The following is a 144,179-nucleotide window of genomic DNA, read 5'->3' as shown; positions in this document are numbered from 1 at the left end:
TATCTCAAAATAATAAGAGCTATTTATGACACAACCACAGCCAATATCATACTGAATGGGCAAAAACTGGAAGCATTCCCTTTGATAACTGGCACAAGACAGGGATGCCCTCTCTCACCACTCCTATTCAACATAGTGTTGGAAGTTCTGGCCAGGGCAATCAGGCAGGAGAAAGAAATAAAGGGTATTCAATTAGGAAAAGAGGAAGTCAAATTGTCCCTGTTTGCAGATGACATGATTGTATATCTAGAAAACCCCATCATCTCAGCCCAAAATCTCCTTAAGTTGATAAGCAACTTCAGCAAAGGCTCAGGATACAAAATCAATGTGTGAAAATCACAAGCATTCTTATACACCAATAACAGGCAAACAGAGAGCCAAATCATGAGTGAACTCCCATTCACAATTGCTTCAAAGAGAATCAAATACCCAGGAATCCAACTTACAAGGGATGTGAAGGACCTCTTCAAGGAGAACTACAAACCACTGCTCAATGAAACAAAAGAGGATACAAACAAATGGAAGAACATTCCATGCTCATGGGTAGGAAGAATCAATATCGTGAAAATGGCCATACTGCCCAAGGTAATTTATAGATTCAATGTCATCCCCATCAAGCTACCAATGACTTTCTTCACAGAATAGGAAAAAACTGCTTTAAAGTTCATATGGAACCAAAAAAGAGCCCGCATTGCCAAGCCAATCCTAATCCAAAAGAACAAAGCTGGAGGCATCACGCTACCTGACTTCAAACTATACTACAAGGCTACAGAAACCAAAACAGCATGGTACTGGTACCAAAACAGAGATATAGACCAATGGAACAGAATACAGCCCTCAGAAATAATACCACACATCTACAAGTATCTGATCTTTGACAAACCTGAAAAAAACAAGAAATGGGGAAAGGATTCCCTATTTAACAAATGGTGCTGGGAAAACTGGCTAGCCATATGGAGAAAGCTGAAACTGGATCCCTTCCTTACACCTTATACAAAAATTAATTCAAGATGGATTAAAGACTTCAATGTTAGACCTAAAACCAGAAAAACCCTAGAACAAAATCTAGGCAATACCATTCAGGACATAGGCATGGGCAAGGACTTCATGTCTAAAACACCAAAAGCAATGGCAACAAAAGCCAAAATGGACAAATGGGATCTAATTAAACTAAAGAGCTTCTGCACAGCAAAAGAAACTACCATCAGAGCGAATAGGCAACCTACAGAATGGGAGAAAATTTTTGCAAGCTACTCATCTGACAAAGGGCTAATATCCAGAATCTACAATGAACTCAAACAAATTTACAAGAAAAGAACAAACAGCCCCATCAAAAAGTGGATGAAGGACATGAACAGACACTTCTCAAAAGAAGACATTTATGCAGCCAAAAAACACATGAAAAAATGCTCACCATCACTGGCCATCAGAGAAATGCAAATCAAAACCACAACGAGATACCACCTCACACCAGTTAGAATGGCAATCATTAAAAAGTCAGGAAACAACAGGTGCTGGACAGGATGTGGAGAAATAGGAACACTTTTACACTGTTAGTGGGACTGTAAACTAGTTCAACCATTGTGGAAGTCAGTGTGGCGATTCCTCAGGGATCTAGAACTAGAAATACCATTTGACCCAGCCATCCCATTACTGGGTATATACCCAAAGGATTATAAATCATACTGCTAGAAAGACACATGCACACGTATGTTTATTGCAGCACTATTCACAACAGCAAAGACTTGGAACCAACCCAAATGTCCAACAATGATAGAGTGGATTAAGAAAACGTGGCACATATACACCATGGAATACTATGCAGCCATAAAAAATGATGAGTTCATGTCCTTGTATGGACATGATGAGTTCATGTCCATGTAGGGGCATGGATGAAGCTGGAAACCATCATTCTCAGCAAACTATCCCAAGGACAAAAAACCAAACACCGCATGTTCTCACTCATAAGTGGGAATTGAGCAATGAGAACATTTGGACACAGGAAGGGGAACATCACACACCGGGGCCTGTTGTGTGGTGGGGGGAGGGATAGCATTAGGAGATATACCTAATGTAAATGACGAGTTAATGGGTGCAGCACAGCAACGTGGCACATGTATACATATGTAATAAACCTGCAGGTTGTGCACATGTACTGTAGAATTTAAAGTATAATAATAATAATTATAATAAAAGAACATTATAGCATTAAGAAAAGGAAGAAACCACAATGTTAATGAATAATAGATAGTATTAACCACGCACACATTTTTAGACTTTTAACATCACAAATTGTAACAAACCAAAATAAGAGGCAATGAACTAAGAAAATACATATGAATTTGTATAACCTTGGAACACAAAAGTTTATACAACTTAATATGAAACTGAAACTCAAATACAGTTATGTACATAGAATACAGACAAATAATTAACACAAAATAAAAAATTTAAAAGGAATAAAAATGACCTAATAATTAAAAAAAAAAAGTACTTGGTGTAAAGGTACATGGCATCTCCAACTTACTCTCAGCTAGTGCAGAAAAAGAGATAGATGATAGATAGATAGATAGATAGATAGATAGATAGATAGATAGATAGATAGACAGACAGACAGACAGATAGATAGATAGATATAATAGATGATAGAGATATAGATAGATAGATAGATAGATAGATAGATAGATAGACAGACAGACAGACAGATAGATAGATAGATATAATAGATGACAGAGATATAGATAGATAGATAGATAGATAGATAGATAGATAGATAGATGATATAACAAAGCTTTGGGGGAAAATGTAAACTAATGCTTAATCTGGTTATAGGGTAAATGTCAGTCTTTGTACTACTTTTTTGCAATTCTTCTCTAAGTTTGAAATTTTACCATAATAAAAAGTCACAAAAAATAGAAAACAATTTTTTAATTTTATATTTGATTCATATATTTGCCTTATAGAAAAATAACTATCGAGTTCTTCCCATTCATTTTATGGTGACTTCTAGGTAAACGGTAATTGAAAGAAATTTCTAACCTAGCTAAGGAAGATAATTTCCGTAAAACACAAAATCTTTCTTTGTTAATGAATAAGGAACTTTTCTTTTCAGCATTTTCAGGTTATTTTCATAAATGTGATTATAGAAAACATAACAATTGCAATCCCAATAATTTTACATACGGATGAAATAATATGTTGAAAATACTGAATTTAGTAGTGATTTCAAAATGTTCATGTAAAGTGAAAAAAAAGTTTAGCTTCAATGGGACTACAGGCATGTGCCACCATGCCTGGCTAATTTTTTTGTATTTTTAGTAGAGATGGGGTTTCACCTTGTTAGCCAGGATGGTCTTGGTCTCCTGACCTCATGATCCACCTGACTCGGCCTTCCAAAGTGCTGGGATTACAGGTGTGAGCCACCGTGCTCAGCCTTGTTTTTGATTTTTAAAAAGTGAAAGATTTATACAATCTGAAGAGTAATCAGAGTTTATTGTTTCTGACTTTTAAAAGCTGTCTTAATGTATTAGCATTACCCCCAGTGACAAATTAAGCCATGTACAGATACTTCATCTTTTATGTTGCCATTTTTCCTGACAGAGAGTGTGTTCTGTTCAGACAGAGTATGTTATATTTACACACGTTACCAAGAATTTCACAAACTGGAAGAGAGTACACATTCAATAAGATTTAGCTAATAAAGAATAAGTTAATGAATAAATGGACAGATGAACGAAAGAGCCATTTTAAAGAGATATTAGTTTACTGTTCAATGTGACAAGTATGTAGACCTACAGGATAAATTAGATAATTTAGTGTCTTTAAAAAGTGTCTTTCAACCAAATACTTATGGTATATCCTTTACCATATCTTAAACAATGTTATTCATTATGTTTACCATTTTTCTTTGCTGTGACTATTTTTAGCTTCATTTAAGGTTTATTCAATAACCAAAAACTTTTTTAGCCTAAGTCTTTGCAATATTGCCCTTCTCTTTCTGTATATATCGTCAGTTCATAATTTAGCACATTGTTAGAAATATTCCCAACATTTTTGAAATAATCTCCTCATAACTATTCGCATGCACATTTATTTACGTTGAAACCACAGTCCACAGTTTTCACAGAAATAAAATATACAATTGTAAAAGACCAAAGTGGCACTAATCAGAAACTTTATCTCAACATAATATTTCAGAACTAAATAATAAAAAGGGCAACAAATGTGAGACTGAACTATTCTGTTTTGTGAGCTGTTAGAACAAAAATAAATCACAAAGAAGCAGGGAAACCACCTTTCAAGATGGCTAAGACCCTAGGAAAAACAATGACAACAGACAACATGATTTCCCTGTCACATCCCCCACTCCCACCCCAATAGTCTCTTCGCTGCCCCTTTTACATCCTTGTTTCTGAGAGTGTAGATTAGAGGATTAAGACTCGGTGTGACAACAGTATAAAAGAGGGCAATGAACTTGCCCTGATCAGGAGAATTTTCTGATGGTGGCTGGAGATACATGCACATGACTGGAATGAAAAAGAGAGATACAACCATAAGATGGGCTCCACATGTCCTAAACACTTTCTGAAGCCCAGTGGTTGATTGCATGCTCAGTACAGCCCGGGCAATGGCACCATAGGAAGTGAGAATGAGGATGAGAGGTATGAGAACAAAAATGGAGCTCATGACCATGAGGGTCAGCTCATTTGCATGGGTATCAACACATGATAAACGCAGAAGTGCTGGAACTTCACAGAAGAAGTGATCCACTAGGCGATGTCCACAAAGGGGTACCCAGAAAGTAAAGGAGGAATGAAGTGCTGAGATAGTAAAACCAATTACCCAAGAAGCCGCAGCCAACAAGTGGCAGAAACGAGGGTGCATGAGGACAGTGTAATGCAAAGGTCTACACACAGCTGCATAACGATCATAGGACATCACCACCAGTAGGACACACTCTGCGATTCCCAGTGCAAGAACAAAGTAAAGTTGAACCATGCAACCAGCATACGAGATGGTCTTTTCCGGGCCCCAGAGATTCACCAGCAACTGAGGGATAGAGCTGGTGGTGTAGCAGAGATCCAGAAATGAGAGATTTGAAAGGAAGAAGTACATTGGTGTGTGGAGATGGGAGTCCACGTATGACAGGATGATGATGAACAGGTTTCCTGTCAGTGTCATCAGGTAGAAGATCAAGATAACCACAAAGAGAACTACTTCCAGCTGAGGCCAATTAGAAAATCCAAGTAGAATAAAGAAGTCTTCCGAACTTGCATTTTTTTTAATCATCATTCATCTTTTTCTTATACCTAAAGAAAGAACCACATAAACTCAAAGTCTGTCCATGCATTGTCAACCGCTCACTTGCAAACAGATTGAAGACAAAAGTATCCCACTTCCAGAGAGTGTGCACCATAATGGTAGTAGAATTTTTATACAGTTCCCTTTACATGCTTCATTGAGATATTTATCCAGCTACAGATACAAGCAATAGCTTCTCAAGTTACTGAGTTCTTTATATACATCCCTGAATTAACATTTGGATTAATGAAGACTAAGATAGTCCATAATCAGGAACACAATATTTATGAAAAATGATTTTTTACTTTAAAAAGTTAAATTATTTTTATATTTTCAGGCTATTTCCAATTTTGCAATTACAGAGAAAGGAATAACAGCAGTCTTACTGATCTTACTTATAGATAGGAATTTCCCATATTAAAAAGCAATTAGATAGTCACTTTAAAATATTAACTGAAAAGAAATAATTGAATATGATTATAGAAAGAATCAAATGCTATTTATGCTAGCAGTTTATTTCTAGACAAATAAAATAATGCACAAATGAAAGTTTAAAGAGAATATGCACACACACACCAACTTATAAAAATTCACAATATACACAAAGCTGATTAATACAGCAAAATAGAGTGATCGGTGATAGAATGCTTCCAAAGGTAAATGAGACTATATTACTGGAAGACATAAAGATTACAGAGTCTAACAAAAACATAGGTTGGTAAGAGAGAAATGGAGAGTGTTTGGATGCACAACAGTGAAGAGAGGTCTGAATGTGGTATGCGAAGTTGAAAGAATGTATAACAAGTTTGTTAGATAAGGACAAGAAGACTTAAACATGGTTTCTACAAAACTGTATATGCTTTAGGCCAATAACTGAACTATACTTTAAATTCTGAATCACAATTTATAATTTGTATTTTCTGGGTTTTCCACAATTTTTAATGGAGCTTCTGAACAGACATTAACTAATATTAGTAGAAAGATACGTGAACATTGTATAAAATCCAGAAAATTCACCTTGTAGTTATTTTTTTAAAATAAAGAAGAAATTCAAATATGCTTTGATAGCTTGATTTTCAGTTGCTTATTTTCTCTTGCACATTACCAATCTTGCATGAGAAAGATAAACACTCTTTTATGATATAGTTTTTGCAATAAAATACAGGAACCCAGCATTTCAATATTCCTAAATAGTTTTGCCATCCCCCTTCTGCTCCCCTCCTGCCACAGCCAACTCTTCCTCTTAAACTCTCTGATAAATTTGGCAAAAGAGGCCGGGCGTGGTGGCTCATGCCTGTAATCTCAGCACTTTGGGAGGCCGAGGCAGGTGGAACACCTGAGGTCAGGAGTTCGAGACCAGCCTGACCAACATGGTGAAACACCGTCTCTACTAAAAAATACAAAAATTAGCCAGGCAGGCATGGTGGTGGGCACCTGTAATACCAGCTACTCTGGAGGCTGAGGCAGGAGAATCGCTTGAACCCAGGAGGCGGAGGTTGCAGTGAGCTGAGATCATGCCATTGCCCTCCAGCCTGGGTGACAGAGCAAGACTCTGTCTCAAAAAACTAATATCTACACCCGACTCACCTTCAGTGTTTTGAAAAACTTTTAATAACTCAAATATTGTAATCTTGACTCTTGAAAAAGATGTAAGGAGTTGCCTAACTGGTTGAGTTACAGCTGGAGAGCTAGGAACATTGAACTTGAGCCAAATCTGTGCAAGTGCTCCAGACTGGTATAAAGATACTGTACATTTTTCCATATTGTTAGTAATGGAATGAGCATTAACCTTTTGAGAAATCATGGGAAAATTCCAAGGATTTTTTTAAATCTCCCTAAGATGAAAGGTAATATGCCATAAGATACTTGAACTCAAATGCTGTGGATACTTTTGCTGATGCCGACCTAATTTTCTTTCCTAATGCAGCTGCCTGAGTTCGTTATTACAGTAATTAAAAGGTGGAATCTGATAACTATCTGTTATATGACCCATCTTTCAGCATTCCTCCGGAGTTGATAAAAGGGATAGGAAATAAGGGACCAAAAAAAACCCAGAACTCATGTAGAGAAAAGTCTCAGCTTCAATTTTCTTCTTGGTGGAAAAGAGGGAAATGAAGACCCTATCAAATGTAGCTTTTATGAGTTGTAGAATAAAATATCTTCTCTCTTTTTTAAATCAAATGCTATAGGGAAAATGGATGGCTGAGTGTCTCTTCCTTCCCCAATTATTATTAAGAGACATTATGCCAATTTGTGTCACATCCATTCCTTTATACTATATCTGGTTTGTTTTCTTAATTTTTCATTGACTAGTAATAATTGTATATATTTATGGAGTACACTGTAATGTTTTGATGTATATATACATTATAGAATGATTATATTAAGCTAGTTAACATATCCATCACCCCACAACCATCATATTTTTGTAGTAAGAACATTTAAAATCTACACTTTCTGCAATTTTGAAATATGGAAGCTGTCTACCCCTTAAGAAGTGCACCAACTTCTTTCAGTACTGACCTTCCTGTGTTTGTCCCTGTTCCCTGTCACTCTCTACCTGGCCTACGACCTCATCATGTATAAACTGATGAAGGGGCTCTCTGGTTGCCATACAAACTAAAAACATCAAGCTAATTGCCTTCTTATAACATTTTTGCCAATGTTTTAAATCTAACTATGAAGAACAGAGTCTGGAAATAACTGTGATTGTCATTGCTACAGAAAAGAGAGCCTGAGTTTGTCCAAAAGATCTGCTTTTTAGCAGAATGTGGGAATACTTTAGGGCATTCAAGGTATCACGGGATGGACCCTTTATCCCAGAGCAAATGTAATCTTTATGGAAACAAAAAGAATAATGGGAAACTCTTTCATTGACTGCAGCCTTTGGGAGTATAAATCCCAAAGCTGCAATTAATGCCCTTCAAGGAGTTGTCCTGGTATGATGTTCTTAGTACAAAACTCTTCACAGAAATATCTTCAGCATGATGTTATACTCTTACTGAGATGACAGTGAATTTATCACCAACAAACATGGGAAAAGATGCTGTGAATTACATTTACAATGAAAGGAACAGGTTTTACTGAGCTGTCCGATTTTTTTTTTCAGTTTCCCATGGGGCTAAGGCTCAAATGTACAAGACAACTGGAAAAAAAGGAGAGATTTGAGAGTCATTCAACAGAAAAACTAGAATACATAAAGACTAAACTGCATATCTGTTCCTTATTAATGAGGGGCTCTTTGAGACTGACCTATATTATTTATGCCTTCCCAGTTGTCTTTTAAATTCAATTCCAAGATTTTTCCTGCAAAATGTTAAAAAAATCTTAAATATTACTCCAATCTTTTATTATTTTAATTGACAAATAATAATTTTATATATTGATTAGGTACAATGTGATCTTTTGATATATGTATATGTGCAATATGGAATGATTAAGTCCAGCTAACACAGTCATCACCTCACATACTTATTTTTCTTATAGTGAGAACATTTAAATCTACTTGTTTAAAATCCCCCCTTTCTCCATCCCCTGCCCCCCAGGTAGCTATCATTCTACTCTCCACTTGTATGAGTTTATCTTTTTTAGATTCCACATATGAGTGAGATCATGTGGTATTTGTCCTTCTGTGTCTGGCTTCTTTCACTTCGCATAACGTCCTGCAGGTTCATGAATGTCGTTGTAAAGACAGAATTTCCTTTTTTTCTTTAAGGCTGAATAGTATTCCATTTTATATAGATAATGTGGTTCATATATATCACATTATATCCCTTTTATATATTTATCTGTTTATCCATTGATGGACATTTAGGTTCCTTCCATACCTCAGCTATTGTGAAAAATGCTACAATGAACATGGTAGTGCAGATATCTGTAGTGAATTCTTATGAGTTTATGTTACCTCAGCATTCATTTTCAATATATAGTTGAACTTCCTCATACCAGAAGCAGGACTTAGTCACCCTTATCACAATTTTGAGTTCTCCTCTCCCAGTTTCTCAAGGTGGTCAATCCAGATATTTGGCCTCTTGGTTACCACCTCCGTGTGGGACACCTAGATACAACCTACTTGACTTATCCCACTGATCCCCACACCCCACATGGACTGCAGATTTGCAGCAGTGAACACCTCTCAATACAACTTAACTCCCAAGAAATCATGCCTGCTTGCTCTAAACCCAGCAATCAGTTACTCCCTGCTTGGATAATGCTGTGTACTCCAATAAGGGCTTTGGCTTTCTGGTCTGTCACTCACTCTCTCTCGCTACCCACCCACTGGTTGCACATGCATGTCTCTAAGGGATACCCTTTCTCCCATTAGGCCTGTGAGGCAAGTTGCCCTCTTCTCTCTGGAATCTTTAAGTAATAAAACTACTTATACTATTTTTTTTGATGTGTCTTCTTGTTGTCTCACCTAACTGACACACCTGAAATTAATTTTTTTTCTGGACAAGGCTCCCTTAGAGAGTGTCAATCTTGGTAGGAATGAACTGGACACACTAGTCAGACAAAAGCCACAATGGTGTCTGCCAGTGAAAACAAGTTTCCAGTGAGAGGGACACCTGGTCATAAATAGGACAATTAGGCATTAGCTCTCCATCAGGATAAGGAAGTATTCCATGAAAAGAACACCGAAAACATCCACAACCACAACCACCTCCACTGGAGCCCATCAGAGCCAGGCTAGAGTTTCTAGCCACTCTTCAAAGAGAGACGTTAAAACCAAATTAGAGGAAAATCTACCCATTTTGTGTTTTTTTTTTTTTTTTTTTTTTTTTTGAGATGGAGTCTTGCTCTGTAGCCCAGACTGGAGTGCAGTGGCATAATCTCAGCTCACTGCAAACTTGGCCTCCCAGGTTCAAGCAATTCTCCTGTCTCAGCCACCTGAATAGCTGGGACTACAGGTGCAAACCACACCCGGCTAATTTTTTTGTATTTTTAGTAGAGATGGGGTTTCACCATATTGGTCAGGCTGGTCTCTAACATATTTTTAACATACAAATTTCAATCTCTTTGGCTATGTATCCAGAAATATAATTGCTAGATCCTATGGTAATTCTATCTTTAGTTTTTTGAGGAATCTCCATGCTGATTTCAGTAATGCCTGTATTAATTTACATTCCTGCCGTTAGTATATAAGGATTCCCCACATCCTTGTCAGTACTTATTACCTTTTAGTTTATTGATAATAGTCATTCTAACAGGTATGAGGTGATATCTCTTTGTTTTGTTTTAATTTGCATTTCCCTGATGATTAGTGATGTAGACACTTTTTTATGTATCTATTGGTCTTTTGAAAGATGTCCATTCAAGTCCATTGCTCAGTTTTAAATGGCGTTATTTGTTTTCTTGCTAACAAATTTAAGTTGTTTGCATTTCTTACATATTTTGGATATTAGCCATGTATGGTTTGTAAATATTTTCTCCCAGTCCATGGGTTGTCTCTTCAATCTGTTATTTACTTTGTTGTAGAGAAGCTTTTGGTTTCAGGTAATCCCATTTGTCTACTTCTGCTTTGGTTTCCTGAGCTTTTGAGATCATCACCAAGAAAGTATTGCCAAGATTAATTTCAGGGACATTTTTCCCTATGCTTTCTTCTAGTAGTTTTACATTTTCAGGTCTCGCATTTAAATCTTTAAACCATTTTTAGTGGACTTTTTACACATGGTGTGAGATAAGGGTTCAATTTCATTCTTCTGTATGTGGGTATTTGATTTCCCCTGCATCATTTATTAAAGAAACTGTCCTTTCCCCATAGTGTTTTTATTCTTGGCATCTTTGGCAAAAATCAATTAATCACAAATGCATGAGTTTATGTCTGGGATCTCTATCACATTACATTGGTCCATGTGTCTGTTGTTATGCCAGTACCTTTCTGTTTTGAATACTATAACTTTGTAATATATTTTTAATCAGGTAGTGTGATGCCTCCAGCTCTGGTCTTTTTGCTCAAAAGTGCTTTAGCTACTTAAGATTTTTGTCATTCCACATGAATTTTTGAATTGCTTTTTCTATTTCTGTGAAACAAAAAGGTCATTAGAACTTTTATAGGAATTGCATTGAATCTGTATACCACTTTCAGCAGCACAGACATTTTAATAATATTAATTCCTCCAATCCATGAACCATGAGGTTCTGGGCTTTTCTTTGGTAGGAGACTTTTATCACTGATTCAACCCCCTTACTCATTAGTCTGTTCAGATTTTCTATTTTTTTATGATTCATTGTTGTTATGTTTCTAGAAATCTAACCATTTCTTCTAGGTCATCCTATTTGTTGGTGTAAAATTGTTCATAGTATTCTTTTATGATCTTTTGTACTTGTGTAGTTTCAATTTTAATGTCTCCTCTTTCATTTCCTATTTTATTAGAGTCTTCTTTTTTTTCTTAGTTGGTCTGCTAAAGTTTTGTCAATTGTTTTTATCTTTTCAAAAACTGAACTGTTAGTTTTGCAAATGTGTTCTTTTGTTTTCTAGTCTCTTACTTATTTCTGCTCTGATCTTTGTTATTTCCTTCCTTCTGCTAACTTTGGGATTAGTTTGCTCTTCTCTTTTTCTAGTTTCTTGAAATGTAACATTAGGTTGTTTGAGATCTTTCTTCTTTTTTAATATCAGCATTTATTACTATAAACTTTCCTCCTGCTAAGAACTTCTTTTGTTACATCCCATAAGTTGTGGTACGTTGCATTTTCATTTTCATCTGTCTTAAGATATTTTTTAACTTCCCTTTGATTTCTTCATTAACCCATTGTTTATTCAAGAGCATGTTGGTTAATTTCCACATTTGTAATATTTTCAAATTTTCTCCTATTATTTCTATTCATTTCTACTTTCATAATTTTGTGCTCAGAAAAGATACTTGATATGATTTCAATCTTCTTAAAATTGTTGAGTCTTATTTTGTTACCTAATATTTGATCCTGGATAATGTCTCATTTGCACTTGAGAAGAATGAATATTCTGTTGCTGTTGGATGAAATGTTCTATAACGTCTTTAGGTCCATTTGGTCCAAAGTGTATGTCAAGTCTAGTGTTTCCTTATTGATTTCTGTCTAGATGAAAAAATTGTTCATCATTACTAATCATCAGAGAAATGCAAATCAAAACCACAATGAGATACCATCTCACACCAGTCAGAATGGCTGCTATTTAAAAGTCAAACAACAACAGATATTGCGGAGGCTGCAGAGAAACGCGAACGCTTATACACTGTTGGTGAGAATGAACATTAGTTCAGCCACTGTGGAAAGCAGTTTGGAGATTTTCCAAAAGAACTAAAAACAGAGCTACCATTGGACCCAGCAATTCCATTCCTGCGTATTTAGTCAAAGGAAAATATATCATTATACCAAAAGAACACACGCACTCATGTTCATGGCAGCACTATTCACAACAGCAGAGACATAGGCCTGCCCATCAGTGGTGGATTGGATAGAGACAATGTGAGTTCCGGCAGAGACCCGGGTGAGACGCGCTGACCATGGGCCTGCGGAGGGGCTGGGGGTTCAGGACCTCCCGCAGCCTCTGCCCTGCAGGCTCCAGGTGCCCTCGCTGTGGCTCCCCTCGCGGGCCCAGGCCTGAAGAAGCCGCGAACCTCTCTTCCCTACCCCACTTCGGTGACTGATGGCAGCTCCTCTCTCAGCCCAGACCCCGCCGGCCTCCATGCCTCCCGGCCCAGCCCTGCGGGGCCTAAACTAAATCCCTGCCGAGCCTCTAGGACGCAGTGCATTTGAGTGGCTGCGGGCGTGGGAGGCCGGGAAGCATGGCGACCGCCCCAACTCGCAGCGGAGGCCGTTAGGGTGTGGAGGGCGCGGGAAGGTGGGTCGCCTGCCACCGGGGCGCGGGCAGATCGGACCGCTCTGTCCCAACTGGTCGAGACCGACCTAGTCCTGACGACAGGAACAACGGCATTAACAACGGCCGGAAGGTGAGCGGTGTCCCAGACAACGACGGATAGCGGCCACCTGGCCACTGGTCTTCCTTCTCTACCAGACCTGGATGTGGGAAGAGAGAAGTGGTGGAACAGGCCACATTTGGCGTATTGGAGATGCCCACTACCCTTTGGGAAGATTTAATTACCACCGTTTGTAGAAGGCCCTGCGTGTGTAAAGTGAGAAAGCGGCTCTCAACTGCCCCCGCCCCAACTTTTAAATAGAAAACATTTGCCACATTTAGCCCTTCTAGATGGAAAGAGGTTGTGATGTATGATAGAGTTAGAAAATCACACATCTTATAAATTCTCATTTGTTCAAAAAGAAATGATAGAAAATAGATGTCTTCTGGAAATGGCTTTTCGCAATGGAATTGTTGGACCACCTCTGGAAGCCATACCAGGAGCGACAGACATATCCACATTTGTTCAGTGGGTTAGAGGGCATGAAGAAGACCTGAGAAGGAAAAGAAGAAGGTTCTGTGCCAGACTAGTCATATTCAGAAGACATTCTCATATTCTTTCCATTGTTTTGTGTGCATTTTATTCCCTACTACTGTATAGATCATTGACAATGCTACACTTTTTTGAAATGTCTAGTGTTTCTAGATGTTCTGAGGTGCCTGATATATGTTTAAACTAGAAGTAGTAAAATAACACATTTTGTAAGTATCTTTTTGTTAAAATTCGAATGAAACATTGTTTTAGGGGGAATGGCCAAACCACAGGTTGAGTAATATGCATTGTATTATGCGCCAGCTCAGGAGAGGAGGAGGAGGAGGCTGTGCAGAGAGCTCTGTGCCACCAGTGTGCTTACAGTGAGGCAAGATTAACCATTATATCTTATGTTTGTGCATTTTCTTTTACTTATCTATGTATAAAGTGTATATAGAGGAAAACAAGTCCTAATTTACATCTAGTCTTTCTAGATGTTATGGAGGTTGCCAGTGAATTACAAAAGTAGAGTTAGTAAACTAATATTTTTGTACATTTTGTTTTTAAATTCCTAGAGAAGATTGTCTTCTGAAAAGTTGAGCATTCTTGCCCACTGGGTTGATGGAGATGGAAAGATTTTTAGGCCAGAATGTTCACATTTGGAAGACTCCTTCAAATTATAACTATTGTTACATGTATGCAGTTTATTCAAGGCTGCAGTGTAAATAGTGGACAGATTAACTTCTTACCTGAAACCGCTAGTCTATTTAGATGTTTAGAAGGGCCTGATGTATGTTAAATGTAGAGGTAGCAAAATTTCACTTTGTAAATGTCTTTTTGCTGAAATTCATAGGAAATACTGTGTTTTGGAAATTGAATTATTAAGCCATCTTTGTGAGTGGTATAGTACTGTCTATACTTGCTCAGTAGTTTAGAGGAGCTGGGACGGATGAAACTGCAAAAGGTAATATGCTAGTGTGCTCATACTTGCACATTTTCAGGCACCATTTTTCTGTATGTTTTGTGCATTGTGTTTTGCTCTGTATATAGCGCATATAATGAACAAATGAGTCCTAATTTTGCAACATCTAGTCTCTAGATGTTAAAGAGGCTGGCAGTGTACGACAAAGTACTTAGTAAAATTAGCACTTTTTGTAAGCTTTGTGTTGAAATTCATAGGAAACCTTGTCTTCTGTAAATAACTTTTGGATATAAATTTGTTCAACCATTTCTAAAGCATGACACATGCCTATACTTGTCTACTGAAATAAAGGCAGAGAGAAGAAAGGAAGGACTACTTCAAGGCCAAAATGGTCATGTTTAGAAGATACCTCAGATTATAACTGTTGTTATGTGTGTGCAATTTTATTTAACAGTGCCATGTACATGGTGGACAAGTTATATGAAATATTTAATCTTTCTAGATATTTGGAAGTGCTTGGTGTATTTAAAAATAGAAGTAGTAGAATAACACTTTCTGTAAATATCTTTTAAAAGTAATGAGAAATACTTTTTGGAACTGGCATTGTTGAACCACCTCTGTGAACAGCGTCCTCTCTGTACATGTTCATTGGGTTGAGGGAGATTGGAAGGAAGATATTGCAAAAAGTGTTTTGCTCTTGCGATAGTTTACTGAGAATGATGATTTCCAATTTCATCCAAGCCAAACACCGCATATTCTCACTCATAGGTGGGAACTGAACAATGAGATCACATGGACACAGGAAGGGGAATATCACACTCTGGGGACTGTTGTGGGGTGGGGGGAGGGGGGAGGGATAGCGTTGGGAGATATACCTAATGCTAGATGAGAGTTAGTGGGTGCAGCGCACCAGCATGGCACATGTATACATATGTAACTAACCTGCACAATGTGCACATGTACCCTAAAACTTAAAGTATAATAATAAAAAATAAAAAGTGTTTTGCTAATGTTTACTAGAAAATTTCAGCTTAATCCATTACCTATATGTTACATGCATTGCATTTAACTTTGCTATACTGTATATATTGTGTGTATACTGGATGAAGTAGTCTTAATTTTATAATATCTAGTCTAGTCTCTAGATATTAAAGAGGTTGCCAATTTATAACAATTTATGAGAGTTAGTTTACTAACTCTATTTTTGTACACTTTGTTGAAATTCATAGAAAGGCTGTCTTCTGAAAAGGACTTTTGGAAGTGAAATGATAACATCAGTTCTAAATGACACATATGCCTATATCCACTAGGTTGGTGGTAGAGAGGAGTTAGAAGGAATGAAAGATTTTAGACCAGAATGTTCCTATTTAGAAGACACTTTCAGATATAACCATTGTTACCTGTGTATATAGTGGACAAATTTAAGTCCTTATTTGAAACATCTAGTTTTTCTAGAAGTGCACAAAGTATGTTAAAAGTAGAGGGAGTAGATAACACTTTGTAGATATCCTTTTGATTCATATGAAATATTGTCTTTGGGAAATGGATCAAACCACTTATCTGAGCAGTACACATTACTATATGTGTGTTGGCTCAGGGAGGAAAGAGGAGCAGAAAGGGCAAAGGGTAATTGAAATACCAGTGTGTTTATGGTGAGGCACACTTTACCATTGTCCCTTATGTCTGCATTTTCTTTTACTGTGCTGTGTATATAGTGCATATAAGTGGACAAATTAGTCCGAATTTTCAACATCTAGTCTTTGTAGATATTAAGATGTTTCTAGTGTATGACAAAAGTAGAGTTAGTAAACTACTGTACTGAGTACACTTTTTGGTAAAATTCATAGGGAAGACTGTTCTTAAAAACACAAAAGGATGAAGCCGAAGATGGCCAAATAGGAGCAGTTCTGGTTTGCAGCTCCTAGCAAGACCAATCCAGATGGCAGGTGATTTCTGCATTTCCAACTGAGGTACCCCGTTCCTCTCATTAGGACTGGTTAGGCAGCAGGTCAAACCCATGGAGGGCAAGCAGAAGAAGGGTGGGGAGTTGCTTACCCAGGAAGTTCAAGAGGCCAGGGGACCTCTTTCCCCGAGCCAGGGGAAGCCATGAGGGACAGTGCTGCCTAGCCTGTTACTACACTTTTCCCATGGTTTTTGCAATCTGCAGATCAGGAGATTCCCTTGTGTGCCTACACCACCAGGGCCCTAGGTTTCAAGCACAAAACTGGGTGGCCATTTGGGCAGACACAGAGCTAGATGAAGGAGTATTTTTCCTACCCTAGTGATGCCTGGAACCCCAGTGAGACAGAACCATTTACTCCCCTGGAAAGGAGGCTGAAGCCAGGGAGCCAAGTGGTCTCGCTCAGCAGGTCCCACTCCCACGGAACCTAGCAAGCTAAGAACCACTGGCTTGAAATTCTCACTGCCAGCACAGCAGTCTGAAGTCAACCTAGGACAATTGAGCTTCATGGGATGAGGGACGTCTGCCATTACTAAGGCTTTAGTAGGCCATTTTCCCCTGACAGTTCCAAGGAGTCTCGGAGGTATGGACTGGCGAATTCATCACAGTGCAGCAAAGCAGCTGTGGCCAGACTGCTTCTCTAGATTCCCCCTCACTGGGCAGGGCATCTCTGAAAGAAAGGTAAAAGCCCCAGTCAGAGGCTTACAGACAAAACCCCCATCTCCCTGGGAGAGAGCACCTGGGGAAGAGGTGGCTGTGGGCACAGCACAAGCAGATTTAATCGTTCCTGCCTGCCTGCTCTGAAGACAGCAGCTGATCCTGACAAGAGGGATTCTCCCAGCACAGCACACCAGTTCTCTTAAGGGACACACTCCCTCCTCAAGTGGGTCCCTAACCCCCATGCCTCCTGACTGGGAGACAACTCCCAACAGGGGTTGACAGAACCTCACACAGGAGAGCTCCAGCTGTCATCAGGCCAGTGCCCTTCTGGGACGAAGCTTCCAGAGGAAGGAGCAGGAAGCAATCTTTGCTGTTCTACAGCCTCTGCTGGTGATACCCAGGCAAACGGGGTCTGGAGTACACTTCCAGCAAACTGCAGCAGACCCGCAGAAGAGGGGCCTGACTGTTGTAAGGAAAACTAACAAACAGAAACAACATCAACATAAAGGACCCTCACACAAAAACCACATCCAAAGTCATCAGCCTCAAAGATCAAAGGTAGATAAATCCACAAAGATGAGGAAAAACTAGCATAAAAATGCTGAAAATTCCAAAACCCAGAATGCCTCTTCTACTCAAAATGATCGCAACTCCTCTCCAGCAAGGGCACAAAACTGGAGAAGGAGATTGATGAATGACAGAAGTAGGCTTCACAAGGTGTGTAATGACAAACTCCTCTGAGCTAAAGGAGCATGTTCTAACCCAATGCAAGGAAGCTAAGAACCTTGATAAAAGGTTACAGAAACTGCTAACTAGACTAGCCAGTTTAGAGGAGAACATAAATGACCTGAGGAGCTGAAAAACACAGCACGAGAACTCTGTAAAATATACACAAGGATCAATAGCCAAATTGATCAAGCAGAAGAAAGGATATCAGAGACTGAAGACCAACTTACTGAAATAAGGTGTGAAGACAAGATTAGAGAAAAAAGAATGAAAAGGAAAAAACAAAGCCTCCAGGAAATATGGGACTATGTGAAAAGACCAAACTTATGTTTGATTGGTTTACCTGAAAGTGACGAGAAGAATGGAACCAAGCTGGAAAACAGCTTCAGGATATTATCCAGGAGAACTTCCCCAAGGTAGCAATACAGGCCAACATTCAAATTCAGGAAATACAGAGAACACCACTAAGATACTGCTCAAGAAAAGCAACCCCAAGAAACGTAATTGTCAGATTCTCCAAGCTTGAAATGAAGGGAAAAAAGTTAAGGGCAGCCAGAGAGAAGGGTCAGGTTACCTATAAAGGGAAGCCCATCAGACTAACAGCATATCTCTCTGCAGAAACCCTACAAGCCAGAAGAGAGTGGGGGCCAATATTCAACATTCTTAAAGAAAAGAATTTTCAACCAAGAATTTCATCTCCAATGCGCCAAATGCGGCCTGTTGTTCCACCACTTCTCTCTTCCCACATCCAGGTCTGGTAGAGAAGGAAGACCAGTGGCCAGATGGCCGCTATCCGTCATTGTCTGGGACACCGCTCACCTTCCGGCCGTTGTTAATGCCGTTGTTCCTGTCGTCAGGACTAGGTCGGTCTCGACCAGTTGGGACAGAGCGGTCCGATCTGCCCGCGCCCCAGTGGCAGGAGACCCGCCTTCCCGCGCCCTCCACACCCTAATGGCCTCCGCTGCGAGTTGGGGCGGTCGCCATGCTTCCCGGCCTCCCACGCCCGCAGCCACTCAAATGCGCTGCATCCTAGCAGCTCGGCAGGGGCTTAGTTTAGGCCCCGCAGGGCTGGGCCGGGAGACATGGAGGCCGGCGGGGTCTGGGCTGAGAGAGGAGCTGCCATCAGTCACCGAAGTGGGGTAGGGAAGAGAGGTTCGTGGCTTCTTCAGGCCTGGCCCCGCGAGGGGAGCCACAGCAAGGGCACCTGAAGCCTGCAGGGCAGAGGCTGCGGAGGTCCTGAAACCCCAGCCCCTCCGCAGGCCCATGGTCAGCGCGTCTCACCCGGGTCTCTGCCGGAACTCCACATTGTCTCTATCCAATCCACCACTGATGGGCACCTAGGTTGGGTCTATGTCTCTGCTATTGTGAATAGTGCTGCCATGAACATGAGTGCGTGTGTCCTTTTGGTATAATGATATATTTTCCTTTGACTAAATACGCGGTAATGGAATTGCTGGGTCCAATGGTAGCTCTGTTTTTAGTTCTTTTGGAAAATTCTCCAAACTGCTTTCCACAGTGGCTGAACTAATGTTCATTCTCACCAACAGTGTATAAGCGTTCGCGTTTCTCTGCAGCCTCCGCAATATCTGTTGTTGTTTGACTTTTAAATAGCAGCCATTCTGACTGGTGTGAGATGGTATCTCATTGTGGTTTTGATTTGCATTTCTCTGATGATTAGTAATGATGAACAATTTTTTCCATATGTTTATTGGTCACCTTTATGTCTTCTTTTGAGAAGTGTCTGTTCATCCTTTGTCATTTGTTAATTTTTTAATGGGGTTATGTTTGTTGATTTAAGTTCCTTATAGATTCTGGATATTAAACCTTTGTTGTATGCATAGTTTGTGAATCTTTTCTCACCTTCCGTAAGTTGTCTGTTTATTCTATTGATAGTTTCTTTTGCTGTGCGGAAGCTCCTTAGTTTAATTTGTATTTATGGATAGTAAAGATAACTAGCATTTGAGTTTGTATAAAGATAAGATGATAAGTATTGAGTTGAGGTGAAGCAACTAATGTCGCAGAAGTTAGAAATATTTTGCCGCATTGTAAGCTCTATTTGACTTTTGACTTTGTGTAGTAGATATAGATAGCATGAAAGCCTTAATTTTTCACTTTTCTTGCTAGTAAGGTTATGTTTGCTTGGAGTGACCATTTAAAGTGTGTTTAACATAACATTACTGTTGAAAAACATTCCATTACATGTCCACAAGCAAATTAACGGCACATTTTAAATTGTATTTTGCAATATAGTACAAATATTTTAGACCTCAATCTTATCTTCAATTCACTGGTATTTTAAGTTTTGCAATGAATATGAAGTTACTTTTTAGCTTACAGACTCCTTGTATTGTTATTTAAAATGCTTGTTACTATTGTAGGAAGGTTGAAGCCTTCATCTTTTTTTGAGTTAATATTTAAATTCTTATTACTTACTTTGATAGTCTCTAATTAAAAAAAGTAGTATGCAGGCAATTAAACAAATCAGTATATGCATTCAAGAATTTAAAACAATTTTACATTTTGTCATCATTGGGATTAAATTTTGGCCGGGTGTTCACTTTCAATATATATGTATGAACAATTTAATTATGAAGTGAAATAGTCTTAAGTCTGATATATGATGCACCCGCATATAAATTAAAATGGCACACACAAAGACACTTTACTATGGGAACTGTATTGGAAGATTTATGAAATTTTAGGTAAAATTGAACCTAAAATTTTGTTATTAGTAACTATAAGTAGCAATGCTTAATTTATTGTACTTGATGAATGAATGTATTTAGGTTAGCCATAGTTACTTTGGTTTAAACTCTGGGGGAGGGAGTAAAAGGGGTTACATGTGACTTCTCTACACCTTCCATTCAATTTTTTGTAAACCTAAAGCTTCTGAAAAATAGTCTATTCATTTAAAAAATGGAAGAGATTGACAAGGTTTATTTAAAAAGACAATCCAATGATATACTGTCAACAATATATTCACTTTAGATTCAAAAATGCAAATAGGTTGAAACTGAAAAGATGAAAAAAGTATTCCATTCAAAGAGTAAGCAAGATAGAGTGCTAATGGCTATACTGATATTACACAATATCAACAAAAAGACAAGAATTATTACTGGAAACAAAGAAGGACAATTTATGATGATAAAATCGCTGGTCCATCAAGAAGATACATCAGTTATAAGTACGTATGCACCTTGCAGCAGATCTCCAAACTACATAAAACAAAGACTAACAGAACTGTTTGGAGCAATAGATAATTCCGTAATTATAGTTCAATGTCAGCATCCCACTTTCAATAACAATAGAACAATTAGATAAAGGTCCACAAGGAAATAGAAGATGTGAACAGCATTATAAACTAACTAGAGCTAATTGACCTCTACAGAAAACTCCACCCAATAGTAGTAGAATACATATATTACTCAGGGCACATGAAACATTCTACAGATTAGTCTATAAGGTCATAAAGCAAATCACAATACATTTAAAAGATTAAAATAATGTAAAGGATGTCCTCTATCCACAATGGAATAAAATTAGAAATCAATATCAGGCAAAATATTGTGAAATACACAAGTAAGTGGCGATGAAACAACACATTCCTAAATAATGAATGGCTCAGAGGAAATCATAAGGGAAAAATAGCAAATAATTTGCAAAGAATGAAAATAGAAACACAACATACCAAAGTTTATGGAATTCAGCAAAAGTAGATAAGCTAGAGATGTGTTTAAAAGAAAAAAATTCCTTTATCAGTCATTGTCTCTGAAATGACAAAAAGTGTGTGTGCGTGTGTGTATATGTATGTATGTAAAAATCAAGTAACAATATGTTCAAGATGATTTAATTGTATTTTTTAAGTTGCTATTGTCAAAAACTATGCATACTAGAGAGGGAGACTTCAAAAGCAAAATAACTAAGAAAGCTTTCATTCTTTTGCAGAAAATTAAAAGAGAATATGATATAGAGATACTGTGTAGTATATTCATATTAGATATTCCTTCTTAGGTGACATTTGAGATCAACCTGAAACACAGAAAGGAGCCAGTCATGATAAAATCAAAGAAAGAGCATTTTAGACCCAAAAACATCTAATTCAAAAGTCCTAAAGCAGGAAATGACCTTTGTTTGTAATGGATAGTTACAGTCACCTATGGTCCCAGCAGAAAATAGATGGCATGCTCCTATGGGAACTGAAAGAGGTTTAACAAAAGAAGTAAATACAAAGTTGTGAGAAGGATTTAGGAACATCAACAAGGGATTTCTGATGTATTATATATGGACTACTCTGAATCTAGCAACAGTTGGGAGGCTTAGCAACCAACACAAGGCCTGAAGTAGCAAAGGGAGAAAGTACTGTTAGAAAGCAGAAAGAGAGAGAACCTGTACGTGGCTACATCCATGACCTGTGATCTTTGGTTGAACAATACAAGTAGCCTCATTTGTCCCATTTGAAGGAGAGGGTAGGGGAAAATACTTCAAACTAGCTGCTGCCTCACTCTAATCCTCAGCTGGTGACTCATTGGCTGAACACAACCAGAAGTCAAATATCATGGAATTCTCTTGATTTCGCCTCTAGAGGCACAACACAAGGTAGAAACAAACATGGTTGGATAGAGAGTGAATCTGGGGCAGGGGAAGGAAGGGGGAGTGGAAAATATCCAGCACATATGTAATGTGGAAAGATGCACACCCTTATGACACTAATGGTTACCTTTAAAGAAAGGAGAGGGACAACAGACCATGACAGTAGGTCATCAAAGGGAATGCCTGTAATCCCAGCCACTTGGGAGGCTGTGGCAGGAGAATCGCTTGAACTGGACAGCAGAGGTTGCAGTGAGCTGAGATCATACCACTGCATTCCAGACTGGGCAACACAGCAAGACTCCATCTTAAAAAAAAAAAAAACCCTTTAAATTTGTATTTGCTATCCCATGCACTTGAATTTGTTTTTCAACATAATGTATTTATGCATTTTGTAGGTAATTTTTAAAATCTCAAAGTTATCTGTGTATCTGCCTAATGTTATGTGGTATGTGCTTGGTGAGAGTGAAGAAATTATCATTTCATCATTTTAATATGAAAGCATTAAATATTATGAAATGTTTTTAAACTATCACTTGATTCCTTCTCATTGGAAATATCTCTTTTTATTATTTTTCTTCCTTTTCAACTCATTTTTGTGCCCCTTTATTCTTACAACTAGAAATGATTAAATTTTATGTGAGGTAGTCTAGAAGCTGATGAGGTAAGGTATTCAGGGAATTCTCATTTAAGTTCCCCAGAATCATTTATTCAAACTAGCTCATCTCTAATTGCATCTCATTTAAAATTAGTGTCTACTGTTTTGGGAAATTGAGTAAATGTATTTTAAAACACATCTGACAACAGAAGAGACTTCCTACCAACCTCAGTTCAGTAGGAAACTAATTGTACATAAGGAGCATTTCCATAGAGATCTCTGTCCCAAGGAATTTTCTCTGCTAACTCCTCATCTGGGATAAGGATTAATGGCCTGTTGGAAAACAATGCCCAAGAGGTCTCAGGAAGAGCTTACAAATAACACATCCACAAAGCATTCTGATATTTTCTACTATTGTCTTCCTAACCCATGTTTTCTTCTCTTTGGAACCCTGTAACAATTGAAAACCTAAGTTGTGAAGCTAATTCTTAAATACTCATGTATACTACAGTTTATCCATCCTCTGAACGTTTGAAAAATTCAAGTGTATTCCTTCATAATTCCTTTTTATTGAAAGATATTTATCAAAATAAGGTGAGTAAAAAGGCACATGTTTTTCAAGTCCATGCCTTCTTAGGGAAATTGAAATATGTGTAGATCATACTGCCACTGCCTAATATACATCTGAAAGGCAGAGAGCATTTCATTTCACGGAGCCTTTTCTAACCTTTGGAAACAGCTGCTCAGTGGTTCTAAGAAGCAACTAGATTTCTCTTTGTAATTAATCTATCTCTCAGTCTCTCACTGAAACCAAATTTAAAAACATTAAACCCATTTAAAATCATTATGATTTTAAATTTGGTTTCAGTGAGAGACTGAGAGGGAGATTTATACACTATATCTGAGAAATATTAAATGCCCAAAACAAATATGAAGCCTTCTTTCAGTCAGGTGGATTTTTAGAATATATGTTCAAAATTGGATGGATTGACTTGTCTGTGTGTTTCATGCAGATTCCTAATGTCAGATAAAAATAACTTTTATTTCTTCTTATGATCTTTTACTATATAGAAAGTCTACAAGTGCAGTACATATAAAGAAAATATTGTGTATGGTAAAAATGAAGTATAAGCTACACTAGAATGAAGATGGAAGTGGAGATAAAACAGGAGACATCAACAGGAATAGGGTCTGGTACTTTATTTTTTTTTTTTAAGTGAAAGCAAGTTTATTCAGAAAGTAAAGGAATAAAAGAATGGCTGGCTACTCCATAGACAGAGCAGCCCCAAGGGCTGCTGGTTGCCCATTTTTATGGTTATTTCTTGATGATATGTTAAACAAGGGGTGGATTATTCATGCCTCCCCTTTCTAGAACATACAGGGTAGCTTCCTGATGTTACCATGGCATTTGTAAACAAATGTACTCTACCATATGGGGCAACTTCCTGACATTATCATGGCACTGATGGGAGTGTAGCAGCGAGGATGACCAGTGGTTACTCTCATCACCGTCTTGTTTTTGGTGGGTTTTGGCCATCTTCTTTAGAGTAATCTGTTTTATCCACAAGGTCCTTATGACCTGTATCTTGTACTGACTTTCTATCTCATCCTGTGACTTAGAATGCCTTAACCATCTGGGAATGCAGCCCAGTAGGTTTCAACCTCATTTTACCCAGCTGCTATTCAAGATGGAGCTGCTCTGGCTCACATGCCTCTGACATTTCCTCCCTCCCCTTTACAAGAGAACCCTTAATCCTAAGGGTTGGAGAGGGACAAAGATCCATCTCCTTCTGTAGCTTCTTCAGGCTTAAGAGGAGCAATGATATTCCTGCCTAACAATTAGAGTCTCTCGTATTTGGGGTAGAGAGGAGCTCGTCAAAAAGCATTGGTATGATGAGAGCCATTCATAACTCTGAGTTTCAACAAGAGGTGCTATCTGAAAGATTGATAAGTGTTCCATTTAAGAAAACATTCACTAAGCATATTCTGCATCCGTATGCAAAGAGTACAAATGCAATGTATTCCACAGCAGCAAAGCAAAATAAGTAAAATTATTCCAGGTAAACTAAATTTAAAGGCTTCCCATGAACTGAGCAACTGTTAAAACCAAGCTGATATAGGGTTGCCAGATGATTCCAATATGTGCCCATGATTAGAATATTGGTCCAGATTTTTACATTACCCAAACCTCTTGTATCTTCTGAGTAACAGTCTAAGATCACTGGTTGGTTCACAGGAATAAGCAGGTTTAGCCTAAATTGTAGAAACAAACTTAAAAACAACTCATGAGACTAGAATTTAATAACAAGTGTACCATACTTCTTGAAACATAATTTTTCTCACTTCAGTTTCTCATTTTTACTGAAGACAAATTATGATAAGCCTGATTTACTTTATTGCACTTGGCCTGATTATTTGTATAAAGTGCAACAAGAATAATTATTTTATACATTACCAAAATTTCTTTGTCAATCATGTTTTTGCCAGTGGCTGTGGTAACAAGTTTTGTCATACACAGACAACTGTCTTGTTTTAATCCTCTTCAAAAGGTGGTTTATAGTCAGCTATACAACTCTAACGCATGTTCTTAAATGCAGGTTTCTGATAACTTTGGAAATTGTGACATTAGAATAGAGGAAACAACTTTTGCAACTCTCGTGAAGAACAGGAATGTTCATGAATATCAAACAGAACAGGAGTTAACTGCATAAACTAAACTAAAAGAATAAACTAATCTTTTTGACTTTGCTTAAAACGTTGCTAATCCTTTGTTTTGTTTTCCAGAGTTAAGAAAACTTTTACTTTGAGCTATTTACAGCTTTTAGCAATTGAGTAAAGTATACTTCTGTGGAAAAAAAAAATGGACCATAATTGTTTCTCTCTACCTGATTTCTCCAGAATTTGGAGACTATTTGTGAGTATTCTTAACTTATGGCAATATATTTATTTGCATAAGTGCAATAAGAATCTGTTTTCTTTTGTAGCAGGACACAGTTGGAGAAATTGGTTATTTTACCAAGGCTTTGACTGGAATGGTGTGTTTTCCTTTAAGGAATGAAACTTGACTTATAGAGCCAATAAAAACCCCTTGGGGAACTGACCTTCTACCTTGCCTACACAGTCCCTATACAGGGTTTCTGGCCTGTGGTAAGTAAAGAATGTCATTTTCTAACATTCCAAGGATTCCTGCTTTATCTTGGGACCCCATGAGGAGAGGAATTTACTCAACTCATGGGTCTGGCACTTTAATAAAGTGGCTTTAAACATTTGTGGTTAAGTAGATCCCCATGTAGTAAAATAGTGATGAAACATTTCTTGAAGTATAAGATCCAAAAGACAGATAAAATCCCAAAGCTAAAAGAAATAAAATACAAGAATGACATGAGAAAAAAATATGAGATCTAAGAATAGAATTACAGAGCTTAAATATACTTCAAAATTAAATCATATTGATTAGTCATTCCTACTCTGATGTCTCCAGGGAAATGTCCAGAGAAATGGAGGAGCTCTGGGTGACCACCACTCACAGGCAAACTATACTTAATAAAGTTAATAAGATAACAAAATCCCAAATAATATAAATTTAATAAAATTGCAGAAGACATACTGGAGTGAATATTGTCATTAAAGGTAGTTATAATTAGTTATAATTATGGAGGAATTCATGGAGGATCAAATCTAAAATTGCTTTTTAAAAAATTGAAGGATGGTCCCTGGTAGAAAAAATATAAAAGGTGAACATAACAATGTTAAATAAAGATAGCAGGTATCTAATAGTGAAATTATTTAATAATGTAATTTGCAATTGTCAGAATACAGGCATGCACCACATAATGACATTTTCATCAGTGACTGACCATGTGTTCAACAGTGGTCCCATAAGATTACAATGGAGCTAAAAAATTCCTATTGCCTAGTGACACTGTATCCATGATAATGTTATAATGTAACACATTACTCAAGTGTTTGCAGTGATGATGGTGTAATCAAACCTTCACTGCCAGTCATATAAAAGAATAACACATAAAATTGTGTGCAGTACATAATACTTGATGATGATAAACAAATATGTTACTGGTTTATATTTTTGCTATACTATACTTTTTATGATTTTTTATACTCCTACTTATTTTTAAAAAGTTAACTGTAAAACAGCCTCACACAAGTCTTTCAGCAAGTATACCAGAAGAAGATATTGTTATTATAATCATAGGAGGTGACAGCTCCATGCATGTTATTGCCCCTGAAAACCTTCCAGTGGGACAAGGAGCTGGAAGACAATGATATTGATGATCCTGACCCTGTGTAGGCCTGGGCTAATGTGTGTGTTTGTGTCTTCATTTTTAACAAAAAAGTTAAAAAAGTTAAAAAAATAGAAATAATTTATAGAATAAGGATATAAACAAAGAACATACTTTTGTACAGCTGTATGATGTGTTTAAGTGTTATTCAATAATCAAAAAGTTAAAGAAATTAAGAAGTTTATGAAGTAAAAATGTTACAGTTAGCTAAAATGAATTTATTATTAAACAGAGAAAAGTGTTTTTTAGTAAATTTAGTGTAGGCTATAGACAGTGTTTACAAAGTCTATAGTAGTGTATAGTAGTGGTCTAGGCCTTCACATTCCCTCACCATTCACTCACTGACTCACCCAGAGCAACTTCAAGTCCTGCAAGATCCATTTATGGTAAGTGCCCAATACAGGTATACCATTTTTTATCTTTTATACCATATTTTATTGTACCTTTTCTATTTTTATATGTGCTTAATACATAAATACTTACCATTGAATTATGATTGTCTACAGTATTCAGTAAGGTAACATGCTGCACAAGTTTGTAGCCTAGGAGCAATAGGCTATATCACATAGCATAAGTGTGTACTAGGCCATACCATCTAGGTTTGTGTAAGTGCACTCTATTATATTCACACAATGACAAAATCACTTAACAATACATTTCTCAGACTATATTCCTCTTGTTAAGCTATGTATGACTGTATTTATTTTGACATCAAATTAGTTTATATCATGCCTTTATTTCATCTTCCATTTCCAATATGGATTTTCATCTGAAAAAGCACTCAGGCCAAGACATATTTCTAAATTTGATGCACTCATACAACATCTTGATTAAATCAGGGTCAAATAATGTGAAGGGGGTCACACTCATTCAGGAACAACCCTCGAGTACAGATGCTTTCTGGGGCTCTTGAAACTCTGAGTTTGTAGTCTCAATATTTCATTATCTCATTTAAAGCAGCAATTACTTTTCAATCTTTAGAATGTTCTTAGTCATTAGCAAAGTATGGAAACAAATGATTAACAATATCTTAAAATATGGATAGTAAAATTTTCTTTGTCATAGCGTTCGGGGATGGATACTAAATGATTTAATGGTATAAAAAGCATATGGGGGTGTTTGACACAGAGGGTTCACTAAGGACTAGTTGGAAAGAGTGTTATTATTGTTTTGCACACTTCCGGCATGAGATAGCATATAACCAAAGGGCAACATTCACATGTTAGCCCTGAGGAGCTTTGTATGACACCTCACAGGATGACTTTGAAGATGTAATGAAACAGAGAATGTGGAAGATGTGCTTTATAAACTTATAAATGTAATCTGTTACCATTAAACAACTAATTGACTGGCAGAGTTACTCAGAATGTTGTCACTGAGATGCTATCTTAACTTTTCAACCGAATATTTCTCATCCTGCAGAAAATTGTGATATTCATAAAACACATGTCACCACTAAAAGAAAAGCATATGAGCAAAAAATTAATCTTTCTCAAAATACTGCTTCACTAAACTAGTTGAGGTTGGTATATCAATGTACTTTCTAGCTGAAAAAAAAAAGGAAAGGTCTTGAAAATGTAAAATAATTTCAGATTTGACTGTCTCTAAGCCTAAATTGGGACGTCAACTTTTGTCCTGACTGCAGTCACTCAGAACTAAAAGACATATTTGTAGTTATGTACAATCAGTGGGTCATGACAACTATCCAAACTCTTATATTAAAACAAGATGATAATCTCATTGAATAAAAAAATTTTTTTCAAAATGTATCTTAGCTAAAATTTAACATAAAATATCAAATGCCCAAAGGTTGAACTAAATCGTAATGAATAAAAGCCCAAGAATGCAAAATCAAATTCCTGAGCATAGGGAAACTTTGTCATTGTAGGTTAACTCTCTCAATTTATACTTGAGAAAATGGACAATAAAAGTATTTAATTTTCTTGTTCAATTTCAAATCGCTGAGATAGATTTAAATCCAAAAGTCTTCGTGCTTCCCTTGGAAGTGATATGATTATTTAACTAACTAGTTGGAGCAGCACAACGCTATCTGGATGATTCTTATGACTCCAGGTTTTCTCCTCCTTTTTCTCCTACCATTGCTACCTCAATATGTTTATTCTTCTTAGCATTTCAGTAATGCCTTGCAGCAGTGTTTCTGAAAATGAACCATCCTGTTCCTCAGCCCCAGGCCACATTTACTCTATCAGACACCTAAAGATAGGAAACAATAAATTTCATTCTAGCAACCTTCTCAGCTGATTTTTATGCAACTCAAAGTTTGAAAACTATACAGTCACTTTTACTTTGTATTTAATCCTCACCTCACTCAAGAATGATAGTTATTGTCAACCTTCTTACACAGAAGAAGAAATTCCATTTCAAAATGGTTGGGTTACTGGATTAAGATAACTGCCTTTAATTTGTAGTGTCACGTAGGAAAATAAGATCACCTGATACCAGATGTTTTATGTTATTCTGACCCCAGGTTACTGCACCCTGTCATCTATAAGTAGACAATCAATGCATCACCATGTTTTGTCGATACCCATAGCTCTACCTTCTTTGGCACATCCCTACTACAGGTGAAACAAATTGAAGATAATGCCACTAATTAATGAAAGCCACCCTGAAGAATTTATTCTGCTAGGCTTTGCAGACCGCCCTTGGCTAGAGCTTCCTCTGTTCACTAGTCTTCTTATAATGTACCCTATAGCCGTGATGGGAAACGTCACAATCATTCTCGTGTCCAGGTTAGACTCTCGTCTTCATAGCCCCATGTATTTCTTCCTCACCAACCTCTCCTTTTTGGACATGTGTTATACCACAAGCATTGTCCCTCAGATGCTGTTTAACCTGGGAAGCTCTAAGAAGACCATCAGCTATATGGGGTGTGCGGTTCAGCTTTATTTCTTTCACATAATGGGGGGAACAGAATGTTTGCTTTTGGCTATTATGTCCTTCGATCGCTATGTGGCCATCCGCAGACCTCTTCACTACACCCTCATCATGAATCAGCGCGTCTGTATCCTATTAGTTTCCACCGTGTGGCTAACTGGAATAATCTATGCTGTCTCAGAGGCCACTGCTACATTACAGTTGCCACTGTGTGGTCTCAATAAACTGGACCACTTGGTGTGTGAGATTCCTGTTCTGATAAAGATTGCCTGTGGTGAAAAGGGTTCTAACGAGCTCACACTCTCTGTGGTATGCATTTTCATGTTAGCTGTCCCACTATGCTTAATTCTTGCTTTCTATGCTAGTATTGGAAGTGCTGTATTTAAGATCAAATCTTCCAAGGGAAGGAAAAAGGCCTTTGGGACATGCTCCTCCCATCTTATTGTAGTTTTCTTATTTTATGGCCCAGCCATCAGCATGTACCTTCAGCCCCCCTCCTCCATCTCAAGGGATCAACCCAAGTTCATGGCCCTCTTCTATGGAGTGGTGACTCCCTCACTCAACCCTTTTATCTACACCCTGCGGAATAAGAATGTAAAGGGGGCATTACGCAACTTGGTGAGGAGCATTTTCAGCTTTAAGTGATAGTGGGTAGACATCAAATGAAGTTATTGAACAATTAGAGTAGGTTGCTATGGTTTTATCTAACAAATTCTTGTCTCATAATCAAATATCGCTTTACATGTTCTTGCAAAATATGTTATGTCTCCGAGACTCTTTGTAAACATGTTCAGCAAGGATTATACTTGGCTAGTACGCACATTATATTATGGAAATATATTAAAATAGTTCTATACTGGTTGGTACATACAGAGATAGTAACTGTGTTAAGTAGTAGAAAAATTAGTAAAATGAATTTATTAGTTCAAGCTAATTGTAAAAATAGTATGGCAACCACTCATCAATGAGCCTCCTGTCAGAGTCACCTGAGAAACATTCCATCACTCTCTGCGTGTTGTCCCAAGTCTAAATGGGCAGTGTGGCTACACTGGGCATTCAATGTGAAGCACATTATACTTTGGAAGAATCATGAGTCTCATAAGTTTATCAACCCCAATTTATGTAGATACTATTGCTTCTTAAAAATTCAGTGTAATTCTTTTTTAACAAATAAGTATGCAGTGATTTTGTATTTTTAATTAAATAATTTATTATTAAATTTTGAAATGAGTGGAATAGTGGGACAAAAAGTATGAAAAAGTTTCTGATACTTTCTTTTTACATACTATAATAATGAGTCTTCGAATCAGTGAGATAACAAGGAAGTGATATTAACAATGAAACACAACCTGGAAGCATTTCCGTGCACAATTTGGAACAGCCAGGAATGCCTTTTGGAACTAACTGTGTTAGAATCAGAATCAGTATGAGAAAAAAATAATTTGCATTTCTGGAACAAAAAGCAACTTGATTACCTCAACAAACAATATGTCTTTTTACTGATGTAAATGTTAAATGCAAATGATGTACAAAACCTGTATCATTAAAAGTTGGAAGTGCTAAAACTTAGTTCTAGGACTCACACCCCAAAACTTAAAACTTTGTCATGAAATTAGTTACAATTTATGAGAGCAAATGAATAGATTTTATATTTACTTGGTGTTGAATTAATATGTTGAGAGTTCAACACGGTGTTGTGTAGTGAAGAAGTAAATACTTGTAAGAAAAACAAAAGGTCATTTGGACTTTTCTGGCATAACTTCTGGTATGATCAAGATCTAAGCCAATAATTGGAAGGAAAACCTCATGTTATTTCAAACAAGAATCAACTGCAAACCAGATACACTTGCTGAAAAATAACAGATCATCTGGTGCTGATACAGATCCTCAAATCATTGAACTCTTATATATCTAGTTTGGAAAAAAATTTAAGTAACTTTAAAAATTGGCATATTTCTGGTTGATTGCCAGAAAAATGTTTTCAAATTTTATACACATGCACACACAAACACATGACCTAATTCTGTGGTGTTAGACAATAGCTTTGATCATTTTTATTAGTTAAGGTATAGTTTGTCTAACTTAGTCTTATATACAGAAGTATATAGTAATTTCTAGTTTTGAAGGCAAAACACAGAATGATTTTTGTCAAAAGCTTTGCTATAAAAACCTATTACAGTTCATCTGACTCTCTCAAATTATCCTCCGTCCTTGGCTAATGTATATACTACCTTCAAGGCCTGTAAAAAATATTCATTTCAGAGGCATGAGTGAAATCTAGACACAGTGAAAAATCAGGATTTCCTAAGAATTATATGCAAAAATCTCAGAATAAAGAATACTCAGAACAGTGGACTGGAAAACCCACAGAAAGGTTTTATTTGGACTTTGCATTTCCAGGGAATATATACTGCTCAGTATGCTACAGCATGAAGGATACTTCAGTCAACTTTTGAAAAATTCTGTAGAAGAGAAGGGATGCATTATACTTGAAAGAGAAAGCGTGCTCTACCTTTTGTGTAAAGCATGAGCAATTCTGAGATTGCCTTTCAAGGAAAGTGATCTAAAGTTCTTATTTCCCCAAGCAAGTAGGCCTTTCCTAAATAACAAATGGAAGAAAACAAAGCATTTTAACCCTAGATTTAAAGTCACTAAAAATGTATTTGGAAAAATATTTAAGGTAGAACTCAAGAAGGTTTAACAGTGGCTTTCTCCATATTAGAGATGTCCTAAGATCTGCATAGCATAATAACTGCAAGGCAAGAAGTGCTAACATGCACCTTCAAGAATGTGCCTTTGGGATGAGTTCATGTCCTTTGCAGGGACATAGATGAAGCTGGAAACCATCATTCTGAGCAAACTATCACAAGGACAGAAAACCAAACACCACATGTTCTCACTCATAGGTGGGAATTGAACAATGAAAACACTTGGACACAGGGCGAGGAACATCACACACGGGTGCCTGTCATGGGTTGGGGGGCAGGGGGAGGGATAACATTAGGAGAAATACCTAATGTAAATGATGAGTTAATGGGTGCAACAAACCAACATGGCACATGTATACCTATGTAACAAACCTGCACTTTGTGCACATGTACCCTAGAACTTAAAGTATAATAAAAATAATAATAATATAGACACAGAAGCAAAAAAAAAAAAAGAATGTGCCTTTGGAACGAAAAAAGAAGACTAATTAAAGTACTCAAAGAAGAATTAAAAATATTTTCAAAAGGCAAATAAAAATTGTAATATTTAATAGGAGTATATAGTAATACATCACTGGCTGAGGAAATATCATAATCATAATCAAAAAGTCATGTTAAAAAGGAGAACTCACAACTATTGAAAAGCTGCCATGAGCTAGTAAAAGTGTTAAACATATTGTATGTATGGTCTTATTTAATCTTTCAATAACCCTTTAAGGTATGTATTAGCCACATTTGATAGATAATGAAAATGTGGTTCACTAATTCTTGAGCTTGCATAGTATACGTCAGAACTGGAATTTGAAAGCTTTCAATTACCAAAAATTCATGCTTTTTCCACCTTATAACAAACTACTTGCAAAAATGATGGAAATTTAAAATTATACATTCGAAATCATGAAGAATTCAATGTTTCCATCTGAAATTCCATGGGGCAATATGGGAGACTGAAAGGAGGATCTATGTTGAATGAGAACCAGGAACCAGAACCAAGGCTGATATTAAAGAATGTGTGTTTCTATAGGAGATGAGAACTTGAAGGATTTTAAACCCTGAGACAATGTAAGACCTTTATTTTATGACTACATTTAGCAAAGTAAAAAACCACTTGGAGTACAAAAACATAGGAAATTAGGTAAATGTACTGCAACAATCTTTGCAATAGATAATGAGGCTCTCTAGTAGGATAAGAGAAGTAAAAATGAAAAAGATGGGGGAAGTGTGAGAGATTAACATAGGAGGTTAACTTGGAAATTTTGTTAAATGTGTGTCCTCTGGGAAAGAGATGAGCCAAAGACAGTGGTGATGATGTTTTAAGTCTGCAGGATTGAGCAGAAGGTGTAGATTATTTCAACGACTTTAATATCAAGGAAAGTAGTTTTTGAAACAGAAGTTAAAAGGACTCTAGAAAAACTGAAGTCAAATTCCGCGGAAGATGTTACTACTTATCTACAAGAAGAAATAGACATCAGTTGGCCGGGAGCAGTGGCCCACGCCTATAATCCCAGAATTTTGGGAGGCCGAGATGAGCAGATCACCTGAGGTCAGGAGTTCAAGACCAGCTTGGCCAACATGGTGAAACCCCATCTCTACTAAAATTACAAAAATTAGCCAGGTGTGTTGGCATGTGCCTGTGGTCCCAGCTACTTGAGAGGCTAAGGCACAAGAATGGTTTCAACCTGGGAGGCACAGATTAAAGTGAGTGGAGATTGTGCCACTGCACTCCAGCCTGGGCGACAGAGTGAGACTCCCATCTCAAAAAAAAAAAAAAAAAGAAGACATTAATTGCAAAAAGAGAATTAATTGTTATCAAAAATTTTATTTATAAAGGATAAATCTAAATGAATTTTTAGCATTTCTTTTTTGGAGACATTAAAGATATCCAACAATTTAACACGATGTTATATTAAGATAAAGGGTTTATGCATACCATACTTAGTATGATATATAATATACATTTTAACAAGAATTAATATTGGGAAGTGGACAACAGTAGTTTCTGCAGACACTTCTAAGTCTTAGAGTCTGTAATCCCCTTTCCCCAGAAAAACTCTTCAAAGTAAAATAATAGTATTTATAAGAAACACTGATAAGTGTCCAACTTAAGGTTGTTTTAATATATGTGATATGTGATATGCTGTCTGCATTAGGATAGTGAGGAGGCAGGGCTCAGTGGGCAATAGAGAGGATTCAAATGTTTTTGCAGAGAAACTGCTTTAAAATTTGCTTCTGGAATTTCTCCCCTTGCTATGATTCCAATATCCTTCCACTGAGCAAACAGTAGAGTTAACTGCACCATGGGGACATCATCTTCTTCTATCTCAGGGGATTCATTATCTCAGATCGCAAATTCTTAAGTGCAGCAAATCCTCTAATCATTTCTTTCTTGAATCCATAGAAGCTATTTTGCTAGAAAGAGTACCAACTAATGACTGAATCTGAATTCACTAAGTGACTCTTAGGCAAATGGGCACATCTGACAAATCACATTATAAGGCTATTAATAAGTAATTTTGGCTGGTCATCTATGTACATCAATAGCTTTGTTAGTATATAGGTATTATGTGGCTTTTCTATATGAACTAAGGAATATGTTAACATAAATTGTTTTCTGATTAATACGTTCAATTTGCATGAGCACAATTCTTGGTATGAACATTATATCATATTATAATTAAGACTGTATTTTAAAATTCATAATTGGCAAGAAATGGCCAGGTTGTCTTTTCTATTTGAGAAAACTATCTGAAAAAAATGTCTTTAGATTTTTAAATGACAGTCGGTATACCAAGTACTTTAACAAACATCTCACTTGAAACAAAGATTTTATGGCTGAAGGAAAAAATTTGAGATGCATTCCTTTTAAAATATTTATAATAAAGGACTGACACATGGTCTATTGTCTATGAAACTCCTTTGAATAGTTCTATCTATGCATTTAACTATGCTTTTAACATAAAGTTGCTACTAAATTATTCATTGTTTTAATTACTATCTAAAAAATCTGAAAATGGAACATGCTAAAATGCTTTTGAACTCATTATTTGGCTGTAGTCAATTGTCAGCTATTATTAGCAGTAATTTATAACCTGATTTTTTATGATCCTATTCCAAAATGGTTCTGTTGGTGAAAATGGCATAAACTTTTGTTCTACCGCTTTTGTTTTGCATTAACTGTGAAAATTAAACATCAAATATTGTCTTCTCTTTTCCACTGTCCTTCTGCCTAAAATATGCTTTCCTTTCTTTCTGGCTAAAATGTTGCAGGACCATTTTATTTTACTTTATTTAGTTCCATTTTCCTTTTAGTTCACATATAATTGTACATGCTTATGAGATACGATGTGATGTTTTGATATAGATATACAATGTATAGAGACCAAATTAGGGTAATTAGCATATTCATCTCCTTGAACATTTATCAATTCTTTGTGACGAGATCATTCAAAATCCTCTTTTCTACCTATTTTGAAATATACGGTATATTATTGTTAACAACAGTCACGCTATGGTACAATGAAACAATACAACTTATTCATGCTAACTCTAACTTTGTACCTATTGATCATACTCTCCTCATTCCCCTCTTCACCCTACCGTATCCAGCTCCTCTAGTAACCACTCTTCTACTCTCTACTTCCATGAGATCAACTTTTTTAGGTAATAGGACCATTTTAAATAGGCATATTATACTTTGCTACTATTAACCTAGAAGCCAGAGTAGAGACTTTATCTTTTAGCAGTGTAATGAAGTCATGAATAGAAATTCAGTATAGTTCATTGCACTAGTTGATTTAGAAAGTTCTGGGATGTATTTTGGCTAAGGGGAAAACTGAAGTACCACTTGATCCCAATACATCTCTCAATTTTCCCCATGATTCACATTCAATTACTCCTGATATGAGATCACTTTCCCTGCCTCAGGGCTTATTACTAACCTGTGCTGTTGCTGATACCAAGACACTCAGAGAGTTGCATTCTCCCTCATCCCCTGAAGAGTTTCCATTTACATGATCTATAAGTGTCTGTGTGTGAAGGAGTTGAGGAAGCAGTGTTAACCTTCACCAGGGAGATCCCCCTGTCAGCTAACACCTTTATGGGGGGCATTCAGTCTCTTGTAGCTAGGATCCCAGAGGTCCATGACAAGAGTGAGCTTTCCCTCAGTTCCCTCATTCGCCAATTTCCCAGAAGCCATTCCAACAGCAGGGTCCCCAGCTTTCTGTCTCTACAGCCTCAGCTTTAGCTTTGCCTCTCCACGCTGAGCATTTTCTTTCCTCAGATCCATCCAATTTATGTTGATTTACTCGATAATTTGGTCTCTCTCAGTGAAAGTGGTGCTTCCTGGCTGCATCTAGTTGGACATCTTGTTCCTTCCCATCTGTGTAATACATTTTTCATACATGCTTTATTTTGACATAATTTTAGCTTTACAGAAAAGTTGCAAAGATGGCATGGAGAATTCCCAAATACCCCTTACCCAGTTTCACTTTCCCTTAATGTTACGTTTCTCTGGTTTATTTTTCAAAATTAGGAAACTAACATTGGTATGTTAATATCACCGAAACTCCAGACTATCTTTGGATTTCAGCAGGATTTTCTTTAATGTTCTTTTTTTGTTGCAAAATTCAATCCAGAACACCCCATTGCATTTAGTTGTCATGTTTCAGTTTCCTGAATCTGTTTTCTTGTTTTTCTTGATATTGATAATTTTGAGTACTGCTCAGGTATGTTATAAAATGCACTTCAATCATGGTTTGTCCGATGTTTTCTCATGATTATGTTATGGGATCCTTGGGGTATCACTTCACCAGTGAAAACCTCTGTCCCTAGTGGCACCTATGCCCAAGTTTTCCTCAGGCCCACTGGCCCACTCAGCCTGGCAGGCTGTGCTCAGCTCACAATACCAGCCTGGATCCCATACCTGCCAAGGGCAAGCAGAGCAGCGAGGCGTGTATGAGCGAGAAAGTGTGGGGTCCACCTACTGCACACAGCCAGGCATGCTTGCTGTGGCAGGGCAGGCAGTTCCAGGCACCAACACAGGCACCAGCTCCCTGCAAGGCTGCAGCTGGACCAGGTGTACTGCAAGCAGCTTCCATGGCTGATGCTGCAGAATGCAGTGGTGCCCAGAAGCTAAGAGACACCAGGAACCACAGAGCCAAAGAGGCTGTCGCAGCCCTGACTCAGGGAGCTCTTAGGTCTGGGCTCCCCGAAGGGCAGCAGCTCTTCACTCCTTTTTGTCGCCTGCAATGTTGTGAGTGAGGAAAGGGTATGTTTTAGCCCTGTTCGTGTGACTGCTCTTTCAGCCATGCCATTCGGTGGGTCCCAAGTTCTTGTCCTGCACCCAGGAAGAATGAGATATGCAGAAAGTGGAGGGTGAGTTAGGTGAAAAGGAGCTTTTCTGAGCAACAGAACAGCTCAGAGGAGACACATAGAGGGTAGCTCCTCTCCACAGCCAGGGTGTCCTGACCAGTGTTCAGCTCTCAGCAGAGAGGAGACCCTAAGGTGGATAGCTCCTTTCACAGCTGGCCGTACCATTGCCTTTTCAGCTCTCAGCAGAGAGGAGACCCTAGGGTAGGTACCTCCTCTCTGCAGCCGGTTGTCTTGTCATCTTTTTTAATCTGGCTGAGTCCGGGAGTTTTTATGGGCTTCAGAGGAGAGGAAGTAGATGCTGATTGGCCCTTGGGCAACCATGTGCAGGCCCAGAAAAAGCATCATAAATTCCCACTCCAGTCTGCGAGGCTGGCAGCCCGGCTCTCAGGCTTCAAGCCTTCCCTGGGTTGAAGGTGGGGCCTCACCGGGGACCCATCCCTCTCTGTCCAGGAGCCTGTCTGCCTCCTGCCACTGTTCATGGCACCCAGGCTGTTCCTGCCGAGGGTCACCTGCAGGCCAGGGCCAAGCTGCCTTCAGCACCTCCCCAGCCTCCCTTCCTTGCTTACTGGTGCCCAAAGTCCAGAATGGGGCTCAGGCAGCAGGAGGCTGGTGTGTCAGCAATGCCCCAAGCATGCACACACCAGGCCAGGTTGCAAAAGCCCCAGGGCTCAGCCTCAACTCCGCTCCGAGATCAGAGCTGGTGCCAGGAGCAGGCAGAGGCCAGGCAGCAGGAGCAGGCACCTCCGAGTCTGCACGGGGGCAAGGGTTCTTTCCCGGGCCCCCAAAAGTGTGGAGATGCCCGGATCCACAGCCACAGCTTGGGCACCTGCAACTGCACCCAGAAGGGCAGGGCTCCTGGCACCCAAGAGAACAGGGATGCCCAGGTTTGTAGCCACAGCTTGAGCAGCTGTAGCTGCACCCGGGAGGGTGAGGTTTCTGCCTGCTCCCGGACCCCAAGAGCACAGGGATACCCGGGTCTGCAGCCACAGCTGGGCAGCTGCAACTGAGCCTGGGGAGCACAAGGCTCCTGCCTGCCAACTCATAAGGGGTGGAGGCTTTTGCCTGTTCCCAGCTCCTTCGGGCTCCATCGAGCGCACAGCCCCACCCGCACCTCTCCCACTGCAGCCAACGTCATGGCAGCAGCCACTGCACACAGGCCACAGCTGCCATCAATTACACTGGGCCTTTGAATTTTTGAAGAGGTGACCACAGAGGTAAAGTGCCCTTTTTATCTCATCAGAGCAGGGGTTACATAATATCTACATGGCATTACTGATGGTGCTGACTTTAATCACTTGCTTAAGGTAGTGTTTGCACTAAATAAAACTTAAACTTACAATTGTTACCTTTCCATACTCTCTTCCTTGGAAGACAGTCACTGAATCCAGCCTATACTTAATGAGGGAGATCACGAGCTCCACCCCTGAAAGTGGAGACTATTAATAGATCAGTAAGGAAGATTTCTCTCTTCTTCTCCATTTATGTATTTATTCAATCATTTATTTATAACAGTATGGACTCATACTTTTTATACTTCAGGTTATAATCCAGTGATATGTTATTTATTTTGTTATTGAAATTGTTCCAGCTTTCCCCATTGAGAGCTCTTTCATGCTGGCTGCTGGGTCTTGGACAGGTCTTCATCCTTTTGCTATCCTTTTCTCTTCAGGGCCCCTCCTTGATTTCTGGTATTACTGGTCCTTCTCCTCCAGGCTTATCTTATATATTTTTTCACCAGCCTTAGAAATATCTTAGAATCAGACATTTCCCCAAGGATCTCTGGTTCTTTTCACTGGACATGGCAGACATGTGCACACTGCTATGAGGGTAACTTTGTTTCTAGATTATTTCAGCAGAAAGGGCTAGGTAATGTGTGTTCACACAGTAAGCCCTGAATACACACATATCTGTCATTGCTTCTATATTTGTCCATCTATGTGTGTGTCCGTGTGTATTCGTGCTTGTGTTTAAACATGATGTCACAGTGTAACTCTGACTCTAGCACAGTCCCTCATGATCATTCTGGCCTTCCTTTCTTGTTTATCTATAACTTCTCATACCAACAGTGAGAAACCTGGATGCCACTGTTCATCTTTTAACATTTTTGTTCAACACTAGAATGCTTGTGAAGCAATTACAAAATTAGCTGTACCAACATGAGAAAAAAATTACCATTTAGAATACAGTACTTATGCACAGTTACTTTTCTCTTTAGCCTGACATTTTTTAATCAAAATATTATTTCTCAAAATAACCAAAGTCAGTATTTACTTCTTCTCTACCCTTTTCAGGGTCGTTAGCTTACACATTTATATAACGTGAGATTGATTTGTCACTGTCTGCATACCATTCTGGGATCTTCCTGCATCTTGGTGAAATTTTTGCTTGTTTATTTGCATGCATTTGAGTGCAATTTCATGATACACTTCTTGGGGATTAATAAATCATAGACTTGCATATTACTAGTGCAGCACCATACAAGACAACTCCATCATTTAAAATGTCCCCTGCGTGTATTCTTTGTAATCAACTAATCTCCCCTACACTAAGCCCTGGATAACACTGGTGTGTTTCCGTCCCAACAGGTTTTCTTTTTCCAGATGTCTTATGAATGAACTCATACAATATTCAGATTTTGAAGTCTGGCTTCATTCATTTAGTAAAATACACTTAACATATATTCATGTTGTCGCATGTATCAGTAGCTCATTCCATCCCTTTGATCAATAGTATTCATTCATCAATCAATTTCCACACAATCATAGATCATTGTGTGGAAATACCCAAGATTATTTTTCCCCTATTGAAGGGCATGGGTTGCTTACAGTTTTGAGTAATTATGAATAACACTGATATAAATACTTGCATGTGAATTTTTACACAGACATAAGATTTAATTCACTGGTGTAAATACTTAGGAATGTGATTGTTAAGTCATATGGCAAGACTACATTAAACTTTATAAAAATTGCCAAATGGTCAAATTAGTTGCACCACTTTGCATTTCTTCCAGCAATCAAAGAGAGTTTCCCTCACTTTGCATTCTTGCTAGCATAAATTTTCAGTGCTTTTGTTTAAGTGACAAAGGAATTTGTGAGAATTTATTTTCAATCTTGTTACATGAGTACTTTCATAATACTTCAATTTTGTATCTCAATTTACAAAGCCTTAATATTGACTATGAAGATTTTTATAGGAAAAAATACTGGCATCTGGACTTTCATATAGATTTTCTTAAATCAGTGAGATTTTCTTCAGTCAACTTAATTGTAAATCAATTATTACAAGCTTTTTTAAATATGGGAAATCATGTCTTTGATAAGAACAGGTCAGTTTTTTCATTTTTTCTCTAAGAATTTTGTTTTTTTTTTCTGTATCTATCACTTAATGTGTATTTGAAAACTTTCTAATTAACTTTTTCTAATACAAATAATCCATGAAACTATTCCATTTTCTCAATACAGTTTAGAAATTACTTAAACATTTGGCTAAATGTTCTGAACCTTACTTTCAAGCTACATTTTCGTGCTAGAAAAATGCTTAATTCATGCTGAATATGTTCAGTGTGATTTTTAAAGGCTTCACGATTCAATGTTTTTCATATAACCTAATTTATATTTTATTTCTCTGTCCGTGAAGAGTCTTTTAAGAGGCCAGGCACGGTGGCTTATGCCTGTAATCCCAGCACTTTGGGAGGCCAAATTGGGAGGATTACTTGAGGTCAGGAATTCGAGACGAGCCTTGGCAACATGGTGAAACCCTGTCTCTACTAAAAATACAAAAGTTAGCCGGAAGTGGTGGTGCATGCCTGTAATCCCAGCTACTCAGGATGCTGAGGTAGGAGAACCACTTGAAACCGGGAGATGGGGGTTGCAGTAGTTGAGATGGCACCACTGCACCCCATCCTGGGCAACAGAGCAAGACTCCATCTCAAAAAAGAAAAAAAAAAGCATTTTAAGAAGCATAAACAAATTTCCTCCAACCCCCTTTGACTGAACATTGATCGATACTCATTCTGATTTGATCTAGTTCTAAGTCCCAGCATCCATTTTATCTTCTCCAAGTATAGTAGTGAATATTCATCAATTGTTCACTCAAATATTTGGTTTGATTTCTTATCATTTAGCAGTTAATCCAAGGATATAAATATCTTTTTGCCCAGTGGTAAACTTGTCATCCAATCCTTAGGCTTATTTTGCAAACAGGTTAGGTTTTTCTCAAGATTGAAATGTGCATCCAAACCCTATTTTATTGCTGTCTTAAGTGGGGTTTTTCTCTTTTGACATAGTTTTAAGGTCATTTTGGCATCAGGTTCTCACTATTTAAAACACTTCATTCAACACATCTTCCAGTGACTCAACCCATATTCTAAACCTAGCCATGAATGTAATACATTCTGAAGTTTTTTGTTTTGTTTTGTTTTGTTTTGTTTTTTTAGACGGAGTCTCGCTCTGTCACCCAGGCTGGAGTGCAGTGATGCAATCTCGGCTCACTGCAACCTCCGCCTCCCAGGTTCAAGCGATTCTCCTGCCTCAGCCTCCCGAGTAGCTGGGACTACAGGGGCCCCCCACCACGCCTGGCTAATTTTTTCTATTTTTAGTAGAGACGGGGTTTCACCGTGTTAGCCAGGATGGTCTTGAACTCCTGACCTTGTGATCCACCCGTCTCAGCCTCCCAAAGTGCTGGGATTACAGGCATGAGGCACTGCACCTGGCCCCATTCTGAACTTTAAGATGTTCTTTTTTTTCCCAAAGATCACATATAAATGGCCAATAAACATATGAACAAATGCTAATCATAAGAGAATTGCAAGTTAAAACCACAATGAGATATTACCTTATGCCATTCAAAATGGCCATTATTAAAAAAATCAAGACCAAAAAAAAAAAAAACAAATTTTGCCGAGGGTATAGAGAAAAAAAGAATACATACACTGTTGGTGGGAATGTAAATTAGTACAAGCCCTGTGGAAAACAGTATGGAGACTTTTCAAAGAACTAAAAATGGAACTACCATTTGACCCAGCAATCCCATTATTGGATATCAACCTGAAGGTAAATCATTATATCAGAAAGAAACCTGCATGTCTATGTATATCGCAGCACTATTCACAATAGCAAAGTAATAGAATCAACCTGAGTGTCCATCAATGGACTATTGGATTTCTAAAATGTGATACTACTCCCCATAAAAAGACTGAAGTCATGTCTTTTTTTTTTTTTTTTTTGACTCTTAACATTTTGCTTTTATTTTTCTTTTTTTTTTTTTTTTACACTTTTTTTTTTTATTATACTTTAAGTTTTAGGGTACATGTGCACATTGTGCAGGTTAGTTACATATGTATACATGTGCCATTCTGGTGCACTGCACCCACTAACTCGTCATCTAGCATTAGGTATATCTCCCAGTGCTATCCCTCCCCCCTCCCCCAACCCCACAACATTCCCCAGAGTGTGATATTCCCCTTCCTGTGTCCATGTGATCTCATTGTTCAATTCCCACCTATGAGTGAGAATATGCAGTGTTTGGTTTTTTGTTCTTGCGATAATTTACTGAGAATGATGGTTTCCAATTTCATCCATGTCCCTACAAAGGACATGAACTCATCATTTTTTATGGCTGCATAGTATTCCATGGTGTATATGTGCCACATTTTCTTAATCCAGTCTATTATTGTTGGACATTTGGGTTGGTTCCAAGTCTTTGCTATTGTGAATAATGCCGCAATAAACATACGTGTGCATGTGTCTTTATAGCAGCATGATTTATAGTCCTTTGGGTATATACCCAGTAATGGGATGGCTGGGTCAAATGGTATTTCTAGTTCTAGATCCCTGAGGAATCGCCACACTGACTTCCACAATGGTTGAACTAGTTTACAGTCCCACCAACAGTGTAAAAGTGTTCCTATTTCTCCACATCCTCTCCAGCACCTGTTGTTTCCTGACTTTTTAATGATTGCCATTCTAACTGGTGTGAGATGATATCTCATAGTGGTTTTGATTTGCATTTCTCTGATGCCCAGTGATGATGAGCATTTTTTCATGTGTTTTTTGGCTGCATAAATGTCTTCTTTTGAGAAGTGTCTGTTCATGTCCTTCGCCCACTTTTTGATGGGGTTGTTTGTTTTTTTCTTGTAAATTTGTTTGAGTTCATTGTAGATTCTGGATATTAGCCCTTTGTCAGATGAGTAGGTTGCGAAAATTTTCTCCCTTGTTGTAGGTTGCCTGTTCACTCTGATGGTAGTTTCTTTTGCTGTGCAGAAGCTCTTTAGTTTAATTAGATCCCATTTGTCAATTTTGTCTTTTGTTGCCATTGCTTTTGGTGTTTTGGACATGAAGTCCTTGCCCATGCCTATGTCCTGAATGGTAATGCCTAGGTTTTCTTCTAGGGTTTTTATGGTTTTAGGTCTAACGTTTAAATCTTTAATCCATCTTGAATTGATTTTTGTATAAGGTGTAAGGAAGGGATCCAGTTTCAGCTTTCTACATATGGCTAGCCAGTTTTCCCAGCACCATTTATTAAATAGGGAATCCTTTCCCCATTGCTTGTTTTTCTCAGGTTTGTCAAAGATCAGATAGTTGTACGTATGCGGCATTATTTCTGAGGGCTCTGTTCTGTTCCATTGATCTATATCTCTGTTTTGGTACCAGTACCATGCTGTTTTGGTTACTGTAGCCTTGTAGTATAGTTTGAAGTCAGGTAGTGTGATGCCTCCAGCTTTGTTCTTTTGGCTTAGGATTGACTTGGCTATGCGGGCTCTTTTTTGGTTCCATATGAACTTTAAAGTAGTTTTTTCCAATTCTGTGAAGAAAGTCATTGGTAGCTTGATGGGGATGGCATTGAATCTGTAAATGACCTTGGGCAGTATGGCCATTTTCACAATATTGATTCTTCCTACCCATGAGCATGGAATGTTCTTCCATTTGTTTGTATCCTCTTTTATTTCCTTGAGCAGTGGTTTGTAGTTCTCCTTGAAGAGGTCCTTCACATCCCTTGTAAGTTGGATTCCTAGGTATTTTATTCTCTTTGAAGCAATTGTGAATGGGAGTTCACTCATGATTTGGCTCTCTGTTTGTCTGTTGTTGGTGTATAAGAATGCTTGTGATTTCTGTACATTGATTTTGTATCCTGAGACTTTGCTGAAGTTGCTTATCAGCTTAAGGAGATTTTGGGCTGAGATGATGGGGTTTTCTAGATATACAATCATGTCGTCTGCAAACAGGGACAATTTGACTTCCTCTTTTCCTAATTGAATACCCTTTATTTCCTTCTCCTGCCTGATTGCCCTGGCCAGAACTTCCAACACTATGTTGAATAGGAGCGGTGAGAGAGGGCATCCCTGTCTTGTGCCAGTTTTCAAAGGGAATGCTTCCAGTTTTTGCCCATTCAGTATGATATTGGCTGTGGGTTTGTCATAGATAGCTCTTATTATTTTGAAATACGTCCCATCAATACCTAATTTATTGAGAGTTTTTAGCATGAAGGGTTGTTGAATTTTGTCAAAGGCTTTTTCTGCATCTATTGAGATAATCATGTGGTTTTTGTCTTTGGCTCTGTTTATATGCTGGATTACATTTATTGATTTGCGTATATTGAACCAGCCTTGCATCCCAGGGATGAAGCCCACTTGATCATGGTGGATAAGCTTTTTGATGTGCTGCTGGATTCGGTTTGCCAGTATTTTATTGAGGATTTTTGCATCAATGTTCATCAAGGATATTGGTCTAAAATTCTCTTTTTTGGTTGTGTCTCTGCCTGGCTTTGGTATCAGAATGATGCTGGCCTCATAAAATGAGTTAGGGAGGATTCCCTCTTTTTCTATTGATTGGAATAGTTTCAGAAGGAATGGTACCAGTTCCTCCTTGTACCTCTGGTAGAATTCGGCTGTGAATCCATCTGGTCCTGGACTCTTTTTGGTTGGTAAGCTATTGATTATTGCCACAATTTCAGCTCCTGTTATTGGTCTATTCAGAGATTCAACTTCTTCCTGGTTTAGTCTTGGGAGAGTGTATGTGTCGAGGAATGTATCCATTTCTTCTAGATTTTCTAGTTTATTTGCGTAGAGGTGTTTGTAGTATTCTCTGATGGTAGTTTGTATTTCTGTGGGATCGGTGGTGATATCCCCTTTATCATTTTTTATTGTGTCTATTTGATTCTTCTCTCTTTTTTTCTTTATTAGTCTTGCTAGCGGTCTATCAATTTTGTTGATCCTTTCAAAAAACCAGCTCCTGGATTCATTGATTTTTTGAAGGGTTTTTTGTGTCTCCATTTCCTTCAGTTCTGCTCTGATTTTAGTTATTTCTTGCCTTCTGCTAGCTTTTGAATGTGTTTGCTCTTGCTTTTCTAGTTCTTTTAATTGTGATGTTAGGGTGTCAATTTTGGATCTTTCCTGCTTTCTCTTGTGGGCATTTAGTGCTATAAATTTCCCTCTACACACTGCTTTGAATGCATCCCAGAGATTCTGGTATGTTGTGTCTTTGTTCTCATTGGTTTCAAAGAACATCTTTATTTCTGCCTTCATTTCGTTATGTACCCAGTAGTCATTCAGGAGCAGGTTGTTCAGTTTTCATGTAGTTGAGGGGGTTTTGAGTGAGATTTTTAATCCTGAGTTCTAGTTTGATTGCACTGTGGTCTGAGAGATAGTTTGTTATAATATCTGTTCTTTTACATTTGCTGAGGAGAGCTTTACTTCCAACTATGTGGTCAATTTTGGAATAGGTGTGGTGTGGTGCTGAAAAAAATGTATATTCTGTTGATTTGGGGTGGAGAGTTCTGTAGATGTCTATTAGGTCCGCTTGGTGCAGAGCTGAGTTCAATTCCTGGGTATCCTTGTTGACTTTCTGTCTCGTTGATCTGTCTAATGTTGACAGTGGGGTGTTAAAGTCTCCCATTATTAATGTGTGGGAGTCTAAGTCTCTTTGTAGGTCACTCAGGACTTGCTTTATGAATCTGGGTGCTCCTGTATTGGGTGCATATATATTTAGGATAGTTAGCTCCTCTTGTTGAATTGATCCCTTTACCATTATGTAATGGCCTTCTTTGTCTCTTTTGATCTTTGTTGGTTTAAAGTCTGTTTTATCAGAGACTAGGATTGCAACCCCTGCCTTTTTTTGTTTTCCATTTGCTTGGTAGATCTTCCTCCATCCTTTTATTTTGAGCCTATGTGTGTCTCTGCACGTGAGATGGGTTTCCTGAATACAGCACACTGATGGGTCTTGACTCTTTATCCAACTTGCCAGTCTGTGTCTTTTAATTGGAGAATTTAGTCCATTTACATTTAAAGTTAATATTGTTATATGTGAATTTGATCCTGTCATTATGATGTTAGCTGGTGATTTTGCTCATTAGTTCATGCAGTTTCTTCCTAGTCTCGATGGTCTTTACATTTTGGCATGATTTTGCAGCGGCTGGTACCGGTTGTTCCTTTCCATGTTTAGCGCTTCCTTCAGGAGTTCTTGTAAGGCAGGCCTGGTGGTGACAAAATCTCTCAGCATTTGCTTGTCTGTAAAGTATTTTATTCCTCCTTCACTTATGAAGCTTAGTTTGGCTGGATATGAAATTCTGGGTTGAAAATTCTTTTCTTTAAGAATGTTGAATATTGGCCCCCACTCTCTTCTGGCTTGTAGGGTTTCTGCCGAGAAATCCGCTGTTAGTCTGATGGGCTTCCCTTTGAGGGTAACCCGACCTTTCTCTCTGGCTGCCCTTAACATTTTTTCCTTCATTTCAACTTTGGTGAATCTGACAATTATGTGTCTTGGAGTTGCTCTTCTCGAGGAGTATCTTTGTGGCGTTCTCTGTATTTCCTGAATCTGAATGTTGGCCTGCCTTGCTAGATTGGGGAAGTTCTCCTGGACAATATCCTGCAGAGTGTTTTCCAACTTGGTTCCATTCTCCGCATCACTTTCAGGTACACCAATCAGACGTAGATTTGGTCTTTTCACATAGTCCCATATTTCTTGGAGGCTTTGCTCATTTCTTTTTATTCTTTTTTCTCTAGACTTCCCTTCTCACTTCATTTCATTCATTTCATCTTCCATTGCTGATACCCTTTCTTCCAGTTGATCGCATCGGCTCCTGAGGCTTCTGCATTCTTCACGTAGTTCTCGAGCCTTGGTTTTCAGCTCCATCAGCTCCTTTAAGCACTTCTCTGTATTGGTTATTCTAGTTATACATTCTTCTAAATTTTTTTCAAAGTTTTCAACTTCTTTGCCTTTGGTTTGAATGTCCTCCCGTAGCTCAGAGTAATTTGATCGTCTGAAGCCTTCTTCTCTCAGCTCGTCAAAATCATTCTCCATCCAGCTTTGTTCCGTTGCTGGTGAGGAACTGCGTTCCTTTGGAGGAGGAGAGGTGCTCTGCGTTTTAGAGTTTCCAGTTTTTCTGTTCTGTTTTTTCCCCATCTTTGTGGTTTTATCTACTTTTGGTCTTTGATGATGGTGATGTACAGATGGGTTTTCGGTGTGGATGTCCTTTCTGTTTGTTAGTTTTCCTTCTAACAGACAGGACCCTCAGCTGCAGGTCTGTTGGAATACCCTGCGGTGTGAGGTGTCAGTGTGCCCCTGCTGGGGGGTGCCTCCCAGTTAGGCTGCTCAGGGGTCAGGGGTCAGGGACCCACTTGAGGAGGCAGTCTGCCCGTTCTCAGATCTCCAGCTGCGTGCTGGGAGAACCACTGCTCTCTTCAAAGCTGTCAGACAGGGACATTTAAGTCTGCAGAGGTTACTGCTGTCTTTTTGTTTGTCTGTGCCCTGCCCCCAGAGGTGGAGCCTACAGAGGCAGGCAAGCCTCCTTGAGCTGTGGTGGGCTCCACCCAGTTGGAGCTTCCCGGCTGCTTTGTTTACCTAAGCAAGCCTGGGCAATGGCGGGCGTCCCTCCCCCAGCCTCGCTGCCGCCTTGCAGTTTGATCTCAGACTGCCGCGCTAGCAATCAGCGAGATTCCGTGGGCGTAGGACCCTCCGAGCCAGGTGTGGGATATAGTCTCGTGGTGCGCCGTTTTTCAAGCCGGTCTGAAAAGCGCAATATTCGGGTGGGAGTGACCCGATTTTCCAGGTGCGTCCGTCACCCCTTTCTTTGACTCGGAAAGGGAACTCCCTGACCCCTTGCGCTTCCCAGGTGAGGCAATGCCTCGCCCTGCTTCGCCTCGCGCACGGTGCGCGCACCCACTGGCCTGCGCCCACTGTCTGACACTCCCTAGTGAGATGAACCCGGTACCTCAGATGGAAATGCAGAAATCACCCGTCTTCTGCGTCGCTCACGCTGGGAGCTGTAGACCGGAGCTGTTCCTATTCGGCCATCTTGGCTCCTCCTCCCTGCATGTCTTTTATAACAACGTGGATGGAACTGGAGGCCATTGGCTTAAGTGAAATAACTCAAAAACAGAAAGCCAAATGCTAGATATTATCAATTATAAGTGCGAGCTAAACAATGGGTACATGTGGATACAGAATGAAATAATGACATTGGAGACTCCAAAAGGTGGGAAGTTGGGAAAGGGTTGAGGGATGAAAGACTACCTATTGAGGACAATGTATCCTATTTGGATGATGGATACACTGAAAGCTCAGACTTCACTATGTAAATATATCCATGGAACACAACTGCACTTCTATACCCTAAATCTGTTAAAATTTGCATTTTTCAAAAACATTTTCTTTATTTTTTTCAAAGCATCTATTTTGAACTCAAATTTCCTATACACTTAGAGGATTTGATGCCTTGTTCTCAGGGCAGGACTCCATGAAAAATAATTTAGCTTTTCATACACTTTTTTTTGTTTTCAAGAGGCAAAGTTTTGCTCTTGTTGCCCAGGCTGGAGTGCAATTGCACGATCTCGGCTCACTGTAACTTCTGCCTCCAAGTTCAAGCGATTCTCCTGCCTCACCTCCCAAGTAGCTGGGATTACAGAAACCCACCCCCAAGCCCGGCTAATTTTTTGCATTTTTAGTAGAGATGGGGTTTCACTGTGTTGGCCAGGCTGGTCTCAAACTCCTGACCTCAGGTGATCCACCCGCCTCGGCCTCCCAAAGTTCTGGGATTACAGGCATGAGCCACCACACCAAGCTCATATTCTTTTTTAATCAGCCTAATTTATTAAAACATTACATTTGTCTTCAACTACAGAAGAAACTTCTCTGGTAAACTCTTTTTTCTCTCTCTACATAAAGTTGGCTTTTATAATTACAAAATCCAAATATAGCCGCACTTACCACCATCTCCCATGTTAAGCCATAGAACTCTGATGTGAGTCTCATGTCTCCTTGCAACATTGACTTGGCCTCAATCAGCCTCTCCAGGACCTCTATAAAGTAACACCTCATAGCAGTAAGCAGGTCCTCCATAGCACCAGATCTGCCTTTGGTTGCCAAGACACTATGATTCTACAACAAACTGCAGAGAACACTAGCAGTGTTCTGCTTGGAACCTAAATCTGCACCTAGCAACCAGGACAGCACATCAGTAGGATGCCAATGTGGGAGGATAGATGGGGCTTTCTAAACATTTTCACTATTAGCACATGAAAAATGGGAAAGTACAAGGTTCTTGTTGATCCAAGGAGACTGGCCACAGAGACTGTATTCCTTCTAGGCACTAACAAGCAACCCTAAAGTATGAGAGAATTAATGTCATTTCATACATGTGCAATTCAGGAATTACTAGGAACGTGGCAGTAAAGAACTTACATGCCCATATCAATAGTCAAAGTCCTCTTAATGTAAACGTGTCTTTCTGAGGTTCTGCTAGACCTAATAATATTTAAAAATTCAAAGGTTCTTCACCTCAGCATCCCATCTTGTTTTGTTTTGGGTTAGATGAGGGGGATAAGCATGAGAGAGTTGAATTATTGTCATTAAGTTATCGATTTAACTTTCAAATGTAAAAACTCATGAAGGTTGAAGGTAATTTGGGGTTTAGGTTTTTTTAACTTTTATTTTAGGTTCATGGGTATATGTGCAGGTTTGTTATACAGGTAAACTGTGCATCACAGGGGTTTGGAGTACAGATAATTTCATCATCCAGGTAATAAGCATAGTACTCAATAGGTATTTTTTCTGATCTTCTTCCTCCTCCCACCCTCCACCGTCAAGTAGACCCCAGTGCATGTGGTTCACCTTCTAGTATCCATGTGTTCTTATGTTTAGCTCCCACTTATAAGTGAGAACATGTGGTATTTGGCTCTTTTCCATTTAGTTTGCTTAGGATGATGGCCTGCAGCTCCATCCATGGTGCTGCAAAGGAAATGACCTCATTCTTTTTATGACTGCATAGTATTCCATGGGGTCTATGTACCACATTTTCTTTACCCAATCTACTGTTGATGGGCATTTAGGTTGATTTCATGTATTTGCTGTTGTGAATAGTGCTGCAATGAACATACTCGTACATATGTCTTTATGGTAGAATGATTTATATTCCTTTGGGTATATACCCGCTAATGGGATTGCTTGGTGGAAGAGTAGTTCTGTTTTAAGTTCTTGGAGGAATCATTACACCATTTTCCACAATAGCTAAGGTAATTTACATTCCCACCAGCAGTGTATAAGCATTCCCTTTTCTCCATAACCGTGATGTATCTGTTATTAATAATTTGACTTTTTGATAATAGCCATTCCACCTGGTACGAGATGGTATCTCATTGCAGTTTTGATTTGCAGTTCCCTAATGATGAATGATATTGAGCATTTTTTCATATGCTTGGCCGCATGTGTGTCTTCTTTTGGAAAGTGTCTATTCATGTCTTTTGCTGACTTTTAAACGGCACTGTTTCTTTCTTATAAATTTAAGTTCTTTCTAGATGCCAGATATTAGACCTCTGTCAAATGCATTGTATGCAGATATTTTCTCTCATTTTGTAGACTGTATGTTTCCACTGTTGATAGTTTCTTTTACTGTGAGAAGTTCTTTAGTTTAAATAGGCCTCATTTGTCAATTTTTGTTTTTGTTGCGATTGCTTTTGGTATCTTCGGCATGAAATCTTGGCCAAGTCCTATGTCCAGAATGATATTTCCTAGGTTATCTTCAGAGTTTTTATATTAACAGTTTTCATTTTTACATTTAAGTCTTTAATTCATCTTGAGTTGATTTTTGTATGTGGTGCAAGTTTGGCATCCAGTCTCAATCTTCTGCATGGAGCTAGTCACTTATCTCAGCACCCTTTATAAAATGGGGAGTCCTTTCCCCATTGCTTGTTTTTGTCAGCTTTGTTGAAGATCAGATATTTGTAGATGTGTGGCATTATTTCTGGGTTCTCTATTCTATTCCATTGGTCTATATATCTGTTTTTGTACCGGTATCATGCTGTTTTGGATACTGTAGCCCTCTGGTATCATTTGAGTAAGGTGATGCCTCTAACTTTGTTCTTTTTTCTTAGGATTGCCTTGGCTATTAGGGCTCTTTTTAAATTCCATATATATTCTAAAATAGTTTTTTTCTAATGCTGTGAACAATGTCATTGGTAGTTTGATAGCAAATTGCATTGAATCTATAAATTGCTTTGGCCGGTGTGGTCATTGTAATGATACTGATTCTTAGTATCCATCAGCATGGGATGTTTTTTCCATTTACTTGTGTCACTTCTGATTTCTTCTAGCAGTGTTTTGTAATTGTCATTGTAGAGATGTTTTACCTTTTAGGTTAGCAGTATTTCTAGGTATTTTATTCTTTTTGTGGCAGTTGTGAATGGGATTGCATTCCTGATTTAGGCCTCCGCTTAGATGTTGTTTATGTATGGGAATGCTAAATTTTTGTACATTTACTTTATATCCTGAAACTTATCTAAAGTTGTTTATCAGATCAACGAGCTTTTGGACCAAGATTATGGGGTTTTCTTTATATAGAATCATGTCTTTTGCTACCAAGAATAGTTTAACTTCTCTTTCTATTTGGATGTCTTTCATTTCTTTCTCTTGCCTGATTGCTCTGGCCAGGACTTCCAGTACTATGTTGAATAGGAGTGGTGAGAGAGGGCATCCATGTCTTGTGCCGGTTTTCAAGGAGAATGCTTCCAGCTTTTGCCCATTCAGTATGATGTTGGCTGTGGGTTTTTTATAGATTGCTCTTATTGTTTTGAAGTATGTTCCTTCAATGCCTAGTTTATTGAGGGTTTTTAACATGAAGGGATGTTGAATTTTATTGAAAGCCTTTTCTGCATGTATTGAGATAATCATGTGGTTTTTGTTTTCATTTCTGTTTATGTGATGAATCACATTTATTGATTTGCATATGTTGAACCAACCTTTCCTATCAGGGATAAAGCCTACTTGATCATCGTGGGCTTTTTCCCTGGGACACAAGGGATCATGGTAGGCTTTTTCCCTGGGATGCAAATGATCACACCCTAATCTGTGGAGCCTGTGATTATACATTACTTTACATTGCAAAAGGACTTTATAGATGTGATGAAATTCAGAATCTTGAGATGGGGATACTATCCTGGATTAGGCAGGTGATCTGATATAATCACACGTGTCCATATAAGAGGGGGGCCAGAGGTCAAAGGGAGGATACTCTGCTGCTGACTTTAAATATAGAGGAATGGGCCATGAGCCAAGGAATGTAGGTTACCTCTAGACAACAGAAAAGGTGAGGAAACAGCTATTTCATCAAAAAGCTAAGAAATTAGGTTTTTATGTGCTGTTGGATTTGGTTTGCTAGTATTTTGTTGAGGAGAATCAAGGTAATTTGAAAGATCTTCAAATTTCAAGGATTTACACTCCTGCCAAATGACTCCTCAAACCCATAGCCAGTCACTGTTCTTCACCATTGCCCCACTCTCAAGCACAATACAAAAACTTTCCATTTCCCGAGTGGGTAAAGAAATATGATGTTATAACTAAATAAATATTTGTCAACAATATTACCATGCCTTGGTGTTATCTATTCCATGCATTTCTAGTGAATTGTTCATTAGGAAACCCCACTACTTTATTCAAAGTTTTGGTCATTTGACCTAAGATAAACAAAGTTATCTACTCCTCCCAAAGAAAAGTGTCAGATATGTTAAGATCGTCTCAGTTTGCCAACAGTAAGAAAATTTTTTTTTTTGAGACGGAGTCTCGCTCTGTTGCCCAGGCTGGAGTGCAGTGGCACCAAGCTCCGCCTCCCGGGTTCACGCCATTCTCCTGCCTCAGCCTCCTGAGTAGCTGGGACTACAGGTGCCCGCCAACACGCCCAGCTAATTTTTTTGTATTTTTAATGGAAACGGGGTTTCACCGTGTTAGCCAGGATGGTGTGGACCTCCTGACCTTGTGATCTGTCCATCTCGGCCTTAAGAAGTATGGAGACATATAAAAAAGATATATGAGCCAACTGGAAGGGGTCCTCTCTAGCCAAAACAGTGACCATTTCAGCATCAAAATAATGACAGAATGAAATAATAATGCATAAGACCATATTATGATATATAGGTAGACACATAGATAAATAATACCTGATACCCACACGTACACCCACACACACACAGGAACAAAGGAAAGCTATTCCTTCATATAGAATGCCAACTCTATTAGTTTTCCATTGTTGCTATAACAAATTACTACAAATTTGGTGTTTAAAATAACAAAAATGTCATATATCTGGAGATAGGAATACTAAATTGGGTCTACAGGGCTGCATTTCTTCTGTAGGCTTTCGGAGAGAATCTGTTTTCTCAACTACTCCAGCTTCTAGAAGCAACCTGTTTTCCTTGGCTCATGGCCCATTCCTCTTTCTTTAAAGTCAGCAGCAGACTATCTTCTCTCTGACCTCTGGCCTCCCTCTTATATGAACACATATGACTATGTCAGCCCACCTGGCTAATCCAGGATAATAATCCCAACTCAAGGTTCTGAATTTAATCACATCTATAAAAATCCTTTTGCCATGTAAAGTAACATATAATAACAAGTCCCAGAGATTAGGGTGTGATCATTTGTGACAAGGAGAGGAAGTATTTAGCCTGCCACACAAACTAATAAGTTTAGAAGGAATGATGGAACTTTAAGAATCATTATTTGGAAACCACTATATTAATAATAGTAAAAATTAGTAATAATAGTAATAAAAAATAACGACTGGCCTACATATGGCAGATACTGCCCAGTGCTCTAGGAGAATGACATTGTCGCTGATGTTCTTCATGCACCAATGGCCTGTTAAAGGTACAGTGGCCCAAAACACTTCTCAGCCATTGGTTGAGCCTTGAGGAATTTACAACCTTATTTGAATAAGCATAATTGCTGCAAATATGAAATGTTTGGTTGAGGTATGAGTGACACATTTTAATCTTGAAGGAAAAGTTCTTGTGAACATCCTCAGGACAGTAAGAGAGTAAGATAAATTCAGTGTGGTTCAAATATTAGGTGTTAAAACAAAGAATAGGAGAAAATGAAGACCTTCCCATGACAAGTTGCAAAGAGCCAAGAAATGTGCATACTGAATCCTCACCTTCTTGTTTTAAAGAGTTCAGATGTCTATAGGGAGGAACAATTGCCTAATGATTAAGAACAAACTATGAAGTTAGAAAGCCCATATTTGAATCCAAGCTTCATCACTTACTAGCTCTGTTGTGGTCAGTTTTCTCATGCAGACAATAGAGACTATGATATTATTGTTGCCTCCCAATAGTTATCCCATCTCACCTACACTGTGTAGCATGTGCTTTGGATGAAATTAACCCCACCCCCAGTGCAGGAGCAAGAGTGACTTTATTTTAAATGCTAATCTGCCATGTAACTTCTGAATAACCCTGAGTCCCTACAAGATGTTAAGTTGATATATTACTCTTTATGTAGGAACATGTATTCACTGTAAGTTTCCTCCAAAACAACCCTTGACGCTGTTTTAGGAAGCATAGTCCATGGCACCTGTAGCTACCTACATGTTTCTTTCAGAGCAAGTATACTTTCCTCAAAAGATAAGCCCTAGATCTGGAGGACTGCAGTGCAAAATCTAACTATGTTGTGGCCACCCAAGACAACATATATGTCTGTAAATTCCTTTAGTAAATCACCCCAAACCAACAAGATAGATTTGTCTGCCTTCTTCTTTGATTTATCTGCTCTTTGCGCATTCGAGGGATGGCTTTGCATATATGGCCCTTGCACTGAAAACCTGGCTTCAGAAGTGGCCCCCAATTAATCTCAGCCAATCATTGCATTTTCGCCCCTTGTCCCAAACATGTTGCCAGGAATGTGCAGACAACTTATGCTTCAGTATGAAGCTCTGTATAAAGAGCCATTTTTGCTCATTGATTATAGGATGATATCCAACCTCTTGAATGTGAACAAGGAAGCATATAGGCCTGATGATTGCTGACAACATTTCGTGATTGTGAGGAGAATCAACTTGATGACAAATCCAATACATGGAAGAGGACATAGCTGAGGAAACTGCAGAGATATTGATCCAGAGCACTGATCAAGCTATACCTGAAGCCCACACTACTGCTGAACTTTTTGGTTTTATAAGCAATAAATCCCCCTTATTTGTTAAAAACAATTATTTTGTTAAAGTAAATGGCCGGCCTGTACTCTTCAAAACTATAAGGTGCATTGAAGAGACAGACAGACTGAGGAATGGTTCCCAATTAAAGAGAAAAAAGAGACATCACACTGCCACCTTATGATCCTGGATTAGATACTTTTTTAGGAAATATTCTTGTGACAACCTAGGGGAACATGTGCATTACAGCATAATAGTTTAGAAAAAAAAATTTAAATGCATATTAACATTAGTATAAAGTGAGAATGATAAACCATACATGTTGAAATGCTAAGATTTTTTAAATCTGGTGAAGCTCAATGGTAAGTCTTTCTACTATTTTTATAACTTTTCTGTGAGTTTTTTTGTGATTGTTGGATGATACTTGGTATATAATCACTTGTATTTGAAACTTATGTTTGGAATCATGTAATGTTTTCATAATATATGATCACTAATCACCTTTCCAGCCTCACATATGTAAAATAGGAGATATGAACCTGAGCTACATAGCAGAATACAGACGGAGTGTACCTAGGCTGGAAGCCAGAGCTACTTTCGGTGGTTACCTGGATGACATATTTGTGCCAACAATTCTGTACTGCAGAGTTAAAATAAGGAAAGATAATTGAGCATGTATATAAGAATATGCTGCACAGCAACAAGTATAAGATACAGTGGACAAAGACTGGGAGACATCTGTCTGAATGGGGAGGAGAAATTTACAGGGCAAAAGAAGCTGATGCTTCCATGAGGTTAGCCTTCATTCCTATCTGGGAAAAAGCTGGCTTCACTGTTAGTTCTTCAGTAAAGTTGCTTGCTGTACAAATTCATGTGTGCTTTGGAAATCCCAGTTCACAAATGTTTTCATAAGGTTTAGGGCTGACAAGGGGAGCATCTCAGGGCTTCTATTTTGCCTTCAGTGTTGTTGACATAGGAATGGGTCGTCAGAGCTAAAAATGTATTGTCCTTACCCTGATTTTTTCACATACAAGTTGCCAGAAGTTATACAAGCCACCTATTTTCTTCCCTTCAGTTTGATAAAGTGAGAAAACTCATTCCTGTTGTCCTATCTGTGATAATACTGCATAAAGTTTGTTCGACTGATTTGAAAAGTACAAAACAATAAAAACAGTAATACTAGTGTTAATCTTTGGTGGAATTTTTGGTAACTGATCTATTTCTCAGATTACAAATTACACAGCACAGGCTAATATGGCTAGGATTCAACATTAGATATGCTATAATTATAACCTCCCAAAAGAAAACAAAAAGTCTATACATATAAAAGAAAATGTTTATGTTTTGTAAGAGAAAAAGGAGAAAAGAGCACAGAAAGTTAAAAAGCAAAAAAAAAAAAAAAAAAAAAAGAATTTAGATAGTGAGAAGTGGTATCAATAAAATGGCAAAATAGGACTTTCCAGTGCCAGTTGGCCCCCCAGGTCAGACTCTGTAGCCCCAAGACCCATGCCAGTACCCAAGGACCTAGCCTCCAGACCAGTACATATAAGCTGGGCCCCATAAACCCGGACTCCAGACCAGCCCCCAAGGCAGTTAAGCTCCACTCTAGCACCACACCAGCTCCAGGCTTCAGGGGGATGGTCCCCACTGCTCTAGGCTCCAGTGGACCTAAAGTCCAGGCCCACACCAGTAGATATCACCTCATACCTTACATCAGTTAGAATGTCTATTACGAAAAAAGACAAAGGATAACAGATGTTGAGAAGAATATGCAGAAAAGGGAATCCTTATACACTGTTTTTGGAAATGTAAATTAGGACAGCCATGATGAAAAACACTGTGAAGGTTCCTAAATAAATTAAAAATATTGCCAAACAGGGTGGCTCACAACTGTAATCCCAGCACTTTGGAAGCCGAGGTGGGCAGATCATCCGAGGTCAGGAGTTTGAGACCAGCCTGGCCAACATGGTGAAACTGCATATCTACTAAAAATACAAAAATTACCTCGGTGCAGTGGCACACACCTGTAGTCCCAGCTATTCAGAAGGCTGAGGCAGGAGTATCACTTGAACCCGGGAGGCAAAGTTTGCAGTGAGCAGAGATCCCACCACTGCACTCCAGCCTGGGAAACAGAGCAAGACTCCATCTCAAAAAATTAAGTTAAATTAAATATATAAATTAAAAATAAATGAATAAAAATAGAACTACCGTATGATCCATTTGTATACATTCTAGGTATATATCCAAAAGAATTAAATCACTATGTTGAAAAGCTATCTGCACACCCATCTTTATGACAGCAAATTCATAATAGCCAAGGTATTGAATCAAAGTGTCTGTCAATGAATGAGTGAATAAAGAAAGTGTAGTATATATATAATAGAATCCTATTCTGCCTGAAAACAAGAAGGAAGTCTTAATATTCTCAACAACATGGCAAACCTGAAGACATTTTGCTAAGTAAAATAAGCCAGGCACAGAAAAACAAATACTGCATGATCTCATATGTGAAATCGACATAAAATGAATCATAGAAGCACAGAGTAGCAGAAAGATGCTTGTCAGGGGTTAGCAGTGGAGAGAAATAGGGAAAATGGGGAGATATTGGTCAAAGGGTACAAAGTTTCAGATGGAAGGAACAAATTCAAGAGATCTGTTCTACGGTATGGTGACTATAGCTAATAATACTGTACTGCATAGTTGAAACCTGCTAAGATAACAGATCCTAAATGTTCTCACCACAAAATAGGTAAGTATGTGAGTTAATGATCTGTTAATTAGCTTGAATAATAATTGCATAATTAGGCATATGTCAAAACATTATGCTGTATATTATAAATAAATACATTTTTTTCACTTATCCTTAATAAAGATGGGGGGGGGGGATATTTGAGTAGGTGAGAAACCAGGATGCTACAGGAAGTGCTCCAAATCGCAAGATTTCCATAGTAGAAAACAGTTGAAAGGGCTAAGTTATGTTCTTTAAGTTTTTAAAAATGTGTTTTTATGTGATGTTTTACCCTATGTGGTCCCAATTGCTTGCTAAAAGTCATTTTACATACATTATTCTTGGTTCTTCATTTCTTGGGTAAGGTTAAGGACAAGGGCACATGCCTCATATTTTTCATGCCTAGTTAGAAATAAAGGAAGAGTCAGAGATGCACAAGGAAGATAAAGTCAGCAGAATCAATGCAATTGCAAGTCACACTAGAAATTGGAGGGAAGTTCTGAGATGCGTTTTTATTTTTATAATAATTTAGGAAATAGTGTGTGAATCAATCATATCTAAATCTCACAGGCCTCAAAAGCTACAGCTGACATTTGAGTTATAGAGAAAACTCAGGCATTGCAAGTACGTTACTTTATACTGAATTCTCCTTTAGCCATTTTTCCGCTTCATTTGACTATGACTGTCAGTTTAAATTGCTCTAGGTATAGCGCAATTATTTCAAATGAAGATGGTTGACAATAATATATAAAACAAAATGATTACTTCTATAAAATAGATTTCTTTATGTGAAACACATATATTGACATACATAATATACTTATTAACCATAAATACTCAAATTAGATCAAGCTTTAAAATAAAAATAAGCTATCATTTTCCATATGACAGTTTATATCATAAAATTTTTCCAATATATTTTCACATAATTCTTTCATACACCCATTGGCTTCAAGTCATTTTCAGAGCCTCTCTATTTGCCTCAAATGTTCTCCTTAGTTCCTTAGGTAATGCAGTTGCTCCAAGCACTTACCTCACCTAAGTATACCTAGCCTGTGATGACCATTTCTTTGTAAGCTCCATAGCTCAGCTTTACCAGCTCCTTTTACTTCCTATATATTTCTCACTGCCTTGCAAAAAAGAGGGATCTCAGATGCTGACTTCTGCTACACTGTTTCAAAGCCTCTCTTACTACAATTCATAAAACTTATTGTCCTACTATTGATACTGGATATGAAAGAATATGGACCAAAATTCCTCTCAAAATTTACTATCCGACAAAGAATAAGCATTGTTGGAGAAAAGGATTTGAAGTATTTTGCTGCATATTTAACTAAACTAAAGATAGAAGACAAAAGTATTCTGCCCAAAAAGCAAGAAATTAAAAGACATATTGTAGAGATTTTTAAATTGAGAGTATCATCTTTTCATAGGAATTACAGCTTCGCTTCTATCAAGATTTACAACAAATTTCATGCCTTATTTTCAATCAAGAAAAGTCTGTCTTGGATACATTAGGTTTGTACCATGGAAAAACATCACTATAGATGTTTTATCTTGATTTTACATAGCTGTTTTCTCCACAAGTGAATGGTATTTAGGCTGACTGTGTTTTATTCCTACCTGTTACCAGGAACTCCATGACCTTGTTAGAGTACATGCTCAGCAAGTGCTAACAGAGTGAGTGAATAAAAGAATGGCTGATAAATAAATAGAAGGATGAATCATTGTGAGGGGAGACTCTGTTATATTGTTAATATGACACATACACAGGCTCATTCCCACCCCATTAGTCTCTTCACTGCCCCTCTTACATCTTTGTTTCTGAGGGTGTAGATTAGAGGGTTAAGACTAGGTGTGACAACAGTATAAAAGAGGGCAATGAAATTGCCTTGATCTTGAGAATTTCCTGATGATGGCTGGAGATATATGCACATGGCCGGAATGAAAAAGAGAGATACAGCCATAAGATGAGCTCCACATCTTCCAAACACTTTCTGAAGCCCAGTGGTTGACTGCATCCTCAGTACAGCTCGGATGATGGCACCATAAGAAGTGAGAATGAGGATGAGAGGTATGAGAACAAATATGGAGCTTGTGACCATGAGGGTCAGCTCATTGGCATGGGTATCAACACACGATAATCGCAGAAGTGCTGGAACTTCACAGAAAAAGTGATCTACTTGGTGGTGTCCACACAGAGGTACCCAGAAGGTGAAGGAGGAATGAAGTGCTGAGTTGGTAAAACCACTTACCCAAGAAGCCACAGCCAGCAGGTGGCAGAAACGAGGGTGCATGAGGACAGTGTAATGCAAAGGTCTACACACAGCTGCATAACGGTCATAGGACATCACCACCAGTAGGACACACTCTGTGGTTCCCAGTGCGAGAACAAAGTAAAGTTGAACCATGCAACCAGCATAAGAGATGGTCTTTTCCGGGCCCCAGAGATTCACCAGCAACTGAGGGATAGAGCTGGTGGTGTAGCAGAGATCCAGAAATGAGAGGTTTGAAAGGAAGAAGTACATTGGTGTGTGGAGATGGGAGTCCACGTATGACAGGATGATGATGAACAGGTTTCCTGTCAGTGTCATCAAGTAGAAGATCAAGACAACCACAAAGATAACTACTTCCAGATGAGGCCAATTAGAAAATCCAACTAAAATAAAGTACCCCTCAGAGCTAGCATTGACTTTTCCATCATCAATCATTTCCTATTACCTGAGAGAAAAAAAAGAAAGGTAAACTCAAAAAAAGAGTAAACAAATGATCCAAAAATATCAGCACACACGAATAAAAAATAAAAGCCAGTTTGAAGGGCTTCCCATCATTTAATTGTAGGACAATTTAACCATTAGTAGTAATGAATTTAACAAAAGAAGAATTATAAAGCTCATACTGATATAAAAAGTAAAAGAATAAATAAATGAATGGTGAAGATAAAGCTATTCCTTACAGTAGATCCCCAATTAACAAATATAGAAGGGGTGATGGTGTTAAGAAAAACATAAATGATTGCAAAAACTAGTGGATAAAAATTTGATGGGGAACAGAATATGTACAAATATCTAAAATAGTCTAAAATATCTCCTCACAACTTTCTTGTTAATTTCAAACTGAAAAACAGTAAAGTTTATAGTAGAAAAACCTGTCAGACACCACCATAACCAGTGATTTTATTGATCTTAAGATCACCTGTATTTGCACAAACCAACATCATGAGCCTGCTGTGATGATGCTCTGAACAGGACATGCTGTCACTTCAGTGATATTTGTGTTAAAAATTCTAATAATGAAGACTAATTCTAATAACGAAGACACATGAGAAAAACTCAAATTGAGAGAAGTAGCTTGCCTATACAATTCAGAAGTATCAAGTTTAAGTAGAAAAACAAAGGGTGAGGAACTGGTCCAGATGAAAAGAGACTAGTGAGATGTGATTTCTCAGTGTACAATCCTGGATTTTTTCAAAAACTAGCTATTAACAAAATTATTGAGACAATTCAAGAAATCTCAGAGTGGACTATGGATTAGATAATAATATTGTGCCCATATTAAGTTTGCTGATTTGGGTACTGTGCTGGACTTATGTAAAGTAACATCCTTTTTCTTAGACAAAAAACACTGAATAAAGTATTTGGCGTAAAGGAACGTGTCATCTCCAACTTACTCTCAACTAGTCCAGAAAAAGAGATAGATAGATAGATAGATAGATAGATAGATAGATAGATAGATAATAGATAGATAGTTGATAGATTATATAACAAAGCTTTGGGGGAAAATGTAAACTAATACTCAATCTGGTAAAAGGGTAAATGTTAGTCTTTTGTACTACTTTTTTGCAACTCTTCTCTAAGTTTGAAATTTTACCATAATAAAAAGTCACAAAAATACAAAATAATTTTTTAATTTTATATTTTATTCAGATGTTTGCCTTATTATAGAAAAATAACTATCAAGTTCTCATTCATTTTAGGGTGACATCTAGGTAAATGGTAATTGAAGGAAATTCCTAACCTAGCTAAGGAAGATAATTTCCATAAAACACAAAATCTTTCTTTGTTAATAAATAAGGAACTTTAGTTTTCTTTTCAGCATTTTCAGGTTATTTTCTTAAATGTGATTGTGGAAAACGTAATCATTGCAATCACAATAATCTTACATATGGATGAAAAGATAGGTGGAAAATATTGAATTTAGTCATTTCAAAATGTTCACCTAAAGAAAAAATGTTTAGCTTCAATTAGATAAGAATCTTATCTTCTGATGTGTTTACTTGGACTCAAAATGTATTTCTAAACTGAAAAATTGAATACAAGTAGAGAAGACACAGACACTTGCTTATCAATATATGGGTATTCATGATACGAACTAAGGTAAAAATCTGGGGAGAACAGTGATAGAATGCTTTCTAAAGGATGTGTGACTATAACTGAATTTGAAAAGATTCAAACTTTACAGAAAGGAAAGGAAGATAAAAATTCAGTGAGAGAACAGAGAAGGAAGCAAAAGTGGGAGGGGCAGGAAAATGGAGGAGAACCTAAGTGTAGTTCTTAGAGTTGCAGGTGTGTCTATCGCAGGGTTCAAGAAGCTGAACCACAGGGCCTGAAGAAGGTTTCTACATGATGTATTTTTCTCCAGGACAATAATTTAGATAGTATATAAATTCTGAGCATGAGCTATAATTAGTACACATTTATTCTCCAAGTTAGAGAGTTCTAAATATTTAATGAATCATTAAGTGGCTGTTCATCATTTAATACATTGTGCCCAGTGAATCTCATGTTACTTTTTTTGTTAAAAATAAAATATATCTTACAAATAGTTATGACTCCTAGGTGATGCTTTTTCTCCAGTGAGTTTTCAATCTTTCATAGAAAAAAATGATACTTATTTTTGTTATATAGTTATTGTGTCAGGCATAGCAACCCACCATTTAAATACCCCATTTTCTCTGAATTCTTTGCCTCATCCAGCTTTGCCACATGCCCTCTATTTCATTCCTTCCACAGTCAGTTATTTTTCTTATACCTCCCAATTGGCTATGGCACAGGAAGAAAGAAATCATTGTGGGGCCACCTGTGATTGCCTCTTTTGGGGGTCTCTTAATCGCTCATGTTTTATAAATGCATTGCCTGAAAGAAATGTCAGAAGTAGCTAATTGGTTGAGTTTCAGCAGAAAAGTCTGGAACATTCAGTTTGGTCCCAAGATTAAAAGATTGACCTCAGACCTTTTAACAGACTTGGTAATGTAAATAATCACTAGACAGTTGTTACACTAATCTAGATTACTTTCAACAACTTAAACAACCATCCAGGAAAATCAGTCTGCACATTGTTTTAAAAGAAAATTTTAAAAGCTATAGCTGAATCAAAAAACAGCAATAGTCAAAGAGTAAATCATGAAGATTACTTGACTTAGAGGTCACAGCCCTTGAGGGAAGATGAAAATTTTCCAAGAGATTTTTAAAAATTTCTCTAGAATAGGAGATAATACATCATGAGAAATATGAACACAAATGTTATAGTTACCTTCTCTCATGCAGATAAAATTTTCTTCTTTCTTGTACAGTTGCCTCGATAATTTATTACATTAACTAAAACAACATTTAGCTGTGAGATATCTTTGCCAATTGCATGACCCATCCTTCAGCAATCTTACATAGAGAGGTTAAAATGAGATATGAGATAAGAAGCAAACAAACAAAAACTTACCAGATGCAAGCAAGGAAAAGGTAGGAATTTTTCTGGGTTAATTTTCTTCTTACTGGTGGAGCAGAAAATAAAAGCCTTATCAAAAGCCATATCAAAAGTTTAAGTTATCCTTAACACAAAGAAAGGATAAATGCTTGAGGTGATGGATACCCCATTTAGCATGCTGTGATTATTACACATTGTATGCCTGTATCAAAAATACCTGGGTCGGGCACCGTGGCTCACACCTGTAATCCTGACACTTTGGGAGGCCAAGGTGGGTGGATCTCTGGAGCCCAGAAGTTCGAGACTAGCCTGGGCAATGAAGTGAGACCATGTCTCTACAAAAAATAAAACGAAAGAAATTATCAAAAAAAATCTCATGTACCCCATAAATGCATACACCTATTGCATACCCACAAAAATTAAAAGTTAAAAGTTGCTTTCATGGACTAGGAATAAGTGATCCTCTCTAGTTTTGGAAATCAGGCATAATGGAGGGAGAAAATAATCTCTTTTCCCCATCCCCATGTCACTGGCCAAGTTTTTTTATTCTTATCATAATATTTCTTTATACACTTACCTAGTACTTAAGCAGTACTCAAACAATGCCTTTCACTCTGTCCTTCCTGTATCTGTCCACATTCCCTGTATATTGTCTTCCTAGCTGATGCCCTCATCAGGCACAGACTGATCTGATCTCTGATTTTGATCACCTTGAAATCACCAACATAAATGCCTACACTTCCCTCATCTACTACATCAATTAGGAAAACAGTCTGAATGTAGCTATGACTATCATTGCTACAGAAGAGAAAGCTCTGAGTCTACTAAAAAAATTTAGTTTTACCCAAAAGATAAACTTATTAGAGCTTTCAGTGTATCAAGAGATGGGTCTTTATCTTAGAGTCAATGGGCCCTTTTTGGAAACAAAAGAATGTGACTTGCTTTCCTTGACTTGGGCCACTGGGAGGGTAAATCCCAAAGTAGCAATTAATGCCCTTCAAGGAGTTATCCTGGTTAGAACAGTTTCTCAGTGATGTTCTTGGCATGATGCCACATTGTTGTACTAAGATGACAAGGAGTCTATAGTCCAGCCATAGCAGAGAAAAATGCTTTGAGCTGTATCTGCAGGGAAGGGAATGGGTTATCTTGAGTTACCTGAAACCTCTTCCCCAATTCTTCAGTATGCTAGAGGCCAAATTTGAGATATAGCTTGTTAGGTAGTCTAATTTGGGAATGGGAAAAGGCATGAAACATTTTTTAAAAGGAAATATAATGACTACATTATACATATGTGTTTTATTAATTTGAATTCTTTAATTGTGTCTAACATCTCTAAAATTCAAGGCCAAGTTCAGCCCTGCAAAAGTGTTAAAAATTACCTTTGAAGACCATTCAAACTATACTCAGAAGGTTCACTACCAAACTCAGAAAACTTTTAACAAAATTATTTAATATTTCCAAAATATTGTTATCAATAATTTCTTTTGATGTCTTGTTAAAAGCTTTGCTGAAATATATAAAAAAGTTAAATTAGCTGTGATAGCTAGCCTACATCCCATGTTTAAAAAAAAAAGCACATCGTGAGTTTATAAACTAATGAAGATTTTTCAGTTGTTACATTGTGTCTAGGTGATATATTCCATGTGTACCAAACAAAGTCTTGGTATGAAAATCAAGTCACATTTACAATACAATTATATTTTAAAGTCAGTACTTTTAAGAGCATGATCAGGTATTTTCCTGTCCACTTATGTGAAGCAACTAAAACGGTCTTGGCTTCAGTAGTCTTGATTGCTGTGAAAACTCCATGTGAAAAATACGTAAACATTATCCTCGATGCCTAGTGCATAATCATTCAATATATGTTAGCTGCTATTACCATTATAGTGAATTTTAATTTGAACTGATATTTTAACAAGGCATTCTATATTATTTCTTCATCCTTTATTTTAGATATTTAAAATATTAAAAATAAACCCTTATGTTCCCATCATTCAGAATCATCAACCATAACTTTTGTCATTTTTATTTTCAGAATTTTTAGCACATAAAGTATCACAGATAAAGTTCATATCCCCTTCAACTGTCACTCTCTGACCCAACACTAAATCCAGAGACAACTACCATGAGCTTGGTATATATCATTCCAGTTTACTTTAAAATATATTAAATATTATTTTTAAGATAAATATGATTAAATAGTCATATAATCATATGTCTAAACTTCTCTATCTTATTGGAGAGGAGTTTGACCAGTGATCCTACAACCTGTGGGGACTAGCAGAATTCAATCAGTTATCAAAATCCAGGAAATGTCTGATATCCTGGTCTGTAGGAGATTGTACCAAGCTCCAATATTTTTCATGTTTTGGTAACTAAAATTGTAGGAGAGTTTTTGGCCCCTGCCAATCTACTGGGTGCCAGCAAATGTTAACATTTTTAGGTGTGATGTTAGTAACTTGTGAAAATACAGCTGGCATAACATGATTTAATTACAGCAAAGTATTTCTAAGGAAGCAACCCTCAACTTTTTTCTCTACAATACACACTCAGATAAATAAAACACATTGAAAGTCACATCTGAGGAATCAAAAGGAATAAAAGACACTAAATGATCTCTGTTGAGCTTCTGTTAATTTGAGTGCTTTGTATGGGAGGAATGTGAATTAGAGTAGATCACACACTATTAAAGCATCGTAGATGGGAAGCTCAGTTGGAGTTGAGGCCTAGAAAATTCACATACACAACATGGAATACTATGCAGCCATCGAAAAGGATGTGTTCATGTCCTTTGCAGGGACATGGATGAAGCTGGAAGCCATCATTCTCAGCAAACTATCACAAGAACAGAAAACCAAACACCACATGTTCTCACGCATAGGTGGGCATTGAACAATGAGAATAGTTGGACCTGGGGGGAAACATCACACACCAGGGCCTGTGGGGGCGGTGGGGGGGGATGCGGGAGGGATAGCATTAGGAGAAATACCTAATGTAAATGACTAATTGATGGGTGCAGCAAACCAACATGGCACATGTATACCTACGTAACAAACCTGCACGTTGTGCACATGTACCCTAGAACTTAAATAATAATAAAATAAAACAAAACACACGATGGAAAAAATCAGTCATATTTCTATACAATTTATAGTGGTATCTAAAAACATGAAATACATAGAGGTGACTTTAACAAAATATGGACAATAGCTAAACAATGAAAACCTCAAATGCTTCTGAAAGAAAATAAGATGTAAGTAAATGGAGATCTATATCATGTCCCCAGATCAGAAAAGTCAATGTTGTCAAGTTGCCAGTTCTTCTCCAATTGGTCTATAAATTCAATGCAATCCCCAATCAAAATGCCACCAGGCTTTTTCTGTGGAAATGACACACTGTATTTTATTAAAGTTAAAATTTTTCTCTTTGAAAGATATGACAGTACTCTATTTGCAAAAGATTTGTTTGACCAAGGACTTGAGTTCAGAATATACAAAGAACTTCAAATTCAACAATAAGAAGACAAATGACCCAATTTTTAAAGTGAGTAAAATATTTCAACAGAAACTACACAAAATAACATATATGAAGCATATGAAAAGCACACAAAAGGATGGTCAACGTCAACACCCCTCAGTGCAAATTATAGCCACAGGTAACCTAACTTGAGAGGTGAACAGTATAAAAACTGACAATACCAAGTATTAGAAAGAATGTGAGTTCATTTGGAACTCTCATACACTGCTGTTTGAAGTGAAAATAGAACAGCCACTTGAAAACATTTTTGCAGTATCTCATAAAGATAATATACACTAAGCATGTGGTCCTCCTGGAGAGGTACAAATAAAAGGTATTTACCCAAATTAAGTGAAAACATGCATCCACACAAACACTTGTATACAAATTTTCATAGCAGCATTATTCATAATAGCCAAAAATTTTAAATGCTCCCAAAGCACTTCACAGATAAATGGATAAATTGTTGCACATTCGTACAATGGAGTTCTAACAAGCAATAAAAAGGAAAAAGTAACTGATACATGTGGCAACATAATAAATGTCAAAACATCATGCTAAATGAAACAAGCCACACCCAAAGATTACATACTGCATGACTGCAATTATTTGAAATTCTAAAAGTGGAAAAACCAAGTACATTTAGAGAAAATTAATGCTGCCTCAGGCTATGACTAAAAGGGGAGAGTTGACTACAAAACGGAAGTTCTTTGGGGAGTAATAGAAATGTCCTATAATCTTGATTGTGGTGGCATTTACACAATTATACATTTGTCAAACTCACTGAACTATTCTTTCAATTTGATATTGAGAAACCTGTCTTTGAGACTCAAATTTGCCATTTATTAGTGCGTGCATTTAGACAAGACTACTTAATCTCTCTGAGACTCAATTTCCTAATCTTTAACATAGGAACAATAATGTTTATATCTTATTTTTCTTTTGTTTCAAGAGGCAAATAGTCAACAAAGCTTTAGGGTTTCTATGATGACCAAAATTCTAATGAAACAAAATATATTAATGTGCTTTATAAGTTGTGTAGTACTGTTACAGTATAAAGGATTATAATTATACACTTTTTCCGATAGCTTATTAAATCCAATATTTGATGTCTAACAAAAATACAATAAAAAGAAAATATAAAAAAATTCATTGAACTATATACTTAAAATGTGTAGATTTCTTTGTACATGAATTATACTTCAATAAATTTGAAAAGAAAAGAGTCTTGTAGATCTTGAGAAGCTGGAGTGACACATGACATATTACAGATGGTAAGATTTCGACGGAGGCAGGAGGAATCTATGTTCTCACATTTTGTGAAATCTGTGTGAGATGTGATGTGATCCCAACAATCCCACTGGGTACTTATCCAAGAAAAATGAAGTAAGTATCTCGAAGAGGTATCTATGCCCCCATGTTCATTGCAGCATTATTCATGACAGCCAAGATGAAGAAACAACCTAAGCATCCATTGAAGAAATGGATAAAGAAAATGTGATCTCACACACACACACACACACACACACACACACACACACAGAAATATTATTCAGCCAATAAAAAGAAAATCCTGCCATTTGTTATAACATGGATGAACTGGAGGATATTGTGTTAAGTGAAATAAACCACACACAGAAAGACAAAAGATGTATGATAACACTTACATGTGGAATCTAAAAAAATTGAACTCGGATAGGAACAGTGTCTCATGCCTGTCATCCCAGCACTTTGGGAGGCCAAGGCAGGTGGATCATTTCAGGTCAGGGGTTCAAGACCAGCCTGGCCAACATGGTGAGAACTAGTTTCTACTAAAAATACAAAAATTAGCTGGGCGTGGTGGCGAGTGCCTGTAGTCCCAGCTACTGGGGAGGCTGAGGCAGGAGAGTTGCTTGAAGCCGGGAGGCAGAGGTTGCAGTGAGCCAAGATCACACCACTGCACTCCAGCCTGTGTGACAGAGTGAGACCCTGTGTCAAAAAAATAAAAAAACTGAACCCATAGAAGCAGAGAATAGAATGGTGGTTGCCATGGGCTGGAGGGTGGGGAGTGGAGAGACAGCCAAATGGTACAAACTTTCTGTCATAAGATGAATACATTCTGGAGATCTAATGTAGATTATGGTGACTATAGTTAATAATACTGTACTGTATACTTGAAATTTGCTTAGAGATTAGATCTTAAGTGTCCTGACCCTCCCCACTCCCCCTACACACAGTAACAATGTGAGATGATGGATGCGTTAATTTGATTGTGGTAATAATTTCACAATTTGGTTTGATTTATATATAATCACATTGTGCACATTAAATATATGTTATTTTATTTGTGCCTCAGTAAAGCTGGAAAAAATAAAATCAAAATAAAGAAATTTTTTTAATAATGCTATTCAGCAAAGAACAAGGATGTTAAGAGTTTTAAGCTATCTTCAATATGTCATTAACTAGGCCAACTAAAGCAAATTAAGCACATATTCTGTTTTGTTTCATTTAATAGCATTGTCTTCCTACAGGAGCTATGAATTTATTATCAGAGTTTATTATCAAACATTGTTTTGTTTTCAATTTTTAAAAAGTGAAAGATGTATACAATCTGAAGAGTAATCAGAGTATATTGTTTCTGATTTTTAAAAGCTATCTTAATTTATTAGCATTAACCCCAGAGACAAATTAAGCCATGTACATATACTTCATCTTTTATCTTATGTTGCCATTTTTCCCGACAGAGAGTGCGTTCTGTTCAGACAAACTATGTTATATTTATACATGTTACCAAGAATTTCACAAACTGGGAGAGAGTACACGTCCAATAAGATTTAGCTAATGAAGAATAAGTTAATGAATAAATGGACAGATGAACGAATGAGCCATTTTAAAGAGATATTAGTTTACTGTTCAATGTGACAAGAATGCAGACCTACAGGATAAATTATATAATTTAGTGTCTTTAAAAAGTGAACTTCAACCAAAAAATTATGACATATCCTTTACCATATAATAAATGGTGTTATTCATTATGTTTACTATTTTTCTTTGCTGTGACTATTTTTAGCTTCATTTAAGGTTTATTCAATAACCAAAAACTTCTTCAGCCTACATCTTTGCAATATTGCCCTTCTCTTCCTATACATATCAATGGTCAGTTCATAATTTAGCACATTGTCAGAAATATTTCCAATATTTTTTAAATAATCTCCTCATAATTGTTCACACACACATTTATTTATGTTGAAACCACAGTCCACAATTTTCATGGAAATAAATATAGAATTGTAAAAGACCAAAATGGTACTAATCAAAACCTTTATCTCAACATAATATTTCAGAACTAAATATTAAGCAGAGCAACAAATGGGGGAACTGAACTATTCCATGTTTTGTGAGCTGTTAGATGAAACACAAATCACAAAGAAGCAGGGAAACCACCTTTCAAGATGGATAAGACCCTAGGAAAAACAACAGCCAACATGATTTCCCTGTCACATCCCCCATTCCCACCCCATTAGTCTCTTCACTGCCCCTCTTACATCCTTGTTTCTGAGAGTGTAGATTAGAGGGTTAAGACTAGGTGTGACAACAGTGTAAAAGAGGGCAATGAACTTGCCCTGATCAGGAGAATTTTCTGATGGTGGCTGGAGATACATGCACATGACTGGAATGAAAAAGAGAGATACAACCATAAGATGGGCTCCACATGTCCTAAGCACTTTCTGAAGCCCAGTGGTTGATTGCATGCTCAGTACAGCCCAGGCAATGGCACCATAGGAAGTGAGGATGAGGATGAGAGGTATGAGAACAAAAATGGAGCTCATGACCATGAGGGTCAGCTCATTTGCATGGGTATCAACACATGATAATCGCAGAAGTGCTGGAACTTCACAGAAGAAGTGATCCACTAGGCGATGTCTACATAGGGGTATCCAGAAAGTAAAGGAGGAATGAAGTGCTGAGGTTGTAAAACCACTTACCCAAGAAGCCGCAGCCAACAAGCGGCAGAAACGAGGGTGCATGAGGACAGTGTAATGCAAAGGTCTACACACAGCTGCATAACGATCATAGGACATCACCACCAGTAGGACACACTCTGCGGTTCCCAGTGCGAGAACAAAGTAAAGTTGAACCATACAACCAGCATAAGAGATGGTCTTTTCCGGGCCCCAGAGATTCACCAGCAACTGAGGGATAGAGCTGGTGGTGTAGCAGAGATCCAGAAATGAGAGATTTGAAAGGAAGAAGTACATGGGAGTGTGGAGATGGGAGTCCAGGTATGACAGGATGATGATGAACAGGTTTCCTATCAGTGTTATCAAGTAGAAGATCAAGATAACCACAAAGAGAACTACTTCCAGATGAGGCCAGTTAGAAAATCCAAGTAGAATAAAGAAGTCTTCAAAACTTGCATTTTTTTTCCATCATCATTCTTATTTTTCCTGTACCTAAAGAAAGATTCGCATAAACTCAAAGTCTGTCCATGCATTGTCAACCGCTCACTTGCAAACAGATTGGAGAAAAAAGTATCCCAATTCCAGATAGTGTGCACCATTATGGCAGTAGAATTTTTATACAGTTTCCTTTGTATGCGTCATTGAGATATTTGTCCAGCTGTGGATACAAGCAATAGCTTTTCAAGTTACTGAGTTCTTTTATACACATCCTTGAGTTAACATTTGGATAAATGAAGACTAGGATATTCCATAATCAGAAAGACAATATTTAAGAAAATAATTTTTTATTTTAAAAAGTTAAATTGATTTTTTTTGCATTTTCAGACTATTTCCAACTTTGCAGTTACAGAGAAAGGAATAACTGCAGCCATAATAATCTTACTTATAGATAGGAACTTCCCATGTTAAAGAGCAATTAGGTAGTCACTTTAAAATATTAATATGAAATGAAAAGAAATAATTGAATATGATTATAGAAAGAATTAAATGATATTCATTTATTTATGCTAGCAGTTTATTTCTAGACGATTAAAGTAACATGCAAATGAAGGTTTAAACAGACATGCACACCGACTTATAAAAATTCACAATATAAGCAAAGCTGATTAATAAAGTGAAATAGAGTAGAGATATCAGTGATAGAGTGCTTCCAAAGTTACATGGGGGTATAATTATTATTGGAAGACAGAAAGATTACAGAGTCTAACAAAAACACCGGGAGGGGTAAGAGAGAAAGGAAGAGTGCTTTGAGGCACAACAGTGAAGAGGAGGTCAGAATGTGGCATTTGAAATTGAAAGAATGTATAACACAGGATTGTTAGACAGGGACAAGAAGACTTAAACATGGTTTCTAAAAAATTTTATATGCTTTAGGCCAATAACTGAACTATACTTTAAATTCTGAATCACAACTTATAATTTGTATTTCTGGGTTTTCTTCAATATTCCTAAATAGCATTGCTATCCCCCTTCTGCTCCCCTCCTGCCACAGCCAACTCTTCCTCTCATACTCTCTGATAAAATATGACAAAAGACAAATTTATTTATACCCAACTCACCTTCAGTGTTTTGAAAAACTTTTAACAACTCAAATATTCTAATCTTGACTCTTGAAAAAGATGTAAGGGTTTGCCTAATTAGTTGAGTTACAGCTGGAGAGCTAGGAACGTTGAACTTGGGCCAAGTCTGTGCAAATGCTCCAGACAGGTACAAAGATATCTGTACACTTTTCCATACTGTTGATAATGAAATGATCATTACCTTTTGAGAAATCATGGAAAAATTGCAAGAATTTTTTAAAAAGTTTCGCTAGGTTGAAAGGTAATATTCTGTAAGATACTTGAACTCAAATGCTGTGGATACTTTTGCTAATGCAGGTATAATTTTCTTTCCTAATGCAGCTGCCTGATTTCCTTACTACAGTAATTAAAAGGTGAAATATGATATTTTTCTGTTGTATAAACCGTCTTTCAGCATTCTTCCAGAGCTGATAAAAAGGATAGGAAATAAGGGACAAAAAAAAAACCCCCAGAACTCACGTAGAGAAGTTTGCAGCTTCGATTTTCTTCTTGGAGGAAAAGAGGGAAATGAAGACCCTATCAAATGTAGCTTTTATGAACTTTGGAATAAAATACCTTCTCTCTTCTTTTAAGTCAAACACTGTAGGGAAAATGGATGGCTGAGTGTCTCTTCTTTCCCCAATTATTACTAAGAGACATTTTCCCAATTCATGTCATATTCATTCCTTTATACTATATCTGGTTTGTTTTCTTACTTTAATTTTTCATTGACTAGTAATAATTATATATATTTATGGAGTACATTGTAATGTTTTGATATGTATATACATCATAGAATGATTATATTAAGCTAGTTAATGTACCTATCACCTCACAGACATCATTTTTTTGTAGGAAGAACATTTAAAATCTACACTTCCTGCAATTTTGAAATACAGAAGCTGTACACCCCTTAAGAAGTGCGCCAACTTCTTTCAGTACTGACCTTCCTGTGTTTGTCCCTGTTCCCTGTCACTCTCTACCTGGCCTACGACCTCATCATGTATAAACTGATGAAGGGGCTCTCTGGTTGCCATGCAACCTAGAAACATCAACCTAATTGCCTTCTTATAACATTTTTGCCAATGTTTTAAATCTAACTATGGAGAACAGAGTCTGGAAATAACTGTGATTGTCATTGCTACCGAAAAGAGAGCCTGAGTTTGTCCAAAAGATCTGCTTTTTAGCAGAATGTGGGAATACTTTAGAGGATTCAAGGTATCAGGGGATGGACCCTTTATCCCAGAGTAAATGGAATCTTTATGGAACCAAAAATAATAATGGGATACTCTTTCACTGACTGGGGCCTTTGGGAGTATAAATCCCAAAGTTGCAATTAATGCCCTTCAAGGAGTTGTCCTGGTGTGGTGTTCTCAATACAAAACTCTTCACAGAAATATCTTCAGTATGATGTTATAGTCTTACTGTGATGACAGTGAATTTATCACTTACAAATATGGGAAAAGATGCTGTGAGTTATATTTACAATAAAGGGAATGGGTTTTACTGAGCCATGTGATTTTTTTTTCAGTTTTCCATGGGGCTAAGGGTCAAATTTACAAGACAACTGGAAAAAAAGGAGTGATTTCAGAGCCATTCAACTGAAAAACTAGAATACATAAAGACTAAACTGTTTATCTGTTCCTTATTAATGACGTGCTCTTTGAGACTGACCTATATTATTTATGCCATCCCAGTTGTCTTTTAAATTCAATTCCAAGATTTTTCCTGCAAAAGGTTAAAAAATATCTTGTGTTTAAAATCTCCCCTTTCCCCATCCCCTGCCCGCAAGGTAGCTATATTCTACTCTCCACTTGCATGAGTTTATCTTTTTTAGATTCCACATATGAGTGAGATCACGTGGTATTTGTCTTTCTGTGTCTGGCTTCTTTCACTTCGCATAACGTCCTGCAGGTTCATGAATGTTGTTGAAAAGACAGAATTTCCTTTTTTCTTTAAGGCTGGATAGTATTCCATTTTATATAGATAATGCGGCTCATATATATCACATTATATCCCTTTTATATATTTATCTGTTTATCCATTGATGGGTATTTAAGTTCCTTCCATATCTCAGCTATTGTGAATAATGCTACAATGAACATGGTAGTGCAAATATCTGTAGTGAATTCTTATGATTTTATGTTGCCTCAGTGTTTATTTTCAATATAAGTTGAACTTTCTCATACCAGAAGCAGGGCTTAGTCACCCTTAACACAATTTCGAGTTCTCCTCTCCCAGTTTCTCAAGGTGGTCAATCCAGATATTTGGCCTCTTGGTTTCCACCTTCCTGTGGAGCACCTAGATACAACCTGTTTGACTTATCCCACTGATCCCCACACCCCACATGGACTGCAGACTTGCAGTAGTGAACACCTCTCAATACAACATAACTCCCAAGAACTCATGCCTGCTTGCTCTAAACCCAGCAATCAGTTACTCCCTGCTTAGGAAATGCTGTATACCCCAGTAAAGGCTTCGGCCTTCTCGGCTGTCACTCACTATCTCTTGCTACCCACCCACTGGTTGAGCATGCATGTCTCTGAGGGCTGCCCCTTCTCCCGTTAGGCCTGTGAGGAAAGTTTCCTCCTTCTCTCTGGATCTTTAAGTAATAAAACTACTTCTATTACGTGTTTTTTTTTTACTTGTGTCTCGCGTGACTGACATATGTGAAATTAACTTCTTTTCTGGACAAGGCTCTCTTAAAGAGTGGTTATCTTGGTAGGAATGAACTGGACACATTAGTCAGACAAGAGCCACAAGGGTGTCTGCCAGTGAAAATGAGTTTCCAGTGAGAGGGACACCTGGTCATAAATAGGACAATTAGGCATTAGCTCTCCATCAGGATATAGAAGTATTCCACGAAAAAAACACTGAAAACATCCACAACCACAACCACCTCCACTGGAGCCCATCAGAGCAGGGCTAGAGTTTCTGGCTCCTCTTCAAAGAGAGACGTTAAGACCAAATTAGAGGAAAATCTACCAATATATTTTTAACATATTAATTTCAATCTCTTTGGCTATGTACTCAGAAATATAGTTGCTGGATCATATGGTAATTCTATCTTTTTTTGAGGAACCTCCATGCTGATTTCAATAATGGCTGTATTAATTTACATTACTACCATTAGTATATAAGGATTCCCTTCTCCACATCCTTGCTAATACTTATTAACTCTTATTTTATTGATATAGCCATTCTAACAGGTATGAGGTGATATCTTATTGTGGTTTTAATTTGTATTTCCTTGATGTTGAGAAATTTTGTTATGTATCTGTTAGTCTTTTATGTCATCTTTTGAAAGATGTCCATAAGTGTTTTGCTCAGTTTTAAAAGGGGTTCTTTGTTTTCTTGCTAACAAATTTAAGTTGTTTGCATTTCTTACATATTTTGGATATTAGCCATGTATGGTTTGTAAATATTTTCTCCCAGTCCATGGGTTGTCTCTTCAATCCGTTATTTACTTTGTTATATAGAAGGTTTTTGGTTTGAGGTAATCCCATTTGTCTATTTCTGCTTTGGTTTCCTGTGCTATTGAGATCATCACCAATAAATTATTGCCAAGATTAATTTCAAGAACATTTTTCCCTATGTTTTCTTCTAGTAATTTTACATTTTCTGGTCACACATTTAAATCTTCAAACCATTTTTAGTGGATTTTTGCATATGGTGTGAAATAAGGTTTCAATTTCATTGTTCTGTATTTGGGTATTTGATTTTCCCAGCATCATTTATTAAAGATACTGCCCTTTCTCCATAGTGTGTTCATTCTTGGCATCTTTGGCAAAAATCAATTAACCACAAATGCATGAGTTTATCTCTGGGCTGTCTATCACATTACATTGGTCCGTGTGTCTGTTGTTATGCCACTACCTTTCTGTTTTGAATACTATAACTGTGTAATATATTTTGAAACAGGTAGTGTGATGCCTCCAGCTTTGCTCTTTTTGCTCAAAAGTGCTTCAGCTACTTAGGGGTTTTTGTCATTCCATATGAATTTTTAAATTGCTTTTTCTATTTCTGTGAAACAAAAAAGTCATTGAACTTTTATAGAAATTGCACTGAATCTGCATATCACTTTAGGTAGTACATATATTTTAATAATATTAATTCTTCCAAACCATGAATGCAAAATCCATCATATTCTGGGTTTTTGTTTGGTAGAAGACTTTTATTACTGATTCAACCTCCTTACTCATTATTAGTCTGTTCAGATTTTCTATTTTTTTCATGATTCATTTTTGTTATGTTTCTAGAAATTTAACCATTTCTTCTAGGTTACCCTATTCGTTGGTGTAAAATTGTTCATAGTATTCTTTTATGAGCTTTTGTACTTCTGTAGTATCAATTGTAATGTCTCCTCTTTCATTTTTGACTTTATTAGAGTCTTCTTTTTTTCTTAGTTGGTCTACTCAAGTTCTGCCAATTGTTTTTATCTTTTCAAAAATTCAAGTCTTAGTTTTGTGAATGCATTCTATTGTTTTCTAGCTTCTTATTTATTTCTGCTCTGATCTTTGTTATTTCCTTCCTTCTGCTAACTTTGGGATTAGTTTGCTCTTCTCTTTTTCTGGTTTCTTGAAATGTAACATTAGGTTGTTTGGGATCTTTCTTCTTTTTTAATATAGGCATTTATTACTACAAACATTCCTCTTGCTAATATCTTCTTTTGCTACATGCCATAAGTTGTGGTATGTTGTGTTTTCATTTTCATCTGTCTTAAGATTTTTTTTAATTTTGCTTTTGATTTTTTATTTAACCCATTGTTTATTCAGGAGCATGTTGTTTAATTTCCACGTTTGTAAATATTTTAAATTTTCTCCTATTATTCATTTCTACTTTCATAACTTTGTGGTCAGAAAAGATACTTGATATGATTTCAATCTTCTTAAAACTGTGGAGTCTTATTTTGTTCCCTAATATTTGATCCTGGATAATGTCCCATTTGCACTTGAGAAGAATGAGTATTCTGTTGCTGTTGGATGGAATGTTCTATATATGTCTGTTAGGTCCATTTGATCTAATGTGCGTTTCAAGTCCAGTGTTTCCTTATTGATTTCTGTCTAGATGACATGTTCATTGTTGAAAGTGAAGTATTGAAAAACCCTGCTATTACTGTATTGCAGTCTGTTTCTTTTTAGGTCTATTAATAGTTTCTTTATACATTTAGATGATCTAGTATTAGGTGTATATATATTTACAATTGTTACGTCCTTTTGATGAATTGACCCTTTTATCATGTAATGACTTTCTCTGTCTCTTTTTACAGTTTTGGACTTAAAGTTTGTCTAATATAAGTAGAGCTACCCCTGCTGTCTTTTGGTTTCTACTTGCATGAAATACTTTTTTCAGTCAATGTGTGTTCTTTAAGTTAAAGTTAGCCTCTTACAGGCAGCCTATGTTTGAGTATTGTTTTTCAGTTTTTTCCCAAAGCAAATCATTTTAGTAGGTTGTCAAATATACAATTATTAGAAATATCTAAATATTACCTGTAAAAAATCAGCATATTACATTAGATAATTCTATAAAATAAGAAAACACAAATCACACATTGCCAATAACCGCTGCAGTCCAAGAATATCCTCCTGTCAATAGTACAAATTACAAACACATTTTTAAAACTAAAGATGTTATTTAGACATTTAAACCAAAGTAACCATGACTAGCCTAAATACATTCATTCATCAAGTACAATAAATTTAGCATTGCTACTTACAGTCACTAATAACACAATTTTAGGTGCAATTTTACCTAAAATTTCATAAATTTTCCAATACAGTTCCAATAGTAAAGTGTCTTTGTGCATGCCATTTCCATTTATATGTGGGTGCATCATATATCAGACTTAAGGCTATTTCACCTCATTATTAAATTGTTCATAAATATATAAAGAAAGTGAACACCAGGCCAAAATTTAATCCCAATGATAAAATATATATATATATATAATATATATAAAATATATATATTATTAAAAAGTCAGGAAACAGCTGTGAGCCAAAATAAACTTTTTTCTTTGTAAATTACCCAGTCTCAGGTATTCCTTTATAGCAATGCAAATGGATGAATGCAGAAACAAAGGATCGGTCTGCATTTCTTAACTTCAGAAACTACAGTCTTTGTAGTTTCCTTTGTAGTACCTTTGTAAAGACAAAGATCTTTAAATAGTTTAGTGCTTAGTGTCCTTGTTAAAGTATAATGTTATATAATAAAGTATAATGTTATATAATGAACACCGGCTGATAAATTATTGATACATTAACTGGCAACATTTCAAAAAAAATTCAAACTCGAAATCTCAGTTTAGAATCTTCCAAGTGAATGAGAACCCCTAACTCTGTTCAGGTCAAATGTTGCCCCCTCACAGAAACTGACTGACCATGCTGTCTAAAGTAACAGCCTCAGCTAATTTTGATTCTCTTACCCTGCTTTCTTTTTCTTCATAGCATTTATCACTATCTGACATTGTATTATATATCTATTTACTTATTATTAGTTTTCTATCTCCTTACTAGTATGTAAGCTTCATTAGAACAGAGACTTTATTTCTTTTGATTATCAATATATCTCCTGTGCACATGACAGTGCCTGACACTTATCACCATGACATAAAGATTTATTGAGTAAATGATTAAATGGTTTGTTTCCATGTTCATGTTCCAACCAGACACATAGGCAGGTATTGTGGCTTATCTCTGAAGTCCTTGGCACTGGCTGGCTGGCATAGAACCTTGCAAACAATGAATAAATAAATTACCCTGATCGATCAGTGTGCCTGGATAGAGAAGACATGTAGCAATGCTGCACCCCTGGATGTGCTATTAATACAATTATACAGCATGGAATACTATGCAGCCATAAAAAAGAATGAGTTCACATCCTTTGCAGGGATACGGATGAAGCTGGAAGCCATCATTCTCAGCAAACTAACACAGGAACAGAAAACCAAACACCTCATGTTCTCACTCATAAGTGGGAGTTGAACAATGAGAACACATGGACACAGGGAGGGGAACTTTACACACCGGGGCCTGTCAGGGGGTGGGGGGCAAGGGGAGGGAGAGCATTAGGACAAATACCTAATGCATGCAGGGCTTAAAGATGACAGGTTGATAGGTGCAGCAAACCATTATGGCACATGTATACCTATGTAACAAACCTGCACGTTCTACATATGTATTCCAGAACTTAAAGTAAAACAAAAATAATAATAATTTATAAAATACACTTAAAATTTATTTTTTTAACCAAGATTGTTCTCTTGAGGTTAACTTATTACTACTTTGAGTTGCCAGGAGTGATTGCACATTTCTTGGGAATCCCTAAGTCACCAAGAATAAAGACCACTTGTAATAACTAAGGCATATTCAACAATAAAATTCTAGAGATTCGGGATATTTGATATTTGCTTGTAACATTTCACTTTTTAGCTTTTATTCATTTAATAAATGTTTTCTTTATCATCTTGTATACTCATGAACAGTTTTAAGTGTCCATTCAAATCATTTCATTGGGAAAAAAAAAGTCAGGAAACAACAGATGTTGGCGATGCTGGGGAGAAATAGGAACACTTTTACACTGTTAGTGGAAATGTAAATTAGTTCAGCCATTGTGGAAGACAGTGTGGTGATTTCTCAAGGATCTAGAGCCAGAAATACTATTTAACCCAGCAATCACATTACTGGGTATATACTCAAGGGATTATAAATAATTCTACTATAAAGACACATGCACACATATGTTTATTGCAGCACCATTTACAACAGCTAAGACTTGGAATCAACCCAAATGCCCATCAGTGATAGACTGGATAAAGAAAATGTGGTACATATACACCATGTAGCCATATAAAAGAATGAGTTCATGTCCTTTGCCGGGACATGGATGAAGCTGGAAACCATCATTCTCAGCAAACTAACACGGGAACAGAAATCCAAACACCACATGTTCTCACTCATAAGTGGGAGTTGAAAATAAGAACACGTGGACACAGGAAGGGGAACATCACACACTGGGGCCTGTTGAAGGGTGGCGGCACAGGGAGGAGAGCATTAGGACAAATACCTAATGCATGAGGGGCTTAAAACCTAGATGACAGGTTGATAGGTGCAGCAAACCACCATGGCACATATATACCTATGTAACAATACTGCACATTCTGCACATGTATCCCAGAACTTAAGGTAAAATTTTTTTAAAAAAGTAAAACCACAAAAAATAACTTTTCTATTATAATCCAAGCACAACAAATTGTATTTGAAAACTAATTACAAATATATATTACATAAAGTATGTATATATGTATATTAAACTTATATATAAATTATTAGCTATAACAGATGTCATATAGTTACAAAAATCACAGGCTAAGAAAATGTCCTAATTTAGAAAATGATCATATTCTACACAAAAAGAAAAATGAGGAAAAATAGATACATTAAAATACGAGCACATTAGTTTCCTTAAGATTATATCTAGGCTGATGCTCAATTCAATTACAACTTCTTTATTTTACTAAAATCTTAGGATAAGCACTTATTAAGTCACATATTAAGTCATAACTTGCATAAATCAGCTTTTTTTTTTTTTGGAGATGGAGTTTCACTCTTGTTGCCCAGGCTGGAGGGCAATGGCCTATCTTGTCTCCCCAGGTTCAAGCGATTCTCCTGTCCCGCCTCTGCCTCCCGAGTAGCTGAGATTACAAGCGCCCACCACCATGCCCAGCTAATTTTTTGTATTTTTAGTAGACACTAGGTTTCACCATGTTGGCCAGGCTGGTCTTGAACTCCTGACCTCAGGTGATCCGCCCGCTTCGGCCTCCCAAAGTGCTGGGATTACAGGCGTGAGCCACCGCCCCAGCCCTCAGCTGCTTCTTTCAAAAACTATTCCCCCTATTGCAATTTCATGTAATTTCTGTGTGTTCTGACCCAGTGAATTAATGCTAACCTTAAATTTCAATGTGTATATTAATATGTTAAGTGACTTTGTATGACATAATTTTTAACCTACAGATCTCTGGTAGCTTTAGTTTACAAACACATTACAAAAATCAGTGAAAATAGAAATATTATTTTTCCCCATACGCCATCATAGGATTCCCTATTTGACCTTGCAACTATTTAAAAGGAATTTGGGGCTATAAGTTCATTAAACCTTGTGCTTTCCTAATTAAACAACTTTAAATTTATTTTTCATTGTTTATTTTTGTTACTCTAATCTTCACCCTAGTTTTAGAATTTGTGAACCACATATGTGGTAGTATTATGCAACCAGCCCAGTTAGGAATAGAGTTGACTTATTGACTCTCTGGACATAATGACCAATTAAACTTGAGGGACTCTAGAATCCCTAGGGCTAAAAAGAGGACACAGAATTGTGTGAATGGTACTCCCTTAATAAATATTGGTTGGCTTTATTTAAAGGCATAACTTTCTTTCCATGACACTTCCAATGTTGTTGATGTCTATAAAGTCAACTTCTCGTTGTAGAAATCCACTAGGAACCTGGTGAGGAGAGCCCATGTCAGTCAAAAATGCCCCAATGACTGAAGACACACTATCTATACACATTTTCCTCTCCTCATAAGTATTTTTCTCACATGTTCTTGATGCAGTCCAGGTTTCATGCTAATTTCATTCTTGGTCAGTGGGCAAAAGGTAGTTGAGTTAGAATGTCGTAAGGATTGAAAATTCAAAAACTCAACTGCATTTATTAATCTGTCTTTGAACCAGACTTCCTTTGAAACACAGCACAAAGAAAGGCGTGAATATCTCTTGGACATTTAGAAAAAAGGTGAGTGGCGTCTAATACAGTGTATTATATTACCATGAGTGGGAAGGATCTCTCAAGAACATCTCACCTACATCCCTGCCTCTGAGTTGCATCATGTTAAATAATCAGAATGCCCAATTTGTTTCCTGGGAACTTTGAAATCAATATGAAGTATTTTCAGTGATTCCAAAAATCCTTCATATCCTTTCACCCTTTTGAATGGTTTGCTCATTATATCTCTGTACATAAAAACGGTCAGTGGGATTTAAGATTTCTTTTGATTCATGTAGAAAATAGAAATAGGACAAAAAGTCAACGTGACAGTGGAATCAACATGTTCTTGTCAAGAGGTAAGTTCATTTTCTGATAATGTAAAAGAGAAATTGGTGCCATATAAAATATGAAGAAAATAAGAGAAATTATCAGTGCCATATAAAATGTGAAGAGAAGAGGATGTGAAAAAATAGGAGTAGAAAATAACAGCTACTGAATAGGGTCCTCTTTTATTCCATGCCCTTTAGATAACCAGATATCACCTACTACATTGATTTAACTTCCATTTACTGGAAAACTATGTACTCAGTATATTATGCTAGAAACAAAGACAAAGTGATAATATGAAATTCAATAATTTCATGTTATAATATTATGAAATTATAACAATCACTTGAACCACCAATAGTAAATTTTCTGTTTTCTCGTATACAAGACAAGCTGAGATAATGATATAGTACTACTATTAATGACTTATTAGTGATTAGTATTAATGATACTGCTATTGATATCAAGCTCACATTCATTAAATGCTTAGTATGCTTGGGACAGGGTCCTAAGTTCAGATGTGTATACATTGTCTCACTTGAGCTTCACAATACTCTCTTTTTATCAATTCAGAGATTGTTTTTTAATGTAGCACAAGAATGTTCATTCATTTGCCCAGGATCACACAATCCAGTAATAAAACCCTGGCAGATTCTGGCTCCAGAGGCACTGTACCTAACAGCTAACCTTTAACAGTGATTTTTTTTAATGCTACTAAGTAGGAAGACAATGTGATACTTTCTTCTTGTTTTTATTTGTGTTTCTTCAATAATGAAAAAGTTATAATCTTTTATACTTTCACTGTCATTTTATGTTGTTTTCTTCCCCAAACTGCTTATTTATGTCCATTGCTCATTTTTTTCCATTGGACTTTTGATCTTTTTCTTATTATTATGTAATAATTATTTATATTTTAATAAAATAACCATTTTTTCCATAAACATTGTATATTTTTCTATTTTGCCATTTATGTTTTATCTTTCTGTGTAGTCTTTTTCTGATATAAAAAAATTGTATTAATGAGTAAAAATTGTATATATTATAGTGTACAACATGATGTTTTGATATATGTGTACATTATAAAGTGGCTAAATCAAGTTATCTAATGTACGTATTACTTTACATATTTATCATTTTGTAAATTTACATGGACATTCAAAAAAGCCTAATCTCATATTCTCTTCTATTTTTCAACCAAAGGTGTATTACTGTTATTTGCCAAAAAATAATGTGTATCTATAGCTAAAAAATATCATATATAATGGAAGAAGTTAAAAATCTCAAGGTCATCTCTGTTCATTTTCACTTATTCATTCCATTATCAAATTATATTTTATATATCAGTGTTTTTACTCTGGAAAAGTTATCTTATTCTGTGGTAAATTGTGTCAATACTTATTTTCTCTTCTCTCTTCAGTCTATCTTTCTATTTTTATGCTTGCAAATTCAAATGGTGTAAACCACCTCAATGACATTTCATTTAAACATGCAAAGTAGACTGAAGAAACTTAGGTGCACTTAGGTAATATAACTAAATAACTGATGACTTTTACAGACTGAAGAAAATCAACTTGAATATATGACTTTTGGTTTGTTTCTATTTTAATTTATGACCAGTTTTGTGCTGTATGCAGTCATTCTTATTGTACTATCTGTGTATTTAGGGGGAAATACGGTATAAAAGAAAGAATGATCTTTAAATCCTAGGTGTTAGTCTTGACCTCACCAATAATGAGTGTGCAAATTATTTATTCTTACTGAATCACAGAAGCAATAAAATGCAAACCGTGACTGTGAGGGGTCTGATGAGAATTACAAAGAATGTATTTCACACACTGAGCAGTTTCTGGCACATGTTAAGTAAAGCAACAATTATGTTATCAGTTTTGCTATTTTAATTAAGGTATTTGCAGATGGGGAGATGACACCTGTGGTCATTACTATATATCACAAGTAACCATAATTTTATTACTAATACCCACGGTAGTTCTTTGTGGAAATGGACTTACATGCATGGCATTTAGGAGAAAGACACAACTCAAAAAAACACGTAAAGATGTTACTAAAAGAAGCAAAATTTCTTTAGATCAATTGCAGATTTAGATTCAACTCTTATAACCTCTATATTACTCAGCATTTTCAGGCCAAATTTAAAATAATTGGAGTAAAAGTAATATTTCTTTCTAAACTGTTTATTAAGATAGGTTAGGAGGTAAGAAGAGGAGAGAACATAAAATGCATTGAGAACTCACAATTTTCCATGTGTTATGCATATGTTACATACTTTATGTCATTTAAATGTAATGATTTTCTTTAAAGTAATTTAAACACTACTGAAAACACAGGAACTACTTTTAAGCTTAAACGTAACCATATTATACTTCACAAGGGCTTTATTCACTTGACTGTAAATTGTATTTGATGCTGAGCTATTCATTAAATTTAATTCAGCTCCAGTAAGTGTATTCAATAAACAAACATTGATTGCTTTCCTATCTTACATTTTTTTAGGAGTGCGAAATAAATGAGTCATCATGAATTGGGCAAATGAGAGCTCCCCAAAAGAGTTTATACTACTTGGCTTCTCAGATAGGGCTTGGCTACAAATGCCCCTTTTTGTGGTCCTGTTAGTATCATACACAATCACCATATTTGGCAATGTGTCCATCATGATGGTGTGCATTCTGGATCCCAAACTTCATACTCCCATGTATTTCTTTCTCACTAATCTCTCCGTCTTAGATCTCTGCTATACCACAACTACAGCCCCTCATATGTTGGTAAATATTGGTTGCAACAAAAAGACCATCAGCTATGCTGGCTGTGTGGCCCAACTCATCATCTTCCTGGCCCTAGGTGCTACAGAGTGTCTCCTTCTGGCTGTTATGTCCTTTGACAGATATGTGGCTGTTTGCAGACCCCTCCACTATGTAGTCATCATGAATTATTGGTTCTGCCTAAGGATGGCAGCCTTCTCATGGCTCACTGGTTTTGGCAACTCAGTGCTGCAGTCTTCCTTGACTCTTAACATGCCACGCTGTGGTCACCAGGAAGTGGACCACTTTTTCTGTGAGGTGCCTGCACTTCTCAAGTTGTCATGTGCTGACACAAAGCCTATTGAGGCTGAGCTCTTCTTCTTTAGTGTACTAATTCTTCTAATTCCAGTGAAATTGATCCTCATCTCCTATGGCTTCATAGCTCAAGCAGTATTAAAAATCAGGTCAGCAGAAGGACGGCAAAAAGCATTTGGGACATGTGGGTCCCACATGATTGTGGTGTCCCTCTTTTATGGAACAGCCATTTATATGTATCTTCAACCACCTTCATCCACCTCTAAGGACTGGGGAAAGATGGTTTCCCTCTTCTATGGAATCATCACACCCATGTTGAACCCCCTCATCTACAGCCTTAGAAATAAAGATATGAAGGAGGCCTTCAAGAGGGTGATGCCAAGAATCTTTTTCTGTAAGAAATAAGAAGTACTCCATTGTGATGAGAATCTTCTTAGTCTTTCCTTATCTTCAATGATGGTAATGACCTTTGAACTCATTTTCCTATTTTCCAGGCTCTGGTGATTTCACTGAATTCTGTCAACAGAAAATCCTTCCTCTGTTGGCTGGGCGCGGTGGTTCACGCCTGTAATCCCAGTACTTTGTGGGGGCCAAGGTGGGCAGATCACATGAGGTCAGGAGTTCGAGACCAGCCTGGCCAGCATGGCGAAACCCCATCTCTACTAAAAGTACAAAAAAATTAGCAGGGCATGGTGGTGCATGCCTGTAATCCCAGATACTCAGGAGGCTGGGGCAAGAGAATCGCTTGAACCCAGGAGTCAGAAGTTGCAGTGAGCCCAGATCGCACCACTCACTCCAGCGTGGGTGACAGAGTAGGAATCTGTCTCAGGAAAAAAAAAAAAAAAAAAAAAAAAGGAAAGAAAGAAAAGTCTTCTTCTGTTTAGGGAAGCAATGCTGAACCCATATGACACGTCTTCAAAGTTAGAAACTCCTTTCTTTTCAGAAGTTCCCCCAATGTACTCTGTTCCTTGAGACAAGTCATGTCAATTTCCTATCAACTTCAGGGTAGTCAGGAGACTTTGATGGATTGCCCTCCCACTTGTATACTATTATTCTATAACCATCCTGTCTACGCCTTTAGTTAGGGATTTTAATATCCTTATAATTAAATTACCAGTTATTCCAAGCCAAAAATTATTCCATCAGAATCAAAGTCTTCAAACACTTTGAACCCTCTGATCTCTTGATAAAATTCATCATATGCACCTTTTCAGAACTGTTTTTGGTATGTAATTTGGCTTCAGTCTAGCTGGGTTTGTTTTTGTTTTGTTTGAGAACAAATTTTACTCTTGTTGCCCAGGCTGGAATGCAATGGCACGATCTCAGCTCACTGCAACCTCCACCTCCTGGGTTCAAGCGATTCTCCTGCTTCAGCCTTCCAAGTAGCTGGGATTACAGATGCCCACCACCACGCCCAGCTACTTTTTTGTATTTTTAGTAGAAACGGGGTTTCTTTGTGTTGGCCAGGCTGGTCTCAAACTCCTGACCTCAGGTGCTCCACCCATCTCGGCCTCCCAAATTGCTGGGATTACAGGCATGAGCCACTGCGCCCAACCAATCTAGCTGGTTTTAAACCAGCTAAGTGTGTGCATCTCAATCTGGAAACCTTAAATGTCAGTTGAGTTTTATTTCAAATTGTATTTTCAATTCATCTCTTTATTCCTCTGGATAGCATTTATCCTTTCTTCCCCTTTTGTTAAATTCCTTATTTGTCCCAAGTTCCACCTCAGGTATGTGGAATCTTTTCTAAATTATAGAGCTAATTATAGAAATGTTAATGGGAATCCTTTTTTCTCATATTGAACTGAATTAGCTTACTCTTTATCTGTGGTAGTCATTCAATAAACATTTATTGTTCACAAGACAGCAGTAGTCCAGAGGAGAAATATCACAGTTCCTCTGCTGAAGAAATGTGCTAGTTCCAGAAGGCAATGATCCTTAAACGGAGACATTTAAATGATGGTTTACAGTTAGTAATGTAAGGACACAGATGAGGCAACATTTTAGGCAACAGAGAAAGCTTTACAAAACAAAACACTTCATCATTACAAGTAATTTAGCACAGTTAAACAATACAAAACCAGGCAAGATGAGGTTGACGATGTAATATAATTATATATTATATATAGTTCTATATCACATATAATTATGATGATATATTATATATAATTATATAATATTATATATTATTATATTATATATAATTATATTATATAATTATAATTATTTACAATTATAATTATATCATATAATTATAATATTTAAATGACATTTCAAATAAGTGGAAAAAGAAGAGACTGAAGAAATGTCTGTTGAGTTTTATTTCAAATTCTATTTTAATTCTTCTCTTTGATTCCCCTGGATAGCATTTCTCCTTGTTTTTCCCTTTTGTCAAATTCCATATTTGTCCCAAGTTCTACCTCAGGCATGTGGAATGACCTCTTAATTATAGAGCTAATTATAGAAATGTTAATGGGAATCATTTTTCCTATATCGATCATATCTTCAGAAAACACAAAAAACGAAAGAACACAAAGGGATCCACCTTTTACCTGGATCTCTGTTGTTACCCAATCTACCTTTATGCACTTCTCCCAACTCACTACCAGCGGAGTTTGGGTTTTTTCGTGTGCATTATATCAGAAAATATTCCTATGTTTTCTGGTATTTAAAACATAATTGAAATAGCTGCAAATTGGGCCGGGCATGGTGGCTCACACCTGTAATCCCAGCACTTTGGGAGGCCGAGGCGGGTGGATCACGAGGTCAGGAGATCGAGATCATCCTGGATAACACGGTGAAACCCCGTCTCTACTAAAAATACAAAAAAATAGCCGGGCATGGTGGCAGGTGCCTGTAGTCCCAGCTACTCGGGAGGCTGAGGTAGGAGAATGGTGTGAACCCAGGAGGCGGAGTTTGCAGTGAGCCGAGATTGCGCCACTGCACTCCAGCCTGGGCGACCGAGCGAGACTCCATCTCAAAAAAAAAAAAAAAGCTGCAAATTTAATTTCACCAAGGAAGTGTATTAAAACCCATTTAACCACTTTCCTACTGTTGAACATTTACACTCCTTGTTTTGATTATTGTTACTACTACTGCCAATAATTCAATATGAATTTGTGCCTAAATGTCAGTTTATATTATGAAAAACTGAATTACTGGCTCAAATTATAAATTTCTTAGAAGATCTAAGAGTTAATAGATATGGTCAAATTGTGCTGTAGAAATTTTGTAACATTCCACATTCCCAGATAGATCACTGTATATAGCAAATGAGAATGGTTGCTTCATGAGCTTTTGCAAAGTCGGGGAGTTTCATCTTTTGATGAATATGCGAATTTTAGAAGCAGAAACATTATAAAGTTCCTATTTGTTATTTCCTTGAGTATTTTGAAAGTAGTGTATTTTTCATTAATTGAATACATTAGGAATGTTTATAAATATTTTATTTTTTCTCCCCTTCTAGGCAGATGGTAAAATTGCACATCCCTGTCCTATCGAATGCAGACCTGGCTGTTTAATATGATTTGCCAACAAAATGTGAAGGGAAATGATGTGGGTCATTTTTTGATGACTTCAAAATCTAGTACATACTCTACCATGTTCTCTTTCCCTCTGGCAATCAAAACAATGTTCCAGGTAGGTTCTCAATCAGCCTGAAACAAATGTTAGGAAATTAAAATATGAGGCACTGGCGAAAGGATCACATGGCAGACGATGAGGAATATGATAGTAAAACCTGAAACTGAGAGGGGCCAAGATGGTCAGTGACACAGCCAGGAAGAACATCTTCCACAACAGACCAGGATATCAGGAAGACTGGCATACTCCGAGCCGATCTTCGGAGGGAAGGCATTGAGAGTGGACAGAGGGAGGACATAGAACCTGGGCTGGAGGGTGAGAAACCTGGGAACTTTGCACGGAGTTGCAGAGTACCTGGACTCGTTTCTAGCCCATGTTCTTGGCCCGCAGTGACTCCTGGGGAAGAGGTCCGTTGAACACATGAGGAGTGGCCACTCTCGCCACAGACCTCCAGAATCCCAGCTGCAGGAGACCCCATGACCCCGCGGACACTTGAGCTGACAGGGAGAGCTATTTGGAAAGGTGGCAAGGACAGGACTTCAGCCTGTGAAAAGCCCAGAGGGTCTGACACAGGAACGGCTGCAGTGGAGCATGGCCAGAGACGCACATTCCCCCAAAGCTCACCATGCTCCTCTAGGTGGTCTCAGCCTATGGTAACTGCCAGACCTGAAAGGAGCAGGGCTATCTTAGCTGTGGGATGGGACCAGTCTAATCTGAGTGCTCCCTTGTCTGCCGGCCTCTCCTGGGGTAGACTGGCTAAAGAAAATGTGCTACATATACACCATGGAATACTAAGCAGCCACAGAAAAAGAATTAGATGATGCCTTTTGCAGGAACATGGATGGAGCTGAAGACCATTTTCTGAAGCAAACTAACATAGGCACAGAAAACCAAATACCTCACACTCTCATTCATAAGTGAGAACTAAACACTGAGTACACATGAACACAAAGAAGGGAAAAGTAGACTCTGAGGCCTACTTGAGGGTGGTTTAGTTTTTTAAGGACTAAAAAACTACCTATCATATACTATGCTTATCACCTGGGTGGTGAAATAGTCTATACAACAAACCCCATGACATACGATTTACCAACATAACAAACCTGCACATGTACCCCTGAACCTAAAATAAAAGTCTAATAAAAAAAGAGAGAGATTGAAATTATGGTGCCAGGTTTGGTGGCTCACACCTGTAATCCCAGCACTTTGGGAGGCCAAGGTGGGCAGATTGCCTGAGCTCAGGAGTTCAAGACAAGCCTGAGCAAAGTAGTGAAAACTCATCTCTACAAAAAATACAAAAATTCATTGGGTGTAGGAGGAAACACTTGTAGTCCCAGCTACTAGGGGATGCTGAGGCAGAAGGATCAACTGAGCCTGGGAGGTTAAGGCAGCAGGGAGCCAAGATCATACCACTGCAGAGTGCAGACACAGGAGACCCTGTCTCAAAAAAAGGAAAGAAAGAGAAGAGAAGAAAGAGAGAAAGAAAGAGAAGAAAGAGAGAAAGAAAGAAAAAGAAAGAAAGAAGAAAGACAGGGAGGGTGAAAGAAAGAGGAGAAGAAAGAAAGAAAAGAAAGAGAAAGAAAGAAAGAAAAAGAGACAGAAAGAAAAGAAAAGAAAGAGAAAGAGAGAGGGAGGGAGGGAAGGGAAAGAAGAAAAAAAGGGAAGGAAGGAAGGAAGGAAGGAAAAAGGGAAGAGAGGGAGGAAGGAAGGGAGGGAGGGAGGAAGGGAGACTACAGTGATCCATGTTAAACAATAAGGAAACATTTCATAAACTATCACCTGCAATAACTTAGAAGGCAGATAATGAACCTAACAACTGAGTGGAACCCGAGGGTTATGAAGAACAATGGATGGAGGAGCTACTTTTCAATGAGTGGGATATAGGGACATTTCCAAACTCACATTTGGAACGCCTCACAATAACTGCCCAGTGGTTACAGTGATTGTTTAACTTCTAGGAAGACATTTTAAGGGCAGAGTGTGTTTTGCAACTTTTATTTCCCTCTATCACAACAATCTAGAGAACTTTGGATAGTGTCTACTTCATCAGTTTGGATCCCTAATGCACAATGACATGGATGAGTCCCTAGCAACATTCAATAAACACAAAACATAAGCAAAAATGAAATCTTTGTTGGTTTAAGCTATTATGATGGACTTGTTTACCAGCATATGTTAATTGGCCACTTAAAAAAAATATTATGGAGAAATACTCACTGTTAAGTGGTGGAGAAAACTCAAGAAACGATTCTACACTTAGAACATGACCCTAATTTTATGTATACCTATATGTGTAAGAAAACACTAGAAATAAGTTCACCAAGCTAACTGTGGTGAGGTAAGTGACAGGATATCAGGAAATTTTTATTCCAGGCTTCTTATTTTTCTGTATTTTCTGATTTCATCATACAATTTCTTAAGTATTAGGAAAAAGTCTAAACATCATAAAACTGGTGATCTAAGTCTATTTCACCTTGAAAAGTCTTGCATTAATGTTTATTTGCTTCCCATTAGACACCATCTTAAAACCATAATAACCTAAAGTTGAATTTTATTTGAAATAAAAATTGATAGTGAAATTTTTATTAATGTATTTATAAATTTGGCAACTAATTTTAGAAATATCTACTCCAACCTTCAAGCTTACCATTAATAATTTCCCAAAGTCTTCTTAAAAATAATTTTATAAATATTTATACTTTGGGGGGCATTAGTAACTTAAATAACAAAAATAAGGTGGGTTGAGCTCTAAAATTTGAATCACCATCAATGTTCTAAAATATTTTTATATTACTCATATCTACATTATTATCACATACCACCTAAATCAGAGACACTTAAATTTTCTCTGCCTTCCTAAGTGCACATCCAGAGCAAAGATATTATATATAGATCTATAGTATATACAGATATTAAAATAGTTATAAACTTGCCTAATGTTTTTCAATTGCTTACTATACATACAGATTTTGCTATTTGCTGAGTATTTGTTAGTGAATAAGACAGACACAATTCCTTCCCTCACAACCTTTATAGTCTCGTGGGAGAAAGAAAACAAATAATACTACTAAACATGTAATTACAAGTTGTACTAAGTACTATAAAGTAAAAATGACAAGGCTTCATGAATAAAATGGATGGGTGATTAGTTTAAACCAGGAAAGGTTCAAGGAAAGCTCTTCTAGGGAAGTGTCATTTAGGTTCAGATCTATAAGTGAAGTAGTAAATTCCTCAGAGTAGACAAAACAGTAGGTGCTAAGGCCTTGATCTGGCAGGAAGTATCATAACCACAAGTGTTCTTTTTATTGTCATCTTTTTATTTAATGTAGTTTACTACATTTTACATTTATAATGTATTTTTAATATAATTTTTAAAGTTGCAAGTATAATACAGAACTTTAAATACCCTTTTCCAGAGTCATCATTCATTTACATTTGCCTTACTTTTATACATATGTAATATATAAATATAGTTTTCATATCTATGAAATTTTTCCCAAATTTTTTATTACTACATACACTTTAGTGTATAGTTGCTAAGGACATTAACTTCCATACATAGCCAGTACAATCATAAAAACTGGGACATTTTATAGTCACATAATACTATTATGTAATCAATAGTTCATATTCAGATCTTGTTAATTATCTCCAAAATGTTCTTTATATTTTCTCCCATTCAGGAGCCAATAATGATGCAGCATTTCAGAAAAGTGTATAAGGATAGTTTGTCTTAAAATCGATGCTGTTAACTTTAGTCACTTAACTAACATGGTGTCCCCCAGATCTCATTATGCTTTTTTTCTGAGAAATTAATAAGTAATTTGTGGCAGACAGCATAACTATGCAAATGTCTTAAACTTTCACCCACTAATTTTAACATCTATTAATAATTCTCCAATCCTAGTATGCCCTATTCATTAATTGATGTGCCATAAGAGTTTTCCCTTTTCCTCCTTCATGTATTCACTTTTTTATATTTTTATCAGTATATACTCATAAATTTCTATTTTATATCGCTATTTTACCTTTTTTTATTATTATAGTTTAAGTTCTGGGGTACCTGTGCAGGACGTGAAGGTTTGTTACATAGGTATACATGTGCCATGGTGGTTTGCTGCACCCACCAACCCGTCATCTACATTAGGTATTTCTCCTAATGCTATCCCTCCCCCAGTCCTCCACCCCTGACAGGCCCCACTGTGGGATGTTCCTCTCCCTGTTCCATGTGTTCTCATTGTTTAACTCCCACTTATGAGTGAGAACATGCAGTGTTTGGTTTTCTGTTCTTGTGTTAGTTTGCTGAGAATGATAGTTTCATTAACTAGATTAACTATGTAGTAAGAATTTATCATTCACTTTTCATTTCCACACCAGCAGGATGACGTTAAGGAAACTAATACCATCAAAAAGGATAATGTTTTAAAATTAAAGCTATAATAGGGAAAAATATATATATATATATACCGTATCCCTACATAAAGCTGAGGGGTTACAGAGAATAAGTCAAATGTATTCATTAATGTCAATAATGAATTGGATGGGAGTGGATTTAGACAGAAAAGAAATAAAAACAAAGGGTATACGTATATCAAATCATCACACTGTACACCTTGAATATATACAATCTTTATTGTCAATTAAATATTGTTTTAAAAAATAAAGGACCAGAAGCTGAATATAGTTATAGAATGCAGCAAATGATGAAAACAAAAGTGGGAGCAAAGAACAAGCCTGAGATGATCAGTGTGAACTTGGCTAGAAGGATTCCAGATTGCTAGATCTGCTGCTAATTGTGAAGCATGGGTGAAAAAAGCAATTACTTTAAAAACAAGCCCATGGCCAAAAGTTTTCAGGACCCATATTTTCAAAATTCCAGATTCCATGATTTTTAATCATGTTTAAATAACATTAATGTATGTTAATATTTTCTTGACACAATGTTTTTATGGTTTAAATAAAATGAGGAACTTTAATGTAGTCAATGGAAGGTAAAAAGTCTATACTGTGTTGGACTATTGTGGAAGAAATTATTGAAGACTTCTTTTGTCTGTATGTAGAACTAGGATTATGATGGCTCTATGGTAGCAGAAATCTAAAGAAATAATATCTTGAGAAAAACTATAAATAAAAGAAAATTAGATCTTGGCACCTAAAATAATAATCTTAATTTCCCCCTTGTGATCCAAGGAAATTTTTATAAAATTGTTGAGACAGATTCAGTTTCCTTGGCTTCTCTTAGTCCTGAGTCCATTATAAATAACAGGTGCCAAAATTTATCATTTCATTTTATTATGGCAAGGAAGTTAGAGGGAAGCATACCCACTAAGGAATTGCTATAATGACCCTTACCGAGAAATTTCAACTGTATTATCTGTACAGAGAACAAAGTTTCATAGCTTTATAGAGTGAGTGGCAACCCTATAAAGTACTTTTTCTAAAGTACCTTTAGAACAAGATCGTGTCCTTTGCAGGGACATGGATGGAGCTGGAAGCCATTATGCAGGAACCATTATGCAGAAAACCAAACCCTGCATGTTTTCACTCATGGAATGATGAGCTGAGCAATGAGAAAACATCGATACAGGGAGGAGAACAACACACAGTGGGGCCTGTCTCGGGGTGGAGAGGGGAGGGAGAACATCAGGAAAAATAGCTAATGCATGCTGGGCTTAATACATAGGTGATGGGTTGATAGGTGCAGCAAACCACCATGGCACGTTTACTTATGTAACAAACCTGCACATCCCACACATGTATCCCAGAACTTAAATAAAATAAAATAAATTGTTTTAAAGTACCTTCCTTACCTCTAAAGAGTAAGTAGGTTTTCATATTTGAAAATATTTGGGGTGTGCTCTGAGGGAGGGCCTGGGCCACCCACCGTTGCTGGAGGAGCCCTTCAGGCCATAATAAGCATGAATAATGTCTTTCCTCTTTGAGTGGATCTACAATGGCTTCAGCAGTGTGCTCCAGTTCCTAGGACTCTACAAGAAATTTGGAAAACCTGTATTTTTGGGTTTGGACAACGCAGGCAAAACCACTCTTCTTCACATGCTCAAAGATGACAGATTGGGTCAACATGTTCCAACACTACATCCTACATCAGAAAAGCTAATAATTGCTGGAATGACTTTTACAACTCTTGATCTTGGTGGACACAAGCAAGCATGTCAGGTTTGAAAAAATTATCTCCCAGCAATTAATGAGATTGTTTTTCTGGTGGATTCTGCAGATCATTCTGGCCTCATGGAATCTAAAGTTGAGCTTAATGCTTTAATGACTGATGAAATAATATCCAATGTGCCAATCCTTATATTGGGTAACAAAATAGACAGAACAATGCAATAAGTGAAGAAAAACTCTTTGAGATATTTGGGCTTTCTGGACAGACCACAGGAAAGAGGAACATGGCCCTTTAGGAGCTGAACGCTCACCCCTCGGAAGTGTTCATGTGCAGTGTGCTCAAGAGGCAAGGCTAGGGCGAGGGATTCTGCTGGCTCTCCCAATGTATTGACTGATGTTTGGACAGTGAAAATAAGAGTTTTTCTCCTCTGGACTGATCCTATTCACAGCTTCTTCATGGACTTTTCTAATAGAACAATGAAAGGTCTCCAGTCATGTCTAGCATTGAGAAGCCAAGAGTCACTGTCTACTGTCATCAACCAATGGTGAAATGTTCTCTTCTCCACACTGTTGGGGAGGTAATGCTGCCCCATGTGCTGGTGCAGGTCAGTATCCAGGGGCTTGGAAGCTGGCAGGGCTTGCTGAGTAAAGCTGTGTGCCATCATGGGGCACCTGAAAAGAAAAACATATCTCACCACTCTGGTTGATTTCAAAACAAAGTGATTCTATTTTTAAAGAAAGTGTTGTTAATATAATTGATACCCTTTCTAACTTTTCGAGTTCAAAATTTACTTAGTCCAGAGTTTTATATTCTTTTTTAAACTAATGAATGACATTTAGATACTTCATAAAATTATGAACAGATACACATTGGAGGCCAGAGCTCATTTGGGTAAACTCACTCCTGCTGAGTTAGCAGGTTGGTGAGAGAAGCTCCCCTGAGCTCACCTGTCTCTCTAACTGCCTTGGAGAAGGCGGCATTACCTTGTGAACAGAGAACCAGAAAAGGGGCAGAATCCTGGCCTTGTAATTGCGGCAGGTTTCCACTGTGGTAAGCTAGGGTCATTCCTTCTCAAGGAATGTGTAGCAGATCGTTCACTATTGAGCAGTTAATTATAGTGTAAGTTACTGTTATTATTCTTATTTATAAAGTTATAGGTTTCAGCCAGTCTTTACTTTTATACTTTGGTGAAATTTTATTTCCCTCTATAGCACCTTCCTTTTTCATTTTCAGTTACAAAAAGTAACTTTCACCTCATGAAAAAGTTGAGAACATCTCTTATGTTGTCACATACTGCAGGTGTGTCAGTTACTTTTGCACAGATTCTAGAGGAAAATTTTTCTGAAGAGGAAGACAGGACAAAGTTAACAGCTTAAGGGCTCTTAATTCTGTGAGTTGAGGACTTAAATGTATTGTAGCACTTGTCTGAATGCAGGAAACATTTACTCACTGGGCTTTAAAATTTCCATTTGCAGAATTTGGTCTCTATTGGATTTTTCCTGAGCTCTTTGTCTTACATCTTATCTCCTTAGATATCTACGTTGCTGTGTTTAAAGTAAAGGTTAACATCTGTAGCTTTTCCAGGTGTGTTTGTGTGGAGTTTTTTAATATGAAATTGCCTCTCCCCGTTGTAGAAATAAGCTGGGGGGAAACACTAACTCAAAAACTTTCTGTAGAGCTGTTCCTTTGGAAGCAGCATCACTTATTGGCAGTAAAGACTCAGGATAAAAGCAACAGCATGCCTACGACGGTGAGGAGGATTGATTTTATAGCATTCTGTTTTCTTAGTGTCACATGTGAAATTGGGTTTTTATGATCTTAACCTAAATTCTACCCTTGTAGTAAAAGATCAAAAGATAAGATCTCCTAGGAAAAGACATGAGATAGGAGATGAAAAGTTAGGAGGATATCTTTATTCTAATGTGAGGGTAGGGAAAATGTGGATAACATATTATTGGGGAGAGTATAGTTATTTAGTTGGAGTTCTCAGTCTTCAGTACTGACTTGTTCGGGAAACATACTTTTTCACTGCCAGGTGCTGAATGCAGAGGCTCAGTGAAGTATATTTCTGGGAAGTGCATGCATTTCATTTATTAGCAAGCATAGCTGGATTAAGATAAAATTGTTTGGAAAGGGGTTAAAGCCTTAACTGAACAAATTTAGCTAACAGTGAATGAACTAGATAGTTAACTTGCATTTTTTTTTTAATTTTCCTTTGGTTAAAGGTTCCCCATACTTCTCTTATCAGAGACATGAGAAGTATGATTGCTTCCATGTTGGTTTTCTTACTTTTAGTTTCGGATTTTTTTTCCCTATTTGTCCCTAGTAACTTTGTTGCAAGCTAGAAAACTGTGGGTTCTACGTAGGGCAGCTGCTGTGAGGAGCTCAGCTCTAAACACAGGATCAGTGCCTTGTACAGGAATTCTCATGAATTAAGATGTTTCATTCTGTTTTATCAGAGTGCATGTACGTCCTATTTCAGAAAAAGTAAAACAGTCATTTACAAAAGAAAGTCAATCTGTATCCTAAGCATTTTAATTAAAAGTTAAAGCATAAATAAATAAACAATAAATCAAAAGATTTGGGATCCTTTCAATCAAATAAATAACTATTAAAGACCTCTGATATGACATAAAGCCACTGAATACAGAAAGAACATTCAATCTTTATCCCCAATTAACACTGAATTCTGATGGAAGAAAAAGATTAATGTTCTTTTTTGCAAGAAAAGAGGGTACCATTAAAAAATATTAACACTGATTTAGGTAACTGTTGTATATGAGTAGAAATGATCTATTTAGCTTGATTGATTTAATCTTTTTATACAACCACATGCATGTTGTGATCTCCTTATGAAAATCTGCATACTAAAAAAACTATTTTAAAAAAGGCTACTGTGAGCACACTGCCTATAGGATAGCCCTGCTAGGCAAGGAGCAGTTAAAAAAAGTATAAATAAATTGACACCTATTAATACTAATACTAATCATTATAATTTAAAACATTGAAACATGTTTTTGAAAAATAATCTATGGTACTGTTTGCATTTGTGAGCATTTCCACTGATTAAAAACATATGTGTACTGATATTAAAATCTAGAAATCATTAACATCAGATTCAAGACAAGGGATCTGAGTAATGTAGGGAAATAAAATGGTAGAAAAAACAACCCTTCTGAGACTTCTTATGGGAATATAAGGACATGGTTAATATTTGGATACAAAGAAAAATTAACTATCAGATATAGACTTAAAATCAAACAGGGAACTTTATTTCATGAAAATAACCAACCCAACATTGAGTATTGGACTTAATAAAGCGTGTTCACACATATGGTGCTAATTAATCTCCACAATGGAGCAAGATAGATAAAGAAGTTTCTGAATATTTAAGCAAGACCTAAAATGTACATGTATTAATAATTGGGAAGTGGACTAAATCTAGATTTTCTAATGTCATTCTTGTTTCTTTTCTACTATGCCAGTATTGTTCAAATTTTTTACCATTACCTATAGTAAGGAATATATTGTACATCAGAATCCAGGTCATACAAACACATATATGAAATGAGTGATGAGAATAAGTAAAATAAATCAATAAAATAGTATATAACTGCATAATAGATTACAACTCACAGTGTGAAAAGCACTAACATACATCATACTGTATAACTGCTGATACTTTAATGACCTCATATCACTTGGCTGTGCAATGAATTATCTTGTCTTGTAAGTACTGAACGTGTTGCAAGGAACCATTTCCTTTCAGCTGTGTGCTTCCTTTTATGACAAAAGTTTTATGTTGGCGATCGTCATTCCAGGATTTGGGAAGAAGAGGAAAGGAATAGCACTATGTTGTTTCTATGCAAATCAGACTAATCCACGTGGAGCTCAGTGAGTTCTGAACTCACCTACATCAACTCACAAATTGAACCAGAACATGACCAGGGCCAACAGATTTTGGATGAAAGAAATTAACACGTGTTAGTTAGCATGGGTAGTTCTTGGGCATTCTTTAAAATTATTCATTTCTCCATCTGATTCATTTTTCTAATATAAGATTAATTATGTTTCCCATTACTTAATCATTATTCTGTAAAAGTTTGCTATATTGCATTTCTTGGGTAAGATACAGAGATTTGTTGATATTCCTTTTAGAGGCACTAGAAAGGTAACATTTTGGCCTTTAGATAAAATTTTTCATGCTTACAAGTGTCAAATCACATCAGTTTAGTTACATCACAGAGAAAGCTCCTTCATAACTCAGTTTATTTTACTTAACTGAATAAGTGGACTATCAGAAAAATTCAATACTAAAGTAGCCTTTCCTTTCCCTCAAATCCACCAACAAGAACAATGACAGGAATCTGGGCAATGCAATTGCTCGAAAGATCTTCATTCTCTAGGGTTTCTTTGACCACCCCTAGCCGGAAATGTTTCTCTTCATAATGGGGCTTGTTGCTTATCTCTGCATACTGGTGGGCAACATCTCAATTATTGTGGTACCCAGGGGATATTTTAGGGGAGCACCAAATGCATCATTTTAGCTGTGATGTCTTTGGATCCTTACATTGCCATCTGCAAACACTTGAGGTACCCAGCTATCATGCATCAGCAACTCTGTGTCCTCCTAGTGGCCATGGCATGGCTAAGCAGTTTGGCCAACTCTACTTCAGTCATCCCTTGCCATCCAGCTGCCACTAGGCGGTAACAAGGTGGACGACTTTCTGTGTGAGGTCTCAGCGATGATCAAGATATCATGTGTTGACACCACATTCAATGTATCTATGCTCTCCATTGTGAGGATATTTTAGTCCCTCGTCCTCTAATCAATTATCTTTGTTTACTGTGGATTCATTGTAGCTACTGTGCTGAGGATTCAGTCCTCAGGGGGAAAGAAGGAGGTCTTCAACACATGTGGTTCTCATATTGTATCTCTCCTCTATGGGCCTGTAATTAGCATGTATGTACAGCCCTCTGCCAACTCCCAGGACAAAAACAAATTTATGTCCCTGTTCTACAGTTTGGTGACTCCTATGCTTAACCCTTTTATCTACACTTTGAGCAACAGGGACATAAAAGGGGCAATGAGGAGGCTTCTTGTCTTTTTGTATCACCAGGAAGAGAACAAAAGTAATTATTTTTATACTCCACATTCTTCATATACAGGTCAGAAGATCTCCTGTTCTAAAATTACATGTTGATTTAACCTCCTCCAAAATTGTTAGCATTCTTTACTACCCACCCTGTCTACATATATGCTTTTGTACCACACAGTGGGGTTTGTTGGATATCATTTCAAGTGTGAATCCTAATCCTCAGATTGTCTGCAATTTGCATGGTAGTGAGAACTATGTCCTTATGTTCCTTTGTATTTATCTAGAAATATCCATAGGCATCTAAAAAGTGGGCAATAAATAAATGTTAATAGACTGACTCATTTACTCAGAGCAAAAATCAAGTCCTATCATTTTATGTGTTACTTTGAAAAATATATATGAGTAATATAGACTGCAGTTTACCTTCTTGTTATTATGAATGTGATTTAAAGGCTAATCTTTTATTTGCAAATTAACTTTTTATGGATTGATTGCCAGCAAGATCAAATGGGTTAATATCTCATATTCCATAACTGACCCTCTCAACCACAAATTCACTGATCCTTTACAAATAAAATAATTCAAAAATAATATCTGACTCTTTCCTATTGATCTTAATGGGATTTCTTCCTTTTGAGGTATTTGACTGAAGTAATTATTTCTAGGTTATCAGATGGAGAAGTTAAAATCTTCAGAAATTTCTATGTTGTCTCCTAATATTGAGAGCCACTCACCCTTCAATGGGAAGACAACCTACCTAGAATGAGAAAATTAGATGTATTTGGTAGGTAACCGAAGGATTAAATCGTCTCATCATTTAAAATCAGAATATTCAGCAGAAGGAAAATGGAAAAAGAAGGTAGAGCACAACCTGGGGCAAATATAAAATAAACTAGCTATCAGACCGTCAATTTTGAGATAGAGGTGACAAAGTAGAAAGTTGGATAATGATGTAAGAAGGCAGTGTTCTGTTGACTTTATCCATAACATCAACTCTCCTCATTATAAATCCATAATTTTTCTTATACTTCCTCTGCTCCCCTGTCTTTCAACTTGTGTTTAAGAAAAACATTTGTTTTTCTAACAACTACATACATTCATTTGAGGCCTTCACACATCTGCCCATCCTTCATGTATTTCCACTGTGCTCTTCTGAATGACAAGAACAAAATCTATTAACACACAATGTGCAAACCGCTGATACAGAAATATTATATATTATAGTTTTGCCATTGTTGGAGACAAGGAAACATCACTCTTTTGGAGGAAAGTTGACTCCCTGGCATACCAACATGTCTGTAAGGACTAGGCCTGATTTCACTGTGTACCTCTCCTTCATAGTACTGACCTGTATTGAGAGAATGGGCTCTAAATAAGTATTTTTTAAATAAATGAATGAATGATAAGTATTACCCACTGTCCTAATTGCCTACTATTAAAACCTGTATAACAGAATCATGCAAAAATGTGTCATATACTAAACAATGAGTGTAGCAAAAGAGGTTTGTAGCTGAATGTTTTTTTTAATTTTTTATCTCCATAGGTTTTTAGGTAACAGGTGGTATTTGGTTACATAAGTTCTTCAGTGGTGATTTGTGAGATTTTGGTGCACCCACCACCTGAGCAGTATACACTGAACTCAATTTGTAGTCTTTTATCCCTCCCTCCCCTCCTACCCTTTCCCCCACCCAGTCCCCAAAGTCCATTGTATCATTCTTATGCCTTTGCATCCTCATTGCTTAGCTCCCTCTTATGAGCAAGAACATACAATATTTGGTTTTCCATTCCTGAGTTACTTCATTTAGAATAATAGTCTCCAATCCCATCTAGGTTGTTGTGAATGCCATTAATTCATTCCTTTTTATGGCTGAGTAGTATTCCATTGTATATATATATATATATACCACAGTTTCTTTATCTATTCGTTGATTGATGTGCATTTGGACTGGTTCCACATTTTCGCAATTGCAAATTGCGCTGCTATAAACATGCATGTGCAAGTATGTTTTTCGTATAATGACTTCTTTTCCTCTGAGTAGATACCCAGTAAGGGGATTGCTGGATCAAATGGTAGTTCCACTTTTAGTTCTTTAAGGAATCTCAACACTGTTTTCCATAGTGGTTGTACTAGTTTACATTCCCATCGGCAGTGTAGAAGTGTTCCCTTTCACCACATCCATGCCAATATATATTTGTTAAAAATTTTTTATAATGGTCATTCTTGCAGGAGTAAGGTTGGTATCTCATGGCAGTTTTGATTTGCATTTCTCTGATCATTAGTGATGTTGAGCGTTTATTCATATGTTTGCTGGCCATTTGTATATCTTCTTTTGAGAATTGTCTATTCATGTCCTTAGCCCACTTATTGATGGGATTGTTTGATTTTTTCTTGCTAATTTGTCTGAGTTCCTTGTAAATACTGGATTATTAGTCCTTTGTCAGATGTACAGATTGTACAGATTGTGAAAAATTTTCTCCCACTTTGTGAGTAATCTACTCTGCTGACTGTTCTTTTGCTGTGCAAAAGCTCTTTAGTTTCATTAAACCCCACCTATTTATCTTGGATTTTGTTGCATTTGCTTTTGGGTTCTTGGTCAGAAATCTTTGCCTGAGCCAATGTCTAGAAGGTTTTTTTCAATGTTATCTTCTAGAATTTTTATAGTTTCAGGTCTTAGGTCTTAGATTTAAGTCTTTGATCCATCTTTTTTTTTTAGACAGAGTCTTGCTCTGTCCCCCAGGCTAGAGTGCAGTGGCTCAATCTCAGCTCACTGCAAGCTCTGCCGCCTGGGTTCACGCCATTCTCCTGCCTCAGCCTCCCGAGTAGCTGGGACTACAGGTGCCTGTTGCCATGCCCAGCTAATTTTTTGTATTTTTAGTAGAGACGGGGTTTCACCATGTTAGCCAGAATGGTCTTGATCTCCTGACCTCGTGATCCACCCGCCTCGGCCTCCCAAAGTGCTGGGATTATAGGTGTGAGCCACTGCACTCAGCTTTGATCCATCTTGAGTTGATTTTTGTATAAGGTGACAGATGAGGATCCCGGTTCATTATCCTACATATGGCTTGCCAATTATCCCAGCAACATCTGTTGAATAGTGTGTCCTCTCCCCACTTTATGTTTCTGTTTGCTTTGTCAAAGATCAGTTGGCTATAAGTATTTGGTTTTATTTCTTGGTTCTCTATTCTGTTCCATGGGTCTATGTGCCTACTTTTATACCCATACCATGCTGTTTTGGTGACTATGGCCTTATAGTATAGTTTCAAATCAGGTAATGTGATGCCTCCAGATTTGTTCTTTTTGATTAGTCTTGCTTTGGCTATGTGGGCTCTTTTTGGGTTCCACATGAATTTTAGGATTGTTTTTTCTAGTTCTATGAAGAATGATGGGGTTGGGCCATATGTTGAGTTTATTTTAAGCTTCATAAGAAACTGCCAAGTGGTTCCTCAAAGTGATTTTAACATTTTGCATTCTCATCAGTAATAAATAAGAGTTCCCCTTGTTCTGCATTTTTTTTCTAGCATTTACTATTGTCAGGGTTTTTATTTTTTAGCCAATAGAACATTATGTGGGAATTTTTCTGTCTTGTTGGCTAATATTTAATATTTATAATTTCATAATATTTAAATTTTATTTACTTATTTTCATAATATTTAATATTTAATTATTTCATAATATTTAAATTTTGCTTCTTGGCCTGCAAAACCTGAACTATTTTCCATCTGGCTCTTGTGGGGAAAATTAGCTGATCTCTGGTCTTTCATATGGATTTTCCTAACTCATTGAACCTCATTGAGGTTCAGCTGAACTATAAGTCAATAACTATAAGCTTTTTAAATATGGGAAATAGTGAGTCTTTGATAGGAACAAGTAATTTTTTCCAATTTTTCTTTAAGAATTTTGGCCTATGTACACAAGACAGGGATGCCCTCTCTCACCACTCCTATTCAACATAGCGTTGGAAGTTCTGCCCAGGGCAATCAGGCAGGAGAAAGAAATAAAGGGTATTCAATTAGAAAAAGAGGAAGTCAAAGTGTCCCTGCTTGCAGATGACATGATTGTATATCTAGAAAACCCCATCGTCTCAGCCCAAAATCTCCTTAAGCTGATAAGCAACTTCAGCAAAGTCTCAGGATACAAAATCAATGTGCAAAAATCACAAGCATTCTTATACACCAATAACAGACAAACAGAGAGCCAAATCATGAGGGAACTCCCATTCACAATTGCTTCAAAGAGAATAAAATACCTAGGAATCCAACTTACAAGGGATGTGAAGGACCTCTTCAAGGAGAACTACAGACCACTGCTCAATGAAATAAAAGAGGATACAAATGGAAGAACATTCCATGTTCATGTGTAGGAAGAATCAATATCGTGAAAATGGCCATACTGCCAAAGGTAATTTATAGATTCAGCACCATCCCCATCAAGCTACCAATGACTTTCTTCACAGAATTGGAAAAAATTACTTTAAAGTTCATATGGAACCAAAAAAGAGCCCGCATTGCCAAGCCAATCCTAACCCAAAAGAACAAAGCTGGAGACATCACACTACCTGACTTCAAACTATACTACAAGGCTACAGTAACCAAAACAGCATGGTACTGGTACCAAAACAGAGATATAGACCAATGGAACAGAACAGAGCCCTCAGAAATAATGCCACATATCTACAACTATCTAATCTTTGACAAATATGACAAAAATAAGCAATGGGGAAAGGATTCCCTATTTAATAAATGCTGCTGGGAAAACTGGCTAGCCATATGGAGAAAGCTGAAACTGGATCCCTTCCTTAAACGTTATACAAAAATTAATTCAAGATGGATTAAAGACTTCAATGTTAGACCTAAAACCAGAAAAACCCTAGAACAAAACCTAGGCAATACCATTCACGACATAGGCATGGGCAAGGACTTCATGTCTAAAACACCAAAAGCAATGGCAACAAAAGCCAAAACGGACAAATGGGATCTAATTAAACTAAAGAGCTTCTGCACAGCAAAAGAAACTACCATCAGAGTGAACAGGCAACTTACAGAATGGGAGAAAATTTTTGCAAGCTACTCATCTGACAAAGGGCTAATATCCAGAATCTACAATGAACTCAAACAAATTTACAAGAAAAAAACAAACAACCCCATCAAAAAGTGGGTGAAGGACATGAACGGACACTTCTCAAAAGAAGACATTTATGCAGCCAAAAGACACATGAAAAAATGCTCATCATCACTGGCCATCAGAGAAATGCAAATCAAAACCACAGTGAGATACCATTTCACACCAGTTAGAATGGCAATCATTAAAAAGTCAGGAAACAACAGGTGCTGGAGAGGATGTGGAGAAATAGGAACACTTTTACACTGTTGGTGGGACTGTAAACTAGTTCAACCATTGTGGAAGTCAGTGTGGCGATTCCTCAGGGATCTAGAACTAGAAATACCATTTGACCCAGCTATCCCATTACTGAGTATATACCCAAAGGATTATAAATCATGCTGCTGTAAAGACACATGCACATGCATGTTTATTGTGGTACTATTCACAACAGCAAAGACTTGGAACCAACCCAAATGTCCAACAATGATAGACTGGATTAAGAAAATGTGGCACATATACACCATGGAATACTATGCAGCCATAAAAAATGATGAGTTCATTTCCTTTGTAGGGACATGGAAGAAGCTGGAAACCATCATTCTCAGCAAACTATCACAAGGGCAAAAAACCAAACACCGCATGTTCTCACTCATAGGTGGGAACTGAACAATGAGAACACATGGTCACAGGAAGGGGAACATCACACGCCAGGGCCTGTTGTGGGGTGGGGGGAGGGGGGAGGGATAGCATTAGGAGATATGTCTAATGTTAAATGACGAGTTACTGGGTGCAGCATACCAACATGGCACATGTATACATATGTAACAAACCTGCACGTTGTGCACATGTACTCTAAAACTTAAAGTATAATAAATAAAAAAAGAATTTTGGCCTATGTATAACTATGATATATCAATTTTAAAATGCAAGACAAAGACAGACATTTTCTGTAGGTATCTGTTACTTAATGTGCATGGCTGATCTTTTTAGTTGCCTTTAAAATGTTCTGTATTTAATTAATTCATTCTAATATAAATATTCTGTGAATCTTTATTGTATTTTCTCAATACAATTTAGAACTGTAACTTTCTGAGGAAGGTTTTGAACCTCACTTTTCAATTGAATTTCCTGACGGTCAAATTGCTTAACCCATTCTGAATACTTTTACTGTAATTTTTACAGGCTTTAATGACAAGAGGCTTGAGGAAAGGGAGCCTGTTTTGCCCTTTACACCATGTGAGGACACACAGAAGGCACCATCCATAAGAAACGAATGCTTACCAGGTAATGAAATTTGCTGGTACCTTGATCTTGAACTTCCCAGCCTCCAGAACTGTAAGCAATAAATTTATGTTGTTTACATAAAAAAGAAAATAAAAATACATGAAGAAGAATTACCCAGTGTTTCTCTCACATCCTTTACAGACTTCTAAACAATACAAACTCTTTAAATTGTAAACGAACCTGGAAAATTTTTACATCATCTTAAACAATTACGTATATCAGTTAAAAACAAATAAAGCCTTTAATAATGTGTTCAAATAATTTAATTTATATTTTGTTTCTTCCTCCATCAAAAGTCTTTACAGAAGCATAAATCAATTTCCTCAAAGCCCCTTTTGACTGATGATTGAATGGTACTTACTTTCTGATTGCTTCATTCTCCCCAATTCTAAGTCCCTGAGTCCCTGACATCAATTTAACTTCTCCAAGTGCAGTAGAAAATATTCATCAAGTGTTTCAATATTTGCTCTGACCTTACTTATAATTTAGCACTTGTTACAATAATTTACATATCTTTTCAGTTCACTGTTTGCTCAGTTGGTCATCCCATTCTTGAGCTTTTTTGCATGTAGTTTATGCTTTCCTGGACATTGCAATGCTCATTTTAGCCATATTTTGTTGCTATCTTAACTTGCTGGCTTTTTTTACTCTTCTGACATATTTTTATGGTTATTTCGCATCCACTTTTTGGGATTAAAAGGACCTGAACACATCTTCTCTGGCTGAACTCCAGTTCTAAAGCTTGCCATCACCTTAACTCAATGTGAACATTAAGACTTTCTTCCTTTTGATTCTTTTCTGAAAGTATCTATTTTAAACTCAAATTTGATATAGACTTGGACCACTTGGTATCTTCTTCTCAAGGCTGCACTCCATTAAAGGTAATTTAAGTGTTCACATTATTTTTTAATCAGCCTAATTTATCAAAAACTTTACATTTTTCTCCAACTAAAGCATAAATTCTATGGCAAACTCTTTCTTCCTATTTATATAAACCTGGCTTTCAACTATTAAGAAACACAAATATAGCTGCACTTACCACTATGTTCCAATGTTAAGCCACAGAGATCTGGCATGATTCTCATGTCTTCTGGCAACATTGACATGGCCTCACTTAGCTTCTCCAGGATTTGTATAAAATAAAACTTCATATCAGCAAGTGCACCCTCCATAGTACCAAATCTACCTCAGGCTTCCAGGGCACCCAATTCCATTCTGCTTGGAATCTAAATCAGCCACCTGGGAACAAAGAAAGACCATAAGTCTGGCAGCAATGGGGGAAGAGAGAGTTTTCCAAATATTTTCACATCATAGCACACATAACATGGAATGTATAAGGCTGTTCTTGATTAAAGAAGACTGGCCACTGCTAGTGTGCTCCTCCTAGGCCTCACACAACAACCCCAAAGTCTAAGAGGATTAATGTCTTTTCACATATGTAAAATTCAGAGAACACTGTTTAAGAGGCTTGACAGCTAAGAACTTACATACCATCATCAATACTCAATGTTGCCTTAATGTAAACATATTTTTCTGACATCCAGTAAACCTAATCTTTAAAAAACTAAAAACAAAGATTCTTCCTTTCAGGAAAACACTTCTGCCTTGCTTTCTTTAGATTATGAGAGTAGGCATTGGAGAATTGAATTCTCACTGTCATCCACTTATTAATCTGAATTGCAAGCATAAAAACTCATGAAAGGACCAGGCATGGTGGCTCATACCTCTAATCCCAGCACTTTGGGAAGCCAAGGCAGGAGAACTGCTTCAGCCCAGAAGTTCAAGACCAACTTGGGCTATGTAGTGAGACACCTATCCTACAGAAATTTAAAAATTAGCCAAGTGTGGTGGTGCATGCTCATAGTTCCATAGTTCTAGCTACTCAGGGGGCTGAGGCAGGATTCCCAGAGACCAGAAGGTCAAGTCTGCAGTGAGCCATGATCACACCACTGCACTCTGGTCTGGGTGACAGAGCAAGACCCTGCCAAAAAAAAAAAAACAAACAAACAAAAAAAAACACCTCAGGAAGAATTCTGGTACTTTGAGATTGGAAAAGAATTTGAAAAACATTCAACATTTCTTCATAAGAAATGTCTCAACAAATTGGTTATAAGGAATGTATGACAACACAATAAAGACCATGTATGACAACCCCACAGCTGAGATCATCAATTTGAAAGCTTTCCCTCTCAGATCAGAAACAAAGCAAAGATGCCCACTCTCACCACTTCTATTCAACCTAGTACTGGAAGTTATAGCCATGGCAATTAGGCAAGAGAAAGAAATTAAAAGCATACAAATCGGAATGAACAAAAGAGAGAGAGAGAGAAAGAGAGAGAGAAAGGGAGGGAGGGAGGGAGGAAGGAAAGAAATGGTCTTTGTATGCTGATTACCTATTGTTATATATAGAAACCCCAAATATTACACCAAAAACTGTTAAAACTAATGAACTAGTTCAGGATATAAATCAACATAAAAAATCAGTACTGTTTTTGCAGTATTGTAAAGACTATTGACATTATGAAGAAACTGCATCAACTAACAGGCAAAATAACCAGCTAGCATCATAATGACATGATCAAATTCACACATAACAATATTAACCTTAAATATAAATGGGCTAAATGCTCCAATTAAAAGACACATACTAATAAATTGGATAAAGAGTCAAGACCCATCAGTGTGCTGTATTCAGGAGACCCATCTCATGTGCAAAGACACACACAGGCTCAAAATAAAGGGATGGAGGAATATTTACCAAGCAAATGGAAAGCCAAAAAAAAAAAAAAAAAGCAGCAGTAGCAATCCTAGTCTCTGATAAAACAGACTTTAAATCAAAAAAGACAAAGAAGGGAATTACATAATGGTAAAGGGATCAGTGCAACGAGAAGAGCTAACTATCCTAAATATATATGCACCCAATACAAGTGCACCCAGTTTCATAAAGCAAGTTCTTAGAGAACTACAAAGAGACTCAGACTCCTGCACAATAATAGTGGGAGACTTTAACACCCCACTGTCAATATTAGACAGATCAGTGAGACAGAAAATTAATAAGGATATTCAGAACTTGAACTCAGCTCTGGACCAAGCAGACCTAATAGACATCTACAGAACTCTTCACCCCTAATCAGCAGAATATGCATTCTTCTCAGAATCACATTACACTTAATCTAAAATTGGCCACATAATTGGGAGTAAGACACTCCTCAGCAAATGCAAAAGAGAAATCATAAAAAACAGTCTCTCAGACCACAGTGCAATCAAATTAGAACTCAAGATTAAGAAACTCACTCAAAACTGCACAACTACATGGAAACTGAACAACCTGCTCCTGAATGACTACTGGGTAAATAACAAAATTAAGGCAGAAATAAAGAAGTTCTTTGAAACCAATGAGAACAAAGACACAATGTACTAGAATCTCTGGGACACAGCTAAAGCAGTGTTTAGAGGAAAATTTATAGTACTGAATGCCAACATCAGAAAGAGGAAAAGATCTAAAACTGACACCTTAACATCACAATTAGAAGAACTAGAGAAGCAAGAGCAAACAAATTCAAAAGCTAGCAGAAGACAAGAAATAACTAAAATCAGAGCAAAACTGAAGGAGATACAGACACAAAAAACCCTTCAAAAAGTCAATGAATCCATGAAATGTTTTATGAAAAGGGAGAAAAGAGAGAAGAATCAGACACAGCAAAAAACGATAAAGGGATATCACCACTGATCTCACAGAAATACAAACTACCATCAGAGAATATTACAAACACCACTACGCAAATAAACCAGAAAATCTAGAAGAAATTGATAAACTTCTGGACACATACACCCTCCCAAGACTAAACCAGGAAGAGGTTGAATCCCTGAGTAGACCAGTAACAAGTTCTGAAATTGAGGTAGTAATTAATAGCCTACCAACCAAAAAAATTCCAGGACCACACAGATTCACAGCCAAATTCTACCAGAGGTACTAAGATGACATGGTACCATTCCTTCTGAAACTATTCCAAACTATAGAAAAAGAGGGACTCCTCCCTAACTCATTTTATGAAGTCAGCATCATCTTGATACCAAAACAGGGCAGAGACACAACAACAAAAAAGAAAATTTCAGGCCAATATCCCTGATGGACATTGATGTGAAAATCTTCAATAAAATACTAGCAAACAATTCAACAGCACATCAAAAAGCTTATCCACCATGAGCTAGTCAGCTTCATCCCTGGGATGCAAGGCTGGCTCAACATACACAAATCAATAAATGTAATCCATCACATAAACAGAACCAACGACAAAAACCACATGATTATCTCAATAAATGCAGAAAAGGCCTTCAATAAAATTGAACACCCCTTCATGCTACAAACACTCAATAAACTAGGTATTGATGGAACATATTTCAAAATAATAAGAGCCATTTATGACAAACCCACAGCCAGCATCATTCTGAATAGGCAAGAGCTGGAAGCATTTTCTTGGAAAACCAGCACAAAACAAAGATGCCCTTTCTCACCACTCCTACTCAACATAGTATTGGAAGTTCTGGCCAGGACAATCAAGCAAGAGAAAGAAATAAGGGGTATTCAGATAGGAAGAAAGGATGTCAAATTGTCTCTGTTTGCAGATGACATGATTACATATTTAGAAAACCCCATCGTCTCAGCCCAAAATCTCCTTAAGCTGATAAGCAACTTCAGCAAACTCTCAGGATACAAAATCAACATGCAAAAATCACAAGCATTCTTATACACCAGTAATAGACAAACAAATAGCCAAATCATGAGTGAACTCTCATTCACAATTGCTACAAAGAGAATAAAATACCTAGGAGTACAATTTACAAGGGATGTGAAGGACCTCTTCAAGGAGAACTACAAACCACTGCTCAAGGAAATGAGAGAAGACACAAACAAATGGAAAAACATTCCATGTTCATGGATAGGAAGAATCAATATCGTGAAAATGGCCATACTGCCCAAAGGAATTTATAGATTCAATGCTATCCCAATCAAGCTACCATTAACTTTCTTCGCAGAATTAGAAAAACTACTTTTAAATTTCACATGGCACCAAAAAAGAGCCTGTATAGCCAACACAATTCTAAGCAAAAAGAACAAAGCTGGAGGCATCATGCTACCTGACTTCAAACTATACTACAAGGCTACAGTAACCAAAACAGCATGGTACTGGTACCAAAACAAATATATAGAGCAATGGAACAGAACAGAGGCCTCAGAAATAACACCACACATCTGCAACCATCTGATTTTGACAAACCTCACAAAAACAATCAATGGGGAAAGGATTCCCTATTTAATAAATGGTGTTGGGAAAACTGGCTAGCCATATGCAGAAAACAGAAACTGGACCCTTCCTTACGCCTTATACAAAAATTATCTCAAGATGGATTAAAGACTTAAACGTAAGACCTAAAATCATAAAAATCCTACAAGAAAACTGGGAAATACCATTCAGGACATAGGCATGGGCAAAGACTTCATGTGTAAAACACCAAAAGCAAAGGCAACAAAAGCCAAAATCAACAAATGGGATCTAATTAAACTAAATAACATCTGCATAGCAAAAGAAACTATCATCAGAATGAACAAGCAACCTACAGAATGGGAGAAAATTTTTGCAATCTATCCATCTGACAAAGGGCTAATATCCAGAATCTACAAGTATCTTAAACAAATTTACAAGAAAAAAACAAACAACCCTATCAAAAAGTGGGCAAAGGATATAAACAGACACTTCTCAAAAGAAGACATTTATGTGCCCAACAAACATATGAAAAAAAGTTCATTATCACTGGTCATTAGAGAAATGCAAATCAAAACCATAATGAGATACCATCTCACACCAGTTAGAATGGTGATCATTAAAAAGTCAGGAAACAACAGATGCTGGAGAAGATGTGGAGAAATAGGAACACTTTTACGATGTTGGTGGGAGTGTAAATTAGTTCAACCATTGTAGAAGACAGTGTGGTGATTCCTCAAGGATCTAGAACCAGAAATACCATTTGACCCAGCAATCCCATTACTGGGTATATACCTAAAGGATTATAAATCATGCTATCCCATTACTGGGTATATACTCAAAGGATTATAAATCATGCTACTATAAAGACACATGCACACGTTTGTCTATTGCAGCACTGTTCACAATAGCAAAGACTTGGAACCAACCCAAATGCCCAACAATGATAAACTGGATAAAAAAAATGTGGTACATAAGCACCAATGGAATACTATGCACCCATAAAAAATGACGAGTTCATGTCCTTTGCAGGGACATGGATGAAGCTGGAAACCATCATTCTCAGCAAACTAACACAGGAACGGAAAATCAAACACCACATGTTCTCACTTATAAGTTGGAGTTGAATAATGAGAACACATGGACACAGGGAGGAGAACATCACACACTGGGGCTTGTCAGTGGGTGGGAGGCTAGGAGAGGGCTAGCATTAGGAGAAATACCTAATGTAGATGACGGGTTGATCAGTGAAACAAACCACCATGGCACATTTATACCTGTGTAACAAACCTGCACGTTCTGCACGTGTATCCTAGAACTTAATTTATATTTTTTTTAAAAAAGTAGTGTTACACTAACAACAAACTATTTTTAAAAGAATCAATAAAACAATCCTATTTTCAAAACATGAAAATGCTCAGGAATAAATTAAACCAAAGAGGTGAAAGCTATGTATAGTGAAATCTGTAAGGCATTGGTAAAAGAAATTGAAGACGATAAATGAAAAAATTCCTTGTTCATGGATTGGAAGAACTAAAACTGCTAAAATGTTCATACTACCCAAAATAATCAATAAATTCAATACAGTTCTTATCAAAATTCCAATGACATTTTTCGTAGAAATAGAGAAACAATCTTAAAATTTATGTGGAATCACAAAAGACTCTAAACAGACAAAGCAATCTTGAGCAAGAAGAACAAAGCTGAAGGCATTATAGTACTTAATTTGAAAATATACTACAAAGCTATGGTAATAAAAACAGTATGGTACTGGCATAAAAAGAGACACATAGACCAATACAATAGAATAAGGAACCTAGAAATAAATCCAAGTATTTACAGCCAACTGATTTTCAACAAAAGTGCCAAAAACACATAATGAGAAAAGAACAGTCTCTTTAATGAATGGTGTTTGGAAAACTGGATGTCCACCTGCAGAAGAATGAAAATAGACCCTCATCTCACACCACCTACGAAACTCAACTCAAAATTAACTAAAAGCTTAGACATAATGCCATAAACTTTAAAACTACAAGAAGAAAACATAGGGGAAAACCTCCATGACATTGGCCTGAGCAATGGTTTTTCTAGGTGATCCTCAAAGCACAGGCAACAAAAATAAAGATAGACAAATAGAATTACATCAAAGTAAAAAGCTTCTGCACAGAAAAGGAAACAATCCACAGAGTGAATAGACAACCCAAAGAAATATTAGCAGAAAATATTTGCAAACCATACATCTGATGTGTTTAATATGCAAAATAAATAAGGAACTCAAACAACTCAGTAGTAAGAAAACTAACAGCCCAATGAAAAATTGGACAAATGATTGAATAGACATTTTTCAAAGACATGGCCAGGTATATAAAAAATGCTCAACATCACCAATCATTAGAAAAATGCAAATTAAAACCACAGTGAGATCACCTCACACATGTTAGAATGGCTATTATCAAAAAAAATAAAAGATAATGTTGGAGAGGATGCAGAGAAAGAAAACCCTTGCACTCTATTGGTGGAAATATAAATTAGTATAGCCTTTATGGAAAATAGTAAGGGGGTTCCTCAAAAAATTAAAAATAGAAATATCATATGATCCAGGAATCCCAGTTCTGGATATATACCCAAAGAAAGCCTTATTTGAAAAGATATCTCACTCCCATGTTCATTGCAGCATTATACACAATAGCAAAAATATACACAATAGCAAAAATATACACAATAGCAAAAATCAACCTAAGTGTCCATCAACAAAAAATGGATAAAGAAGATGTGGTTTATATACACTATAGAATACTATTCAGTAATTTTAAAAAAGAAAGAAAGCTTGCCATTAATTATAACATGTATTTTCTGGAGGACATTAAGTGAAATAAGTGAGACACAGAGAAACAAATGGAATCTAAAACAGTTAAACTTACAGAAATGGAGTAAGATGGTGCTTACCAGAGGCTGGGGGGTGGGGAATACAGACAGATCTTAGTGAAAGGATACAAAATTTCAGTTAGGAGGAATAAATTCAAGTGATCTATTGTACATCATGATGGCCATACTTAATAACAATATATTGTATTCTTAAAAATTGCCAAAATATTATATTTTAAATATTCTCATCACAAAAAAGGAGGTAATAAATATGTTAAATAGCTTAACTTAGCCATTCCACAATGTATTCATATATCAAAACATCATGATTGTATACTGTAAAGAAATACAATTTTTATTTGTCAATTCAAAAAATAATTGTGTTTTTTTTTTATTATACTTTAAGTTTTAGGCTACATGTGCACATTGTGCAGGTTAGTTACATATGTATACATGTGCCATAAAATAACTGTGTTTCTGTACAGTAACACTGAATTATCTGGAAAACCAAATGCCATTTACAGTATCATCAAAATGAATAAAATATTTAGAAATAAATTTAACCCTGGAAGTGATTAATCTTTACACTTAAAACTATAAAATATTGATGAAATAAATTGAAGAAAATACAAATAAATGTTTAAAATATTTCATGCTCATGGAATAGAAGAATTAATACTACTAAAATGTCCATAATACCCAAAGTAATTGACAGATTCAATGCAATTCTTATCAAAACTCTAATGATATTTTTCACAGCATTGGAGGAAAAATTCTAAAATATGTATGGAACCACAAAAAAACATAAATAGCCAAAACGACTTGAACAACAACAACAGAAAAGCTGAGGCATCACATTTCCTGACTTGAAACCATATTACAGAACTATAAGAATCAAAACTGTATGATACTGGCATAAAAGCAGACACACAAACCAATGGAACAGAATCAAGTCCCCAAAAATAAATCCACACATATATGGTCAACTAACTAATATTTGACAAATGTGTCAAGAATACACAGGAGAAAGGATACTTGATTCAATAAATGGTGCTGGGAAAACTTAGTATCTATATGCAAAATAATAAAATTGAACCATTATCTTACGTAACTCACAAATCTGATAAGGAGTTAATATCCAAAAAATACAAGGAATTCAAACAACTCCATAGCAAAAATAATACAATAAATTGATTTTTAAATGGCCAAAGGACCTGAGCTGACATTTCTCAATGGAAGACATATATATGGCCAACAGATATGTGAAATAATGATAATGCTCAACAGCACTATTCATGAGAGAAATGAAAATTAAAACCCCAATGAGATCAGCCAACATGTTAGGATGGCTATTATCGAGACGAGATAACAAGTATTGGCAAGGATTCAGAAAGAAAGGGAATCCTTATGCACTACTGGTGGGAATGTAAATTGGAACAGCTATTTTAGAAAACAGTATGGAGGTTCCTCAAAAATCAAAACTAGAGCTACCATCTTATCCAGCAATCCCACTGCTGGGTATATACCCAAAGGAAACGAAAATAGTATGTCAAAGAGATACATGCACTCTTGTGTTCAATGTAGCATCATTCACATTAGCCAATACTTGGAAACAAACCAAGCATCCATCAAAAAGAAGGAAATACTGCCACTTGCAACAACATGGATCAACCTTGTTGGCATTATGCTTAGTAAAATACATGAATCAGAGAAAGACAAATACCATATGAACTCACTTATACATGAAATCTTAAAAAGCTGAATTCACAGAAACAGAGAATAGAATTAGAATGGTGGTTTCCAAAAGCTGGGGGAGGGGAAAATAGGGAGATGTTGGTCAGAAGGTACAAGCTTTCAGTTACAAGGCGAACAAGTTCTGGGGATTTAATATGCAGCATGGTGAATATAGTTAACAATACAGTATTTAATATTTGAAATTTGTTAAGAGTGTAGATCTTAAATATTCTCACCACAAAACAAGAAAAAAATATGTCAGCTGATGGATAGGTTAATTAGCTGGTTTGTGGTAATCACTTCACAATATATACATATGTCAAAACATCATATACATAGTAAGTGTATGCAATTTTTACTTGTTAATTATACCTTCACAAAGCTGGGGTGAAAAGAACAGAGGTAAAACTATATTATTTTCATAAATTGCATAAGTGTATATTTTATGATTACTATGAAAAAGGGGTTTTTTAAATTTCTATTTTTAGTTTAGATTCAGGGGGATACATGGGCAGGTTTATTACAAGGGTATAGTGTGTGATGCTGAGGTTTGGGCTTATATTAACCCTGTCACCCAGACAGTGAATATAGTATACAATAGGAAATTTTTCAGTCCTTGCTCCTCTCCTCTCCTTCCTTTTGGAATCCCTAGTGTCTACTGTTTCCATCTTTATGTCTGTATGTACCCAGGATTTAGCTCCTTAAACTTTAAATCAAGTGAGAAGATGTGATATTCGGTTTTCTATTTCTGCATTAATTTGCTAAGGATAATGGCCTCCAGCTGCATCCATATTGCTTCAAAGGACATTATTTCGTTCTCTTTTATGGCTGTGTAGCATTCCATGTTGTGTATGTACCACATTTTCTTTATCCAATCCACCATTAATGGGCACCTAGCTTGATTCCATGTCTTTGCAATTGTGAACAGTGCTGCAATGAACATGTGAATGCATGTGTCTTTTAGGTAGAACAATTTATTTGGGTGGGAGGCACATACCCAGTGATGGAATTGCTAGGTTGAATGGTAATTCTATTTTCAGTTCTTTGAGAAATTCCCAAACTACTTTCCATAGTGGCTGAACTAATCTACATTCCCACCAGCAGTGTAAAAGTGTTCCATTTTCTCTGCAGCCTCATCAATATCTGTCATTATTTTACTTTTTAGTAATAGCCATTCAGACTAGTGCAAGATGGTATCTCATTGTGGTTTTGAGTGGCATTTCTCTAATGATTAGTGTTTGAGCATTTTTTATATGTTTGTTAGCTGCTTTTATGTCTTCTTTTGAGAATTGTCCATTCATGTTCTTTGCCCATTCTTTAATGGGGTTATTTGTTTTTCTCTTGTTGATTTGTTTAGGTTCCTTATAGATTCTGGATATTAGTCGTCAGATGCATAGTTTGCAAATATTTTTTCCCATTCTGTAAGATGTCTGTTTATTCTGTTGATAGGTACTTTTGCTGTGCAGAAGCTCTTTGGTTTAATTAGGTCCCATTTGTCAATTTTTTGTGTGTTGCAATTGCTTTTGAGGACTTGGTCATAAGTTCTTTGCCAAGGCCAATGTCCAAAAGGGCATTTCTGAGTTTTTTCCCAAGATTTTTATAGTTTGGGGCTTTACATTTAAGTCTTTAATCTTTCTTGAATTAATTTTTGTAATATGGTGCTTGGTAAGGGTTAAGTTTCATCCTTCTGAATATAGTTAGCCAATTTTCCTAGGACCATTTATGGAATAGGGAGTCCTTTCTGCATTACTTATTTTTGTCGACTTTGTTCAAGATCAGTTGGTTGTAGGTATGCTGCTTTATTTCTGGGTTCTTTATTCTGTTCCATTGGTCTAGGTGCCTATTTTTGTGCCAGTACCTTGCTGTTTTGATTACTGTAGACTTGTAGTATAGTTTGAAGTCCGGTAATGTGATGCCTCCAGTTTTGCTCTTTTTGCTTGGGATTGTTATGGCTATTTGGGCTCTTTTTTGGTTCCGTGTAATTTTAGAATCATTTTTTCTAGTTCTGTGTAAAATGACATTGGTAATTTAATAGGAATAGTGTTGAATCTGTAGATTGTTTTAGACGGTAAAATTTAGACATTTTGTTTATGTTGTTGATTCTTCCAATCCATGAGCATGGAAGGTTTTTCCATTTGTTTGTGTCATCTATGATTTCTTTCAGCAGTGCTTTGTAGTTCTTTTTGTGGAGATATTTCACTTCCTTGGTTAGAAGTATTCCTAGATTGTGTGTGTGTGTGTGTGTGTGTGTGTGTGTATGTGTGTGTGTGTGTGTGTGTATTTTAAAGGGAATTACATTCTTGATTTGGCTCTCAGCTTGAACATTATTGGTGTATAGAAATGCTATTGATTTTTTACATTGATTTTGTATCTTCAAACTTGACTTAAGTTGTTTTATCAGGTCTAGAAGCCTTTTGGCAGAGTCTTTGGGGTTTTCTAGTCATAGAATCATAGCATAATTTGACTCCTCTTTTCCTATCTGGATGCTTTTTATTTCTCTCTCTTGCCTGATTTATTTGGCTAGGATTTTCAGTACTATGTTGAATAAGAGTAGTGTCAGAATTCTTGTCTTATTGCAGTTCTTAAAGGGAATGCTTCCAGCTTTTACCTATTCGGTATGATGTTGGCTGTGGGACTGAAATAAATGGCTTTTATTATTTTGAAGTATGTTCTTTGGATACCTAGTTTATTGAGGGTTTTAACATGAAGAGGTGTTGGATTTTATCAGAAGATTTTTCTGCAACTATTGAGAGAATCATACGGTTTGGGGAAAATAAGGCTTAAAATATTTGATTTCATAAGTTCACGAGAAGGTTAAATAGGTAGATTGTTTTGGTTTTGTATTTTTCCCCAAAATATACCAAAAATATTTTCCGATATTTCAAAAAATATCATTTACAATATTTCAGATATTTTGGTAAAATATATGGTCCACCAAAAAAAAATCAAACAGAGCCAAGTTTTGTGGCACACACCAGTAATCCCAGTGACTGGAAAGATTGAAATGGGAGGATTGCTTGAGCCCAAGAGTTTGAGGCCAAAATGAGCCATGATCACACCACTATACTTCAGCCTGGGTGACAGAGTGAGACCCAAAAGCCAAAAGCCAAAAAAAAAAAAAGTCAAAAAATAGAAGTGTAAAGGATAACATAAAAGTCTCAGAAATCTCTTTCTTCTGGGAACATACTCTTTATCCAGGCTATTTGATGATCAATATCATTAAACACGGATCTCCATCACCACATAAATGAGTTAGCATTATATTTCTTGAATATATCACCCTAGATAACCTTGACTGAATGGGATATTTAATATACACATCAGATATTGTTCTAACTGCTTTATAGTCAACAAACAATTATTGATCCCTGTTACATGCTAGACCCCCTTCCAGGCACCAAACAGCCACTGGAAGCTAATATAGCATCATCAAGGAATGCTGAGTGCAGCATTATCACAGGGCTATCAGGTCCTGACCAATTAGTCTACGGAAATATTGGAAGACAATGTCCGTAAAATTGCATAGTAAGAAATCAGCATCTACACGGAACACTATTCCTAAAGAGAGAATGTTTCTATTTGGTGGGATGTTATATAAAAAAAGAAAGAAATAAAAAAAAAACAATGAACAAATAAAACACTATATATAATTTGGTTGATGAGCTTGTTTTCACAAATAAAAGCAAGCTCCATTAAGTCAGGGACTTTACTGTTTTGTCTATTTAGTTGTTTGCTATATTTCTATTGCTAATCAAATTTGTTGAATTCATTCATTCAGTTACGTGGCAAAAAAGGGGGATCAGATCCATATTCGTTTGGATCTTAGGTTTTAATTGTGGGGAGATACATTTTAAAAAAACAAAATTTAGAGTGATAAGTGCTACGAAAAACACATGGAAATGTGATAGAGATTAGCTGGGGAGGAGGGATTTTAATTTAGATTAAGTAGTCAAGGAAGATCTCGTTGAATAGATTATATCTGAAAAACGATTACAAACAAGGAGTTCAATTTGGGGACAGAATCTGCCAGGCCAATGAAATTCAATGCAAAGACACTTTAACACCTGCAACCCTGGAATGACAAAGGCATGAGACGAATGGGAGAAGGAGGGAGGGATGAAAAGGAGCCAGGCAAGGTGCATCTGGTAGTTCTTGGTAAGGAGTCTGAATTTTATCGTTAAGTGCATAGGAAGTCTAGAAAGATTTCCAATTGGCAAATGGAAATACTTGATTTGTGGTTTTGGTTTTCTTGGGTTTTGTTTTTTGTTTTTTCGAGACAGAGTCTCGCTCTGTCGCCCAGGCTGGAGTGCAATGGTGCGATCTCGGCTCACCGCAACCTCTGTCTCCCGGGTTCAAGCGATTCTCCTGTCTCAGCCTCCAGAGTAGCTGGGATTACAGGCATGGGCCACCATACCCGGCTAATTTTGTATTGTTGTATTGTTAATTTTGTATTGTTAGACGGGGTTTCTCCATGTTTATCAGGCTGGTCTCGAACTCCTGACCTCAGGTGATCTGCCCGCCTCGGCCTCCCAAAGTGCTGGGATTACAGGCGTGAGCCACCGCGCCCGGCCAACGTGTGGTTTTTTTAAAGAACGCTTTTGGCCGCCATATGGAGAATAGATTGAAAGGGGAATGAATTAAAGCAGAGAAACAAGATAGTAATCCATTGGGTAATCCAGGAAAAATAGGGTGGCCCAGTTTGTTAGTCATTCTGGAAATGGAGAGAAGTCGAGCTTGGAATCGTTCAGATTTTCAAGATGAGGGCAGGCTAGTAATTAAGGGTAACTCCTTAATTACTGGTTTCTGACCAGAAATAGGTACATGCTTATATCATTTACTACAATGAGGAAGACTGGAATGAGAGCAGATTCAGTGCAATCAAGAGATCTATTTTAGCTATGTTTAGACTCATAATTTTGTGCATGAAATTAGCCAGTTGGAACTACCTATTCCATGCTCAATGTAGAAGACTGGAAATAGACACTTGAAAGCCATCAATATGTAGATGGGATTTAAATCCTTAAAACTCTAAGATTCTATCTAGGGACACAGTATAAACAGAAAAGAATTGAGCCTTTGGCAAGGGCAGAGGAATCTCAGGACACTGTATTTCTAAAATTTCTACATATGCCAGCCAATACAGTTACTCTGATATGCGGCCAGTTGTGGAAGCACTGCTAATAACTTCACTTTAAATGGTTTCCATAAGTTAAGGGCTAAAGTAAGCAAGGGAAAAAATTGTTAAATAAAAAGGAAACAGGAAAACATGTCTTGATTTATTCAAAGGGGTATGGAAAGGTCTTATATTAAAGTTTAAGGCAAGGGCATCTGCTTTACAAGCTGGGTATATCCATTTTTTGATAACAAATGAAAACGTATTTAAAAATTAATTCAAAAATCCAAAGGATTTCTCTATAATTTCTCCAGAGTAATAAACCCATGGATTTTAATCACAGAATAAGGAGCAAGGTACTAGAAAAGTCACTGTGTAGGAATGTATTTAAACCAGAAACACGGGTGGGCATGACAATTTATATACATTTTTGTTTTTCAAATGAAAATTGAATATTTGCTATGGTTGAATTGAAATTGTGAAATTCAATTATAACTTTAAAGTGGTTTTTAAAAGAAAAAGGAGAACTGTAGAAAATTTGACTAAAGGGGAAGAGAAAAATACATAAGTGAAACTGAGATCTCCAGTCAAAGTGAACAGTTTCAAGTATTCAGATGTTTAGAATCTTGATAGACAAAAATGTACCATTAGCAGATGTTATGTTTCTTTTTATCATCATTATTATAGCATTTATAAAGAATATATACACATACATATGTATATACTATGTATATAGTATATATATTTCATATATGTGTGTATTATATATAAAATCCTAAAGGAGGTGCTTATAAGGAGAGTATTTTCCAGATGTTTTATCAAATATCAGCATAAACTTTCCCCAAATATTTCTGCAGCACACAGACACCCTGAACTGATTGAAATTGTAATAGTTAATACTTATTTGGATGCTGTGTGCCAACCAGTACTGTAGTATTTACATATGTTAAACTTATTGAATCCTTACATTTGCCCTTTAAATTATGTATTATACTATCCCCTATTATAGATAAGAAATCGGAGGCAATGAAGGTTAAGTAATTTTCCCAAGTTCACACATCTGATAACTGTAGCCACCAGGATTTCAGCCCAGAAAGTCTGGCTCCACAATCTATGCATCTAACCATTACACTATACTATATCTCAAGTGTAAAATATATTGATTATTATCGTACAGAAGCAGATAGTTAAAATTATTTTATTGATCAGTAATGTCATCCACATTTGAACATGTATCATGAGGCAGCCAATTCGTGCTTATGTATTTTATTAAAACCAATTATTACTGATATGTAATTTTAATTTAAGGAAGCTGTTAAAACCTATGATTATAAGCCAACTCACAAAAATTTTCATAGTATATACTTACTCTAGAATTTAATGTGTAAATAGTGACCTCTGAGACAACAACAAAACTAATTGTCATAGACACTGAAGTATTTGAATCATCCCTCATGGTCACCAAAACAACTGAGCAAAAATGTAAATCTTATGATCCTGGTCCTACTGTTTAGAGCTTTGGGGATTAAACATCTCTTTCAAATACAACTGTTTTGACCATGGGTATCAGAGATAACCACTAGAGTTACCTCATTTAAATGATATGTGCTCAGAGCAAGTTTAGTTCCACAATCAATATTTGTGCTTTGAATGGTAAGATTTTTCTGTAGCTAAGTATAATTGTAGTGTTGGAAATCTACATTATTTAAATTTTATATTATAATACATTCACAACCAAAAAAATATGAAAATACATTTTCTTATTTCTTTGTCCTATAGTTTTCCTTCATATTAAGTAACTTTTACATCTACTAAACCTGCCCTAGTGAAATATTAGGGTATGGTCTAATTCTAGGATGGCATTTTCTATGACACTGTACTCTAGTAAAGTTAATTGGATGCAGTCCCAATGGTTTAGATAATCTTTTTGATTATCTGAGTCTTCAGGTAATACTGGGAAATTTTGTTCAATTCTGATTCTGAATTATCCAGTTGCTTTTCCTAATGTTTCTCTATGGTCAAGACCTACTTGCAGGTTGATTTAAACTCAGAACAAGAAGTAAGAATTTGTGACAGGTTTCATCCTCTTACTTGAAGTCATATATTCGAGAAGGAGGAGTCCTGTTGAGAATCTCTACCCTAACACACTTTGGGAAAAGCAGAATTCACCATGGCACTGCAGGGAAATCATGAGAAATTTACAGCCCTGGAGAAAAAAATGCTTAACCGAGATCTGTTTTCCATAGTGTGGATTCTACAAAAGTCGAGAAGTAGAATGGCAAAGGAACTCTCTCTGGATCACAGTAATGTTCATCCTTAATCTCTTGGAGAAACAGTATGCCTGGATTGGTAAAACAATTTGTAGAAAGTAGAAGAAAAAGAACTTAGATCTGTATGGGCTGGTTTTATTTCAGAAGTCTGAGAATAAATATTGATCCAGCAGAAACAAAAGCGAGAAAGATAGATTAAATTGAAAATGAAGAATTCAGATACTTGTTTTTAATTTTGTTTTGTTTTGTTTTTTAATGCCATTTGTGAAACTTGTCAGCAAAATATTTTATTCTTGAAGGTTGTGGAGCCATAAAGGACTCAGATTTTATGTATCCATTTCTAAATCTCATACTGTGCATGAAAATTTATTTGAAGATTTTTCTATGTCACTTTTTAATAGGCAGAAGGAGGATTTTTATTCTTTCCTGAGTTAATCTTTATGGACTGTAGTAATAATGAAATAGTTAAGAAATTAACAGCATAATATTGATCTTAATTTTAAAAGAATTTTCAGGTTTTTATATAATTTTAACTGAAGCCCTATTTTATTCAGAAGTTAGGCACAATTATACACATCAACGAGTCTGTTAAAATAAATAAGCATTAATTATTCATGCCCCTGCTCAGACATTATGGAACTTTAATGGGGTGTGACACCTTGAAATATCTTTCAGAGAATTATTTTTCTTTCTATCCAATTTGATTAATGGCAAAACTCAGAATCAAATCATAATTTTTGAAAAGCTAATGCTAAAGAAATCACAAAATGATTTTCTCAAAACGGCTATTTCAACCACTATCTCTGGTTAGTCTCACAAATGTATCCACTTTTGAATCATGGCCACAGCTGGAAGTAATTTCTTAATAACATTCAAAAAAACATATTTGAAATGGCATAACAAACAAAAAAAGCACAACTTTTTGTACTACATCTATATAAAGAGAGAGAAGAAGCACCAGTTTGATATTTATCTGGGTTTTGTTTGTTTTTGAGACAGGATCTTGCTCCAGCACCCAGGGTGGAGTGCAGTGGTGCAATCATAGCTCACCGCAACCTCGAACTCCTGGGCTCAAGTGATCCTCCCGCCTCAGCCTCCCGAGTAGCTGGGACTATAGGAGTACGCCACCACACCTGGCTAATGGCTGTTATTTTTTAACCAAATGTTTTATTTTAGCTTTTTGACCACTTTATTGAAGTATGACTGACATACAAAAGCAGTACACATTTAATGTATACAACTTGATGAGTTTGAAGGTGAGTATATACCTGTGAAACCATCAACACAATCTATCCCATATATACATCCATCACCTCCAACAGTTTCCTCCCACCTTCTTTATTGTGTTTGTGTATGTGTGTGCGTGTGATGAGAACACTTAACATAAGATCTACCCTCCTAGCAAAATTTTAAGTATACAATATAGTATTTCTTAAATGTAGTGTAAAGTGGCTGACAAGTTTTAAGGAGATGGATGACATGATTTCATCAAATGTTGTAACAATGCAAAGGCATAAGACTGGATGCAAAGACTGGATGCAAGGACTGGATGCAAGACTATTGCCAGAATCCAGAAAAGAAATCATAGTGATTTGAATTAGGGTTGTGGTGGTAGGGATTTTTTAAAGTGATAGGATAATTAGCATATATATTTGCATCCAAATTTACCAGTTTTGGTGATACGGCATTAAGAATGAGAGAGACAAAGCGTCCAAGGGTAAACACCAGATGTCCTACATAACAAACTAGGAGATCAAAGGTGCTTAGTCACTAAGATATGAAAAAAGAAGAACAATCTTTCCTCACTCTTTTTTAAGGTTTATTTTTAATTAAGCAACAATTGTATATGTTTATGGGGTGTAATATAATGTTTTAATATATGTTTATAATGTGTAATGATTAAATCAGGCTAATTAACAAACCCATCACCTAACATACTTATTTTTTGTGGTGAAAACACTTAAAATCTACTCTTAGTAATTCTGAAATAAACAATGCATTATTGTTTATTGTAGTCACCATTCTGTGAGATCACTAAAACTGGTTCCTTTTTTCTAACTGAAACTTAGTACCCTTGATCAACATCTCCCCTTTTCCCATCCATCTCCTGCCCCCACTCTCTACCTCTATGAGTTCAACTTTTTTGGATTCCATATATAAATGAAATCATGCAATACTTGTCTTTCAGCTTACTTCAGTTAGCATGATGTCCCCAGGTTCATCCTCCAGGTTATCACATCTTTTCCTCATCCTACCATTAGCCCAGTACTTAAATTTTATAGGTGAATTTACTGATCAAATAAAAGAATATGTTCATTTTATCAAGCTAACTAGCTTATAAAGAATCATAGGGTCATTTTAGAACCAGCATCTATTTCAAACTTTCAAATCTACACGTTAGATAATTCAGACCTCAAGTTTAAAAGTGAACTCCCCATGGTCACCTGGATTTTTTTTAAAAAATCTAATATTAAACTCATTGCCATAAAAGAATCTATGACAAATAGCAGATTTCTTGGCTGTAATTTTTACTTTTATCCATTAAATTTTTTCAATTAGTAACATAAATTATCTCTCTTTGTTTAGTTCTATATTTTATCAAATTATTTAGATAGTTCATGTTGACAAATTGTTTCTTCCTCTTTTCCTTTTCTTCTTCCTCTCCCTCCTCCTTCTCCTCCTCTACCTCTTCTTCCTTCTTCTTCCTTCTCCTTATCCTTGTATCATCATCTACCTCCTCCTCCTCCTTTTCTCACTCTAGGATTTAGACATTGAAGGACTATGGACCAAAGCAATTATAGTTCTTTACATGGTTTTATTCTGCTTGGCTTCTCTGACCATCCAAAAATGGAGATGATCCTGTCAGGAGTTGTCGCCATCTTCTACTTAATTACATTGGTGGGTAACACAGCCATCATTCTTGCATCTCTCCTGGATTCCCAGCTTCATACACCAATGTACTTTTTCCTCAGAAATTTATCTTTCCTAGATCTATGTTTCACAACCAGCATCATCCCTCAGATGCTGGTCAACTTGTGGGGACCTGATAAGACCATCAGCTATGTGGGTTGTATCATCCAACTCTATGTTTACATGTGGTTGGGCTCAGTTGAGTGCCTTCTCCTGGCTGTTATGTCGTATGATCGTTTTACAGCTATATGTAAGCCCTTGCATTATTTTGTAGTCATGAACCCACATCTATGTCTAAAGATGATTATCGTGATCTGGAGTATTAGTTTGGCCAATTCTGTAGTATTATGTACACTCACTCTGAATTTGCCCACATGTGGAAACAACCTTCTGGATCATTTCTTGTGTGAGTTGCCAGCTCTGGTCAAGATAGCTTGTGTAGACACCACAACAGTTGAAATGTCTGTTTTCGCTTTAGGCATTATAATTGTCCTCACACCTCTCATCCTTATTCTTATATCCTATGGCTACATTGCCAAAGCTGTGCTGAGAATGAAGTCAAAAGCAAGCCAGCGAAAAGCAATGAATACCTGTGGATCTCATCTTACTGTAGTGTCTATATTCTATGGAACTATTATCTACATGTACCTGCAACCAGGTAACAGGGCTTCCAAAGACCAGGGCAAGTTCCTCACCCTCTTTTACACCGTCATCACTCCAAGTCTCAACCCGCTCATTTACACCTTAAGAAATAAGGACATGAAGGATGCCCTGAAGAAACTGATGAGATTTCACCACAAATCTACAAAAATAAAGAAGAATTGCAAGTCATAGATAAAGACTAGAGTGAATAAGGCAATTAAATATGTTTTCTAATTTTCTTTAATTTTTACAAACGCAAGTAATTCCTAGGTCATGGAGATCAATAAATTATTATATACAAACATTTTGTAGATGCAAACAAAATTACAACCATTCTACTTAGCTCCTTTATGTCCCTGATCATTGGTATATCATCAGAGAAAATAGATCATTAGAAATTTTATTTTTGCTTGAAATATAACACAAATGGGATGTAAACATAAATTTGAATGCATTTAATTTATTCTAAAACTACATAGAAACTGTTTTGGTTATCTAGTTTTGTATTTTCAATGTTAATCCTTGCCTCTTCCAAAGTATAGACCTGAGCAAATGGTTTCATATACATTATGGTGTGTATATTAAATAATATACAAATAATGTTCATTCTATTGGAGCTTGAGAAAAAATATACATATACACAATAATGATTTTGTACACCCAATCTTTTGTAATGCCACCCAAATATTTATTTGTGTTTGATGCAAACAGTGCAGTTTATGAGACAATTGTCATAAGCCCCATTTAAAACAATTCACTCTTTTTTCAATGAAATTTCAAATCGATATCTTGAGTAAAGGGTCTCTGCTATTTAAGTCTATTACTACTCTATCGTAATATAAAGCCACATATTAAAGGGTTTTAAAGGTAATGACACAGTCTTATCAATTTCTCTTTCATTCGTTAAATGTTTATTCCATGATTGTCTCAACTTAATGGAAAGATAATATGACTAGTTTGAAACCAGTTAGGCTTTTGACATACATCTGTGGAACTGGCGGATTTACGTGAATTTTTAGAAATGTGGTAATGTTTATATGTAGTGGAATTGCATAACAGAATAAATCTTTTTATTTCTATTTATCATAATACAATATTTAGCTTTTATGGGACAATGTGATTACTTTTTAATTAAACTTTTATTTTTGCCACGATCTGATACCTTTCTCTAAAAGTGCCCATTATTTAATAATAGTAGTCAATCTAGATAGATCTAGAAAGACACACTGCTAGAATCTAAAAATATATATTTTCTCTTCCATCATGTCATCTTTAATGATGAGCAGCCCACCACCAGCATTTTGAGTTGTCCCTTTCTTTGGTGTACCACTGGTTTTCACAATGTGGATGATATGTTACAGTAAGATCAGTAGAGATGGTAATTATGCCTTTCTTTTGTGAAGGAGGAGAAGGGATCTTTGAAAGTGAAGGCTGGAAAGAGAATCTGTCTAACTCCTCAACCTGGCATTTCCTCAAGAAAATGTTAGCGAAGAAAACAAAGGAACAAGGAGGATCTGGAAGTTATTTCCTTAAAACTAACTTTATAACCCTACAAAAGTCTCTGCATCCCAGAGTGTGCCCCCCCGTTGAAGCCCATTGTCTTAAGACTATGGTTCTCTTAACAAGCCATACAAATCTCTATGAAGGTTAGAATTGCATTGTTTTGTAAATATTATTTATAGAACTGATAAGCCTCTAGCCAATGTAATTATAAGTTTCTTGAAAGCATAATTTTTGTATAGTTCTTTCTCGATTCACCATCATATAATAGGGTTCCATGACTCTTAGTAGGCATTGAATATTTTTAACGATTTGGATGAATTTTTCAGTGTTCATGCAAATGTTTGTAAACAGAGCAAAAATCATCTTGTTATCATTTTTAACTAAAAAAAAAACATAAATATGAGCTAAGCAGAATATCCCAAGCCTTCAAAAACATGTCCTAGAAAATTTCAGAAATGTCTTACCTTGACCTGCATCATAATGATGCTTAATTACTGTTGTGGAGCACCAGTCTCAAAGGGCTTAACAATATCCAGAAACTAAGTCAGCTCTCTTAGATTTTATACCCATCACATTTATCTTTTTCTAAGGTTAGCCCTTGGCCAGGGCGGGAAAATGTTTCTGCCACTCACAAAACACCCAGTAAAAAGGTAATTTTCAAAACCACATATGCCTAGTGTCGGAAAAATGCAATATAATACAATCTAGTTTATTGCCTATTTTCCTTTCATATGGACATCTCCAGATTCTTCCACAAGTTCAACTCTGATTGGTACCAATTAACCACAACATGGTAGATGTTGACTAGTTCAGACAAGGAAATTCATAATGATTTATGATTAAAGATAAAAGCAACCCTTCTAACTGAGTCAACCATCATAACTCGAGGAGTGGTGGACTAAGAAAATCATAGTAGAAAATGGACACAATGACTCCCCTCAGTGCAAGTAAATAGCTAATTCTTTCAATATTTCTCTTCTTTAGAAGACTATAATCTAAAAAATACATTATTCAAATTCAGAGAATCATGAATATCTAGAGAAAATGAAATGCCATTTTTACTGTAACTGTTTATATTCATAACAATTATTAATTTTCTCTCACTTCTTAAACAAAAACTTATCATAAATGGATTCAAGCAGAAGATGCTATGATACTCAATTGTCATATAGTGATGAATTTTGAAGTACAGGAACCTCTAGAGGTCAAATATGTATATATGCACTTATTATCCAATTCTAATCCCATTATTTTAATTGATGTGTTTGGGTATCTTTGCAAGTACATACATTTACCTACTTTACAATGAATATTTATATCTTAAATAAATTTACTGACATGTATTATTGAAGTATGTTGCATAAAAATGATATGGCATATCAAATTTTCAAACATGCTGTAAAAATTAAGCTAATTATTAATTGGTAACATTTTTCAAGCAATACCTGGGTATAGATGCTGATAATTTATAAGTCTAAATATGTACCCAACTTACTGAAGTACATTGATTCATTTTATCACTTTTATAGATACCAGTTCATCCAGGTCTCTGGCATTTCTGATATTGTTTTTTGTATTAATACATAAGTTAATTTTTTTTTTGAGATGGAGTCTGTCTCTGTCGCCCAGGCTGGAGTGCAGTGGCACAATCTCGGCTCACTGCAACCTCCACCTCCCGGGTTCATGCCATCCTCCTGCCTCAGCCTCCCGAGTAGCTGGGACTACAGGCGTGTGCCACCACATCCGGCTAACTTTTGTATTTTTAGTAGAGACGGGGTTTCACCATATTGGCCAGGCTGGTCTCAAACTCCTGACCTCAGGTAATCCACCGACCTCGGTCTCCCAAAGTGCTGGGATTTACAGGCGTGAGCCACCGTGCCCAGCCTGCATAAGTTAAATTTTAAAATTCTTTCTACTTTCTGAAGAAATTCTGATACTCTCCATTGTATTTCTGAAAATTATTTTCTATGGGAGAAGGATTCTATTATTTTTGAGGATTTTTGTTTAAAATACTGCTCCTGATAAATTTTTAACCTCCTCTCACAGTTGAGTCCCTGTGGCCACTGTCCTTACCAATTTCTACTGTACAAAACAGCTTCTTCTCCACTTAAAGACTATTTCTTGTCCTCTTGCCAGTGAACCAAGCCTATTTTCTTTTATTCTCTAAAGTACCACTAACAAGTGGGGAATGCAGTTAGTGGGATTTTCATAAAGAACTGGGAATAATAAAGGAGGATTATACTGCAGGATAAAAAGGAAAACATTGCCTAATGAATATTTGACTTCTTAAAATTCCTTAGCAATCCCTACCACAGAGCTTTGCTCTCTGGATGTCTGCTTTTTTAGTCCCCCTTGCTCCATGTTTTGGAAGATCTTATTTACTTTCGGTCCCAACTTCTATTCCAATCTGTCTTTGTCTCTGACATACGACCTCCAATTCTTTCAATTGTAGTGTCTGTGAAGGAATAATGTCACTATCACTTAGAGAGAAATATTTGTCTGGCTCTATCTTCTATAAACACTAGAATAAGGGGTAAAGATACACTCACCTTGCATTAGAAAATAGAATTTGTTGTTTTAAGTAAAAGAACACCTTTTCTTCTGCTGCTGCTGCTCCATTCCTCAGAACACAGATGCAATTAAAACAATTCCAATCTTCTATTTTTCCCCATTACATCCCTTAACTAAAGAGTATACAATTTTGATCCATGTGATTATAAGGAGCACATATTTGGTATTATTACTAAGAAGCTTTCTGTATTAATAATGCATATTTTTAGCTCACACTTTTACAATTTAATTTATACAAACCTTTCTACAATTCAGTGATTTCTCTTCATATTGATGTCTTGAATAGAACTGACCAAGTTTATGTTTCAATGAATAAAATTTTGAAATTGAAAAATAATGCACTTTTTGAAACTATCTAGGTGGAGAAGTAACATGAAAAGGATTTTTTAAAAAGAAGCTACTTCTATGTCCTGAAAACCTGGAGTAATATTTAATGTAGAGTAATTGTGTAGAAAATTTTCTAGTACCAATAAGTACGCATTTCTGAATATGTGGGTCCATTCCCAGCACTGGAGCAATTCCAGTACCTGTTTTCACTATTTGTACTCCCAAATTCCAAATCACTGTGTAGAAATTAATTCTACTAGGTAATTAACTCCAGGTCAATTTATTCTCTTTAAAATTAGTTGGATGGAAATGTTCCTTGGTAGTTCTTTTTATTTATGTTTTCTTACCAATCTCATTATTCTTCATAGACAAGTTTCTTCAGAGAAACACTTTGTCATGGTAACTGTAGTATACTTTAAAACACTTTGTCAGGCTATTGATATAAGTGCATTTATTCATTCAAATATTACATTCTATGGGCCGGGCACGGTGGCTCACGCCTGTAAACCCAGCTCTTTGGGAGGCCGAGGCAGTGGATCACGAGGTCAGGAGATCGAGACCATCCCAGCTAACATGATGAAACCCCGTCTCTACTAAAAATACAAAAAATTAGCTGGGCGTGGTGGCGGGCACCTGTAGTCCCAGCTACTCGGGAGGCTGAGGCAGGAGAATGGCGTGAACCCGGGAGGCAGGACTTGCAGTGAGCCCAGTGAGCCAAGATCATGCCACTGCACTCCAGCCTGGGAGACAGCGAGACTCCGTCTCAAAAAAAAAAAAAAAAAATATATATATATATATATATAACATTTTATGGACATGAGTGGCTCTTATCAGTAAATGTACACTATTAGATGGGGAGGTCAACTAGCATTTAGCCAGAAAGGCTGCCCTCCAAGGCAGCTACCACAGGCCGTTCAGTTATCTACCTCTTGGTCAACATCTGATGCCTAGCCAACTCACATAATAATTGAGGTTTAAATCAGTTATCATCCTGAAATTAGTGGTACCAAATATATGAGGGTCATCTAACATATTTTAGAAACATTCCCTATTCTTCTATGAAGGGCATAAGAACCTAGCAAGATGTGTAGCCTAAACTTTAGGGGTAGTGCCCAAGACTTGTTCCCTAAATGGGCCTGTGTCCTACCATGGATAAGTTCCACTTTCTCAATGCTGACATGAAAGTAAAACCCTACCTCTGTTGTCTTATCTTCTTCAAATACACCTTTCTACAAGGTACTTTGGAGTATTTTAAAGGGCAGAGAGCTGAGGATTTATTAAATTTACAGAGCACATGACATAAACTGTCTTATGCTAATGTCTGGCTAACTAATCTCTATATTCATGGCAGAATTTGATCAGAGTCATTTTCATCATAACTGGGACATAGGATTGTGGTGGTAAATGCTAACCATATGCCCACTTCACCTTTTTCAGCCACTATGATTAACTACCAAAAATGACCCTGTTGCTGAGCATGACCAAATTGGGTTAGGCTAGTTCAAAACACACTCTATTTTTCTCATTAGACACTATTCATTACTTCTTAATTTCTTGCACCTTGCTTTTAGTCCCTCTGAACTAAAATGCTTAAGAGCAAATATCAACTAGAGTTTCTACTCTGTTGTTTTACATTAGCTGAAAAATACAGGTATATCCCCCAAAAAATAAGAAGAAAGAAAACTATCACTATTTTAAGATAACAGAATCCACTCCATTTTTAACACAAAAAAATTATGCTATTAGAAATCCCTATAGACTCTGTGAAAAAGAAATATACAAAATAAATATTTAAAATCTTCTGCACAGCAAAAGAAACTACCAACAGATTAAACAGACAACCTACAAAATAGGAGAAAATATTTGCAAATTAAGCATCCAACAAAGGTCTAATATCCAGAATCTATAAGAAATTTAAACAAATCAACAAGCAAAAGCAACCCCATTTAAAAATGAGCAAAGACATGAACCAACACTTCACAAAAGAAGACATACACATGTCCAACAAGCATATGAAAACATGCTCAGTATCACTAATCGTTAGGGAAATGCAAATCAAAACCACAGTGAAATACCATCTCACACCAGTCAGAATGGACATTATTAAAAAGTCAAAAAATAACAGATGTTAGTGAGGTTGCAGAGAAAATGGAATACTTACACACAGCTGGTGGGAATTTCAATTAGTTTAGCCACTGTGGAAAACAGTTTAGAGATTTCTCAAAGAACTCAGAACTACCATTTGACCTAACAATCCCATTACTGGGTATATACCCAAAGAAATAAAAATTGTTCTACCAAAAAGACACATTCACTCGCATGTTCATCACAGCACTATTCACAGTAGCAAAGACATAGAATCAATCTAGATGCCCATCAGTGGTGGATTGGATAAAGAAAATGTGACATATATACACCACAGAATACTATGCAACCATAAAAAGAATGAAATCATGTCCCTTGCAACAGCATGGATGGCAGCTGGAGGCCATTATCCTAAGTGAATTAATGCAAAAACAGAAAACCAAATACCACATGTTCTCACTTATAAGTATGAGCTAAACATTGAGTATACACAGACACAAAGAGGGGAACAACAGACACCTGGGCCTACCTGAGGGTGGCAGAAGGAAGGAGGGTAAGGGTTGAAAAACTACTTATTGGGTACTATGCTCACTATCTGGGTGACAAAATGATTTGAACACCAAACCTCAGCAACACACAATTTACTCAAGTAACAAACCTGCATATGTACCCCTAAACCTAAAATAAAAGTTAAAAAAGAAAAAAAAATTAATTTAAAAAATACATATATAGCTCTCCTAACAACAAGCAATGAGCAATTAAATAAAATATCAATAAAGATGAACTTAACATATGTTGAACATTTTTAAAGTATTATTAATCTTTACCAAGAAAAAGGGAAAAACAAATAAAATGAGACATGCCACATTCTTCAAAAAATAACTTTTAAATATAAATTTAAATGCAGACATTTCAAATAATTGTCTGCATTGTGTTTGGATTGTAACAAATTTATTTCAAGATTTATTTGGTCAAATTACAACTTAGAAGAGTCAAGCCATTTTCATAAACGAATAATAAGCAAGGATTTGCTCTGGCCAGCATTGAAATACTATCAAATATTACTAAGGGTTTGATTTGGGGTCAAGAGCAGTGGCTCCTGCCTGTAATCCCAACACTTTGGGAGGCCTAGGCAGGAGGATAGCTTGAACTCAGGAGTTGGAGACCAGCCTGGGCAACAGAGTGAGACCCCTGTCTCCACAAAAAACAAACAAATAGCCGGGCGTGGTGGCCTGTGCCTGTAGTCCCCACTACTCGGGAGGCTGTAGTGGGAGGATTACGTGAGCCTGGGAGGCCGAGGCTGCAGTGAACAGAGATTGTGCCACTGCACTCCAGTCCGGGTGACAGAGTGAGGCTCTGTCTCAAAAAAGAAAAAGAGTTTGATTTGCAGATGATTGAAACAACATTGTCTCAAAACAGACCCTAGTGTGTTTTACATTAGAATAGTAAATATGAAAAGAATGACATTACAAATTAGTGTGTGATGAAGGCCTATTTGTTGACCAGCATGAGAAAACTGATGAAAGATCTAGAAATAAAATTTGTCAGTAAAAACAATACCTAAAAAACATACATTATTATAAATTTTAAATTTTTTTAAAACTGTAGAGAGTTCCAGCAGAGATCCCAGGCCTGAAGCAGCGGCGAACCTGTCTTCCCCACCCCACCTCGGTGACCTGGTGGCCGCCGGGACACAGCACCTTTGGATGGCCGCGGGTGTGCCGGGCGGGAAGAACCACGCAGAGGCTGCTAGGGTGCAGGGCCCGCGAAGGCGGAGCTAGGGAGTTGCCTGGCCTCCTCTTTAGGCCACGGCGCCGCACAGATCCGGTCCTCGGGGGACCTCTCTGTCCCAATTGGGCGAGACCTACCTGGTCCTGATGACAACAGACAACAGCCTTAACGGCCGGAAGGTCAGCGAAGTCCCGGATGAGGACGGGTGGAATGGTAGCGACCATGGGGCAGTTGGCCTTCCTTCTACCAGACGTTGATGTGGGAAAAGAGAAATGGAGTAACAGGACACATTTAGCGATCTGGAGATTCCCATCACGCTTTGGGAGGATGTACCGGCGTTTATAGGAGACCTGCGTGTATAATGTGAGAAAGCTGCTCTCAGCTTCCCCCAAAACTTTTACAAGGAAACATTTGCCACATCTAGCCTTTCCAGATGTATAGAGGTTACCGACCTATGATAGAGTTAGAAAATCACACATGGAATTTTTTAAATTCCATATTACAGAGTAGGTAATCAGTATGTAATTGTATCTGTGGATTACAAAATCTGGAGATTATATTCTGAGAATCTATTTTTGCCAACACAATAAGAGCCATATATTACAAGCCCACAGCTAATATCATAATGATAAAAAGTTGAAAGCTTTCCCTCTAAGATCCAGAACAAGACAAAGATGCCCACGCTCACCACTTCTGTTCAACATAGTATTGAATGTCCTAGCCAGAGCAGTTAGGCAAGAAAAAGAAAAAAAGGCATACAAATTGGAAATGAAGAAGTGAAACTGTCTCTTCTGATGACATGATCCTTTATTTGGAAAACCCTAAGAACTCCAACAACAAAAAAAGCTATTCAAATAAACAAATTCAGTAAAGTTACAGGTAACAAAATCAATATACAAAAATCAGTAGTGTTTCTATACACTAACAATCATCTGAGAAGAAATTAAGTAAACAATCATAATAAAAAATAAATTAATTAAAATAACTAGGTGCAAATTTAACCGAGGAGGTGAAAGATTTGTACACTTGAAAACTATAAAACACTGATATTTAAAATTACAAAAGGCACAAAAATTGAAAAATACCTCATGTTCATGGATTGGGAAAATTAGTATTTTTAAAATACCTATACTACCCCAAATAAAGATTCAATGCAATCTCTATCCAAGTACCAATGTCATTTTGTAGAGAAATAGAAAAAACGATTCTAAAATTTGTATGGATCCACAAAAATCCATAGCCAAAGTAACCTTGAATCAAAAAACAAACAAACAAAAAAAAACGGGAGGCATCATAATACCTGACTTCAAAATCTACTGTGAACCTATAGTAATCAAAACAGCAGGATACTGGCATAAAAACAGACACAAAAACCAATGGAACAAAATAGCGTAAAAATCAATCCATACATTTACAATCAATTGATTTTCAACAAAGGTGCCAAGAACACACAATGGGGACAGGGCAGTCTCTTCAATAAACGGTGTTGAAAAACTGAATATCCACATGTTGAACGAAATTACATGCATACCTCAAACCATATACAAAAATCAACTCAAAATGCATTAAAGACTTAAACATAAGACTATTAAACTACTAAAAGAAATCATAGAAATGCTCCATGACATTGATCTGGTCAATGATTTTTTGGATATGACCCCAAAAGCACAGTCAACAAAAGCAAATATAAATAAATGAGATTATATCAAATTAAAGAGCTCCTGTACAGTCAGGGAAACAAATAAAATAATGAAAAGACAACCTATGGAGTGGGAGAAAATATTTGCAAATGATGTATCTAATAAGGGGCTAATATCTAAAATATATAAGAAGCTCAAACAAGAAAACATAATTCTATTTTAAAATGGAGCTGGCTGTGTTGGTTCACACCTCTAATCTCAGCATTTTGGGAGGCCAAGATGGGTGGATCACTTGAGGTCAAGAGTTCGAGACCAGCCTGGCCAACATGGTGAAAACCCGTCTCTACTAAAAATAGAAAAATTAGCTAGGCATGGTGGTACGTGCCTCTAGTCTCAGCTACTCAGGAGGCTGAGGCACAAGAATCACTTGAACCTGGGAGGTGGAGGCTGCAGTGAGCCGAGATTGTGTCACTGCACTCCAGCCTGGGAGACAGAGAGAGACTCCATCTCAAAAATAAAAATAAAAAATAAAATAAAATAATTTAAAATTTTTTAAAATGAAAATAAAAATGGGCAAAAGACCCAAATACACATTTCTCAAAAGAAGACCTACAAATGGCCAACAGGTATATGAAAAATGCTCAACATCACTAATCAATGGGGAGATGTAAATTAAATGCACAGTGAGATATCACTTCATACTCTTAGAATGGCTATTGTCATAAAAAGCAAAGATAACAGCTTCGTGAGAATGTAGGGAAAAAAAGGAACCCTTGCACACTGTTAGTGGGAATGTACATTAATACAGCCACTATATAAAACAGTGTGGAGGTTACTCCAAAAATTAAAAATAGAACTACCATATGATCCAGCCATCCCACCACTGGGTATATATCCAAGGAATTGAAATCAGTATGTTAAAGAGATGTCTGCACTCCCATGTTTATGGCAGCATTATTCACAATAGCAAAGATATGGAATCAAACTTTGTGTTCATCAATGAATGAATAAATCAAGAAAATGTGGTGTACTATTCACTCGTAACAAAAAAAGGAAACCCTGTCATTTCCAACAACATGGATGAACCTAGAAGCTATGATGTTAAGTTAAATGAGCCAGTTACAGAAAGGCAAATACTACATGATCTCATTTAAATGAGGATCTGAAAAACTTAAACTCATAGAAGCAGAGAGTGGAATGGTAATTACCAGAAGCTGGGGATGGTGGTAAGTTTCCAGACCATAAATTGAGGGATAAGCTCCAGAGTGTTCATACTATTTTTAATTTGCTGAAAATAGAACGATGATAATAATTCATAAACCTAGAATTATGATTATCCCATAAATTTTTTAAAACTATTTTGTCCTATAGACACAACACCTACATAACTTAATTTATCCAATTTTGATCTTACCAATTGAATAAACCAAATTTCAAGTAAATGTGTTCATTTTTATATAGTTTACATCATATATTCATTTTTCAATGTAAATTTAATATAATATAAAATTAATCTCCAAATTTTTAAATTTAAAAACTTAAAAAGAAAAAGAAAAGATGAAACCCAACGTCTTTTTTTTTTTTGAGACAAGAGTTTCGCTCGTTCCACAGGCCGGAGTGCAATGGCGCAATCTCGGCTGACCGCAACCTTCGTCTCCCAGGTTCAAGTGATTCTCCTGCCTCAGCCTCCTGAGTAGCTGGGATTACAGGCATGCACCACCATGCCCGGCTAATTTTTTGTTTTTAGTAGAGACGGGGTTTCTCCACATTGGTCAGGCTGGTCTTGAACTCCTGACCTCAGGTGATCCACCCGCTTTGGCCTCCCAAAGTGCTGGGATTACAGGCATGAACCACTGTGCCTGGCCGAAACCTAATGTGTAAAGAGAACTTTTCATGAAATTATTATTTGGATATGCCTCTGACCACAGTCATAGCTTTACTTAATCACCTCTGTGGGGCATCAGTCCCCAAGGTCTAAACCATATCAACATAGGTAGCCTTTAGAGCTGTAAATAAATACTTCCCTGCTACATGTTAATGATTCTTGGAATATACATTGACCAACACAGTGTTCTCCTTGTTTAATTAGGCAAAAATCTAGCTGTAAATATGAATAACAAGAGTATACATTAAAAAGACATCAAATAGCCAACCGAAAATGTATTTAACCAAACCTAATTAGTAAGGATTTTCACCAGTCCCACATCTAGTTTACTTCCAATATCCACATTAAATAGAGACTTCTATTAAATCTTATTTCAGCTGTTGCATTTAAGTGTGAATGGCACCGTAGTGTCAGTATGACCAGTGGTTAATCCAATTCTTCAGGGCATTAGTAACTCACCCAACAAGAATTTTTTTCTAATTTATTAATTAAATGAAGAAACGTCATAATGGGAACATGGGTATGTTTGGACTACATGAGAACATGACAGCTGTGAATTCTTCCTTCATGAAAATATATTCTAATCTTTTCAGCTTCTGGTAAGCATTCTCTGCTATCTCTAACAGAGGATGACTCCAGGTAGAAAACAGATCCTAGATAGCATAAGACTCAGTCTAACATGAAAGCAAAAATGTGAAAGGTATGTGAGATATAAATAACACTAACATTTTGAGGATTAAATATAAATTTAATCCTCAGGAGTGAAGATTAAACTTCAACAAGAGCAGTTAGTGGATTTTGAAGTTACTGAATGCTCTCTATGCACCAAGCATCATGCTAAATATTTAGCATAGCATGTAATCCTCCTCATAGCCATCCTACAAAGCAGGTGCTATTAGAATAGCTATTTTACAGATAAGGAATCCGAGGCTAAAGAAGTTAATTAGCCTGCTCAAGTCCACAGAGTAAGGAAATGGCTGAGATCAATTGTAACAAAAATCACAGGCGGTCTGAACCAGTCTAGGGTCTTACCTATTTTTATTTCGTCATCTTGAATTTTGTATGACTACAGCAATATACCTCATGCTTTATAATAAAAGATCCATGTATTTTTACTTTTTATAAAATTTTAGACAGTTTTGAAATTTTGTGCTTCTAATTTTCTCTCCATATCATAAATTATGTTGAAATATGTTTGGTTCATTTGTCTCAGATTTCACTGAAGAAAGCAAAATGTTAAGTTATGCGCGATTATTGGGCTCTGAAGTCCATACTATGAAAAACGAAAAACTGAGTTTCGATTAAAATGTAGCATGCCTCTTTTTTGCCATCTATTTCTTCAGCTGGAGTGTTGTCTCATTTCAAATAACACATTCACTTTTAAATTGAAATTAAAATATCTGGTTTGAGATCCAAAGCTTAAATCAATATGAAAATGTTAAAAAGTATTAAATGAAAAGTCCTGTATTTGAGTTCACAACATTAAACTACATAAATTATCATGCCTGACTTGGCAGCATTTCTAATAAGAATGCCTAGGGCTTTACGTGATCCAAAGTTTAAAGAGAGCCAGTAATGTCTTATACCTGCTAAAAATAACCAACGTATATTTTAGAAAATTATGCAGATCATAGACATTCACTATTCTCTTCAGTAGTGTTGCATAAGTGGAGTATCGTGCTTACTTTTATACTCACTAATTTGCAGCACTTGACAAATCATGGTGTGTCCAGGGAGAGCAACAAGAAAAAGCATGGTAATAAAAGAGCATGTAGTGGTAGGAGCAGCTAACAATGTGCTTTGTCTGGGAAGAGAAATCTGAGCATATATTTGGTAACAGATTCTAATATTAAAAGAGAGTTAAAAGGTATATAAAAAATTTTTAGTAAGCCAAACTATACAATATTGTCTAGAGGTGCACATTTGGGTAATTAACCTACTAACATGCAAAGAGGGGATTACTATAAATAGCAGCATAGTGGATACTTCAGGGGATAGGGAAGAGTTATCATTGGTAAAAGGCACCAAGAAAAGCTCCTAGGGTAATCATCAATGTTTTATTTATTGATTTAGGTGATAGTTACAAGAATATACACTGAAACTCACCAAGCTTTACTTTTTATTTGTTGTATCCATGCACTGTTCATATAATAATACTGGGGCTTTTTTTGAGGCCATGTTAAATTGACTTACTCTGTGTTATTTTCAGAATAAAGAAAATCAGCCAGGGCTGGGCAAGGAATCATCTTTGAGTTCAATATAAGCAGCATTGACTAAAGGAGAGAGGCTGCTTCAAGTGTAATTGACTTCCCTGTCACTGAAGTTATGCCAGTAGCAGCTGTGTAGAGATTCTGTTGAAGGATCTCCTATGCAGCGCAGAAGGCTAGATTCATGACTTCTGAGGTTTTTTTCCACTTTGAAATTCATGACCTTTTAATTCCCAACACAAACCCAACAGCAGTCAAAAGAATTTGAGTGAATTTTTTAATCAAAGCATTTGGAGACCTCAAGTCATCTCCTGCTCCTGAAGCTTTTCAGTTCAATGTGCATATTGTGATTCTGCATATTTTTGTGTATATAAAAATGTTTCTAAATTTTAAAGTTACACAAATTTTTTAAAAAACATTCCAGTTTAGTTCTAGGTCATTGCGGTAAAATCACTAGTGTGAAAAATTAATGGACTAAGGGGTAGACAGAATAACAATTATAGGTGAATATAGGTTATCATTTTTATAATTAAAGATGAACCAAGCTCAGTTCCAAGTGCTTTTATAAATACTAACCCTCACAACATCCCTTTGAGGAAGGAAATTTTATTACATTTTCTTCATGTATAAAGAACCTCCTACACAAACAAGTTAAATAATTGCCCAAGGATACAGCTTCCAAGTGGTGAAGCTGGAATTTGATGCCAGGGACTTTGAGTTCAGAATCTGTGCAATGAAGCACTATCATTCCTTAGTTGACAACCTATTGCAAAAAATAAAAAAACTGGACACTCATTAGATTTCCATTTTTGTGCTGTGAA

At 36.7% G+C, this 144,179-nt stretch overlaps 7 protein-coding genes and 1 pseudogene across 10 annotated transcripts; 4 read left to right on the top strand and 4 right to left on the bottom strand.

Annotated features, from left to right (window-relative positions):
* Positions 1-3,120: 3,120 nt before the first annotated feature.
* LOC101130382 (olfactory receptor 2J2) lies at positions 3,121-8,023 on the bottom strand. The gene is made up of 2 exons (XM_055389861.1): positions 7,825-8,023; positions 3,121-5,309 (listed from the first exon to the last, which is right to left on the bottom strand). The coding sequence occupies exon 2, from the start codon at positions 5,290-5,292 to the stop codon at positions 4,354-4,356; it is 939 nt and encodes a 312-aa protein (XP_055245836.1). The 5' UTR covers positions 5,293-5,309; positions 7,825-8,023; the 3' UTR covers positions 3,121-4,353.
* Positions 8,024-30,025: 22,002 nt separating this feature from the next.
* LOC101130015 (olfactory receptor 2B6-like) lies at positions 30,026-30,964 on the top strand. Its single transcript, XM_055389862.1, has one exon. The coding sequence runs from the start codon at positions 30,026-30,028 to the stop codon at positions 30,962-30,964; it is 939 nt and encodes a 312-aa protein (XP_055245837.1).
* A 28,407-nt stretch (positions 30,965-59,371) lies between these two features.
* On the bottom strand, positions 59,372-66,054 carry OR2J3 (olfactory receptor family 2 subfamily J member 3). The gene is made up of 4 exons (XM_055389863.1): positions 65,817-66,054; positions 65,457-65,574; positions 65,255-65,306; positions 59,372-62,260 (listed from the first exon to the last, which is right to left on the bottom strand). The coding sequence occupies exon 4, from the start codon at positions 62,248-62,250 to the stop codon at positions 61,315-61,317; it is 936 nt and encodes a 311-aa protein (XP_055245838.1). The 5' UTR covers positions 62,251-62,260; positions 65,255-65,306; positions 65,457-65,574; positions 65,817-66,054; the 3' UTR covers positions 59,372-61,314.
* A 5,357-nt stretch (positions 66,055-71,411) lies between these two features.
* On the bottom strand, positions 71,412-74,624 carry LOC101129673 (olfactory receptor 2J1). The gene is made up of 2 exons (XM_019029013.3): positions 74,256-74,624; positions 71,412-73,354 (listed from the first exon to the last, which is right to left on the bottom strand). The coding sequence occupies exon 2, from the start codon at positions 72,991-72,993 to the stop codon at positions 72,232-72,234; it is 762 nt and encodes a 253-aa protein (XP_018884558.2). The 5' UTR covers positions 72,994-73,354; positions 74,256-74,624; the 3' UTR covers positions 71,412-72,231.
* Positions 74,625-86,816: 12,192 nt separating this feature from the next.
* OR2B3 (olfactory receptor family 2 subfamily B member 3) lies at positions 86,817-87,922 on the top strand. The gene has a single exon (XM_004043522.3). It carries the CDS (start codon positions 86,882-86,884, stop codon positions 87,821-87,823), a length of 942 nt encoding a protein of 313 aa, XP_004043570.1. The 5' UTR covers positions 86,817-86,881; the 3' UTR covers positions 87,824-87,922.
* Positions 87,923-96,919: 8,997 nt separating this feature from the next.
* LOC101128590 (GTP-binding protein SAR1a-like) lies at positions 96,920-97,521 on the top strand (annotated as a pseudogene).
* Positions 97,349-137,752, bottom strand: LOC129534113 (uncharacterized). 4 transcript variants are annotated; one of them, XM_055389857.2, is made up of 5 exons: positions 137,596-137,752; positions 133,223-133,367; positions 109,651-109,850; positions 108,609-108,660; positions 97,349-97,798 (listed from the first exon to the last, which is right to left on the bottom strand). In XM_055389857.2, the coding sequence occupies exons 3-5, from the start codon at positions 109,781-109,783 to the stop codon at positions 97,570-97,572; spliced, it is 414 nt and encodes a 137-aa protein (XP_055245832.1). In that variant the 5' UTR covers positions 109,784-109,850; positions 133,223-133,367; positions 137,596-137,752; the 3' UTR covers positions 97,349-97,569. The 4 variants fall into 4 exon arrangements, with proteins under 4 accessions (XP_055245832.1, XP_055245833.1, XP_055245831.1 ...); XM_055389858.2 differs by lacking the exon at positions 133,223-133,367; XM_055389856.2 differs by lacking the exons at positions 133,223-133,367; positions 137,596-137,752 and adding an exon at positions 129,463-129,548.
* On the top strand, positions 128,639-129,601 carry OR2W1 (olfactory receptor family 2 subfamily W member 1). The gene has a single exon (XM_004043521.1). It carries the CDS (start codon positions 128,639-128,641, stop codon positions 129,599-129,601), a length of 963 nt encoding a protein of 320 aa, XP_004043569.1.
* Positions 137,753-144,179: the final 6,427 nt, after the last annotated feature.

Source organism: Gorilla gorilla, chromosome 5 (assembly GCF_029281585.2).
Source record: "Gorilla gorilla gorilla isolate KB3781 chromosome 5, NHGRI_mGorGor1-v2.1_pri, whole genome shotgun sequence".
Classification (NCBI taxonomy): Eukaryota; Metazoa; Chordata; class Mammalia; order Primates; family Hominidae; genus Gorilla; species Gorilla gorilla.
Note: the sequence above shows the minus strand (reverse complement) of the source record. Positions and strands in the feature narration are given on the sequence as shown.

Bases quoted from the DNA above. Each gene is read 5' to 3' on its own strand.
- LOC129534113 (XM_055389857.2), bottom strand. From the start codon at position 109,783: ATGGAGGGTGCACTTGCTGATATGAAGTTTTATTTTATACAAATCCTG. The intron at 108,661-109,650 runs GTAAGTGCAGCT...TATTGCTTACAG, and splicing joins CTTAACATTGGAACATAGTG to TTCTGGAGGCTGGGAAGTTC. The intron at 97,799-108,608 runs GTAAGCATTCGT...TTTTCTTTTCAG, and splicing joins CCAGCAAATTTCATTACCTG to GTGCCCCATGATGGCACACA.
- LOC101130382 (XM_055389861.1), bottom strand. From the start codon at position 5,292: ATGATGATTAAAAAAAATGCAAGTTCGGAAGACTTCTTTATTCTACTT.
- LOC101130015 (XM_055389862.1), top strand. From the start codon at position 30,026: ATGCCACTAATTAATGAAAGCCACCCTGAAGAATTTATTCTGCTAGGC.
- OR2J3 (XM_055389863.1), bottom strand. From the start codon at position 62,250: ATGATTGATGATGGAAAAGTCAATGCTAGCTCTGAGGGGTACTTTATT.
- LOC101129673 (XM_019029013.3), bottom strand. From the start codon at position 72,993: ATGTACTTCTTCCTTTCAAATCTCTCATTTCTGGATCTCTGCTACACC.
- OR2B3 (XM_004043522.3), top strand. From the start codon at position 86,882: ATGAATTGGGCAAATGAGAGCTCCCCAAAAGAGTTTATACTACTTGGC.
- OR2W1 (XM_004043521.1), top strand. From the start codon at position 128,639: ATGGACCAAAGCAATTATAGTTCTTTACATGGTTTTATTCTGCTTGGC.